General features: G+C 42.2%; 2 protein-coding genes across 2 annotated transcripts; one reads left to right on the forward strand and one right to left on the reverse strand.

The window, feature by feature from the left end:
• Positions 1–17,948: 17,948 nt before the first annotated feature.
• On the forward strand, positions 17,949–29,584 carry LOC119821945 (nuclear autoantigen Sp-100-like). Its single transcript, XM_042055623.1, is given in 6 exon segments — positions 17,949–18,104; positions 18,931–19,002; positions 19,004–19,094; positions 22,263–22,346; positions 28,677–28,781; positions 29,367–29,584. Coding segments are annotated over 6 exon segments (726 nt in total).
• A 4,186-nt stretch (positions 29,585–33,770) lies between these two features.
• LOC119821947 (nuclear autoantigen Sp-100-like) lies at positions 33,771–108,247 on the reverse strand. Its single transcript, XM_038341034.1, has 21 exons — positions 108,119–108,247; positions 107,226–107,461; positions 92,581–92,725; positions 89,729–89,897; positions 88,742–88,816; positions 85,908–85,973; positions 84,146–84,235; positions 82,383–82,523; positions 81,930–82,010; positions 75,222–75,368; positions 74,198–74,269; positions 61,166–61,240; positions 57,714–57,764; positions 55,230–55,334; positions 53,652–53,794; positions 52,222–52,260; positions 40,906–41,021; positions 38,594–38,711; positions 38,213–38,284; positions 37,180–37,323; positions 33,771–34,093 (listed from the first exon to the last, which is right to left on the reverse strand). Exons 1-21 carry the CDS (start codon positions 108,245–108,247, stop codon positions 34,001–34,003), a joined length of 2,307 nt encoding a protein of 768 aa, XP_038196962.1. The 3' UTR covers positions 33,771–34,000.
• Positions 108,248–118,160: the final 9,913 nt, after the last annotated feature.

The following is a 118,160-nucleotide window of genomic DNA, read 5'->3' on the forward strand; positions in this document are numbered from 1 at the left end:
TATCTCTCTTAGGGTCCTCTTTGTTGTCTAGGTTCTCTGGGGTTATGAATTGTAGGTTGGTCTTTCTTTGCTTTATGAGTGAGTACATATTACATTTGTCTTTTTGGGTCTAGGTTACCTCACTCAATATGATGTTTTCTAGATCCATCCATTTGCCTGCAAATTTTAAGATGTCATTACTTTTTACTGCTGTGTACTACTCTATTGTGTAAATGTACCACATCTTTATTATACATTCTTCGAAACAACATTTTGGTTGTTTCCAGGTTCTGGCTTGACAAATAATGGTGCTACCAACATAGTTGCATACATGTCCTTGTGGTATGATTGAGCATCCTTGGGGTATATACCCTAAAGTAGTATTGCTGGGTCTTGAGATAGGTTGTTTCCTAATTTTCTGAGAAATCGCCATACTTATTTCCAAAGTGGCTGTACCAGTTTGCACTTCTACCAACAATGCAGGAGTGTTCCCTTTACCCCACATCCTCTCCAGCCTAAGTTGTCATCAGTGTTTCTGATCTTGGTCATTCTGACTGGTATAACATAGAATCTCAGAGTTGTTTTGATTTGCATTTCTCTGATGGCTAAGGATGTTGAGCATTTCCTTAAGTGTCTTTCAGCCATTTTAGATTCCTCTGTTGAGAGTTCTCTGTTTAGGTCTGTACCTCATTTGTTTTATTGGTTTATTTGTTCTTTTGATGACCAATTTCTTCAGATTTTTTTTTTTTGTGTATTTTGGAGATCAGTCTTCTGCCTGATGTGGGGTTGGTGAAGATCTTTTCCCATTCTATATGCTGTTATTTTGTCTTATTGACCATGTCCTTTGCTTTACAGAAGCTTCCCAGTTTCAGAAACTCCCATTTATTAATTGTTGCTCTCAGTGTCTGTGTTACTGGGATTATATTTAGGAAGTGGTCTCCTGTGCCAATGAGTTAAAGTGTACTTCTCACTTTCTTTTCTGTGTGGTTCAGTGTGGTTGGTTTTATATTGAGGTCTTTGGTCCATTTGGATTTGAATTTTGTGCATGGTGCTAGATATGGATCTATTTCATACATGTTGATATTCAGTTATGCCAACACCATTTATTCCATGTACTTTCTTTTTCTATTTTATATTTTTTTGCTTCTTTGTCAGAAATCAGGTGTTTGTAAGTATGTGGATTGATATCCAGGTCTTCGATTCAGTTCTATTGGTTCTCCTGTCTGTTCTTATGTTAATACCAGGCTGTGAACTGTAGCTCTGTAGTAGAATTTGAAGTCAGGGATTATCATTCCTGCAGAAGTTCCTTTATTGTACAGGATTGTTTTGACTACCCTGGGTTTTTTGATTTTTCATATGAAACTGAGTATTGTTCTTTTAAGGTCTATGAAGAATTTTACTGGGATTTTGATGGCATTGCATTGAATCTGTAGATTGCTTTTGGTAAAATTGCCATTTTTACCCAAATGCATCAGAGATTTTTCTATTTTCTGGTGTCTTCTTCAATTTTTTTTCTTCAAAGATTTAAAGTTCTTATCATACAGGCCTTCCACTTGTTTGGGCAGAGTTACTTGAAGATATTTTATGTTATTTGTGGCTATTGTGAAGGGTGATGTTTCTCTGATTTCTTTCTCAACCCATTTATCATCTGTATACAGGAGGACTACTGATTTTTTTTGAGTTAATCTTGTATCCTGCTACATTACTGGAAGTGTTTATGAGTTGCAGAAGTTCCTTGGTAGAATTTTTGGGGTTGCTTATGCGAACTATCATATCATCTGCAAACAGTGAGTTTGACTACTTTTCCAGTTTGTATCCCTTGATTTCCTTTTGTTGTCTTATTGCTCTAGCTAGAACCTCAAGAACTATATTGAGTAGATATGGAGAGAATGAACAACCTTGTCTTTTTCCTGATTTCAGTGGGATCACTTTGAGTTTCTCTCCATTTAGTTTGATGTTGGCTGTTGGCTTTGCTGTATATTGCCTTAATTATGTTTAGGTATGTTCTTTGTATCCCTGCTCTCTCCAAGACCTTTATCATGAATTATCTTGAAGGGATGTTGAATTTTCATCGAAGGCTTTTCAGGATCTAATGAGATGACTTTGTTTTTTTTTTCAGTTTGTTTATATCATGGATTACATTGATTTTCATATGTTGAACCATCCCTGCATCTCTGGGATGAAGCCTACTTGGTCATGGTGGATGATTTTTCTTAAGTGTTCTTGGATTTGGTTTGGCAGTATTTTATTGAGAATTTTTACATCAATGTTCATGAGTGAGATTGGTCTGTAATTCTCTTTCTTAGTAATGTCTTAGTGTGGTTTGAGTATCAGGGTAATTGTAGTCTTGTAAATGGGTTTGGCAATGCTCCTCCTGTTTCTATTGTGTGGAACAATTTGAGGAGTGTTGGTATTAGTTCTTCTTTGAAAATCTTATAGAATTCTGAGCTGAAAACCATCTGGTCCTGGGCTATTTTTTGATTGGGAGACTTTTGATGATTGTTTCTATTTTTTAGTAGCTATAGGTCTATTCAATTTGTTTATCTGGTCTTTATTTAATTTTGGTAAGTGATATTCATTCAGAAATTGTCCATTTCCTTTAAGTTTTCCAATTTGGTGGAGTACAGGATTTTGAAGTATGACTTGATAATTCTCTGGATTTCATTTGTGTCTGTTGTTATGTCTTCCCTTTTGTTTCTGATTTTGTTAATTTGGATATTCTCTCTCTGCCTTTTTCTTAGATTGGATAAAGGTTTGTCTATTTTGTTGATTTTGTTGAAGAACCAACTCTTTTTCCTCATTGATTCTTTGTATTGTTTTCTTTGTTTCTATTTTCTTGATTTCAGCTCTCAATTTGATTATCTCTTGCCATCTAGTCCTCCTGGGTAAATTTGCTTCTTATTGTTCTAGAGTTTTCAAATGTTCTGTTAACTTACTAGTGTGGGATTTTTCCAGCTTCTTTATTTAAGCATTTAGTGCTATGACTTTTCTCTTAACACTGCGTTCATTGTGTCCCATAAATTGGGTATGTAGTATGGTCATTTTCATTGAATTTTAGGAAGTCTTTAATTTTTTCTTTTATTTCTTTCTTGAACCATTGGTGATTCAGGTGAGCTCTGTTTAATTTCCATGTGTTTGTGGGCTTTCTGAAATTAGTATTGCTGTTGAATTCTAGTTTTAAGCCATGGTGATCCAATAAGATACATGGGGTTATTCCAATTTTTTTTATATCTGTTGAGGTTTGCTTTGTTACCTAGTATGTGGTCAGTTTTAGAGAGGGTTCCATGAGGTGCTGAGAAGAAGATATATTTCTTTATGTTTGGATGGAATGTTCTATAGATGTCTGTTTAAGTCCATTTGAGTCATAACATCTTATTTCTCTGTTTGTCTGACAGACCTGTCCAGTGGTGAGAGTGGGGTGTTGAAGTCTCCCACTATTAGTGTGTGGGATGTAATGTGTGATTTAAGCTTTAGTAGTGTTTCTTTTACATATGAGGGTGCCCTTGTATTTGGTATTCAATACTGAGATTTCCTCTTGATGGATTTTTCCTGTGACTAGTATGAAATGTCCTTCTTTGTCTCTTTTGATTGATTTTAATTTGAAGTCTGATTGAAAAATATTTCCCCAACCCTTTACTCCAAGGTGATGTCTGTCTTTGAGGGTGAGGTGTGTTTCTTATATGTAGCAGAAGGATGGATTCTGTTTTCATATCCAATCTTTTAGCCTGTGTCTTTTTATGGGTGAGTTGAATCCATTTGTATTAAGGAATATTAATGACCAGTGATTGCTCATTCCTGTTATTTTAGTTTTCATTGTTAGTGATGTTATTGTGTTTTCCCTTTCTTTGGGATCTGTTTCCTGTGTGACTGTGTTTTTGTGGATATAGTGAAGTTCCTTGGTTGGAGTTTTCCTTCTAGCACTTTATGTAGGGCTGGTTTGTGGCTAGGTATTGATTAAATCTGGTCTGTCATGGAATATATTGTTTTCTCCATCTATGGAGATTCAAGATTTTTCTGGGTGTAGTAGTCTGGGCTGGCATCATGGTCTCTTAATGTCTGTGTAAGGCTTTACCAAGACCTCTGGCTTTCATAGTTTCCATTGAGAAGTCAGGTGTAATTCGAATAGGTCTACCTTTATGTGCTCCTTTCCCTTTTTCTTTGCTCTTAATATTCTTTATTCTATATGTTAGTGTTTTGACTTTTTTATTATTATGTGGTGAGAGGACTTTTTTGGTTCAGTCTATTTGGTGTTCTGTAAGCCTCATGTATCTTCATATGTATTTCTTTCTTTAGGTTGGGAAAGTTTTCTTCTATGATTTTCTTATATGAATATATTTTCTGTGTTTTTGAGTTGAATTTGTTCTCCTTCTATCCTTATTATTCTTAGGTTTGGTCTTTTCATGGTGTCCCATATTTCCTGGATATTTTGTGTTAAGCTTTTGTTAGATTTAACATTTTCTTTGGCCGATGAGTCTATTCCTGTATCGTATCTTCAATACTTGAGATTCTATTTTTTCCTCTCTTGTATTCTGCTGTTTATGCTTGCATTTGTGGCTTCTCATCATTTTCTCATATTTTCTGTTTTCAGAATTCCTTTGGTTTGTGTTTTCTTTATTGTCTCTAGTTTGGTTTTCAAGTCTTTAATCATTTAATTTGTTTGATTGCTTTTTCTTGGTTTTCTTTAAGGGATCTGTTAATTTCTTCCAATTTTTGTTTGTCTTTTTCTCCATTTCTTTGAGAGAATTTTTTCATTTCATCTTTAAGGGCCTCAAACATTCTCCTAAAGTTATTTTTAGGTCATTTTCTTCTGCTTCATCTTTATTGGGGTGCTCAATTTTTTGCTGTTTTAGAAACTACTAGTTTCATTGATGTCATGTTGGCTCTTTGTGGTGTTGAGTATGTTTTTACCTTGTCTAACCATCTTTTCCTCTGATTGGTGTGTAGTTGGGCCTTGTCTCTGGTGATCACTCTTTCAAGTACCAGTGGATCCAAGACTCAGATAGTTACTCCTCATGGTGGAGTTGGGCCATGGTTCCCGTCACCCTGGCGGTCACTTGGCATTCTCAGAGGTTGCTCGATACTCCCTGAGGTGCTTTGCAATCTTGGAGGTTACTTGGGCCTGGTCCCACAGAGGTAGCTTGCTTCAGGCCCTGCTTCCTTGGAGGGATGCTGGTGGTGGGCCTGTTCCCTGAGGTTGCTCCTTCAGGTCTGGTCCTGCAGAGGTGATTGGTGCAGGCCTACTCCAGTAGAGGTCCCTGCTCCCACGGAGGTCAACTGGCGTCAATCAGTTGCTCCCACAGAGGTTCCTCTGTCTCGAACCTACTATTTTTTTTTCTAATTAAGAACTGTCCAGTGACTCTTTGGGAAAGAGGCGAATGTTGGGAACCAGGCCAATTAAGTTCGACAGAGGGCAACTCACAATGTATGATTTTGGAGTTAGCAGATGAAGTTTTTATTTGTGACAGCCAGTAAAAGATTTTACAGGGGCATGGTAAAGGCTGCCCCAGGAGAAAGGAAGTGACAGAATGAAGTAGGATTCCGAGGAGTAAGCTGGTAGGCTCAGGTCAGGGTTGACAGGCTGGGGAATTACAATGAGGAAGGGAAAGGGAAGACAAGGGATCAGTGGTGGGTGAGCCGGAAGAGACCCCGAACCATTTGTGAGAGAATAATCTAGTTCACGGGGAAATGTGCTGTATTATTTTCTTTCATCTCCTATTAAACATTTTGGTTTGGAGCTCAATCAGCTCTCAGGGATAGGTGTAGTGTAGCCTCAGTGAAAGACAACACTGGCTTTTGTTCTAGACATTTAAACCTCATAAATGAGAGAGGGGATTTGTGTAATCTGTAAAATAAAGTGGATGTGGAAGTGCAAAAGAAAAACCAAAAACCAAAACAAAAAACCCAAACCAAACCAACAAAAACCACAAACAAATAGGAGGACAACTGACCAGAGCCAGGTAGTGGTCAGCATGCCGTTAATTGCAGCACTCGGGAGGCAGAGGCCAAGACACGTAATCTGAGTTTGAGGCCAGCCTGGTCTACAGGATTGCGTTTTCTAGGCACCCCCGACGCTACGACTGTTACACAGGAGAAAACCCTTTCTCATAAAACCAAAAAAAGAAATAGAAAAGAAAAGAAAGAAAGGAAAGCAACTGGCTGGATTGAATCAGAATAAGGCCCTGGTTATTATTAGTCCGCAGGATCATAAGGCAAAAACCCTAAAGTTGAATTTGGGGAGTCAAATCAACTCATATCCTGACTGGGTCTGGGCAAGGCTTGATTTTGTAACAGATGCCCAGGAAGTATTTCAGTCATCCAAGCAAGTATTTCATACAGAATTGGAATTTAGCAGTTAGCCTGTTTAACCTTGTGACCCATTACCTGTGTAGGAATAGCTGAGACAGTAAATATTTTTCAGCAAGCCAGGTGGTGATGGGCACAGGCCTTTAATCCTCAGCACTTGGGCCAGATATCTGAGTTCAAGGCCAACCTGCTCTACCAGTGAGTTCCAGGAACGTCAGGGCTATACCAAAGAAACCCCGTCTCCAAAGACAAAACCAAACCAAACAAAATGAATAGCTCAAATTACCCCAGGAAGTCTTCAATTCCTTGCCAGCGAGACAGAGTACATTCAAGGGGTAAGAAGCACTTCTTCATGCTTATACGAGCTAAAACAATTTTGCTTTTAACAAGTCCAGCACTGTAAATTTATCCTCTAACATAAGTTCACCATCACAGAATCATGACGGACCAAAGTGGTATGGATACCACCAAAGTCCAACTTGGTGAACCAATGAGTTGTATTGGGGTCACTTATGGAACACAGGTGAGGAGTAAGGTGCAGGAGCAGAATGCCTCAAAGACAACTGTATCACCAAACCTACCCCAAACAAAGCCAGCAGCTCACAAAGATGGGAACCTGCAGGCCGTTCTCAACATGTTGGAGACTGTCCTTTCCTGGGGCTTCAGTTGGTCTAAACCTTTTCCAGGCAGCTCAACTGGTTTCTGTTCTTCCAAGAAGCTGTCTGGTGGCATCATCAGTCCCTTTCTACCTTTATTTTCGAGATCTTCTTTACAGCTCAGCTTCACTTCCTCTGAGCAGGACTCTCAGTTTTCGCTGACCACTAGCAGGGAGGGGCTGAGTAAATCTGGTGAGTTTCAGGATTTTCTGAAATTATTTTGAGTTGTTCACCTTTCTTGCTTAAGGAGTTCCTGCAGGGTTAGAATGTTTCAATCGCCAAGCAAACTGTTACACAAACATTCCACTCCTTCCTTAGCTCTTCTGTTACATTCTTTCCACCCCCTCTCTTTCTATGATCCCTGAGCATTGGAGGGGGTGACTACAGATGTCTATCTGTGGCTAAGAAACAGGCCACCATGCCACAGTGACACTCACTTGCTCTCTGGAGCTTCATCTGTAGTTATGATGAATTGAAGCTGACAACAGTGATCTATTTAGAAGGCTGTAGCTGGAGGTTTCTATCCCGCAGCTGCTTTTTAAAATACCCACTCAGGGGTTGAATATTAATTACAAAACTGTTTGGCTCATTAGCTCAGGCTTATTATAATTAAACTAGCTCTTACAACTTAAAATTAAACCCATTTCTGTTATTCTGTATTTTACCATGAGGCTCATGGCTTGTTACTTCCACATCTTAGTTTTCTGGCAGTTGCTGGTATCTCTCTGACTCTGCTTTCTTTCTCCTTGTGTCTCTGCTTGGATTTCCTGCCTGGCATGACCAATCAGCTTCTTATAACCAATGATAAAAGAAACATATTTATAGCTTACAGAGGGGCTATCCTACAGCAGAAGGCTGTTGGTGTCCATTACATCCATTGAGAAAAGCCATAGTAATTGCTTCCCCATTGGGACCTATGACTTCCTCAGCTGCAGGTTTTTGCCCTGGCTTCCAGTACCAGACATGAACTCCCTTTTGTTAAGTGGGCCTTAAATCCACATGGGAGGCGACGGGCTTCTCCATGATAACTGAGCCACCATTGCACAGTCAGACACACCTTGCTGGAAAGCCGGGATTTCAACAAGCGAAGTGTTGGGACAGGTCTCCAGTAGCAGCCTTCATGGCCCCCTTCTGGCATTATGAAACCCAGCCAGCCAGGTGGGAGTTTCCAGTTTAGTCACAGTTTAATTTCTCATGCCTTATGTGAAAGCATGCACACGTGGGTCTTCAACCACAGGGGCTTACCGTTTAGTACTGGTATACAGCCAACAGCAGTATACGATTTGAGGGACCCAAGAGGGCTTCCCTGGCTAAACTCACAGGGATGTAGCTCATCCCTGGCCTTAGGATGTTCATTCTTTTCCCACCCATATAGGGTACCTTTTGTATTTAACTCTATAGCTACTGGTTCAGTCACTGGGAGATGTTTCAAATGCTTTAAAGGACACTGATCCTAGGGCTCTGCCGAATGGCTTGGTTCTGGAGCTTGTAAGAAACCACGTTTTTACTGTTGTAAGGGTACTTGCCACCTTGCAGAGCTTGATTCTGTGCCACACCAGACCAGTAGTTTTTGACCTTTAATCCCCGCTCTTTATTGGCAGACTGTTTTCACAGTCATTGCATGGAACCAGTACAGATTCTGTGTATAGCTCTGAGGGAAAGGCTTGTCCGAGGGCTACACAGCTCTAAGGGGAAGGTTTCCTGCAAGTGTGCAGTTCTGAAAGGAAAAAGCCATCTTGGGCAGTTGAGCCATCAAGGAATACCACAAAGTCACACAATGCAACAAACTTACATATGGGAATTATTGGGCGAACACAAGAGGGTGAGTGCCTGCTTAGACTTGGGGTAGAGAAGAGCAAGGAACCTGGCAGGCAACAGGATTTTGTGTGTGTGTGTGTGTGTGTGTGTGTGTGTGTTTATTCTTTGAGAGAGGTCTTTCCAGGATGGAGATTCCTAGGGTGGGGTGAATGGTGAGATTTCAAGGCAAACCCAGTGATTGGTGGGTTTTCATGCTCAGGGATGGTGGTGGGTTTTTCATGCTCAGGGATTGGTGGGTTTTCATGCTCAAGGATTGTAGGTTTTGCTAAGTGTTTTCACCCAGATGTGGACTCAGACCTTTTGCCTACAGGTTCCTCCAGTTTGTAATGCTTCATGTACCTCTCACAGTTGCTGCTCTGGTGCTGGTAATGAGCTCCTTTCCTTCCCGTAACTGAGACCAAAACCTTATTGGAACCATTTGCTCAGGTTGCTTTTGCCATTGGCCCAGCTCTAGCCTTCTGAATCTTGGTGACTTCAACAGGAAGGGACAACCTGGTTAATGGGACACACAGCTCTTTACCCTATCATACAGGGATCTTGTCTTGCTCCAAGTCTCTTGAGTCTTTCTGTCCTGATCCTATATTACACTTACTCTTCTTATTGAGTTATACAGAGGATGGGCAGCTTGAGCAAGAGGGATATGCAAATCTGCTAGTATCCCAAGGAGTCCCCAGGATGTCTGTAGTTTCTTTATATTCATCAGCACAGTGTGTTGTAGAATTTTTGTCAATAACATTGTCAGGTATCATATACATCTTACCAGACTATACACTGCAAGAATTTTACAGCTGTGCCTGGGCCTTGCACCTTGTGCAGACAGATATCCCTCCCCTGTTCCCTTAGATGTACCCATTATGCACTCTTTAATGGCTTGCTACATTTTCAAAACACTCAGAGGCTAGCATTACATCATCTCTATAATAAAACCTGCACCAGAGGATGAGCAGGACAAGGCAACTCCTGAGACACCATCCCATAACAAAGATAACCTGGTGTGACACAGTCTTAGAGTCTGCTGTCCATTTGTTAGAAGCAAGTGTCAGGTGATCCCAGAGATTTACAATTAAGAAGATACTAAAGATGAACATAAGCAAGATCTAATACATCCATTTATATCAATTGTTGTCTTCAGAGGTCAATGTGGGTTGCAAAGCAGGATAGGAGGTCCTACCTTAATTAGCTCTCTATAATCCACAGCCATTTCTCTGGATCATTATGTTCCACATCTTGAAGCTCTTCCATGGAGCCTCCCTACATTTCTCCATACCTGATGAGCCCGACTTAATTCTGCTCAGATTTACTCAGGGCAGAGAGGGCATGGTCTTACTCTTTCCTGCTGTACCTGCTGGCTCCCTAGGTCAGACAGACCCTGGGTTGGCACTGTGGATGTTGCTTCCCTATTCACCATACCTGGATGTTGGGAGAGTTCCTGACTGGGGAAAACCTTGTTTTTTTTTGTTTTTGTTTTTTGGATTATACACAAGAGCCAAAATGCCCAGCTTTCTTTTCACTCTCTTAACAATGTCTGTCTTGTGTGTATGTGCATGTGTGTATGTGTGTGCACAGTGAATTCATGTATTCATATGTGCACATAAGAAGTCACTATCAGGTGTATTCCTCAATCATTCTCTACCTTAGTTTTTGAGACTAGGCTTCGTTGCATCTGGAGCTTGCTGATTTGGCTCAAATGGTGGTCCAGTGAGCCCAGGGCTTCCTGTTTTTGCCTCCCTAGTGCTGGGATTACAGGTGAACGCTGTTGTTTGTGTATGTCTGATTTCTCTCTCTCTCTCTCTCTCTCTCTCTCTCTGAGAGAGAGAGAGAGAAAGAAAGAACAAAAGGAAAGAAAGGAGGGAAGAAAGAAAAGAAAGGAGGGGAGAGGGAGGGAGGAGGGAGGGAGGGAGGGAGGATGAGGGAGGGAGGGAGGAGGGATGAGAGAGAGAGAGGAGAAAGGAAGAAAGAACCCTCCATCCCTCCCCTAATAAAGCCCTCCCTCCTCCATCCTCTCTCTCTCTCTCTCTCTCTTTCTTCTTCTTTCTTTCTTTCTTCTTCTTTCTTCTTTCTTTCTTTCTTTCTTCTGAGGCAGGGTTTCTCTGTGCAACAGCCCTAGCTGTCATGGAACTCGCTTTGTAGACCTGGCTGGCCCCAGACTCACAGAGATCAGCCTGCCTCTGCCTCCCAAGTGCTGGGATTAAAAGTGTGTGTCACCACTGCCTAGCTGTAGTTTTCTTTTTAATACCAGTGCCAATCTTTTTCTTTTTCTTCTTTTGCGCTATAAGTTTTTATTTAAAATACATACCTTTTAAAAATATATTTTTGTTTTATGTTTTGTCTACATGTATGTACACATACCATATATGTAATTCTGGTGTTTTTGAAGTCCAGAAAAGGTGTCAGATCCTTGTGAACTAGAGTTACAAGATGACTGTAAGCCAACATGCTGATGCTAGGAGCTGACCACAACTTCTCTGCAAGCACTCTTACCTCTAGGCCATCTCTCCATCCCCACGTGTGGGTTTTGAGAATTAGAGTCAGGTTTTTCATGTTTGTATGGTACTCATTTTATTAACTGAGCCATCTCCTCAGCCCTCTTTACATTTAAAATACATATAGAGGATTTCATGCATTTCATGATATTCTCATCTCTCACTCATCCCTTTTGTCCTCCCAACTAGCGCCTTTCTATTTCATGTCTTTTTGTGGACCCAGTCAGTTTTTAGGGTTGATTACAGGAGCAACATGCACCTTATCAGTGGCTACACCAGTGAAGAAAATGTCTCCCCAGTTCAAACACTAATGACGGATTTATCATCGTGTGTTCTCCTCCTTCCGTGACAGAATGTGGAAGACCCCATCTTGTGGAAGATTTCTTGTGGAGATATTGTTAGGCAGTCATAGCTGTACTGTGAATTTAAGAGTATAACCATGCCAATATTCCACCTCCCCACTCTTCTACTTTATATTTTTTTCTGCCTCCCCCCTCGAGATGTTCTGTGAACATTGGAAGGGGTGCTGTAGATGTCCCATTTATGGCATCCAACAGTCATTTTTTCTCAGTACCTAGAGCCAATGATGAGTCTCTACAGTCACAGTGACCATTGTAAAAGGGAGTTTCTCCAGCCAAAACTAACAGAAGCATTATTTCTGTGGGCAAAAAACAGTTATTTAGAGGTTCACTTGACAAACACATCATATGCATTTATCAAAAAATAGCCATAGCTTCTCCACCAGGGCTTATGACCTCAACAACCACAGGCTTTAAAGAACTTTAAAAAAATGGGCATGGTAGCACACACCTTTAATCCCAGCACTTAGGAGGCAGATGGTAGGTGAGTCTCTGATTCTAGGCCAGCCTGTTCTACAGAGCAAATTCTATGACCGCTAGAGCTACACAGAGAAACCCTGTCAAACAAAACAAACAAAAAACAAAACAAAAAGGTTTTTTTTTTTTTAAAACAAATTTATTGTGATGGGGGCACACACATGCTGAGGTGTAATTGTGGGGGTCAGTTCTCTTCTACCATGTGGATTCAGGGATCACACTCAGATTGTTAGGCCTTTACCCATTGAACATTTCATTAGCCTCACTATCTGAGGGTTTTCTTTTGCTATGAAGAGATACCATGACCATGGCAACTCTTATAAAGGAAAACATTTAATTGGGCTCTAGCTTACAGTTCAGAGATTAAGTTCATATCATCATGGTGAGACATGGCAGGGTGCAGGCAGACATGGTGCTGAAGAAGGAGCTGAGAGTTCTACGTCGTCATCCTCAGGCAATAGGAAGCAACTGTGTCACACTGAGTGTTAGCTCCAGCAAAGGAAACCTCAAAACCCACCCTCACGGTGAGACACTTTCTCCAACAAGGCCACATTTTCTTAACAGTGCCACTCCCTATGAGCTTATGGGGGACCAATTACATTCAAACTACCACACCACTATGGGCTTTTGGGCTGAGTCTACAGTACCAGATGTAAATTCCCAACTGATGGAGTGGGCATCAAGTCTAATCCAAAATGATTAGTTACCGTTTCCTGCTGGTTAGCTTCTACTGTCATTTTACACTGAGTTCAGAGCTATCTGATGGGACCTCAAACTGGGGGGATTACCTCAATCCTATTGGTTGTGTGGATCTTTGGGGTCTTTCGAGAGAAAGTAGGCCAAGGAGGTCAAGGATAACGCCAGTAGCTGCCAAAGTAGAAGGACATACTGGTACCGATACCAGTAGGCCACAGTCTCGTGGAGATACACAGATTGACATAAATGAGTTAATTTAAGATGTAAGCGTTAGTTAATAATATGCCTAAGCTATCAGCTGAGCATGTGTGTATAATATAGTTTCTGTGTGATTATTCGGGTACTGAGTGGTTGGGAACAAAAAGAACCACATGCACACAACCTGAGAGAGATTGGGAAGGAATTATTTTTTTGAAATTTTATTGGTTTATTACAGTAATAGATAATAAATATATAAATATATAATAATATATTAGTAGCAGTAAATTAATTTGACCATAGGATGCTATCAAGGATGAAACCTACAGATGTCTTTATAGACAGAGTTTTTAAAAATTATTTTTAAATATATTAATCCTTTGAAATGTATTGGGAAGGAATTCTAAACACAAAAGAACAGAGTTAAAACATGGCTTCTTGGTAGTAGCATTTTCTTGGGTGGGCTCTGTTTGCTAGAGGCAAGGAGAGATATGATTCCTTTAAGAGAAGGCGTCCCGACTCAGCATAGCATAAAAAACTGTAGGTGGCCCCTTAAGAGCTGCTTCCTGGTTGATGCTGGTCCTGTTAACTGAGCACTTAAATGGTGTCTGTGAGCAGCATGCTACAATGCTTAATGGTAACATAGACCCGCTGTGTCCTAGTTGCATGGGCGGTGAACATGGCTCACAGTAGTATGAACATGCATGTTGGACTGGGTGGAAGCAAACAGGCAGGGGTCGCAGAGTTGTGCTCTAGCCACGCCACTTTACCTTAAAAAACAAGCACACTGTCTTGTGGTCTTACCTATCATCAACCTGAGGAATGTTCCATGTATAGTTGAGAAGGAAGGTCTATTCTAGGTTTATTGGGCAAATGTTCTGTGGGTGTCTGTTAAGTATGTCTAGCTGATTCATTTCTTTAGTTTTTTTTTTTTTTTTTTTTTGGTTTTTTGAGACAGGGTTTCTCTGTAGCTTGCTTGGGCCTATCCTGGAACTAGCTCTGTAGACCAGGCTGGTTTCGAACTCACAGAGATCCACCAGTGTCTGCCTCCTGAGTGCTGGGATTAAAGGCCTGAGCCACAACTGCCAGGCCTCATTTCCTTGTTTTGCTCTCCATGACTGAAGTAGGGCCACTAAAGACTCCAAGTTCTAAAAAACAAAATGAAAACAAAAGCAAAATGCTCCTGGTCAGAAATGATAACAGGATATGCATAAAGACATATTTGGGCAAAAAAAACCCCTCTAAATGGGTCACAGTGTTGGATAAGTGTACATAGGCTTGAGAGAGAGAAACAAGACTATAGATAGTTATAAAAGAACTAAATGTTTAAAAAAAAATCAAAAATCTTAAAGAGGTAGTAAAAGTAATATAAGAGTATGCACAGTCATAGATTAAAGGAGTAAAAGGTAAATAAATCACATATAAAAACGGAAAATACACAGAGTCGGGATTATGCATATTATTGTATTTTCTTTGAATTTTTTGACTGCAGAAAGGACATTTGTTCTGGGGGGTTGCTAAGCTAAAACACACACACACACACACACACACAACACAACCTCCCACACAACACACACACCCATATATATATAATATATATATGTTTGAGTCTAAGGATATCTTACTTTGTAAAGAGGGTTTTGATTTTGTTTCCATAAAGGATGGGAATCTGTGGATTTCTTCCAGGCTAATGTGGTTTGATGGAATAAGACCCTCTGAAAGGTCTCCATGAACTCTAAAAATACTTAGCCCAACAAACATCAGGAGAAGTTTAGTAGAAAACTACATCAAATTCCCAAAATAATTGTTTATAAATGTTTATTTTTACTTTAAAAGGATTGATTATAAGTGATTAATGGTCATAGTCAATTTCTAAAAAAAATACAAAAATAAGGAAGATATGATATAGAGATGAACACTTTGGCATTGGTATGGATCTTGGTCTATTGATATATATTTAAGATTTTTTATACTGTGTATTTCTGCTCTAGTTTAAGGTATTGTGTTTGTAGAGCCATTTAAAAATGTAATGTGTAGTTAAGTATACAGATTAATAGATAGTCACCTATAATAGTCAAACTGCAGTCATGTTGTTAGGTTTTCTAGATGTAGCAGAGATATATTTCAGATGGATAGGTATTCTTCAAACCCTTTCAAAGACCTGCAGAAGAATGGCATTTAAAATATTTTAAGAACTTAACCTTTTCTTGGCAGTGAGACATGTCTGTTTCTGATAGCACCAATTTCTTCAGAGAGGTTGATGGGCATTGAGAAGAAACTTATTATGGAATTTGCCTTCAATGTGACAAGGCTAGCCATTTGGGCAAGAAACTGCTCTTGCGTGGTCTGCTTGATGGTATGCTGTATGAACTGGGCATGCAAGACCCACAGAAAAATGACTGTTGAACTTTCCAAAAGATGGGATGGGTCTTCAGAGTTCCTACTTCACAAAGAAACTATCAGACATTCTGCGGGGACACAGGAAGAAAGCAACTGATGAACTTTGTCATTACAAGGCAGAACAGATCTTCAAATTTTCTGTTTTATGGAAAAGTTCTGCTGATACTCTAGGCCTATAGACTGAAGATGGATGGCCCCAACATTACAGAAAAACTTTGGGTGACTGTCCAGGCAGCAAAATGTCTCTGTCATTTCTAGAACTTTGGGAAGTTGCTTACAATGCACTTTTTTTTACTTAGGTAATATTATATCCTTCTGGGGTCTTGATGGAGTTGAAGGCAGATAATTATAGTTTTTCTTAGTTATGCTAAAAGATAAATAAAGATATGAAACTTTAGGATCACAAAGATATATTGTAACTGTAAGTCTTGCTTGATACCTGTTTTTGTTATATATAACTTTATTATGCTAAGGTTAAAACCTTCTTTTTAATTAAACAAAAAAGGGAGATGATGTGGGATGTCCTTCTGCATATGTGTTGTTTTATTGGTTAATGAATAAAGCTGTTTTAGCCAATGGCTTAGCAGAGCAAAGCCAGGCAGGAAATCTGAACAGGGATATAGAGAGGAACATAGGCAGAGTCAAAGAGATGCCATGTAGCTGCGGAAGGAGAAGGACACACCATAACCATACTAGTAGGTCACAGCCTTGTGGTGATATACAGATTGATAGAAATGGGTTAATTTAAGATGTAAGAGTTAGTTAATAAGATGCCTAAATTATTGACTGAGCAGTGTTGTAATAAATATAGTTTCTGTGTGATTATTTGAGTCTGAGCAGTTGGGAAATGAAAGAGCAGTCTCTAACTACAGGTCATTTTATTGGTTTGCTAACTGATGTAAAGAACCCAGCCCATAGTGGGCAGTGCACCCCCTAAACATGTGGGCCTGGGTTGTATAAGAATGCTGAGTGGTGGTGGTACATATGTTTAATCTCAGCACTCAGGGAGGCAGATCTGAGTTCAAGGCCAGCCTGGTCTATAGACTGAGTTCCAGGGACAGCCAGAGATACACAGGGAAAACCCTGTCTCAGGAAAAAAAAATGCTGACTGAGCAATAGGCAAAGGGAACAGGCCAATAAGCAGCAGTCTTCCATAGTTTCTGTCTCAGGTTTCTGCCTTGCTGGAGCTCCTGCCCTGATGGAATTCTTACTCTGACTTTTCTCAATGATGTATTGTGACCTGACGTGTAAACTAAATAAACCTTTTCCTCCTCTAATTGGTTTTGGTCATGACATTTATCATAGCAATAGAAAATGAACTAGGGCACTCTCATAACAGACTTTCTACTTTCAAAACAGTGGGCTCATCTAGTCTGACTGGTCAGTATTGTTGCATACAGGGTTTACTGCCAACCACTGATGACAATTCTCCCTCAATAACCTGCATAACACCTTCCTGAACTGTGAAGGTTAGCCAACAGGAAGGAAGCTTCTGGCTCATGTCCAGTTTGGATTCTCTGTGACATGTAATCCAAGCTCTTGGTGTTTTCAGTAAGATCTTATCTCTAGTTCTGGTGGGCAAACAATGGGATTGGCAATTGCCTGCATTGTTTTGTAGGTCTCAGAGGCCTCCCTGATTAACGAGTCATAGGAAGGTAGCCCATTGGCATTGAGATTTTTGCTTAATAACCTATGGCCTCTGGGAGTACCCTTTACACCCACACAGGGTGTTCTGCTCAAACTTTCTTTTTAATTAAATTTTTGTTAGTTTAGCAATTATTGGCTTACCTGTTCTTTCACACATAGTTTTAGTTGGCTTTCTCTCTCTCCATTTCCCTGCTCCACCTCCCGTTGATACTTTTCCATCCCCAGAATCCACCTTTCACTTTTAATTCACATTGTTCTGCTACACAACAAAGACATCCAACACACTGTAATCTTTTTCCCCTCTCTCCTGGTTTCCACACTTTGCTGAGCACACAGTCTCCCTTCCTTCCTTCCTTCCTTCCTTCCTTCCTTCCTTCCTTCCTTCCATTCCTTGTCTTCCTAATGAGTTTTTAATTTTTATTTTTATGTGCGTTAGTGTTTTGCCTGCATGTATGACTGTGTGATGGTGTCGAATGCCCTGGAGCTGGAGACGACTGTAAGATGTCATGTGGGTGCTGGGAATTGAACCTGGGGCATCTGGAAAGTAGACAGTGCTTTTAACCACCGAGCCATCTCTCCAGCCCCATAGTCCTTGACTATTAGTGTTGAATAATTCTTGCATTTCTGGAAAAGATCCTCCTTGTGAATGTTTCTGGATTGGCAGTTTCCTAGTCTGTATCTTCAAAAGATATAACTTGTAACTTTTCCTTTTTGTACATTTTTTTTAAATTTGAGTGTCAAGAGTTTTCTGTTCTTCTGTAGCAAAGTTGGCAAGTGTTTTTCTTTTCTTTGTACACTGGCAGTGTTCATGTGGGTCTGGCAGTTTACTTTTTAAAATCATACATTGGAAGTCATTTGGGCCTGGATGGGAAATGTGCTGGGAAATCATTGTGTTTATTTTCTCACTGTCTTCTTTTCCTCACCACCTTAGCATGCTTGCAGTGATCCAGAAAAAGAAAAGTTTTGATGAGATATTTTTCGATTACTTCAAGGAAAATAAAACAGAGATAGCTCACGCAATCACCAAGCTGTTTCCTTTCTTAGAAAGCCTCAAGGACCGCTCCTTCATCACCGACAAAGTCTATGCTGTAAGTGACGTGTATTCATCACTCCAGGGAACCCCGCACCATATTAACCGGTGTTTGGCATCCTGAATGCAAGGCTTCTCTAGATGGTTAAAAGCCTTGTATGCTCTTATGTGGGAAGACCCTTTTATCTTTGTTAATTGTCCTATCATGTAGAAGGTAGTAAGGAGTTTCTGCTCCCTAACTCAGGGAGGCAGTTGTGGGAGTGGGTGAATGATTTGACAGTGTGGCTGAACTGTAACAGGGTGGGGCATTTGATCACATGCCTAGCATTTGCTGTGCTCTGATGGCTACGTCTACATCTAATACTCCTCTCTATCACCACCCCTACATACACAACAAAGAAAAAACATGAAAGAAATAAGAAATCACTCAGGACCCCTGATGGATAGTGATTAATGACTTACAATAAAGCAGGATTAAGATAATGAAAGAACTAGAACAATACTATTATTGGAATCTAAGGTTTGTCATAAATGATTTTTAGAAAACTGAGAGACAGGAATTGGTGGAAGAAAATGGATTGATAATACTGGTCAGAAACTCCCTAGTTATTTTTAATCTCTATTCTGCTAAGAGTTAAGTTAATATGTGTGTGTGTGTGTGTGTGTGTGTGTATACACACACACCAACATATTTATAATGAAATAGAAGCCATATGTAGATGTAGTGGGGAGCTCAAGTTATGAAAAAATAAATTTCTCTGGACTGGTCACATGGCTGCTAGCATGGACTTTCCTGGAGAAGAAACGGGAATCTATAGGTCTCCAGGACAGTATTTCATTATGATGTCTATGCTTTGACATTCTCTCTGTTGAACTTTTAACAGGATTCTTATGAAGCCTGTAGGAACTCAGTTCCTGTAGAGAAAGTGGTGTACAAAATTCTAGATAACTTGGAGAAAGTTATTTGGCTGGTCATTTCTATGCATTCTGTTCAACAAAACGAACCTGAAAGCTTATCCTGGTTTAAGAGAAATTCATAAGAACTTGGAATTGGTAATTTCTTCTCTCACTTTCCTTTTGTGGTGAAATTCTGTGTTAATTTTTTTTTTTTTTTGCTTCTTCTTTGACAATCTTGTATTCTGGGAGCAATGCCATATCAGAGGTGCAGCAGATGTCAATAGAAGTTCAGGTGTCATTCCACCAGAAGAATATCTCCCCTGGTGGATATGTCTCATCCAAGCAAGGCTATGAGAATGGAATATACACCCAGAATGTATTTGCTTCTGTTGTGTTCCGGCATGCTTGCTGCTACTATATATTTGCTGTGGGGGAGTCTCTCCCACTGCCTATATTGTAATGTGTTCATCTATGAATCTATTCCTTCTTCTGGGCACATTATAGTTGTGGATTGTCAGGAAGATGATTTTCTCCTTTAACTGTGTAGAATTTTGATGAATAGAAATAATACTAGGATATTTTTCAAACTAGGCGTATTGTTCCACAACAACTGTAAGACACTTAGGATGTGTTTTATATCATAACTCAGACTGACATAGGAAATAGTTGCATCCCCCAGCTCTAATGTAGTTTCATACCATTACCCTGATTTAATGCTTTCAAAGTAACTTTAGATTAGACCAGTTGCCTTGCTAATGGTTTTTTAGACAAACATTCCCTATCTTAGTTCACAAGGGCATACTGAGATATCTGGATAGGTCAGAAATACAAAAGTCTAATTATTGCCAACTGACAAATGATTTAGTCCTTGCACCCATTCCTGACCTCAATTTGTAAAAATACCTTCTGAATACTCAAGGCTCCAGAAAATAACTTGATTCTGTAGCCTCTAATGAGGGATACAGATGCTTTTTAGATAATTAGAAGTGACACAGAGGACAGAAAATATTATTTCAAGATGTAAAACACTTTTAATGTCACTGTGCCTTGGAAAGTGTCAAGTGGATTTATGTTAGAGAGATTCCAACCCAGGCGTTTATGACAGAGAAAACCCAGCATTTCTGTTAATCATAAAATGTTAGTTAAAATGTTTACTACACTCAGAAATGTAGGCTGTAATTCACAATTTCCCCTCAATTTTCTCAGACTCCTCAGTGGTTTAGTTTTATAAGGTGTCTCTCTAAACAGAACAGTGACTGGTTCTTTGAAGCTGCAGCTGTGAGGGTTACAGCTCACCAATTAGGAATCTAAGATCTATTGCATATTGAATTGCCAGGATGACTCTGTTCCTTATCAAATGAAATGTAACCTTCAATGTAACTTTTATATTGCCTGAAAGAATTTCTGTTGGGTATGTATCGCTATGTGGAACAAAGAAAAAGTCAACATGAGAAAATTGTGAAAGTAACCTTCAAATGCATATGAGTTTTCCCCTATTCCCTAAAAATCCCTCAGATAAAATGTCTTAGCTTCACGATGTTGTGGATTCCTTACAAGTCCTGTGTGCAGCCTGGGAGCTGGTTCTCTAAGACTACAATACTCATACATTATACATTGCATCTAGATCATATTGACTTAGACCACATGGAATACCCCACAACTCTCTCTGCATATCCCCCTATGCTTTCATGTTCTTCTCATCATCATTGCTTTCATCTTTTTATTCCTTCTCCTATTCATAATCTACTGAGTCTAATTAGTGCCACCATATATGTATAGGTGTGGGCCATCCCTGAATATGAGCAGCCTATCAGTAGCCACACCCCAAAGAAAAACGACTCTCTCCCAGAAACCATGAGCTGCTAATAGCAACTTAGATGTGGGTGGAGCCTCGTGAGTCCTTCCCATTGGTGCTGAAGTGTTGATTGGCTTGTTCTTATTGTAGATCTTGTACAGGTAGTCACAGCTGCTATGTGTTCATGATTTTGGCAGTCTTATCATGTCCAGAAGACAGCAGTTCACAACACTCCTCTCCTTCCTCCAACTCTTACATTCTTTCTGCCCCTTCTTCTTCAATATGCCCCAAGCCCTTAGGGTGAGGGATTGCCATAAATGTATCACTTAGATACAACAACTCTATTTTTGTTTGTTTAATCAGTGTAGCTAAATTGCTTTCTGTGTCCCATCATCTAAATTGGGCAGTGTGTTCTGTATCATCTTGTGGGCAGCCTCCCTGGATCTTCTCATGAAATCTTGGAGTTTCCTTCAGGGCTGTTGCCTTCACTCCTGATTTAGTCTCAGAGCCCTTTCTTAGTGCTTGGGCCTGGACTGCCCTTTAGGGATTCCTTCACTCTCTGCTCATCTTTCTTCTCCCAATAAAGTTCAGGCTCTCCTCTTTGCTAGCCCATCTTTGAAGCTCTTGGGATTTAAAACTTCTATATATCTATATAGGTATTTCTATGACCTTATTCACTTTGCTCTAGAGGGGAATCCCTGTCTTTACTGAGTCTATATAGCTCATAGGAGCACTTCTTCCACTGAACTGAGGTAAGCTTTCATTACACTTAATTAAGCAACTAATTACTTTTGATGATTTTCCCCTTGTGCCATTATCCTTAGAAACTGAGAGAGGAGCTAGAGAGATGACTCAGCAATTAAGAGCATCTGCTATTCTTGCAGAGGACCCAAGTTTGGCTCCCAGCACCTGCCCTGGGTAGCTCATGACCACCTGTAACTCCAGCTTCAGGGGGTTCAATACCCTCTTTTGGCCTCTGTAGGCACACAGTGACAAGAAGTTACACAGGCATACATATAACTTTAAAACAAAATCAATCTTAAAAAAAAACACCCAAACCTCAAGAGGTTTATTGTCTACAACAGTGGTTTTCCAGCTTCTAATGCCACAACCCTCTAATATACTTCCTCATGCTGCTGTGATCCCCAATCATAAAATTATTACATTACTACTTCATAACTGTAATTTTGCTATTACGACGACTAGTAATAATAAATATTTGTGGCTTCCGATGGTGTTAGGTGACCTCTGCAAAGGGATTGCAACCCACAGGTTGAGAACCACCCTTCTATATGATTTCTGTGGTTTTGTTTTGCTTTATCCTATTGGTTGCCTTGTAGGAAGGGACAAACGATATCTAGATAAGCCATTGATATCCAGAGTGACCCAAGGGTTGGAAGTTTCCCACCAACATACAATAACTCACAGATGTTCATCCGTGTGATTGAACCCCACTGGTCCAAATGGCTGGGGAGGGAGGGGATTTGTCACTTACCCACAGGGACTAATTGCCTTTCTCCCTCTGCTCAGAGCTAGAGGACAAATATTTATCCCAGAGAAGTAAGCAAGACCAGAAACTTGCCACTGTGCATCCACGCTGCGAGCAAGGTACTTAGAACTGGGTGAAATTCTGGTTAACTAAGAGGAAGAGGAGACTTGGAACTGAGACAAAAGAGAACTCTTACTTCACTCCTGAAATGAAACATCTAATTTTTGCTCCATAGGAACTGGGGACAGCTGCTCTCAAGGAAGTCTGACCTGGCCACCCTCAGATCCCGCCTCATCTGATGGTCTGTTCTTGTTGACTCTCTGTGCCTTTTGTGGTCTCATCCCATTCTGTCATGTGCTTGGGCCATCTGCTTGTATTACTGACTGTGGCAGAGTGCTCAGTGTTTGCAGCTGTTTTAAAACCCTCCAAGTTCAGGGTTAAATGCCAGGGTCTTTGTGCCCTACATTGCTTAGGGGGGTTTCTGAACCTGTCTATTTAATTGATTAATGCACTTAATTAAAAACTGCAGGTTATTATTTACCTATTCATTTTTTGTATGTAGAGGTATTTTGCTTATGTTTATGTTTGTGCATCATGGGCATGTAGAGCCCTTGAAGCTAGAAGTTAGCTTCAAATCTCTGTAACTGGAGTTACAGGTGGTTGTTAGCTCCCATGTGGGTGCTCAGAACTGAAACCCAGGTCCTCTGGAAGAGCAGTCAGTGCTCCTAACCCCTGGGTTATCTCTCTAGTCCCAAATCTCAGGTTCTTATTTATTATGTCACAATGTCATGTTTATAAAAGTATGTTGTTGTCTAGGGGCCATCCGACCTGGAAATGGAAAAAGATTGTCAGAGTCTACAGAGTCTTCGTGGAATGTGAAGTCAAAGCACACAGATACGGTCCATTCGATTTTTCATCCACATGAGTCTCATCGGACCAACTATGAATGTACGCAAGCAGGTGAGGCTGGGGACAGTCTGGTATCTGCCTGGGTGATGGGTGGTGGCTGTCGGCCACATATCCAAGAGCAGCAGAGGTGTCTTGCTATTCCACATGATCTTTAAAAATAAAGCAACCACAGCAGAATGGACCAATGTCCACAGCAAGGAGACAATGATATAAGTAATGTCATATCTGATGCCTTTCCTGGTGAGGACAATCATAGAAATAGAGTCTGGGAGACAATAGTGAAGGAGGAAGAGAGACAGCGGTGAAGTCCACTGGACTTGGGAAGTTCCTCTGGAGGGTAAGGAGAGACAGAAACGGGGGTGACCCTAGAAATCAATACACCAATACCTCCTTGTGAGAGAAGCCGCAGTGCCTGTGGATGGAAGCTGGGGAGATAGAAAGAGTGGCAAGAGAGGGAGGTGAGCAGGGCTTACTGGAGGTGAGCTGGGGTCCTCAGAGGGCAATATTTTCTCCTGAGCTTCAGCTCACTGTAGCTCCAAACACCCAAGCTCAGAATGATCACATTTTCCTAGTCATGGCTTCTGGGACCCCTCTCTTTTTCTGTCTTTTAAGTTCCCAGTAAACCTAATGTTTCCCAACTCCAAAAGGAAGAAAGGTTAGACAAGACCCCCTTCCTACATCCACATGAAAGACAAGACAAAGGATCGGATTGACACATTTATTTATTTATTTATTTATTTATTTATTTATTTATTTATTATGTATACAATATTCTGTCTGTGTGTATGCCTACACGCCAGAAGAGGGCACCAGACCCCATTAGAGATGGTTGTGAGCCACCATGTGGTTGCTGGGAATCGAACTCAGGACCTTTGGAAGAGCAGGCAATGCTCTTAACCTCTGAGCCATCTCTCCAGCCCCTTCGGATTGACACTTTTAACAAAAATACTTCAATATTTTTATTACTGTCCATCAGATGATGTACGTGTGGGTACATGTGTAGTCTAGAGTGTACACGGAGGTCAGGGGACAAGAATGGGCTCCGATGTTCATCTTTTTGGGCCTGGGTTACCTCGCTCAGGATGGTGTTTTCTATTTCCATCCATTTGCATGCAAAATTCAAGATGTCATTGTTTTTTACCGCCGAGTAGTACTCTAATATGTATATATTCCACACTTTCTTCATCCATTCTTCCACTGAAGGGCATCTAGGTTGTTTCCAGGTTCTGGCTATTACAAATAATGCTGCTATAAACATAGTTGAACAAATGCTTTTGTAATATGATTGGGCATCTCTTGGGTAAATTCCCAATAGTGTGATTGCTGGGTCCTGGGGTAGGTTGATCCCAAATTTCCTGAGAAACCTCCACACTGCTTTCCAAAGCGGTTTGCACAAGTTTGCATTCCCACCAGCAATGGATGAGTGTACCCCTTACTCCACATTCTCTCCAGCAAAGGCTATCATTGGTGTTTTTGATTTTAGCCATTCTGACAGGTGTAAGATGGTATCTCAGCGTTGTTTTGATTTGCATTTAAAGATGAACATGGATGTACTCACTCATAATGGTTTCTAGCCATAAATAAAGGACATCGAGCCTATAATTCATAAAAAATCCTAGAGAAGCTATATAAGAAGGTGAACCCAAAGAAAACATATAGTTATCCTTCTGGATATTGGAAGTAGACAAGATTGCCGGACAAAAAATGGGAAAATTGGGGGGGGGGGGGAGGGGGGGGGGGGGGGGATGGGGAGAGAAAAGTGTGAAGTGGAGGATGGGAAGAGCTTGGGGGAATAGGATGGTTGGGATATAGGAAGGGTGGATATGGGAACAAGGAATTATATATCTTAGTTAAGGGAGCCATTCTAGGGTTGGCAGAGACTTGACTCTAGAGGGGTTCCCAGGTGTCCAGGAAGATGCCCCCAGCTAGTTCCTTGGGCAGCTGAGGAGAGGGTGCCAGAAATGTCCAGATCCTATTGTCATACTCATGAATATCTTGCATATCACCATAGAACCTTCACCTGGCATTGGATGGAGAAAATGACAGAGCCCCACATAGGAGCACCAGACTGAGCTCTCAAGGTCCTGATGAGGAGCAAAAGGAGGGAGATCATGAGCAAGGAAGCCAGGACCGCGAGGAGTGCTTTTTACCCATTGAGACGGTGGGACAGATCTAACGGGAGACCACCAAGTCCAGTCGGAATGGGACTGATGGAACAGGGGACCAAACCGGACTCTTTGAATGTGGCTGACGGTGGAGGAGGACTGAGAAACCAAGGACAATGGCAATGAACATGAACTCTACAGCATGGACGGGCTCACTGTGAGCCTTGTCAGTTTGGTTGCTCACCTTCCTGGACTTAGGGGGAGCTGGGAGGACCTTGGACTAAACATAGTGAAGGGAACCCTGATGGCTCTTGTCTTTGGAGAGGGGTGGAGTGGGGTTTATGGGTGGAAGGGAGGGGAGGGAAGGGGGAGGAGGAGGGGAGGAGATGGAAATCTTGAACAAAAAAAAATGAGGAAAAAAAAAAGAAAAAAAAGGGCTCCGGCAGCTGCATGTGCGTTACCCCCTGGGCATCTTATCGCCCCAATCTCACATGATAGACGACTTGTGCGCCAGGTCATTATGTGAAGGGAGGAGGGTACTTGCTTTCTCCTCCTCACCCCTGCTGCTTTCACATACTCGAGCCAGCTTCTAGCTGCATCCTAAGCTATGAGGGAGGCAAGGTAGTTGAAGCCTGGGAGCTTCTGGAAGCCCATTATCTAATATTAAAGAGCGACTTGCTTGTGTCACTTTAGAGGAGTGTCTCCTTACGCTTGGCTTCTTGGGGCACTTTGCTTGCTGTTGTGTCTGCTTGCCACTTTCTCCCTAAAGGGGACCCAAGTAGAGGATGAGGATAGAAAACAGGTGGACCATCAAGCAGCGAATTACAGAGGTGAGCCCAGCCTTGTTTCTCCAGCTTTGTAGACACGGATACGCTGGTTATCTTTATCCTGGGTGGTTAAAGTTACTATTGAAGCATGAAAATGTGTGTGGTCCTCAGGCTCGTAAGTGAGAGAGATCACAGTAGAAGGCTTCTGGGAGGAAGAAGGGAGGGGTGGGACTCTGTGATAGAGCAGGAAGGGCCAGCCTTTTCCCAAAGGGTGTGTGTGTGTGTGTGTGTGTGTGTGTGTGTATGTGTGTGTGTTTCCTGATTACTTCTGTTGAATATAGGCTGTTTTTATGTATGCTGCTCAGACTACTTGGGGTAGGGAAGCTGGAGCCATAACACCTAGGCCTTTGACTGATAGCAGCCAGCACCACCCTACAGTGAGCCTAAACAGCCACAGTCTGGGGGTAGGATTCAGGCCAGGCATCACCACTGCTGGGCTACTTGCACCTGGCAGGGCTGCCTTCCTGGCAGCTGCCTCTGCTCCAGCCTCTGTAGCTGCTGGGGAAACCCTTATTGCCACGGCAACCATTAACTTGTGCACTCGGATTCTGCCACTTTAGCCTGCCACTCTAGATGCTCACTTCAGTACGACCTGAGTGGCCACCTGCTGTAGCCACTTGAGCAGGGGCCGCTACAGCCTCTCAGCTTAGACAACTTGTTCAGTTGCCAAGGCAACCTCCGCAACCAGTTCCTGGAATGGCCCTGTGGGGGTGGCCAGCCTCATTTCTGACTTGAGGTGGGTTTTCCTATAGCCTCCTGGGGTGAGCACAGACCTCCCTTCTCAGCTGAGGGGTCTCAAGTGTAGTGCACCAAACCGAGCACAGCCTCTTCTTCACAAACCTTCCCCTTTTCAACTCCTTCTCCTTCTTTGCCTCAGATCCCTCTTTGCTAAGGTGGATACATGCCCAGTTCTTCAAGCAGGAAGCCCAGGAGTCTTTTTGAGTCCTTCTTTCCCTCAGCATCCAGGCCCCATCAGTTACCCCGCTCTGGGAACATGACCTGTCCTGAATGTAACATAAGATCTGTCATATAATAGCACTATTTCTGGACCCTGAACGTGGGACCTGTGTTTCGGTACTGTGATATTGCTGGTGTGTTTATGTGGACAACTTCAGGGCCAGCAAGCTGATGCAGCAGGAAAAGGCACTTGCTATCAGGTCTGATGACCCAAATTCAATTCCTGGAGCCTACATGGTGAAAATTGGGAACTGAATTGTCCTCAAGGTTGTCCTTAACCTCTACATCTGTTTGTGTGTGCAAGTACACACACACACACACACACACACACACACACACACTACAAAATTATCAAAAGTTGAAAACAGCAAAAACACTTGTAAGAAGTACATTTTTTTTTTTTTTTTTTTTTTTTTTGGTTTTTCGAGACAGGGTTTCTCTGCAGCTTTTTTAGAGCCTGTCCTGGAACTAGCTCTTGTAGACCAGGCTGGTCTCGAACTCACAGAGATCCGCCTGCCTCTGCCTCCCGAGTGCTGGGATTAAAGGCGCGCGCCACCACCGCCCGGCTAAGAAGTACATTTTTATGCAGCACTTGTCTCTCAGTATCTCTGGAGAAATAGATTCTCTTCATGGGTACCGAAACCCACAGATGTTCAAATCTTTAGTGTAACGTACACACATCCTCTTATTTACTTTCCGTCATTTCTAGATTGCTCACCATATGTAATACAAATAGAATAGGAATAGTTGCCTTGTTCCATTGTTTGGGGATAGCGACAAGAAGTAAATGCGTTCCTGCTCAGTACAGATGTAAAATGTTTTTCTAAGTGTCTCTGATCCGTGGCTGGTTGAATCTTTGGATACAGAACACGAGGATGGGACAGTCAAAAGAATTAAGTTGAAAATTTCAGGTCTTTCTTTTGTTTTTGTTTTTGAAGACAGGGTTTCTCTGTGTAGTCATGGCTGTCCTGGAACTCACTCTGTAGACCAGCCTGGCTTTGAACTCAGAGATCTCCCTGCTTCTGCCTTATGAGTGCTGAAAGAGGGAGGGAGAGTGGAGGGGGGAGGGGGCAAATGGGAGGCGGGGAGGAGGCAGAAATTTTTAATAAAAAAAAAATAAAGGCAAGTACCACCATACCAGGCAGGAGATGACTTGATTACGTGAGGAATACAAACTTTAGCTGACATAGTTATTAGTTGGTGAATGATAGTAATGTAGAGGGAAAAGAGAAAACAGAAAAAGATGGTGTCAGGGCTGCGAGAAAAAATTCAAGGTCTGAGGAAAAGAAGGTATGCTGTAGGGTGAGGTAGAAAAAATAAGATTCCTTCCTTCCTTCCTTCCTTCCTTCCTTCCTTCCTTCCTTCCTTCCTTCCTTCTTCTCTCCCTCCCTCCTTCTCTCTCTTTTTGAGACCAGGTCTTATTATACATAGCCATGTTGACCTTGAACTCATGATTGACCCTCCTGTCTCAACCTCCCAAGTGCCATGTTAATAGGTGACTCAATGACGACTCTCAGCTAAGGCTGTAATAGTTTAGCACTACCCTTGTGTTCCTTAGTCAAATGTCAGGAGAGAGAGAGAACAGGATTCCATGAAGCCTTTTCAAGGGAGCGGATGAGAATTCTTCAAGTAACATTCTCTTCTTTTTCAGGGACAAACCTACGAACGCATGAAAATTGGACGCAACCTTATTTTGTGAAACAAGAAAGCTTACAGAAGCCAGGGAGAAGGCAGAACCAAGAGGATGACGTCATTGGTAAGGATAACTTAAGGTGCCTGTGCTGACGGGTGACCCTTCTAAGTCATGGTGGAGGTGACTGCTGAGCATGTGATCAGAGTCCAGCTCGGTGGCCCTAGGAGTCCTGGATAGATGGAGGGAGCCATGGTGGGCTCTGGCACTCCTTTAACGAGGAAAGCAGGTAGGCAATGGGACGGTTTTCAGAGATCTGGGAGGAAAGAGTCACAAGGAAATGTTAGACAAGGAAGCCAGGGGTGTGTGGGTAGTGGGGGATGGGGCAGAGGCAGAAAGCCCTGGGGGTCCACAGAGTGAGAGAAGGCAGAGGAAGGAGCCAGCAGGGACAGAGAAATGGGTAGAGGTAGCAGGAAGGGGAAAGAGCCTAAGGAGATGGAGATGAGACAGTAGGGCTTTGGGATAACCAAAGCCACCTCAAAGTCCGCATTGAGTAGAACACAGTGGAGGGACCAACTATGGCAGGGGCATTGCTACCTAAACATTGCCCAAGCTTCTGGGTCATCCCTGTGTCTGCATTCTGGGGTTCCAGTAGAACCAGCTTTGAGGTTATTCACCGAGAGCCCTGAGGGGTTTTGCATTGCTGTGCAGTGATCAGCAGTGATGAAGATGAGAATGAACTCCTGGAACTCTTCACTTTGACACCGAGACGCAGGCAGCAGGTGGATGACGAAGGTGAGGACCATGTACCCTGGGCTCCGGAATGCAGAGGTTCCCTTAGGAGGTCACACCTCCTGTTCCCCAACTCTCCATTCTTAGGGGACATCGAAGAGCCCAGCCGCCCATTCTCTACACCTTACTTTTTATGACCCTTGTGAACATGTGGTTCCAGACCTTAGTAAGCCCCCCAGACCTTAGCACAACCGACTCCATGATGGAAGTACCACTCAAGCTGTAAAACTCAGCATATGGACAGTACCATTTGCCAAAATGAAAATGAAGAACGAATCCCTCAAAGTCCATAGTTCTGGGAAAATCTCTAAATGTCCAACCTTGCTTTTTGGCTTCTGTAGCTCCGCTTCTGGCTAATGGTTCTTGTTAATGGAAACACTCAACCCAGAACATGTATTTTGCACTTACAAACTTTGGGGCCACACTGAGATCTGAAACACCTAGTGTACTCACTGGTTGGCTAATAAAGACTTTTCGCTGGGTTAAATACGTGTGTCCAAGCAGTCTTCTCTTGTGGGTACCCCACAGCAGAGAGGTTAGACAATAGTCTCTGGCTTTGTTGATATATTGATAGTAGAGTCAAAAGAAAATGCGGCACTTACAAGTTTTATTTTGATTCTTCCCTTTCACATAACCATGCCTATCTGAAGCATAATGAAATATGTATTTGGCTTGTACCCCCATTTCCTTACATAGAGTTCTTGAATGTCCCGAGTGTTCATTAGCTGGCTGTATTTGTGAATACCTATGAGGATGAGGCGCAAGGCGAGCCTGGGTCTCAGAGTGGTGTTGCTGGGAGTGTCTGTCTGGATCAGGTGTTTCCAGGCATGTTGTTCAAAGAATTGAAAAAGCATAAGCAAGTAGTAAAGAATAAAGGGATTTTATTCAGAAACAAATAAAGTTTAGGCTCCCAAGACCTCCCTGGGTAACTGACACCCTGGTTGACAAGCTGAGGCGTGTATGGTGGGCAAGCTGCCCGGTCACACTTGAGTGAACCAGCCAATGAGAACAAGGTAAGTGTAGCAAAGAACAGGCTCCTAGGAAAGTCCCTAACCAAGCCTGATTGGTGGGAAAATATAACTGCAATCTGGCGGAGATGATTGTGGTTTTTGTGCTTAAACACTTGCTGACAGAACGTTTTGGGGATGCAGTCAGCTCCCAAGTCTGTACTGTTGTCCCTGATTGGACTTCTGCCATGCTCCCCAGTAATAAAACCTTGCCTTGTGTGACTTCTTGTGTCTGCTTGGGTTGTTTCAAGCCTCGGATCCACAACTATATTTATGTGTGTGTGTATATATATATGTATATATGTATAGTGCATATATACATATATGCACATATCTATTTATCTACAACTATAAATATTCATTCTGTAATTTCTGTTCCTCTAGAGAACCTTGACTAATATTAATACACTGAATAAGAGAACTTAATAAAATAGTTTTGAATGAGTGAATTTATTAACTATATAGCAAGTCAAAGTAAAATAATAGTAAAACAATATCTAATTGAATGCTCAAATAGCCAGCAGACATAGACCACAGAAGCCCCATTGAGAAAGTCGTTTGGAGTTCCACATAGAGTCTAGGGCAAGGCAGGATTTCTTCAGGTGAGGAGGCTTCCAAGCAAAAGAACAGAGAGCAACAGTGTAGGATATGATGTCTCAGGAATAATTTGATGAATTACGAAACAAACCTGCTTAGCCAACATCAATAGAGTCAGGGAATGTTCAAGGAAAAACTTGCCTAATGGGCCCAGGTTTTGTTTTGAGACAAGGTCTTTCTAAATATCCCTGGCTGCCCTGGAACCCACTCTGTAGAGCAGGCTGGTCTTTAACTCACAGAGATCTGTCTGCCTCTGCCTCCCGAGTACTGGGATTAAAGGCGTGCGCCACTACCACATCCAGCTTTTACCCGAGGTTAACCTTTGGGGGGGTCCCTTTTGAAGACAAAGTATCTGTCCCCAGTTTGTTTATTGTTCTAGTCTCCCTTGTCCTTTATTTTAGATGCTTCCTGGAAAATAAGGTTTAATCTTGAACAGGTGAATCCAGTTAGCAACTTTATGACATTTAGCAGAGTTCTTTTTAAAACTGGCTAAAGTCTATCTGATTGGCAGTTGTTTTGATTATACTTTCCTTTTGGGTGTCTAAGACCATGCAGGTGGTCAAAGATAAACCTTCCTGTTTGTAAAGTCTGTTGAGACTCTGTATGTGGTTCTCTTGGGGGTTTAGGAGTGACCCATTGGCTACTGTGGCTTTCCTCTATCAGCCGTGTGGTCTGCAGGGAAGTGTCAGGGCCCTGCTGACCATGTGCCTTCCTTTGGAAGATAGGGAACATGTTTGTCTCCATTGGTTCTCCTCCCTGTGGAATGTCCATGGATCAGAATCCAATTGCTAGAGACTCCGGGGCCTGTTTGATCAAGAGGCCAGGTGACTTAGCAGGATTCCCTGTCTAGGAGGTACTGGCTGGCTTTGGAGTGTAAGGGTTAAAAATGGCTGTCTTTCTGAGCCCTTTATCGTCACAGAAGGACAGACAGGCTTACTAGTTTCATGATGCTGAATCGTGTATAACATTTAGAGAAAGTTTAGACAAAAAGCAAACAAAAACTCACAAAAAGAAAACATGTCTTGGTTAGGGTTTTTATTGCTGTGATAAACACCATGAGCATAATCAACTTGGAGAGGAAAAGGTTTATTTCAGGTTATAGCTTAGAGTCTATCATTCAAGGAAATCAGGGCAGGAACTCAAGGCGGGAACCTGGAAGCTGGAACTGATAAGAGACCCAGGGAGGAGGGCTGCTTACTGGTTTGCTTCCATGACTTGCTCAGTCTGTTTTCTTATAGCACCCAGGGATAGCGCCCATAATAAGCTAGGATTCCCACATCGCTTATCAGTCAAAAATATGCCCTGCGGGCTGTTCTCGTGCTGGCACTTTCTCTGCTGTTGTTTTCTTTTTCCAAATAGCTCTGGTTCGTGCCAAGTTCACATAAAACTAGCCCTAGCCATCACGAAGCAGTTTTTAACTAAGTCCTAATTTTGCTAAGACTCACTTTTGGAAGTGATTAAAAGCCTAACAAAGTTGGAAAAAACACAAGCAACCATCTTGATTAGACACACAATTTTGTTTTTTAAGCTAGTTATTGTGAATGTTGCTATAAGTATCTTCAAATAAATATCTTCAGGGATTTTAATAACCTCCAATACAGGAATTGAATCTAAATTACAAACCTTGTACAATGTACCAAACTGAGGTCTCCTGTTTGTACATACTGTTCAACTACCAAGCCTTTTGCTGTTGTTACAAATCTCAGACAAAGCTCCTCACCACTTGGAGTTTTATCTTCTTTCCCCTGTGATCTTACAGGATCTGGGAGTTTGAGAAAGTTTTATATTTATCATGAGTCTGCCCAGCTATCACTGACTTTGAGCAGTGAGCACTCTTTGTAAAGAAAAAGCAGAGGAGAAAGTAGAAAGTAGCTGGAGTGCTCCATTCCTGACATGCTCCCCCTGTGAACCACAGTTTTAGACGTAGATGATATTTGATCCTTTATTCTACCATCCCGAGCAGAGGCCAGGTGCCTGTGGGAGGAATCGTCAGTCCATCCATTGTCTGCTCCTATTCTCTTTCACTTTTTATGAGAGTCACGACTTTCACATAGAAATAGCATCTTGTGGAGACTGTTGACCCACCCCGTCATATTCTGCTCAGTCCTGAGAAACAACAATGATTGCCATACTTTCAGCTTTGGATGAGTTTATTAAGTATGTAACAAGCCAAAGTAAAAGAATAAAGAGAAAAAAAAAAACAACAGACTATTGCTCATCATGTACTTGGAATATCCAGGGGAACTGACTGGGGATGTCTGTAGAGGTGGTGGGGGTGGGGTCTGGAGTTCCCAGTGGACTCCAGGGCAGACCAGGTTGAAGAATAAACAGCAACAGAGAGATAACATCATCAAATTGGATGCTCACAGCAGCTAACAGAAACTGTCTGTGGAAGCCGAGCAGTCAGCCACAGTTCACAGTTGAGTTTTCTCTCCAGCTTCTCCTTCCCATTTTACACCACAGGATAAACAATTGTAATATCTGTTTGTCATGGTTCTCCTTCTAGCTGTTCCCAAGGACAGGGTTCTCACATTTGGTCTGTTTTGTTCGTATCTCCACTCAGTCACTGGTTCAAAGGGCCAGGCCATCCTTAGAAAAGATGCTTTGGAGACATTTGGGCAGCATACTTGGGTTTAAATTTGGGGAGGGGTACAATCCTGCTCTCAGAGTCACCTTCTCAGTGGGCTCCCTCAGCACCTGACAGTTCACCATTGTGATGTACATTGTAAAAGTTGAGTTTTATTTAGGAAGGTAAATAAACAGGAACAGGAAGGACAACACAGAAAGTCAGAAGCAGAAGTATGGCAGGGCGTATACACAGAAGGGCAGAAGGGAGGGTGGGCTCTCTGAGCACTGTGCAGTTGATGGCTGGAGGGATGGGTGATGGACGGAATACAAAGGACTTCGAGAACAAAACCACCGGTGTGCTTACACGTTACACGTCTGATGTTATTTGCTTGTACTTTGGATTGAAAAAGTTCTTTTGAAAGTCTCCTCAAATAGACTTCCTACCTTGACTCCATGGTTGCTGTACCTGTGATTCTGAAAAGCAAGCAGAAAATCAGTGCTCACCATAGCTTGCTAAGCTTGGCCAACCAATCCTCTGGATAGCCCAGAACCTTGCTCAGACTATTCCAAGTGGGGAGGTCTAACCCAGCTAAGAGGAGGTTATGGGGCCCGCGAGATGGTTCAGTGGGTAAAGGCACCTGTTGCTAAGCAGCCTGAGTTCAATTCTGGGATCCACGTGGTAGAAAAGGAACCGACTCCAGCAAGTTGTTCCCTGACCTCCACATGCACCGCTCCATGGCTTACACTGAGGCACTGTCTCCCCCCAAAGTAAAATAAATAGAAGTGTAGCCATTTTTTTCAATAAAGGGGTATTTTTCCCAATACTTTGGTTATGCCTTTTCTTGGGAAGACAGAAATAAAATTAGTATTGCAAGCTGCATATCCCTTGCTCTAGATGCCTGAGATCAGCTGTAATTTGGGTTTCAGATGCTGGGATATTTGTCATCTATCTATCTATCTATCTATCTATCTATCTATCTATCTATCTATCTATAAAATGAGATAGCACAGGAATGGAATTAAAGTAAAACATTCAAAAATCCATCCAATTTATATAAATATTTCAAGATAACCTGAAGCAATTTTATGCAATATAATTCAAATATGTTGCAAGAAACAAAGTTTTCATGGTATGAGATTTTCCACTCTGCCATGTTGGTCTAGGTGAGGTACGACAGCAGAAATGAGCAGAGTCTTGCTTTCCCTGCACTTTTAATTTCCTGGAAATTTATTAGGCTAGATAAGGAGTTATGGAATTTGAATAAGAGGCAGAATCTTAGTGTAATAACTTAAAACTGAAATGTTAGCAGGGCAGTGGTGACACATCTGCCTCATCCTAGAGAAGTGGAGGCGGGTGGAGCTCTGTGAGTTCAAGACTGTTCAGGCATACATAGCAAGACCCTTCTTAACGTATCCTTTCAGCAAGCCACTTGTCACGCTTAGTTAAAAATAAACTGAAAGACCTCAAACTAGCCACAGAAGGTAAACTGACAGAATGTTACTTATTCATTTTGGGCCCAGCAGTAACAAAGGGTAGGTAGTAAAATTAAGGACAATGAATTCAGTTACCTGTATCTCTTCTCATACACTCATCCTAAATTTGGTGCACAAAGAGCCGTCTTTGACTGACTATAGAGTTAAAATGAAAAACAACGGAGTGAAAGAGCCATTAGTGGCTCTTTCTAGGTTGATGAGAGACAGTGGAGTATAGTTTCTACACCCCAAACTCACGTCATTCTGGACAAGATGAAGTTTTCATGCCTACTTCATGCATCAGTGGACAAAGACTCAATGTGGCAACTTCATTGTACCTCCTTCCCCACCTCTCAGTTGTCTACCTTGACCTCTGTCTGGTGTTCTAGACTCTGGTTGTACTTTCTTTTCAACTAGAGTTGACTTAGATTTCCTTCTAGTCTCCCCTCAGATTATTGAGAAAGTGTTTTAAAGGCATGCCCCCAACCTTAGGTCTCCTCATCCAATGACTTGGGGGAGTTTCTAGTTCTGTGGCAATTTTTAAAAGATTTATTGTTATTTATTATAATAATAATTGTTAGAGTATTATTAGTATTGATATTCATCAGAGAGAAGGTCAGAGCTTCACTCAGCACTCCTCAGAGAAGCTTCTTTCTTGCAGTAGATGGGAATTAATACAGAATTAATGTTCAGAGTCTGACTCTGTAGCATTCGGGTCCAAATGGGCTGTTGTTATCAAACCCCTCTCCTAAAGGCTCAGGGATCTAAGTGGAAGAGATGGCACAAAGCCTGTAAGTCCCTGAGGTGGCGCATGAGTCCAGGAAACAGCACCTTCCAGACACTGGAGAGCTCATACCCACATGAACCCACAGAGACTGTGACTGGATGCTTAAGACCTGGAGTGGTTCAAACCAGGCAAAATCCCAGCCCTGAGAAGCAGTAAACACCAGGTCACACCCCTAATCAAAAAGCTATTCACAGTTAGTACCTGCTGGGACGGTGGAAGTCAGTTTTCTCCAACAGAGTGTCACTGGGTATATCAGCCTTTCAGGACAGGCACCATGCCCAGGAGTAGCTGATCAACAGACTCGGTGGGTTTTTGTTCTTTGTTTGTTGTTGTTGGGGTGTGTGTGTGTGTGTGTGTGTGTGTATGCACCTTTTTGTTATCTTCCTCTCTTTTGTCTTGGTTTGGTTTAATTTGTTTTGATTTTCATTTTTTGGATTTTTTATTTTATTTTTCTGAGAGGGACAGAATCTGCCATTGAGTGGACAGAGAAGTGAGGAGGACCTGGGAGGAACTGGGGGAAGGAGAAGATTATGATGAAAATGTAAGAAAACCGAAATTTTAAAATAGAAAACTAATTAAAATATGTTTACTATTATTGTTTTTAATGTTTGTTTGTTTGAGACAGGGTCTCCTTGTGTGGCCCCGACTGTCCTAGAACTTGCTCCATAGACCAGGCTGGCCTTGAGTTCACAGAGATCTGCCTGCCTCTACCTTTGTCATCTTTATTACTTTTAAGCATGTGTGCTTATGTGTGGTGTGTGCATGTGACTGCGGGTGCCTGAGGAGCTAAGAAGAGGGTGTTGCATTCCCTGGAGCTGGAGTGCAGGCGAGCCCCTGATGTGAGTGCTGGGAGCCTTACTCCTCTCCTTCCCAGAGCAGCAAGGGCTCCTAACCCCTGAGCCATCTCTCCAGCGCTGTGGCAAGAACTTTTTGCTACAGCGCTAGGACTTTTAGATACTAAGAAATCTGGGGGTTTGCAGCGTGAAAACTCTGACTTTTCTCTTTATAGATAACAAATGTTGGCTGTCTTTAACATACACTTCTGCTCCAGGCAACCGTGAGCAAATCTGTAACCTGTTGCTCTCCATGGGTGAAAACTGACTGTCCCAAAGTGAACTTCGGGAGATCCAATGTGAATCACTGCTGCTTTCTCCACCTGCATCATGGGACTTTTTGAATCCTCCCTCCACTTTGACTTGTGTGGGCTTGCCCCATGATGAGGGGGAATTGTAGCATCTACCTGACATGAGGAAAAGTGACTCACCTCAGAGAAAAAAGAAAGGAAAGCAGAGGCTCTTACTTTATAAAACATGCTGTGGTTCCGAAAGATGAGGCGCATGTCTGCAACAAAATGTTGTACCAAGTGATATGCCTTATTGTTCAGCTTCTTCTTGATTTTGTCTAACCACATGTGTTCCTGGAGGGCTGGAAAGTCTTCTTTCCTCTGTTGTGGAGAGCACAGAAGGGGAGGGGGAGGGATTGCTGTCAGCATAGTTCTTAGTCAGCCTGCCACACATTCCCATGGTTGTGGATTCTGAATGCTTGCATCTCCATCCCTCTAACTCATAGGGTGAAATCCTAACCCTGGGCACACTGGAAGTAAGAAGTAAAGGCTTTGAAATTAGGTTATGAAGGAGCAGCCTCTGGGAGTTAGGTTAGTGCCCTTGTTAAGACTTTGGGAAATTCTCCCAGTCTCTTTTCACTATTTGAGGGAGCAGTCAGAAGTGAGTTGCCTGCCTTCTAGAAGACTTTTAGCCAGTTGTCATGGCACACACATTTAACCCTATCGTTTAGGAGGCAGAGGCAAATGAAATCTCTATGAGTTCAAGGCCTGCTTGGTCTACAGAGTGAATTCCAGGTCAGACAGAGATACAGTGAGACCTTGTCTCAAACAAAGAAGTAGAAGATCCTTACAAGAAACTAGGCTTTATCTACACCTTAGCCTCAGACCTTCAGTGTCCAGAACCATAAGAAACAAATTTATATTGTGCATACTGCCCCAGTCTATGGTAGTTTGCTATGCATGGCTTCCTGTGCAAAGACACTCAACAAGAACTGGCTTTGGGGAGCCTGGCTTGTTTAGATGCTCACCTTCCTAGACCTGGATCGAGGGGGGAGGAACTTGGACTTCCCACAGGGTAGGGAACCTTTACTGCTTTCTGGACAGGAGAGGAAGGGGGAGTGGAGGAGGGAGGGGGATAAATGGGAGGTGGGGAGGAGGTGGAAATTTTTAATAAATAAATAAATAAATTAAAAAAAAGAAGACAAGAGAAAGCCAACTTGTATCAGAATAAAATCATTCACAAGATTTCAGTTTTGCTGTTTTTACTTACTTCCTTTGGTTTGAGTTTAAAAAAGACACTTTTTGAATGGCAATAGACAGTCAAGAGAAGCAGCTCACATTTCTGTAAAAGATGAAAGGCAATCTAAGTGGAAGGCAACTTAGGGAGAAAAGGCCTGCTTAAATTCCAAGATTTAACAAATGACTCTGAGACCTTTGACCTCTTTGAGACAAATACTAAAGGTAGCTAGCTACTCCCTGGAGTATGAATTTCATGCTGGGTCACGTGATTAAAGCACAGCACAATTTACCTTGGTTCTGTTCCTTACCCTCTGTGTGACCGTGTTCCTCTACCAACCAACCAACCAACCAACCAACCAACCAACCAACCAACCAACCAAAAAGAGAGACCTTCAACTTCACACTGACTCACCAGCTGCTCCTCAGGCAACATCTTCCTCTTCAGGACCTCAGATTCCGTATGAAATGCTTGGTTTTCTTGGCACTTTGCCTGATCCTTTATCTTGCAGAAGACACAACTCCATGGGCCACTGAGAGATCAGAGATAAAGTGAGCAAGGGCAGAGGCTGTGGACCAGCCCCCATTCCTGTGGCTGATAAAGACCTCTGTTCAAGAATGGCTTCCACCTAGCAATCAACTTCACTCCTGGAGGACACTGGACTGGCTTTCCATGTGGGTTTAATAGGTAAATATAACCCCTACTATTAATAGTGAATGTCGTGAATGAGGTGGTATCCAAGGAAGTAATGGATTCCTATTGACCTTAAGACTTGGAGTTTCCTTCTGAGTATTGAAAGCTTGACAATAAGCCATGTTTGGTCATCACAGTGAAGTTAATGCCTTAAGCACAGGAGTCTTGAACCTTGATGAGCCAAACAGACAAGAGTTATAGTCAGAAAACCAGAAAACAACCCCTGCTTCTCAGTTTTGCTGAGTAAGCATAGCAAAAGCTACAGGTATCCTTTCTTCTGACATTGCCCAGTCTGCAGCTAGAACCTGTCTTATGAAAACTTCTTGGGAAGGAAATATACTGATGGTGTCAAATATTTTCCATTTTATTCCACATGCTGGATAATTTTATGTCAACTTGAGTCCATGGAAGAAGAAACTTCGATTGGAGAAAATGCCCTAACTAGATTAGCCTGTGGAAAAGCTTATGGTGCATTTTATTGGTTCATGATTGATATGGGAGATCCAGCTCACTGTGATGAGGAATATTCCTTTATACAGTGTAAATATATATCTTGGTGATAGGTCTTATAAAGGAGGTAATTGGCCAATAGCTGGACAGGATAAGGTTAGGCAGGAGAACCAGACTAAGAACACTGGGAAAAAGAAGGGTGGAGTCAGGGAGTCATCAGCCACACAGGGAGAGGAAACAGGAGATATAAGATAAAAGAGAGGGTATGCCATGTGACAGAATTTAATTAATATGAATAGGCTAATTTAAGTTGTAAGAGTTAGTTAGTAATAAACCTGAGCTATTGGTGAGCATTTGCAATTAACAATAAGCCTCAGAGTGATTATTTGAGAAGTAGCTGGTAGAACAAAGCTGATTGCAGTTCTGATGATAAACTCTGCCTACACTGTGGGCTGTGTGAATCCTGAGCAGGTGGCCCTGCGTGCTATAAGAAAACAGGCTGAAGGAAGCTATGGGAAACATGCCAGGAATCAGAACTTCTCTATGGCCCTTGTATCAAGCCTTGCTTCCCGGTTCCTGCCCTGACTTCCTTGGAAGGTGGGTGACAAATTGTTAGATAAAATAAAGTCTTTGATTCCCAAGTTACTTTTGGTTGTGGTGTTTTATCACAGCAATAAAAATTTTGACTGAGACAGCCCAAGTTTCATTCATTTTAATGACAAATCTTAACAGTACTGGCCTCTTCTCGTCCATTCAGTGTGTTTTCAAGATGCCCATTACAAGATGCTCCCGGTGGGGAGCTGCATGTGGGCAGAGTGAAAGAATTGATTCCTTCTGTGCCTTGATATCGTGTCTAACTAGCTAGAAGAAGTAGTTTCCAATAATCTTCTGAGATGGTGCCCTGGGTGCAGTGGGTGGTGCTATGACTCCTCCTGTCACCAGAGGACAATGTTCTCTTAGAGGCTTTCCAGGAGACATCAGTCCCTGGGTCACAGTAGATTCATCCACACCATTCACAGAACCCGTCCAATCCCTTTTCATCCTCTTGGAATCTCACATTCTGTCTCTGCCCAGAGATATAGTTAAAGCAAAGGGGTGCTTTAGTGGGGGTGGGGTGCTGACACACGGAATTTCCAGTTCTCATGCAGTGCTCTGCAACCCAGGATCAACTAGTCTGATAGAATGCTGGGGTGGATTTCTGAAGGCTTGACAGCCCAGCTTTATCAACTTTGTAATTCTGTAGTGGGAGAGGTCAATGCATGGTTAAAGCCAACAACTGCTCTGTGGTGCTATCACCCCAGTGGAGCACATAGGTGACATGGAGGGACACTTCTTTCAGGTAATCACTTTCCATTAATTATTTCCTTTAATCTTCTGCTATGAATGCTGAGAAACAGCTCTGGATACATTTGGATCTTGAGACTAAGAGTCTTGTTCTCACTGTATCAAGACATCTTCAACTGGAAACAGCAAACCAGCAGAGAGAGAGAGAGAGAGAGAGAGAGAGAGAGAGAGAGAGAGAGAGTAGGAAGTGTGCCCTGAGGAGGAAGGGCCAGGGGTGGGGACAGGGCTGTCTTACTAACCTCTTGTTTTCCACAGGTGGGATGTGGCAATTCTTATGATAGAATTTTCTACAACTATCACAAGGACACAATTTCCGTCGTCTGCCGCATACCATACACTGTTTTGAATTTTCCAGCTACAAGAAGAAATGTTGCAGAAATCATCAAGAGCAGTGTGACCCCAGAATGTTAGAACATGTGGCCTTTGCCTAAACCAAGGTGGTCCAGAAATTTCTTTACTCTAAAGGAGACTTCAAATATTTACTTTATGTGTGTGTTTTTGAGTGTATATACGTGCAGTTGACTGCAGAGGCCAGAAGTTGGAATTTTATCCCTTGGCCTTGGATTTGCAGGTGGTTGTCAGCTGCCATTGGGTGCTGGGAACCAAACCTGGGTCCCCTGGGAGAGCAATCAGTGCTCTTTACTTTCTCTATATCTCACCAGTCCCTCTCCTCAAAATATTAAGGACTAGTACTAAACAGAGTTGTTAGAAAATGTCATTCTGATCTGAAACGAAGTTCAGAGAATTGCTGGGATTTGTCAGACTAGAAAAATTTACATTGTGAAAACAGCAATTCTGACATGAAAATAATAGAAACAATAACAACCTAAATGCCCTTCGACCAAAGAATGGATAAGGAAAATGTGGTACGTTTACACAATGGAGTACTAAACAGCAGAAAAAAAAATGACATTTTGAATTTTGCAGGCAAATGGATGTAGCTAGAAAACATCATTTTGAGTGAGGTAACCCAGACACAGAAAGACAATAATCACATGTAGTCACTCATAGGTGGTTTTTAAACATAAAGCAAAGAAAACCAGCCCACAAATCACAATCCCAGAGAAACTAGACAACAATGAGGACCCTAAGAGAGACATACATAGATCTATTCTACATGGGAAGTAGAAAAAGACAAGATCTCCTTAGTAAATTGGGAGCATGGGGACCTTGGGAGAGGGTTGAAGGGGAGGGGAGAAGTAAGGAGGGGAGCAGAGAAAAATGTAGAGCTCAATAAAAATAATTAAAAAAGGAAAAAAACCCCAAGAGTAATAAAAAAGTTGAATTAAAGATAACCTAACACACTTCCTGCTCTTCCTGCAGGGGTTATTCTCCCCGGATACCGCCTCTCTCTCCCTGTCCCTTCCCAGCTTGCACCCAGAATCCTCCCCCCCTCCCCCTTCCTCATCCTCCCGTCTTTGGGGCCACAAAATCCCACAGCTCAGCCTGTTTGGGCTCTGGGGACCCGGAATTGAGTGCACCCAGGCCGGTGGGAGGTCCCCTCCTTCATTTGACTGCCCGGAGCAAGGTAGGCCTTTGTCTGAGAGCTGCTTGGCCTGCAAGGGGACCTGAAAGTCTGCAGGAGGATCCATCGTTCTTTGGGGTGAGTGAGGAGTGAGTGCCCGAACCGCGGCAGCTGCCCGGAGAGGGACCACCGACTCTCCACAACTCCCCCTGCCACCAGCACACTTCCTGCTCTTCCTGCAGGGGTTATTCTCCCCGGATACCGCCTCTCTCTCCCTGTCCCTTCCCAGCTTGCACCCAGAATCCTCCCCCCCTCCCCCTTCCTCATCCTCCCGTCTTTGGGGCCACAAAATCCCACAGCTCAGCCTGTTTGGGCTCTGGGGACCCGGAATTGAGTGCACCCAGGCCGGTGGGAGGTCCCCTCCTTCATTTGACTGCCGGGAGCAAGGTAGGCCTTTGTCTGAGAGCTGCTTGGCCTGCAAGGGGACCTCACAGTCTGCAGAAGGATCCATCATTCTTTGGGGTGAGTGAGGAGTGAGTGCCCGAACCGCGGCAGCTGCCCGGAGAGGGACCACCGATTCTCCACAACTCCCCCTGCCACCAGCACACTTCCTGCTCTTCCTGCAGGGGTTATTCTCCCCGGATACTGCCTCTCTCTTCCTGTCCCTTCCCAGCTTGCACCCAGAATCCTCCCCCCCTCCCCCTGCCTCATCCTCCCGTCTTTGGGGCCACAAAATCCCACAGCTCAGCCTGTTTGGGCTCTGGGGACCTGGAATTGAGTGCACCCAGGCCGGTGGGAGGTCCCCTCCTTCATTTGACTGCCCGGAGCAAGATAGGCCTTTGTCTGAGAGCTGCTTGGCCTGCAAGGGGACCTGAAAGTCTGCAGGAGGATCCATCGTTCTTTGGGCTCAGCCTGTTTGGGCTCTGGGGACCTGGAATTGAGTGCACCCAGGCCGGTGGGAGGTCCCCTCCTTCATTTGACTGCCCGGAGCAAGATAGGCCTTTGTCTGAGAGCTGCTTGGCCTGCAAGGGGACCTGAAAGTCTGCAGGAGGATCCATCGTTCTTTGGGGTGAGTGAGGAGTGAGTGCCCGAACCGCGGCAGCTGCCCGGAGAGGGACCACCGACTCTCCACAACTCCCCCTGCCACCAGCACACTTCCTGCTCTTCCTGCAGGGGTTATTCTCCCCGGATACCGCCTCTCTCTCCCTGTCCCCTTCCCAGCTTGCACCCAGAATCCTCCCCCCCTCCCCCTTCCTCATCCTCCCGTCTTTAGGGCCACAAAATCCCACAGCTCAGCCTGTTTGGGCTCTGGGGACCCGGAATTGAGTGCACCCAGGCCGGTGGGAGGTCCCCTCCTTCATTTGACTGCCCGGAGCAAGGTAGGCCTTTGTCTGAGAGCTGCTTGGCCTGCAAGGGGACCTGAAAGTCTGCAGGAGGATCCATCGTTCTTTGGGGAAGAGATGGGCAGGCGCCAATGCAGGAGCTCCTCCAACAACATGAAAGGCAACATGACATCACCACAAGCCAGACATCCCGAAACAACAAGAATTGAACACCCTACCCCAGAAGATATAGAAGAAACCGACATTAAACAGTACTTTATAAAAATAATAGAGGACCTTAAACAGGAGGTAAAAAACTGCCATAAAGAAATGGAGATGACAAACAAAAAGGTAGACGAAATAAATAAATCTCTCAAAGATACCCAAGAAAAACAAGAAAAACAAGAAAAAGCAATCAAACAGGTAAGGGAAACAGTACAAGACCTGATAAATGAAATGGAGGTATTGAAGAAAACACAATCTGAGGGACGACTGGAAATGGAAACTCTGAGTAAACGAACAGAAACTTCAGAGACAAGTATTTCCAACCGAATACAAGAGATGGAAGAAAGAATCTCGGACTCTGAAGATACTATAGAGGAAATAAACTCACAGATTAAAGATCTAAACAAATCTAACAAATTCTTAACACAAAACATTCAGGAAATCTGGGACACCATGAAAAGACCAAACCTAAGAATAATTGGGGTAGAAGAAGGAGAAGAATTACAACTCAAAGGCCCAGAAAACATATTCAACAAAATTATAGAAGAAAACTTCCCCAACCTAAAGAAGGATGTTCCTATGAAGGTACAAGAAGCCTACAGAACACCAAATAGACTGGATCAAAAGAAAGCATCCCCACGCCATATAATAATCAAAACACAAAACATACAGAATAAAGAACAGATATTAAGAGCTGCAAAGGAAAAAGGTCAAGTAACATATAAAGGGAAACCTATCAGAATTACACCTGATTTCTCAATGGAAACCATGAAAGCCAGAAGAGCTTGGATAGATGTGCTACAGACACTTAGGGAACATGGATGCAAGCCTAGACTATTATACCCAGCAAAGCTTGCATTCACCATTGATGGAGAAAACAAGATATTCCAGGACAAAAACAGATTTAAACAATACGCAGCCACAAATCCAGCCTTGCAGAAAGTAATAGAAGGAAAATCACAAACCAAGGAGTCCAACAACGCCGACAATAACTCAGGCATCTAGCGACCCTTCACCAGCACAACTAGAAGAAGGGAAACACACAAACTCTACTACTAAAAATGACTGAAGTTAACAACCACTGGTCATTAATATCACTTAATATCAATGGACTCAATTCACCTATAAAAAGGCACAGGCTAAGAGACTGGATACGAAAACAGAATCCAACATTTTGCTGTTTACAAGAAACACACCTCAACCACAAAGACAGGCACCTACTCAGAGTAAAGGGTTGGGAAAAGGTTTATCAAGCAAATGGCCCTAAGAAACAAGCGGGTGTGGCCATACTAATTTCCAACAAAGTTGACTTCAAACTAAAATCAATCAGAAGAGATGGAAAGGGACACTTTATACTCATAACAGGAAAAATCCTTCAGAATGAAGTCTCAATCCTGAATATCTATGCCCCTAATATAAAAGCTCCCACTTATGTAAAAGAAACACTTCTAGAACTCAAGGCAGCCATCAAACCACACACACTAATAGTTGGAGACTTCAACACTCCTCTCTCACCAATGGACAGGTCAATCAGACAGAAACCTAACAGAGAATTGAAAGACTTAATGGAGGTAATGAACCAAATGGACTTAACAGACATCTATAGAACATTCCACCCAAATAGGAAAGAATATACCTTCTTCTCTGCGGCTCATGGAACCTTTTCGAAAATTGACCATATACTTGGTAACAAAGCAAACTTCCACAGTTACAAAAAAATATTAGTAACCACCTGTGTCTTATCGGATCACCATGGATTAAAATTAGAATTCAACAACAATGCTACCCCCAGAAGGCCCACAAACTCATGGAAACTGAACAGTCAACTACTGACCCACACCTGGGTCAAGGAAGAAATAAAGAAAGAAATTAAAGTCTTTCTTGAATTTAATGAAAACAAAGACACAACATACTCAAACCTATGGGACACAATGAAAGCAGTGCTAAGAGGAAAGTTCATAGCACTAAGTGCCCACTTAAAGAAAACGGAGAAAGCACTCATTGGTGACTTAACAGCACACCTGAAAGCTCTGGAAAAAAAAGAAGCAGACTCACCTAGGAGAAGTAGAAGACTGGAAATAATCAAACTGAGGGCAGAAATCAACAAAATAGAAACACAGAAAACAATCCAAAGAATCAATGAAACAAGAAGCTGGTTCTTGGAGAAAATCAACAAGATTGACAAACCCTTAGCCAAACTAATCAAACGGCAGAGGGAGAACACGCAAATTAACAAGATCAGAAATGAAAAGGGGGACATAACCACAGACACAGAGGAAATTCAGAAAATCATTAGATCTTACTACAAAAGCCTGTATGCCACAAAATTGGAAAATGTAAAAGAAATGGACAGTTTTTTAGATAAATACCATATACCAAAGTTAAACCAGGACCAGGTAAATGCTCTAAATCGTCCTGTTAGTCGCGAAGAATTAGAAACTGTTATCAGAAACCTCCCTACCAAAAAGAGCCCAGGACCAGATGGTTTCAATGCGGAATTCTACCAGAACTTCCAAGAAGACCTAATACCTATACTCCTTAAGGTATTTCATAATATAGAAACACAAGAGTCACTGCCAAATTCCTTCTATGAAGCTACAGTTACCCTGATACCTAAACCACACAAAGACTCAACCAAGAAAGAGAATTACAGGCCAATCTCACTCATGAACATGGACGCAAAAATTCTCAATAAAATACTGGCAAACCGAATCCAAGAACACATTAGAAAAATTATCCATTACGATCAAGTAGGCTTCATCCCAGAGATGCAGGGCTGGTTCAACATACGAAAATCTATTAATGTAATCCATCATATAAACAAACTGAAGGAAAAAAACCATATGGTCATCTCATTAGATGCTGAAAAAGCATTTGACAAAATTCAGCACCCTTTTATGATAAAGGTCTTGGAGAGATTAGGGATACAAGGGTCATTCCTAAATATAATAAAAGCTATTTACAGCAAGCCGACAGCTAACATCAAATTAAACGGAGAGAAACTCAAGGCTATCCCACTAAATTCAGGAACACGACAAGGCTGTCCACTCTCTCCTTATCTCTTCAATATAGTGCTTGAAGTTCTAGCAATAGCAATAAGACAACATAAGGGAATCAAGGGGATTCAATTTGGAAAGGAAGAAGTTAAACTTTCATTATTTGCAGATGATATGATAGTATACATAAGCGACCCCAAAAACTCCACCAAAGAACTCCTACAGCTGATAAACTCCTTCAGTAACGTGGCAGGATACAAGATCAACTCCAAAAAATCAGTCGCCCTCCTATACACAAAGGATAAGGAAGCAGAGAGGGAAATCAGAGAAGTATCACCTTTCACAATAGCCACAAATAGCATAAGATATCTGGGAGTATCGCTAACCAAGGAAGTGAAGGATTTATTTGACAAGAACTTTAAGTCTTTGAAGAAAGAAATTGAAGAGGATACCAGAAAATGGAAGGATCTCCCCTGCTCGTGGATTGGGAGGATCAACATAGTAAAAATGGCAATTCTACCAAAAGCAATCTATAGATTCAATGCAATCCCAATCAAGGTCCCATTAAAATTCTTCACAGAGATTGAGAGGACAATAATCAACTTTATATGGAAAAACAAGAAACCCAGGATAGCCAAAAAAATCTTATACAATAAAGGTACTTCTGGAGGCATTACCATCCCTGACTTCAAACTCTATTACAGAGCTACAGTATTGAAAACGGCTTGGTATTGGCATAAGAACAGAGAAGTTGACCAATGGAATCGTATAGAAGACCCGGATCTTAAACCACAAACCTATGAACACCTGATTTTTGATAAAGGAGCCAAAAGTACACAATGGAAAAAAGAGGGCATCTTCAACAAATGGTGCTGGCATAACTGGATGTCAACCTGTAGAAGAATGAAAGTAGATCCATATCTATCACCATGCACAAAACTCAAGTCCAAATGGATTAAAGACCTCAATATTAATTTGAACACATTGAGATTGATAGAGGAGAAAGTGGGAAGTACTCTACAACAAATGGGCACAGGGAACCGTTTCCTATGCATAACCTCAGCCGCACAGGCTTTAAGGGCAACATTGAATAAATGGGACCTCCTGAAGTTGAGCAGCTTCTGTAAAGCAAAGGACATTGTCACTAAGACACAAAGGCAGCCTACTGACTGGGAAAAGATCTTCACCAACCCTGCAACTGACAAAGGTCTGATCTCTAAAATATATAAGGAACTCAAGAGACTAGACGGTAAAATGCCAATTAACCCAATTAAAAAATGGGGCGATGAACTGAACAGAGAATTCTCAACAGAAGAAGTTCGAATGGCCAAAAGACACTTAAGGTCATGCTCAACCTCCCTAGCTATCAGGGAAATGCAAATCAAAACAACTTTGAGATATCATCTTACACCTGTCAGATTGGCTAAAATCCAAAACACCAATAATAACCTTTGCTGGAGAGGTTGTGGGGTAAGGGGCACACTCATCCATTGCTGGTGGGAATGCAGACTTGTGCAACCACTTTGGAAAGCAGTGTGGCGGTTTCTCAGGAAATTCGGGATCAACCTACCCCAGGACCCAGCAATTCCACTATTGGGAATCTACCCAAGAGATGCCCAATCATACAACAAAAGCATATGCTCATCTATGTTCATAGCAGCATTATTTGTAATAGCCAGATCCTGGAGACAGCCTAGATGCCCTTCAGTGGAAGAATGGATGAAGAAACTGTGGAATATATACATGCTAGAATACTACTCAGCGGTAAAAAACAATGACATCTTGAATTTTGCAGGCAAATGGATGGAAATAGAAAACACTATTCTGAGTGAGGTAACCCAGACCCATAAAGATGAACATGGGATGTACTCACTCATATTCGGTTTCTAGCCATGATTAAAGGACATCGAGCCTATAAGTTTGGGATCCTTGAGAAGATAATAAGAAGAACCTCCACCTGACGATAGATGAAGAAAATGACAGAGCCCCACCTTGGAGCACCGGACTGAGCTCCCAAGGTCCTGATGAGGAGCAGAAGGAGAGAGAACATGAGAAAGAAAGTCAGGACCGTGAGGGAACCTTCAGCTGGCGACAGATGGGGAAGGTGACTGAGCCCCACATTGGAGCACTGGACTGAGCTCCCAAGGTCCCGATGAGGAGCAGAAGGAGCGAGAACATGAGGGAGAAAGTCAGGAACGAGAGGGGTGCGTTCACTCATGGAGACGGTGGGACAGAACTAATGGGAGATCACCAACTCCAGTTGGAATGGGACTGATGGATCATGCGACCAAACCCGTCTCTCTGAGTGTGGCCAACAGCGGGGGCTGACTGAGAAGCAAAGGACAATGGCTCTGGGCTCTGATTGTTCTTCATGGACGGGCTCTGTGGGAGCCTTCTCAGCTTGGTCGATCACCTTCCTGGACCTGGGGGGAGTTGGGAGGACCTTGGTCTTAGCATAGAGTGGGGAACCCTGATGGCTCCTTGGCCTTGAGAGGGAGGGAGGGGAGGTATGGGTGGAGGGGAGGGGAGGGAAGGGGGAGAAGGAGGGGAGAGAAAGGGGAGAAGGAGGGGAGGGAGGGGGGAGGAGGAGGGAAGGAGATGGAAATTTTTAAATATAAAAAAAAATAAACCATGAGGAAAAAAAAAAAAAAAAAAAAAGATAACCTAACGTATTTATTATTTAGGACAGCCTAACTCCAAAATATAATGTCTTAATGTGGCTTAATTAATCAATTCATTTCATTATCATTTTTTTGAGAGGAGGCTCATGTAGCCAGGACTATCTTGGGTTCTGTTTCTATTGAATCAGTTTCCAAGGTGACATTCCTAACATTAAATGAATGTAGTCAGGATAACCACCTAGGGTTGTAGAGCTGGTTCTACTAGGAAAATGTGGGGCTTCTTGGCATCTGTCCTGTACCCTCAACTCATTTCATTTGCCACAATATTCACAGTTCCTCCCAAGACCACTCTTTCTCTAGTCTTTCAGGTCTGCAATCTTATCTTGTTTTGAGCCTCCAGCACTCACTCTGTGCTTCGCTAGTGAGGTCTTTATTGTCTGTAACACTGTTCCTGTTCCCCTGTTAGAATGAGCTTCCAACCTCCCATCATGTGAACCCTGACTCATCCCTACCCCTCCCTGTCTCAGACAGTCCTACAGTGATCATGCTCACCCTAAGTTTTAAGTCTCACCTCATGCTTGTATAGGGCCTGATGCTATTGGGGTACAGAATTCCTTACCCATGACATCACCAGTAAAGGAAAATACCTAACAAGTCAGAGCTGAAGTGAATAAAATTGTAACTTTTGATTTCTTTCTTCACCCAGACATTCACTATGACATAAGAACACACAATATTCATATTCTAGGCTGCAAACACGAATCTGGTCCATGGGATCTCTTTTATAGGTACCTTGAATGGTCTCTGAGGGACATGTTTGGAGGCATCTATTCCAACAGGGCCCTGGGGCAGGGAATCCTGCAATAGTCTTTGCTTTTTATAATAGCAGGTGAGTCTATGTTGGCTGAACACTATTATCACATTGTTGGGTCAAGATTTCTGAGTCATTTATTAAAAACACTGCAAGTGAGTCCTGAGAAAGAGCAGGACACAGGCAAATCTACATAATATTCCATTGTCTAGAAGCCTGGATGGACCCTGAGGTTTATCTTTTTTAATGTGGGCGTAGAACCCAAACCTAGACAGTCACTGCACTATTAAGGCACATCCCCATACACACCCAGCCCTCTCTAAGTGATGCTCCCTCCATGGTGCTGGAGTTTGAATGCAGGGGACCTGAAGTGTGATAGACAAGCAACTAGGTAAACACTTCACCATCCATGCTCTTGTCCCTTTGATTTTTTGTTTTTACTTTAATTTTATGCGTATGGATGTTTTGCTTTCATGTATGTCTGCGTCTTGCTTGTGAGCTTGGAGCCCACAGAGGACAGAAGGTGTCAGATTCACTGGAATTAGAATTCCTGATGGTTGCAAGCCACCAAGTGGACGCTAGGTTTTGAACCCAGGTCCTTGGAAAGAGCTAGTGCTCTTAACCATTGAGCCTTTCTCCAACTATAGGAGGGCCTTCTGTTTATATATTGCTTTCATTGGTTAATCAATAAAGAAACTTCTTGGCTTGATAGGGTAGAACTTAGGTAGGCAGAGAAGACAGAACTGAATTCTGGGAGGAAGAAAGCAGAGTCAGAGAACTGCCATGGAGCCGCCAGGTCAGACGTGCTGAATCTTTCCTGGTAAGCCGCGACCTCGTGGTGATATACAGATTATTAGACATGGGTTAAATCAAGATGTGAGAGTTAGCCAATAAGAGGCTAGAGATAATGGGCCAGGCTGTGATTTAATTAATACAGTTTCTATGTGGTTATTTCGGGTGTAAGCTAGCCGGGTGGCTGGGACAAACAACCAATGAAAGCAATACATAAACAGAGGGACCTCCTACACCAGCCAACCTCCCTTTTTTAAAACAAGAAATTTGTTCTCTTATTTAACAGTAATCATCAGCATGTTATAGACTAAAATCATTTATGGAATTAAAAAATTTCCAGGCTTGAGAGTATAGTCCAATGGTAGAATGTTCAACCTCACATGAAAGGGGCCCTAGGTTTGATCCTTTACACTGAGGGAAAAAAACAAAACACATATCTAGGATCCAATTAACACGAATTTCAATTCACTGAGTCTGACCTGGAGCCAAGCACTGGATACTTAAACATTCTGAGAGGTTCTAAATCACAGTCATCAGGTGAGATCTCTGTTTCCAAGCAGTGGTCCATGGACCAGAAGCCTCAGGATCTACCTCAGTCATCCAAGGAGCTATCCAGACTCCAGAGATGAGAGCTCAATGCCTTGTCTCCAGCAGAGAAACAAAAGAAGTGTGGTTGGGCCTAAATACGGTGCCTTCAGAGGTCAGAAGAAGTCCTGGGACTGGAGTTACAGATGGATATAAGCTACCGTGTGAGTGCTGGGAATAAACTTGGGTCTTTCGGGACAGCAGCTAGTTCTCTTAACCACTGAGACATCTTTCCAGGATTTAGGTCTTCAAAAATTGCATTTTATATATGTAAGTATATATGTATATAGACATATATACTTACATATATTTATATATACATATATATTCACATATATTTATATGTGAGTATATATGTATATAGACACTCATGTGACAATAAGGTAGAGAGCAAAGGACATATTTAGGGAGCCCATTTTCTCTTTTCATCATATGGTTACTGGGAATTGAACTCAGGTCATCAGGTTTGGCAGCAAATAGTTCCTGGGTCATATTGCCAGTCATTTGTTTTATTGTTCTTAAGAATTGTTCCCACCTCAATCTCAAATGTTTTAATGTTAAATGGAGCACTGGCCTTTTATATTGTATAATACTTTAAAAATGTTAATCACAACAATACCATATTATAAAATCCATTTTTACCACAATCAGTGAACTTAACAACTGTAATGAGATCACAACTAACAATTTGTAGATGATGGCCTTAGACATCATGGAAAGAGATCTTGGAATAATTACCTTTTCCTTTTTCCTTTGTGGGTTTGGTAGAGATCCTTTCTGAAAGACAGAGATGTTAATGATGAGGTAAGTCTTTGCTTTTATTTTGTATTTCTAACTGCTTTCTAGTTATTCTGTCTATATGTACCATTGTTAAATACAAGTTGCCATGGAAATTACTCCCCATGTGCCCTAACACTGAGTCAAGGACACATTTAAACCCCTCTTTCTGGCCTGGTGATTTTCATAGTGAGCTCATACAAGAGATGCTGCTTGATCACCCACAGCTTCCAGACACATCGAGGGCTGGTTTCTCATGCCCTTCTTTCCCCATGCAGAAAGCCCCATGCAGAAGACTGTTCCATGACACGGCTTTTAGTCCTAAACCCAGAAATAGCCATCCCACCCCTTAGCCACAGCATCTTTTCCTGCAAACACCTCTCCCCACAGTAGTAACTGCAGGTAGGGTATGAAGGTGCAGCCTTTTCCTGGCCAGGGGCTCACACCTGTACTCTCCATGGCTTTGGATGCAGCTCAGTGGATATTTGATGAGCAAACGTTTTTGTTTTATTGTGAGGATGACACAGGGATAGGCCATCTGAGATACGTGCCAGAAAGATCTGTGTACCCTATATCAAAAGAAACAGGTTCTATGCTAAGGGAACCTCTTGGTTTTCCCAGTTCAGGGGGTTGACATAAATGAAGAGTAAAGAACTTATTTCAAAATGCAGTTTCAAATTATTTTTCCTTTATTTACTCTTATTTTTGGGTAGATAGAGTTGAGGTTGGTCTCACTCTGTAACCTGTTCTGGCATTTACTACAATGTCTAAGCCATCCTTGAGTTTGGAGCAATCTCCCTGCCTTAGTCTCCCAAGTGCTGGGATTACAACCACACTCAGCTGTTCAAGAACAAGTGTGTGACGAAGACCTGGGAGAAGCACTGCTGGAACATTCTGTAACGCAGGAATCCACACGGGTGTGTTATCTTCAGATACATAATCATGTATTATTTTCACACTGGCACTCCACGTTTAAATTACATTCAAATTGAACTTAAATTGTATTCATGCTACCAAATTTTATGCAGCTAGTTAATGGTAAAGGTCACCGTCTTTTCTCCTGCCATCCAAAGGATGCAAATTAATGCATTTAAATGATTAAGCTGTAATGCAAGCCAGTCAAGGTAGCACTTGAGTGGCATACTGGCAACAACCCATGCCATGGACCCTGGCTTAGAAGAATCATAATGGTATTTTGTAAACAGACATCCTGCTGCCGTCTGGTGTCAGTGAAATACAACAGTGAAATCCTTGGTTGAAGTTACCAGTCACATGGAGAGAGCTTCTAATCTCTTGTCTCACCCCAGAATAATTGAAGCTGCCTGTCACATAGAAGCTTTTAATCCACCATCTTACCCAGGAACCATGGAAGCTATCTGCCCCCAGAATACCTTTATCAACTCTCCCAGGGTCCATCCATAGCAACGTAGGCTTTGCCTCCAGTTCTTGGAGTCTTTGCGATCTCCTTTGATTTCAAAGTCCCTGGGAGTCAACCAACGTCCAGTCTCACTCTGTATACTCTTCTCATGGATGCCTGTGAGACCAAGACAAACTGAACAGTCAGCTACAAAAACACCTGCCCTTGGCCCACCATCATCCTGGGTCTGGGGCTGAGGTTTAGTCTCAGGAGGATGTGCATTTCCTTCTCAGTCATCTGGGGCCACACACCCATCCAGATAGGCAAGGACTGATGTTATCCTTTATGCTTTTCCCAAAAAGCTTTTTTTCCTCTGAGACAGGATTTAACAGCCCTGGTTGTCCTGTAACTGGCTATGTAGACCAGGCTGTCTCTGCTAAGTGCTGGGATTAAAGGTGAGTGCCATCACTGCCTGGCATACAAGTAATTCATCTATTTTTGTGTATTGGTGTTGTGTCTTAAAGTATGTCTGCATACAACATCTGTGCTTACTGCCTACAGAAGCCAGAAAAGGGCACTGGATCTCTGGAACCTGTAGTTCTCGATGGTTGTGAGTCAAGTGTGGTTGCTGGGAATTGAACCTGGGTCCTCTGGAAGAACAGTCAGTGTGCTTAACCACAAAGTGTTCTCTCCAGCCTTTGACATTACCTTTAAAAGCATTCTACTGTAATAATAAAAGATAAAAAAGGAATGGCCCTAAAATGGGGTTATTTATTCTCGTTTTACTGTGACCCAGTGTAGGGCCAACTTGCATTTCAGAAAGGTGAGTGAGGGCAGAAAATTCCATGCTGGACTCTCGTGAATCCAGCCACGAGGAAGCTGTCACCACAGCTATTTCTATAACATTACACTTCTAGGTCACAATAGTTGGTTATTCCTCATATATTAGACTCATGACTAGTTGATGTTAAAAGTGATTTAGGAAATGTTGTCTATGTGGGACAGCTAAATTACATGTAGGCAGTGGAATCACAGGGAAAACACCTATTTGTTGCTAACAAAAGAACTACTTTGGGGCTAGGGAAACGGTTCAGTGGTGAAGGGCATTGCTGCTCTTGAAGACCCAGGTTCAGTTCTCAGAACCCACATGGATTCACATCCATGACTCTAGATCTGATGTCCTCTTCTGGTCTTCATGGCCACCAGGCACACTCAGTGCACAGACACATATGCTGTCAAACACTCGTAGTCAGAAAGTAAAAGTAAATCTTAAAGAAAGAACTGTGCTGTGGAAAGGAAGATCAACCATGATAGAGGACCAGTGGCACTGTACTCTAACAATTACAAAATCAACTACACAGGTTGATTGCACCCTGTGTGTCCCCACTAGGAGAGCCATGTCAAGTGTTTCTGGCTCCTCTGGACTTGGCCTCTCACGCCCTCTTCTCATTGGTAACTTGATCTCAAACCCTCACTTCAGTAACGGGTGTGACATTGATGATATCCTGAGCCCCGCAAACTGACTCTGGGATGAGACACCCCCAACACAGGTGCCCACCCCATACACGGTGCCGTTGTCCAGGTGAAGAGCACAGAAGATCTAAAAACTTACTTTTCTTAAATTTCTCCACATCCAGAGTCCCCTTAGCAGTACCACAGGTCACTGGAAGCTTAGGAAGGCTAAAATCCACATTCTTTTGTTTGGGAATTCTTGGACCTGCAGGGACATATTTTGCTTTATTATAGATCTGTGCATGCCCTTCCCTCTACCCACTTTGGTATCTTCTTTCTTCAACTTAAAACACATCATATTTTCCCCCCATGAATTAGTTACACTTGAAGGTATTTCTTTTATGAATGATTAGGTTCTTACAGATAACAACCTGCTCTATTCCTAACCTCTGAAGTGCATAGTGGCTGAAGCCTTGTGTGTCAGAATCCCAGCTCTCAAACTTGTTGGTCACCGCAGCCACTGTACAGTGACTTTCCTACGAATATTTTGAATAGATAGTTCTCATTATGCAATGACTTTGGAGTTCCGCAGATGGGAATAAAATGACTTAGATTTTGTTCTGCTGCTGGAGGCATCTCCGGTAGAGGGGATGGAGGGGACACCAATGAGGTGATGCCATCACCCTCCTTTCTTCTGATTTGCTGTCTTTCTCCTTTCCTGAGCTTGCCTGAGGCCTCAGGCAGTGTCTCTAGAAGATTCTGCAATTCTAGAGGAGCCCTGCATACCACTCGAAGGGTGTTTGTTTAGACACAGAAAGCCATGAGGGTGTTTAAATTTAAACAACATGGTGTTGATATGGTTATCTGATATGTCAGCCAAAACATGGCTGACACTGTACATGGTGGGAAGGGGGATGACAATGAGTTAGCACACTGAGTTAACTGACACCAAGTATCTGGAAACCCCAAAAGTAAATAGTGATATCAAGTTATAGGCAATCAGTTCTGGCACAGTGCCACTTTTGCATGGTTCTGTATAAATATGGCCTTGAGGCTACCTTTACCAGCTTGCCTGCCTGTATGTGTCTTTCTGCAGGCTTGTGTGCCTACCTCCACTCAGCCTGCCTGTCTATGTCCCAGCACATGCCGGGTGACTGCTGGTAATGCCTGTGTCTGGCAGTCTGTGTGTATGTCTCATTTGTGTGGGATCCAATTTCATTGAACCAGGTATTGAAGGCCTTAAAATGAACTTACATATTAGTGGCTCCAGCCTTTCCAGCCAGTTAAAGTTTCCATCAAAGACACTCTGGGGCTGGGATGGGGTGGGAGGAGCACCTCACAGCTGCTTCTGAGCAGTCTCTCAAAACAACATAGGCCCTGGCTGGATACTCAGCTTAACTCACCTGAAACTGGATGCTACATTTTTTTAAAATGTGCATTGGCATTTTACTTACATGTATGTCAGCATGAGGGTATCAGATATGAGTTATAGGCAGTTATGAGCTGCCAGGTGGGTGCTAGGTATTAAACCCAGGTCCTCTGGAAGAGCAGTCAGTGCTCTTAAATGCTGAGCCATCTCTCCAGCCCCTACTATGTCTCTTCTTACAGATAAATAATTTGAGTTAGGAAAGGGCAAATGACAGGCTAAAGGCACACAGAAGTTGAGGAATTAGAACACAGGTCTTGTATTACCCTCAAGATCTGTGTGTTTCCATGGCTTTGTACATTGGCAAGGAAAAGTTCTGCTAAATATCATGTGGGTCACATACTTTATCTCTTACCTCAAGAATGTTCAGTACATGAAGACACATGCAGCCCTGGGTCCCTCCCAAATCAACTAACTAGTCGGAGGAATGGGAGTTAGCAGCAATCTGTCTCGTTCTGTTGACACTGACCAACGCTGATGATGATCTTATAACTTGGTACTGATTTCAACAGCCAATCAAGAAAGCCAGCTTGTCACTCACCGCGGAGAATACACAGTAAGAGCTTAGCTACTTCATCAACGTTTGTTGTGGCACTTCTGACAAGCTGCGGACCCCACCCTAGGTGCCCACCAGCAGAGGAATAGGTAAAGAAACTGATTTATGTACACAGTGGAATTTCTCTCAGCCATGAAAAGAAAATCAAAATTATTGCCGTTTGCAGGAAAATGGATACAACTGGAGATCATCATGGTAAGCATATTTAGTGAGGCTCAGAAAGACAAAGGCGTGTTTGCTCTCATCTGTGGCTCTTAAATTTTTGCACAGAGACACAAAACTATATGTACAGATGATAAGAATGTAGGAGCAAATTTGTCTGGAAAACAAAGGGGGACCAACAGGAATAGGGAATGGAGGGCCATGGGCCCTGGTGGAATTTGCTCAAAAAATGCTTATTTACTTGCATGGAAATTGTCTATGAGACCCGGTATAATACAGTATAAAATGAAAAAGAATTAAGTCCAGGCTTGGTAGCATATGCCCTTTAATCCCAGCACTGAGAAAGCAGAGGTAGGTGGATCTCTATGAGTTCAAGATAAGACTGGTTTACATAGTGTGTTCCAGGCCAGCCAGGACTGCATAGTGAGTGAGATCCTGCCTCAAAAACATTTAAAAAGATTATTATTCATTAAAAATTCATAAATCACATTTTTCTTTACCTCTTATTCTGCCTCTTCGTGAAGAACTGTTGATACGTCTCCCTGTGTAAGCTGAGAAAACATCACACAAGTCTCTTATTGATAACATCACATTGCAAGCAACACTTTAAAGAAACACTGTTAAAAGCTAACTTTCCTGAATCCTGTTTAGTACTTTCTGAAAAATAAAGATAAAATCCAGACCAGAAGTCAGGAGCATTTCCAGTAAAGGCCTGGACAGTAAGCATCCAAGGTCTTGTGGTCGCTGATTGCTTTGTGATTCCTTAGTTTTTCATTCATATGAGGAAGCATCCACAGACTACATGTAAAGAAAAGGGCAAATTTCTAATAAAACTTTATTAATAAATAACTGACAAGTCAGATTTTTTCCCTCTTGGCTATAACTTGCTGACTTCTGATCTCGATTTAATTATAAAGGTGGCAATCATCAGGGTTTATGTGTTGACTAGTTGTGACACACACACAAAAAGAACAAGTCACCTCATAAGCATGATTAAGACAATAATGGCCAAATCAGCTTGAATAATAAAGTTAGGGAATTTAGAGGTCTGTTTGTTCCTTCTCAGTCTGTGCCCACAGTTGGCATCACAAGGATATTCTTTAGAAAGTGCAGACCCTGAAATAAAACCTCCTCCATATATACAGTCATAAGTACTTCTTCCTTTGAGCAGGGCATGTCTAGATTGGGTTGCACAGGAATCTTGCCTTAGTGAGATGTAAGGAATTCTTGAGATAACTAATACTTCATTTTCTGGGTCTTGGTCATGACAGTTACCCAGAACCTTTAAAAAAAAAAACCCAACCCTACACTCTGGAGGCAGAGGCAGGTGGATCTCTGAATTTGAGCCCAGCTTGGTCTACATGAACTAGTTCCAGGACAGGCTCCAAAGCTACAAAGAAACCTTGTCTCAAAACACACACACACACACACACACACACACACACACACACACACACACACACACACACACACACACACACACCACAACAGCAGCAGCAGCAGCAACAACAACAACAAAACCACCAACCCTATTGGGATATAAATGGCCCATGAAACATCTATTGATTGATTGCTACAAGGTTTCACTATGTAGCCCAGGTTGGCTTCAAACTTGCAATCCTCCTGCCTCTGCCACTGTCTCCTCAGTCCTGAGATCTGCAGGTGTGAGCCGCTGGCCCAGCCCAGGAGGCATGTATCCATGAGTAACATCTCAAGAGCTGGAGTGTTATGCCTTGCATAAAGGAAGAATCACCTTGGTTTTTATCCAGGCTTCAAGAAGCAGGTAAAACAGAAAGAAATGGACATGTCAAGGACATAGGTAAAGTTTTCTCACCACCTCTTATTTGTCCCCAAGTACAAATTGCTCTCAATTGAGCAGTGTCCAAGAATGTGATTGGACCAAGTTTGGTGATAGCTGTGTGGTAGGGGTGATAGGTTACCTGCCTTGGGGGTGGTGCTCAGTGTGAGACACTGTCATTCATGATGCTGAAGTCCTAGATATGCCCACGGTAAACTCTCCACTCCTCCTTCCCTCCACCCCATGGTCCCATAGGAAGCCACCTGTGCTCTGTCTGCTCTTTCCACATGACCAAACTGGAGCCCAGCCTTGACTGTAGCCTCAGTGTGTTCCACAACAGCCCCCCTGAGCTGTGTGGGTCTGCTCTCAGTTCCTCTCTGTTTAGACCTTCTTGGACTTGTGATCTATTCCTCTATTTCTACCAAAAGTAACTGAAGCCAAAGAAACAAACATGTGCTTTACTCTCTCCTAGATCACATGTGTTAAGGAGCTGGCGGTCCGGCTCCGGCTTCCTGCTGGTACAGTGCAGATGGGAGGTAAAATACCCTGAAGAAGTAGGACTCAACTAGTCTTGGCTCTTCTAGAATTTCGTTTAAACTTTAAATATCCACTTTTTAAAATGAGTTTTTAATCTTTATTTTATGTGCATTGATATTTTGCCTTCATGTATGTCTTTGTGAAGGTGTCAGATACCCTGGAGGGAGAGTTACAGGCAGCTGAAAGCTACCATTTGGGTGCTGAGAATTGAACCCAGTTCCTCTGGAACTCATAACTGCTGAGCCATCTGTCTAGCCCAAGTCTTCTAGTCTTAATGGCCACCTAATATTAATAAAACTGTAATGGACCCTTTAAAATAATAACGCAGCCACAACTACCACATGGTATTTTAAACTGTTTTGTTAATAATGCTAATCATCCTAAGAGAGAGAGAGGTTGTCAGGGTGTGATCTTGGGCTTTCTCAGAGTACCATCAGGTGTTGGGATGACTGTGAACAGTGTACCAGGACCCCAAATCCTGGGTCAGGGCTCTTGTCTAAGCATGCTGCACAGCACACAGAAGGGGACGGAGGTGTGATCCTACCAGTGTCAACTTTCCCTACTCCAGGCCTCCTGAGAGAGACTACTTTTCTTTTTCTGTCCTCTTTTTAATGCCACTCTTTATTTATTTGCAGAGACATGGTCTCACTCTATACCCTACTTGCTTGGGGTTCAGTATGTAGCTCAGGAGAGAGAGTACATTTTCCTGAACATAGTTGTCAGACATTTCCCGTAAGTCAAACCAAAGGTTTGGCATGACCAACACATGAATCCTGTCTCTGGATTAGGCAGGAAAGGCGAGCCTTTCAGACTCATTCACAGGATGTGTACAGATGATGTTTATATCTAGAGGGGTCAGTGGTTTCTGGAGGCTGGGCTGAGAATCGGCAAGGGACTTTTTGAAGAAGCATGATTTGTGTAGCCTAGAAGGAACTCTGGAGAAGGGAACTTGATGGGTGTATTTGGGAGATACACTGCTCACGGTGACAGCACTAGGCTGTTGATCTTCTAGAAGGACATTTGATGTCCTAATTACAAAGCAAGTCAGTCACTGCCAACCTTGGGCACTGCTTCTGCTGAACTAAGTGGGAAATTTATGGTGATACACATACCTGCATATGCACATATAGACATATAGTGAGAGAACAGGTTGCATGGAGGAAGAGGGGGAAGTAAAGGATATTAAGGGAGCTACAGGAAGGAGGGAAAAAAGGACAAGGGAAGGAGGGAGGGAGGGAGGGAGGGAGGAAGGGAGGGAGGGAGGGAGGGAGGGAGGAAGGGAGGGAGGGAGGGAGGATGAACACTTATTTTAGAACAATGATTCAGTAATTTGTCACTGACAGGTGTTCATGATGTTTTGCTTTATGACTCATTCTGTCATCAAAAGTTCAGCAGAGGCTGTAGTGACCTTGTCTAACCACAGACGCATCAAGTCACTTGTTAGTGGGGCTGTCATCTCTTGTCCCTTTCCCCAACATACTTTGGGAACTGACTAAATTGGGTATAATTCTCAATAGTTACCATGGCTACAATGAGCGGTCAGAGAAGCAGATTTGTTATTGGAAGTATGTAATAACAAGAATAAAAATTTAGTATTGAAAATGTTTTGTTTTTAACCTTTTATCCAGCTTGTGTCCATTGGCATTTTGAAGTTCCGAATTACATATTTTCCAATTCTGTCTGTCTTTTTACCTGAGAAAATAGAAAACAAAAGCAAAACCAGATACTTCCAAAAGGTTGCAATATATGTAGTAGTGCTTTTCAGTCTTCCCATGTAACTTGTAAAAAGCCTAGTACATAGTAAGAAATATATAGCCCATAGGTTTGTAATTATCAAGTCTTTGTTATTTAACCTGCTGTTCTGGCATTATGTCAATTTGACAAAAGCTAGAATCATCAGAGAGGAGAGTGCCTCAGTTGAGGAAATTCCTCCTTAAGATCAGGCCACAGACAAGCCTGCAGGCCATTTTCTTAATTAGTCATTGATGGGGAGGGTCCAGTCCATTATGGGTGCTAACATCCCTGAACTGGTGACCCTGGGTTCTATAAGAAAGCAGACAAATCAAGCTATGATGAACAAGCCAGTAAGCAGTGCCCTCCATGGCCTCTGCTTCAGCTCCTATCTCCAGGTTCCTGCCCTGCTTGAGTTCCTGCCCTCACTGCTTCTGATGAGCTGTGATCTGGAAGTGTGAGTGTAATAAACCTTTCCTCTCCAAGTTGCTTTGGCCTTAGTGAATCGTCTCAGCCACAGTCACCCAAACTAGGACTCCTAGGTTTTATCCTGATGCCATTTTTGTGGCCTTGACCTTGATTCACTTAATTTACTCACACATTAACACAGAAAATAACTTCAGGCAGTTTTGTTTGCATCCCAAGGGACACTGTGAAAATAATAATAATGAGAATTGACACTTTAGTGCTTGCTGAGTGCAAGGCATCGATGTGAGACTGTATGGTTTGGATTTTAAATATCTCCAAAGGCTTGTGTGCTTTGAGGTCTCCTATGTCTAAGCTACACCTAGTTCATATCAGTTATTGTTGCTTATGGGTCAAGATGTAGGAATCTCAGCTCCTTCTCCAGCACCATGTCTGCCTGCATGCCACCATGTCCCACCATGATCATAATGGACTAAATCTCTGAAATGTAAGCCACACAGTTAAATGTTTTCCTTTATAAGAGTTGCTGTGGTCATGGTGTCTTCACAGAACAGAAACCCTAAGACAGTATGTATGCACCATCACACCCAACCTGACATGTTATAGGAAATATAACTCTTATGCTGATAAGCATCAATTCTGCTTATAGGAATATTATCACTCCTACCACCATTAAAATTCTTTTCCCTGTAGGAATTAGGAACCTTCTTTCCATGCCTGTTTACCAGTCCTCATCTTTATGGACTTCATTGTCTCTCTTTGTGTAAAAAGGTCCCTGTAGTCTCAGATTAGTCCATGGTTTCTTAAAGCAGTCTGAAAAGCAAACCCATTAGGGCAATACAGACAGACCACACAAAGATGAGATCTACTCCTCGGAACTGTGATCTAGTAGGTGAAGATACACGTGAAAGGAGGATCACAAGTTCGAGGCCAGCCTGGGCTACATGAGCAGGCTTGTCTGAAAGGGAACAAAGAAACATCATAGGAATTCTCACTTAACACTGAACTGTGTTCATAGCAGCATTGTTTGTCATAGCCAGAACCTGGAAACAACCTAAATGCCCCTCGACTAAAGAATGGATAAGGAAAATGTGGTACATTTACACAGCAGAAAAAATAATGACATCTTGAAATTGGCAGGCAAATGGATGGATCTAGAAAACATCATATTGAGTGAGGTAACCCAGACCCAGAAGACAATTATCATATGTACTCACTCATAAGTTGTTTCTAAATATAAAGCAAAGAAAACCAGGCCACAAATTACAATCCCAGAGAACCTAGACAACAATGAGGACCCTAAGAGAGACATACGTGGGATCAAATCTATATGGAAAGTAGAAAAAGACAAGATTTCCTGAATAAATTAGGAGCATGGGGACCATGGGAGAGGGTTGAAGGGGAGGGGAGAGGAAGATAGGGGAGCAGAGAAAAATAAAAAGTTTAATAAAATCAATAAAAAAAGAATTTTCACTTTACTATTGAGAGAACTGTTCATGCTTTGTAATTAGCTTAAGATATAAAAAAGGTGAGGAATCTTGGGCTTATCAGCATAGATTAAAGGCTGTCATAGAAAAACCAATTTATTATTTATCTCTCTATCTATATCTATCAATCATCTATCTATCTATCTATCTATCTATCTATCTATCTATCTATCTATCTATCTATCTATCATCTATCTATCTATCTATCTATCTATCATCTATCTATCTATCTATCTATCATCTATCTATCTATCTATCTATCTATCTATCTATCTATCTATCTATCTATCATCTATCTATCTATCTATCATCTATCTATCATCTATCTATCTATCTATCTATCTATCTATCATCTATCTATCTATCTATTTACCTACTGACCTACCTATGTATCTATCTACTCACTTACCTAACTACCTTTCTATCATCTCCCATTTCATTACTTTTAGATAATATTCTTTACAGGCCTTTTTCTATTTCTGTCAATAAAACTGAGTTTTCTTGTAAGGCTATGTAATATAATTCAACAGATTAAATTTTTAAAATGCGAGCCTTCCTACAGCAAAGTAATTACAGAAAGAGTCGAAGGGAAAGTCCCCAATGAATGTTGAAGGAGAGAGCACCCTGCTCCATAAATCTACTATAGAGATCTGATCTGATGAAATGCTCAAGCAGACTCACTGAGGGCTTAGGTCTTACTCTCTAGTAAAGCATGGGGTCTCATCTACTCATAAACGTATCAATTAGTTCTGTCCACCAATATGATTTTGTCATTGAAAGAGTTGATTGAGAGGGTCTTACAATTAGAAATTAATGCTACTTCTCATGAAGCTAATTTCCAGAGAGACCCATAATTCTGGAAGATTATATTTTTCTTGATAATTTTTGGCCATGATATATTAAATTACTCTCAGGTCCCTAACCCATATAAACACTTGTAAGATCCTAACTACATAAGGGGCAGTGTAATTCTCTCTCATGCAGGCAGGTAATAAAATGACTTCATATTTCCTATGAAAATTCTCTGATGTGAATTCATCCCAGTTATCAGGTTACTGGAAAAATATTAATAGAAACATAGCTATTCAACATATTCTTTTTAATGTATAGAAATCATACAAAGAAAGTTCATTGTAGAAGAACACTAGGTAAAACACTAGTAAATGGGTAAGTCTCTATTCTTCTCAAATGAATCTGCAAGATAAATGCAGCTCTAATTAGAGATTCCAATGGACTAAGTGGGCAGGGGGAAAGAGTATTGAATTTATTTTAAAATCCGCCCCCCAGCAAGTCATCAAGTCATCAGGCTCTGAGCTCTCCTTTCTTTTCTGTGTCTCTGTCAGGCGTCAAAGGTGGAAGGAGTGGGGGGCTAAGGCAACGTCTCCAGCTACTGCAAAATAACATAGGGAATGGTTTTCAGATTCTTTGTGTTGTTGTTGGTTTTTTTTTTTTTTTTTTTTTTTTTTTTTTTTTTTTTTTTTTTTTTTTTTTTGCGACCGGGTTTCTCTCTCTATACCTGTTGTCCTAGACATCAATCTGGAGACCAGGCTGGCCTTGAACTCATATAGATCCACTTGCTTCTGCCACCTGAGTACTGGGATTAAAGGCATGTACCGCATACCAGGATGGTTTCCAGGTTCTTATTTCACATTTATACAAAGAGGCAAATTCCATGGGAACTAAAGATATAAACATTAAACATGGTCAGGTCCCACAAGACACCGTAGGAACACACCTCTAATCCCAGCACTTGGAAGGCAGAGGCAGGTGAATCTCTGAGTTTTTGAGGCCAGCCTGGTCTACAAAGTGAGTTCCAGGCCAGTTAGGACTTTTATACAGAGAAACCTGGTCTTGATAAAAATTAAAAAAAAATGGTCAGGTTCTTTACAAACACTCTAAGATCAAACATGGAACATTTTTTAATCTTCTGGTGGAAATGGCTACAACTATAATATGAAACCTAGGACCCAATGGAGGGGGCATGGGCTAACAATAGATTTAAGTAATAGAAGTTCAGACTTCTAGAAGACAAATAATTCTGTTAACAAACTCACCAGAAAACCAAGAACTGGGACAAAAATCTTAGTGATACCTGTGCTCTGGATTTAATACCACGTGACAGTGGAGGGGTCCCCATCACTGTGCAGCAATGTGAGGAAGAGGTGCAGTGCAGAAGCACCGCATTCCAGGGAGAAGGGCAACATGTGAGCACCAGCAAGTGAAAGTTTTCTGCTCCACTAAAATGAAAGCAGTGAATACTGATAGTGTCCTCACACAGGGTTTCTTAAGGCGGCTCAACTTAGGGTGAACACGATCAACATACTTTACCTACATGCATAAAAAGGTCATAAAGGAACTTGTGCTGTAAATTAGTGCACAGTAGCAAAAGGCATTCAATCAGCATTATTATATTAAAACAAAGAGTATGCAAAGACATTAAACGTGCTTGCTGACTAGATATGATCTTTTACCCTACAAATCAAGGAAATTATAGATTATTAAATTTATGCAAATAATGTCATTCTAAGCTATGTTATTATATACATTGATATGTTCTTGAAAGTACAGACCAGTCTATAAGAAAAATTTACAAGCCAAATAAAAATTATAAAAATATGATACTTTGAAAAAATTAAATTGTCATTTTAAAAGTCATTCATTTTGTCTTACTAAAGGTATAGCAAACAATAAATCATTTAGCATCAAATTAATTCACTTGTTACGTGAAGATAAGAAAATTCCATTTGTGTTTACTTATTTTTTTGACCATCCTTTCCTGAGGTAGAGTTGTTCTCAGCATATGTGGTATTTACAAAGCAAAGGAGGTGGTCAGAGGACTGTAAACTCTGATAAAAGTCACAAGCATTACAACAGTTTGCATCATGCTTGGAAAGCCTGGTGTGTGTGTGTGTGTGTGTGTGTGTGTGTGTGAGAGAGAGAGAGAGAGAGAGAGAGAGAGAGAGAGAGAGAGACAGAGAGAGAGAGAGACAGAGAGAGAGACAGAGAGACAGAGACAGAGAGACAGAGACAGAGAGACAGAGAGACAGAGAGACAGAAACAGAGAGACAGAGAGACTGTGTGTACATGCTCATATGTGTGCGTGTATTCGGTGCCTTCCTCCATTGCTTTTAATGTTATTTATTTTCTGCGTCAAGGTCTCTCAGCTGAACTTGGAGCCTGCAACTGCATCGACTAGCTGGTGAGCAGCGCCAAGGACTTGCTGTGCCTGCTTCCCCATCACTGGGATCACAGCTGGGTGCCATCATTCTCACCTTTTAACCTTGGTCTCGGGATCCGAATCACAGGACCTGGTTCTTGATATGACCTGCTCATAGCCAAGTGAAGCAGGGAGTGGGAATAGATTTTGGGTTCCTAATACCCTGGAGCTGGATGATTGTCATCTCACTTTCTGTGGATGAGCCAGTCTGATGTTCTCCTTGAACTATGGTCACATTCCACAGTGTGTGTTATTTCTAAGCCACCTCCATTCTAAGACCCTAGGGCAGGCTTGTTGATCATGTTAGATGCTTGCAACTTTCCATTCTTGCTTCCTAGCCTCTCAGCACACCCTTTAGGAAACATGTGCCACAAACACGTGTCATTTCTAGTTCTTCTTCTGGTTCTTGCCCCCTCCAAAGACCTCACCCCAACATTTGTGGCTCTCTAAATGTCTATGTCACATTTCTCTTTTATTGTCCAGATATCATTGGATATCAGTCACTCCTAGATGACTGTGAGAATCTCTGATTTACAGATGTAATTCATAACAGTGATAAAGGAATAATGCTGGCCTAGATGATGTGCTTGACTTTGGAAGTGCTAAATTTGTAGCTGGAAGTTCATGAGAACCATTCAAGGAAAGAAGTCAATGCCCAGGCAATGAGTTCAGAAATCAGACCTTGTATTTAAAGACAGCTAGGTTGTGGCTGGTGATTTAAGCCCCAGGGGTGGATGAAATGTCCGAGTGATGCTTATTGTCATCTGGGTGAGCTGTGGGGGCTACTCTGGTGCCTCAGAAATTTACTCTGAAACTCTGGGGCAACTGCAAGCCACACCTTTGTCCCCAGATGGCTTTGTGTCACTTCCATCTTGCCTTCCTCGTTGCTTATTTCTCTCCTCTTTGCTGTGGACACCACCCCACCCCACACCTGTCTCACAGCGTGCTCTCTAGCTTGTATGGCCCATATTTCTCATGCTGCTCTTTATCATTTCCTGTGCATATCTTATTCTGTCTGCTTCTCTATGCTCATAATTCTGGATCTTTTATTGTCGAGGTGGCCTTGTTTCTACTTCCATCTCTGCCTTGTTAGGGTTACTACTGCTGTGATGAAACACCATAACCAAAGGGAACTTGGAGACAAATGGGCCATTTGCCTTACACTTGCACACCACTGTTCATCATGGAAGGAAGTCAAGACAGAAGTCAAACAGGGAACCTGCAGCAAGAGAACGAATATGCAGAGGCCGTGGAGGAGCGCTGTTTACTATCCTGCTTCTCATGGATTGCTTAGCCTGGTTTCCTAACGAACCCAGGACCACCATCCCAGGGAAGATACCACCCACAATGGCCAGGGTCATGACCCTTCAATCACTAATTAAAAATAAATGCCCCACAGGCTTGCCTATGGCTCGAACCCAAGAAAGCATTTTTTTTTTGAAATTGAGATTCATTCCTCTTAGATGACTTTAGCTTGTGTCAAGTTAACATAAAACTATCCAGCACAATTGACCCCTTCTCAACTTGACATACAAACACATAATGATTAATATGCAATCTTTCCTTTCTCATTCATCTACAAGATAGTACATTAAGACATAACTTTAAAAGTTCTATTCTTTACAAATTCAAACACATTGAATGTTCAGTCTGTTTAGAAACTCAGAACTTCTCAACTGTGGGCTCCTGTAAAAAGTCAAAATTAAGTTAAATACTTTCTTACTCCCAGAAACCAGGGCACAGTCACAATCAGATCAAAGGAAAAAACTCCAACTGTAAATAACGCAGTATTCAACGTCTGGGATCCACTTTTGATCTCTGGGTTCCTCCAAGGGGTTTGGGTCACATTCTTGTCTCCACTCTGTGCAGAATACACAGTTTGTTTTCTAGGCTCTGGCTGGCTCTACAACATTGCTGCTGTTCTTGGTGATCATCCTATGGCACTGGCACCGACATAATGCCTGGGTCTTCTGCTGTAAAAGGGCTGCACTTTTACAAATAGTCCCTCCTGGTGTGTATTCATGGTGCCAAGCCTCAACTTCTCTACATGACCCCTTCAGTCCTGGGTCTTCAACTGCTGCCGAGGCTGCATCTTTACCAGTGGCCTCTCCTGGCCTCTCACAGTGCCAAGCCTCGGCTGCTCCCCATGACCCCTTCATGCCTTTAAAACCAGCAAAGCCTAATTGACTCTTACACTACCAAGTTCAGCTTCCAGTGGGCGACTCAACCTTGACCACTTCCGGAACACAACTTCTGTGTGCAGACTCTCAGGAAACACTTCCTGGATTTCACCTCAATAATGCTGGTCTCTTCATCATCTCTAATTTCTCAGCCCTAGCAATCCCACATCAACTGTCCCAGTAAAAGAAAGTTTTTACTGTGGTGGTTCTGGCCTATTGCTAATCACAGCTGCAACTATCCAGATACCAGAGAGTCTTCACACAAATGACCCAATAAAGTCTTCATTTCCCTCTGAAACTTCACAAGGCAGGGCTCCATCGTGTGCACTGCTCCCAATGTTCTTATCTTCAAAGCTCCCACAGAACATCCAACAGAGCTCTTAGTACTCAACGGCTCTTCTAACGCAAAGTTTCCAAAACCCTCTCCAAAGCAAGTCAGAGCTTCTTTCTGAGAGATCTCCTCTGAGAGAGAGAGAGAGAAAATAACACAATCATCTAACTACCTCACTAACTACCCTGCTCTCTCTCTCTCTCTCTCTCTCTCTCTCTCTCTCTCTCTCTCTCTCTCTCTCTCTCTCTCTCTCTCTCTCTCCCCTACCCTCCCACCTGTGTGTATGTGTGACTTTCATTAAGGGGCTGTCTCTATGTCAGTCTTTGTCTTTATCTCTGCCTCCATCATGTATGTTGTTTCACCTCACAGTTCTCTGTCATGGTAACTAAATGCCAGCTCTTCTGACACTAAACACACAATCATCTCTGCCACTTAGTTCCCTGTGCTAATTCTGTGCTGCACACAGAATCTGTCAGTCTCAGACTTTATCTCCGAGTGTCCAGTGTAACCGAGAGGCACACCCTTCCTATTCTTTCTCCTTACATCACCCACCAAGTAGTTAGTCCCTGACTCCATCAAGGAGTTTTTTTTTTTTTTTTTTTTTTTTTTTTTTTTTTTTTGGCTTCCTCAAAGTTAAAGACAGAGTCTGTGCAGGTATCTCTGAGAGGATTTTGTGTGTACACGTTTAGGGGAGACGTAAGAAAATAGAGGAAAAGCCTCCCACTCTCACTACCATATCACAAGAAAACAAAGATCAAGGCACCATAGGTAACTTTTCCATCAGAACTGATAGGCTGCATCCCTTCTAACTCTCTCCCTGTATTCATTCAAGAGGCTTGGAATCACTAGATGTGATGAAAATGATAGACTAAGTGTGGAGGTGAGGCCAAAGAATGTGCTGAACATGATCCTGCAGGATGTTTGTCATCAAATGAGCTGAGAAAAAGCATACAGGTTCCCAGTGACTATACTCCCAGCCAACAGAGGTCCAGGCTTTTCTTTCAGGCCATACCTTATTCTGCTACACTTCCTGCCTGCTGCTCTGCCTCTCCATATGTACCAGCCCGGCTTTCTCAAGTCTCTCCTCTCCTGTGCTGCTTTTTACCAGTGATGCTCTGATTTGTCCTTTATTTCTCTGTCAATCATTCCTGGACATTCAGTATAAAAATAGTTGCCTCTCTTCCTTCTTTCTGGTGGTCTCTCTTTTGACTATATTCATTCATTCATTCATTCATTCATTCACAGAATGACCACTATGGCTGAACTCACCACTCACAGTGATGACCACAACTACACACCACAGTGATGGCAACAACTGACCACCATAGTAACCACTATGGCTGAGTCTCAGTGAAAACTACAAGTGACCATCACCATGACCACTGTGGCTGTTAATTACAGTGAAAACTACAACTGACCACATTAGTGACAACGACAGTAATGAGTATGACCAACTATCACAGTGAACACTGCAACTGACCAGCACAGAGACCACTGTTAGTGACCCTTACAGTGAGCACCTAGCTGACCATATCAACGGTCACCACAGTGACCACTATGACTGACCATCACAGTGAACAATACAGCTGAGCACCCTAATGACAACCACAGTGACCACCATGTTTATTGAGGTGGTCATTTGTAGTGTTCATTGTAATGTTTAGTTATCCTCCCTCCCTCCCTCCCTCCCTCCCTCCCTCCCTCCCTCCCTCCCTCCCTCCCTCTCTTTCTCTTTCTCTCCACACAAATACATGCATACTATATTCGTATATGTTACAGTATTTATACACACACACACACACACACGGATCTGTGTGAATGCACGTCCATATGTGTAGGTGCATGTGTGCAGGGGATATACATGGGATTGCATGTTGAGGCCAGGGGACAACCTCGGTGCCATTCTGCAGTCACACTCCTCCGTTTGGTACAGCATCTTTCCCTTGCCTTGGACTTGCTGTGTAGGCGAGCCTGATTGGCCAGTGAGTACCAGGGATCCTCCTGTCTCCTCCTCCTCTTCTGAGCTGGGATTACAAGCATGTGGCATACTTGTCTTTTCTTTTTTAACAAAAAAGGTTTTAGGCATTTTATCAACTGAAATTTATCCCTAGCATGTTCATGCACAAGGAGTCTAGAAGCTGACATCGGTGTGTCTCACCATTCTTCACTATTGTGATATTTTATTTATGTTTTAATAAACAGAGCTTGCCTAAAGATCAGAAGGGCAAAGCCAAACCACTTGAACTCAGGCAGTGGTGGCACACACCTTTAATCCCAGTGTTTGGGAGACAGAGGCAGATTGGTCTCTATGAGATCAAGGTTACCCTGGGCTACACAAGATCAATGCAGAAACAAATCCAGGCGATGGTGCCTCACACCTTTAATCTCAGTACTAAGGAGTCACATGCTTTTAATCCCAGCACTAGAGGGAACATAAAATGAGAGGAGAGAGGCTTAGTTTTCTTAGTTGGCTTAGTCTATGGTCATCCAGCCTTGGTTGAGGTAAGACTTCTCTAGTGGTTTGGTTGCTTTGCTTTTCTAGTTTTTGGGTTGAACCCCAATATCTGACATTGGGTTTTTATTATCTGTGTTACACGCCACATTATTTATTGAGGCAGGGTCTCTCAATGAACCCAGGAGCTTCCCTGATTTGGCTAGTCAGGCTAGTCATCTAGTCCATGGAATCCCATCCCTGCCTCCCTTACAGTGGGGTTACAGGTGAACTGCCACACCCACTTAGGTTTTCTGTTGGTGATGATAATCTGAACACTGGTTCTCACAGTTGAGCAGCAAGCTCTTTAATCCACTGAGACATCTCTCTATACCTTTATATATATATATTTTAAGTGCTATTAAATATGCTTTCTTAGTTGTATAAGGTTCTGATACATTCATTTGAATGTTCTGGGCTCCTGACTACTTCTTTGGATTCTGACCATGGAAACACAGCTTTCTTTCTCCTGTTATACACAATGGTCGCTAATTGTGAAACACATGGGTTGCTAGACCTCAGTGTTAACTTTTTTAAAAAACTCTTACAATTTATATATTACTTTCCTCTAGTAATGGGAATAGCAAGAGTTAGCTGGCCTTAATGTCAAGGCTGTTATGATCTTGCTAAAAATACATTGAGATAATATAATAAAATCTAACTAGGTGGTAAAGGACATCTATCAAAAACTATGCTAAATTTGGCAAAGGTTGATCAGAGATTTTTATTTGTGTCTATAATTACAATGCTAGGCTAGTTGTAGTTTGAGTCTTTCACAATTACAAATAACCCTAGGAATATAGGATCTTTGTGTTACTAGGTATCTCAGTCAAGGTTCTATTGCTGTTAAGAGACACCATGTCCATGGCAACTTTTACAGTGAAAATCATTTAATTGGAGCTGGCTTACAGTTTCAGAGGTTTAGTTCATTATCATCATGAACTAATGGCAGCATGCAGGAAAATAGGGTGCTGGAAAATTAGCTGAGAGTTCCTCATTCGAATCAGCAGGCAACAGAAAGAGATACTGAGCCTTGCTTGAGCATGTGAAACACCAAAGTTCACCCCCCAGTGACATACTTCCTCCAACAAGGCCACACCTCCTAATCTGTGTCAAGCAAGCAATAACCAAACATTCAAATATATGAACATATGGGGGCCATTCCTATTAAAATCACCACAGTAGGTATGTCAGTGGGTATAAAAAATACCATTACTTTGCTATTTATTTCTTCCATACCAGCAATATATAAGCATGTAAATTTAATTGATAGGATTCAGCGTGCTAAACACGAGTTCATGGTCACTTCCTGCTTCCTACACTTTCTAAAATTAAAAAGGAGCTCCCAGGATAGCTGGATACACATCAGCTATAACACTGAGAATGAAATGTGTCTAGTCACAGTGACTTTCGGTCATCAGATTGCTGACATCCTGAGGGCCAAGGCTGGGCATGCTAATCTTCTACACTTATCCACGTCTTAGGTATTCCCGAGATTCCTCCCCAGCACTCAGTTCAGAAGAGGAGCTACTGTATATTCCTGCAGGAAGAAGGAAAAGTCCTGAACAGTTCTAGTCTGTGTTTGCCACTAAGCATAAGGACCTGAGTTCAGATCCCCAGTACTGTGTAAAAACCTGGGTGTAGCAGTGAGCATCTATGATCCCAGAGCTGAGGAGATATAGACAGGAAGGTCCCTGAAGGCCACTCACCAGCCACCCTCACTGTATCAGTGAGTTCCGGGTTCAATGTGATACCTTTGTCTCAAAATGAGGCAGAGAGATAGAAGATGATATTTAACATCAACTCCCGGCATCTATACATATGCACAAATAGAAACCTGTATGAGTGTGGGGAGGGATAGTCCTGCCAGCCTGTGAGGGAGAAGACAGGTAGGGTTGGGTAATCCTGCAGCCTGTGTGAGAAGGGTAGGACAGACTTGCAGTTTATTTGGGAGGCATAGAGACAATGCCGTCAGCAGGCCAACCTTGCCTTTATCTGAGCTGTTGGTCAAACTTGCTCCAGAAACTGTCCTAATGCTGGGGCTGGGCCCAACTTTGCTCTGGTGGCCATTTTCTTCTGTGATTGTTTCTTAGACCTCATGCCCTTTCTGAGGTTATTTGAGCACCATCTGCTTCCATTTCTGTTTGCTATGGAGTCTTGGGCATGGTGGGTGACAATCTTTAAGGTCTCAGGGCCCTAGATGATCATGTGAAATGAAGTGACCTCTCCTCCCAGGATCAATTTCATCCTCTTTACTTGGGTGAAAACTGTAATCCTAGGGTTCATACAGCAGGACAGAAGGCCGAAACAGCATCTGTGGAAGACTGTGGTCCAGCTAGCCTGGCATACATGTCAATGAACAAGAGGTTAGGTCTCAAACAAAGTGGAAGGTGAGGATAGGATGAGCACCTGAGATTGTCTTCTCTCTCTGTCTCTCTCTGTCTCTGTCTCTCTCTGTCTCTCTTTGTCTCTGTCTCTCCCCTCTCTCTCTGTCTCTCTCTCTTTCACACACACACACACACCACACACACACACACACCCCTGTTTCTGTCATGTTAACAATGGATGAGTATATCTACTAATAAGATCCATTGATTGACAAGCTTAATCCCCAAAACTGTATGCAATGATTTTCCTGCATTTGCCAAAAGAATCAAGTAAAATTCAATGCACAGAACAGGTCTCAGGGATCCATCATACAGAACAGACTCAGAGCAAAACCCATTAAAAATCAATAGTTTGAAATCAGATGCCCACAGCCTATCTTGCTCCCTGGGCTTCCTTACTTGACTGCCCGGTGACTGAGGTGGATTCCTCTGAGCGTCTGTGTCCATTGTCAGAATTATCTTTGGTAAGGTCTGCATGAAGGAAAGAAAGAAAAGTCCCCTTAAGCATCTTAGTGTAGTCGAACTTGCTTTGGACCTCCAGCTCCCAAATAATGACACAGAGACTTCTTATTAATTATAAAAGCTTGGCCTTAGCTTAGGCTTGTTCCCAACTAGCTCTTAAAACTTAAACTAACCTGTTCATATAAATCTATGCTCTGAAGTCCTGCCTATCCTCTCCTGCCTAGCTATTGGCCATTCAGCTCTTATTAAACCGATCAAAAGGTGCCTTAGGCAGGTGAGGTAAAAGAGAGGCACATCTTCACCCAGTGTGACCAAATACTCCACATCATCTTAGTGGTGACAGCAGGCACACACAGCAGGGAACACCAGAGTCTGAACATTAATTAGGAAGACTCAAGCAGTCAACTCAATGCTGTACGCTGTTCCTTGCAAGGCTATCAGTTCAAGGCTGAACCAACAACTGACCACACAGAGATGGTCTCTTCTAGCAACTGACAAGCATCTTGTCTGTACCCTCATTCTGGTTCTCACTTTCCCACACCCTCACCTACCTCTTTTTTACTCCTACTTTGCTCCATAGCTTTCTTCTTGGCTCTGTTCATCATCCTGTTCTTCATCTGTTCCCCGCGATGGACCTCTTGGTCCTTGGTATGCTTCCCTGCCCATCTCTTCTCACAAGTATTTTGGTTCCCTGATATTTTTTCTCTCTTCTTTCTCCCCCACCACATACACCTGCCTTCTCTTAATTTAGAAAAGAAAGCCTGGCCTCACCATTTATTAGCCTCCATTTCTCAATTCTGCCTTTAAATTTCCCCACTACCTTCTTCTAAGGTGAAAGTTGGCTTTTGGCCTCTTTCTCTTCCTGCCTCCACCTGGCTACCTGCACTGCCCCAAAGGATCCTGATGACTTGTCTAAGCCTCTTGCCTGGGAACCTATAGCAATTACGTCAGTCCTCCTTACCTATTATCTCAGAGTCCTCATTGTGGTCGGTCCTTGCATGGGTCTGATGTTCATCATCCAAAAAAAATGAAGAATTTTCTTGCTTTATATTTTCCATAGGCACAGAACAGGGGCTAGTGTGGATCCCATGGCTGGGTATCGCTGCTCCTGGTCCAAATTACAATGCAAAAGTTATTTTCAGGGACTGGGGAGTCTGTTCAGGCTGCAAAGTGTTTGCTGTGCAAGCATGAGTTCGATTCCCAGGATCCGCGTAAAAATGACACCTAACGTGGCATCCATTTGCAATCCCAGCACTCAGGAGATAGACAGGTGGGTCCCAGGGCATCACTGGCCAGACAGGCAGTCTAGACTAGTCAGCGAGGTCCAGGACAAAAACAAAAAGTGCATAATAACTGCAAAGCACAACACAAGCAGAGGTTGACCTCTGGCCTCAGCACACATGCGCACACATGCACATACAGACCAGTACACATGTAAATGATGTGGGAGAGTCTTCTGTTTGTGTTGATTTCATTGGTTAATAAAGAAACTGCCTTGGCCCATTTGATTGGCCAGCCCTTAGGTGGGTGGAGTAGACAGACAGAATGCTGGGAAGGGAAGTTAATAAATTGCCATGCCTCTGCTCTCTGGGTCAGACACGATGAAGCTCTGACCCAAGATGGACGTACGCTAGAATCTTCCCCGTAAGGCACCACTTTGTGGTGCTACACAGATTATTAGATATGGGTTAATCAAGATGTGAGTAAGAGGCTGGAACTAAGGGGACAGGCAGTGTTTAAATGAATGCAGCTTGTGTGTTGTTATTTCAGGGCATAAGCTAGCCAGGCAGCGGGAGCTGGGTAGGATGAAAAGCAGGCCTGCCCGCAGCTCATCACTACACATGTATGCACACAAACACTCATATACACTCAAAGAATTTTCATTTAATTCTCTAGAAGATCATTTTGAATACATGATTAACTCTCTCCCCCCAATCTCCCTCCCACTGTGCTCTTCCCTTCCCTTCTACCCAATGAATCCTTGGAGAGGTAGTTGGTTTTGATATTGTAAAAAATAAAAATTAACAAGGCAAGGCTATACACACTTGTGATCCTGGCACTTTGAATACTAAGACGGGAGGAATGTTAAGTTCAAGGGCAACCTGGGCTATATAGCAAGACCCTCTTTCAAAAAAATAAAGAAAAAAATTAAAATTTTAATGGCAGATTAACATTCATATATAAATGTGGTGTTAAATGATTGCAAAGAGAAACTATCACTTAGATTTAAAAAAAAGCAGATGACCAACACCCCAGAGGTCTCTGGGTGTCACATTCCACTGTACCGAACATCATTGTTTTTCAAGACAGGATTCTTTGTTGCTTTGGAGTCTGTCCTGGAACTAGCTCTTGTAGACCAAGCTGGCCTTGAACTCACAGAGATAGGCCTGCCTCTGCCTCCCGAGTACTGGGATTAAAGGTGTACACCACCACTGCCCGTCCTGAATGTCATTCTTAAAGTCAACTATCATCTTCAGTTTCAAGACCTTGTTTATTTTACTACTTATGTAACCAGTATAAAATAAATCATAACCATGTTATCTTTTTTCCCAAAGAAGTCAAATACTCCCAGATTTATATATGAATGTATGTGTGTATATATAAGTAATACATGTGTATTAATATGTTTGTGAGTTTTTTGTATTATTATTTTTGTTGTTATAGAAATATCCTGACTAATATGGGCAGTAATGGCACACGCCTTTAATCCCAGCGCTTTGGAGGCAAAGGCAGGTTGTTCTCTGAGTTCAAGGTCAGCCTAGCCTACACAGAGAGTTCCAGGACAGAGAGCCAGGACAGGCCATGGCTACACAGAGAAACCCTGTCTCAAAAAACCAGGAAAAAAAAGGAAAAAAGAAATATGCTGATTTGCTCTGTTTTAATTATTTGGCTTTTAAGATAAACAGTGCTGGGAGCATTGGTTCTTATTTGTATTTTGAATCATTTGCTTTCAGACAGGGTTGCATTGTAGCCCAGGCTTGCCTCAAACTACTTAGCCAAGGATGACCTAAAAAACTTGACCTGCTATTTTTTTCGTCTTCCTCCTCTTGAGTGCTGGGACGGAGGTGCATGTATTACATCCAGCCTTTCCTGTGTGTCTATCCTCTCCTCTGCTGAGGAATTAATTGTTCAGCTCTGGGATATGCATTTTCAAACTTCAGAGATTACATCCAACTCTTTCCCCAGATCACACGGTTTCCAGAACCAGCAGAGCCACAGAGACAAGACATAGCAAATGAAGGAGCCTACAGAGAGTGGGTGTGGTGGGATGTGGTGCTAGGGTACGAGACAAGTGATGGGGACAGGAGCTTGGGTGCCAACCTTCTTTGTCACTCTGACAGTGCGGAGTGCTGAGAGCTGCAGAAGGCACTGGGCTCTAAAAGCCCCACAAACTGGTTTGCACCTATTTTATTTTTGTGTAATGTAGGTGAGTGTTTTTCCTGTGTGGTAGTTTGTATATGCAGTTTCTGAAAAGGTTGGAAAAGGGTGTTTTTTTGGGTACCAGCTGCTAAAATGGTGCACTTTCTCATGTTGTTCTGGTCAAAACTCCAGAACTTAAAAACAAAAACCTATCAACTGCTAAAAAATCATTTACAATTATCCTAGGCAATAATCTGAAAACTTAATCAGCACTTTACTTTTGCAGGGTCCCATAAAGAAAACATCGCCCCCATGACAGCAAAAAGCAATTCTAAAAAACGAGGCCCCTTCTCCCAAAAAAGTTTGTCCTCAGGGTTGGGAATACTGTTTAGGGGTTGCTGATTATTACTTGTATCAGGTAGAGGGTTGGGGTGGAACCTATGTTTGTTAAAAAAAAAAAAGGATAATAATAGTGGGTAATAGAGTGAATACTTGTGAGCTATTATTTATGGATAATGCATTGGTATAGTTTTTTTGTATATTGATACAAGTTCAAACTATATTTGTTATTTCTATTTATAATATTTGTACACCTTTGCAAAGTTATTTTGTCAGATTGCATATACGCATGTTTCTACCTCTGTTTAGGACATTTTGTATATTGATACTTTTAGGGTATAGTTTCATATTGCATTATATATTATTCTTACCTTTAAACAAGATACTTATACATTGTTTACATTTTGAAGTAATTGTCCTCATTTGCTGCACATTTGTTTGCAGATTATTTACTATTCTGACACGAAGTCTTAGTTTTTAAATTATACAGGTATTAAATATTATAGGTCAATAGGTGTTTATGTTTGTGATACATACAGTCAGATTAATTAGGTTCTTTAGATACATAGAGATTGTATTCTGCCTACATAGGTAATCTTCAACCACTTCAAAGAGCTGTAGAATATGGCATTTAAATAGCTTAGGATTCTGTTGACATGAGACATGATTGCTCCTGACAGCAGCAGTCTATTCTCGAGAGTATGTTGAGCACTGAAGACACTCCACTATGGGTTTGTTTTCTTCTTGGCACAATTGGCCTTTGGGCAAGAAACTGCCAATGCCTCAACCACTGACAAAGTACATGGGATCCAAAAATGGATAAACAGGAAACAAAAACAAGAAAAAAGACCATCAAATCTTTCCAAGACAGGATAAGAAGGCTCTAAAAAATTTCCTGCCTCTAAAAATGGTCTGTCAGTTACGCTAGGCATTATCCAAAGTTGGTTGCTTCAACATTGCAAATGAGACTTTGGGTGATTGCTCAGGTAGCTAATAGTCTTCATCATATTCTGCTCGCTTTGGAAGCTGTTTGATGGCACTTCCTGCCTACTTGAGTAATATTATCTCCCTTCTCAGGCCTTCGATGGGGTTGAAGATTAGGTAATTGTGGTTACCTTTCTCTTATAATTTAGCCAAGCTTATTTCCTATGCAAGATTTAGACTCCTTGAAATAGATTGCTTATTAAAACATTTGTCATGTATTCCTTGCTTAATATTGCTTATGTTGTTTGTAATTTTATACTTGATATCTGTTCCTATTGTATATAGTTTTGTATTGGGTGTGGATTGCTCTTATTTAGTCAAAAAGGGGAGATGATGAGGAAAACCTTGTTCAGTTATCTTTAAGAGGTGGAGCCCAGTTAAGGCATTGGTTTTCTGGGATGGGGAGGGGGATGGGGGACATGTGCACCTTCCAGGTGTGCTCTCTCTGTGTCCTTTCCCAAGGTGCACTGCTGTGCTTGGATTTCTCATTTCCTGTTTCATGAGTTTTCCCCTTATAATAAATAAAATATAATTTTTTAGCCTTAGCTAGACTGGTTATTTCGACACTGGAAAGGTCACTGCGTGAGAATTTTATATCCAAATGAACTGCTGGCTCTGCGCACAGGCCACAGCTGAGCTGGGCTGAGGGAAGATGGGTGCCCGCGCTGTAAGGGCCAAGAATTCTATAATAAACGTTGTGAAAGTTGTAATTAAATTAGTGCCAAATAAGGTGAGAGAAGCCCTAAGTCACTGGGAGGTGGGGTGGGGCGGGGGGGGGCATCTGTTACATTATTGAACAGAAGATGCCTAAACAACCTGTACATAGAGACCTCCTTTGGGTCTTTGGAAGGGTTGAGGTGGAAAGCATGAAAGGAAACAAAAAAATGTTTACTATTCTAGAAAAGCAGAGAATAAATGTAAAAATGGAGAAAACTGGTTTGAAAGTGATCCAGTAATTATCCCCCTACCCAGCTCTCTCCCTCACCAGACTGAACATCTGTATGCATGAAAATACTTTCCTAATTTCTAAAGGAACCAAGTGAGTGGTGACCCCCAGCACCTAGATGAGGCAAGAAAATAAGAAAAGATACATTGAGGTTGGCAGAGGGCAACTTTAAACAATGTCTAGCCGGGCGGTGGTGGCGCACGCCTTTAATCCCAGCACTCGGGAGGCAGAGACAGGAAGATCTCTGAGTTCGAGGCCAGCCTGGTCTACAAGAGCTAGTTCCAGGACAGGCTCTAGAAACTACAGGGAAACCCTGTCTCGGAAAACCAAAAAAAAAAAAAAATGTCTAACCCCAAGCATTACAGCATGGAGAGAGATACATGCCAGCTAAGGGCAGCAAAAAAAAAAAAAAAAAAAAAAAAAAAAAAAAAAAAAAAAAAAAAAAAAAAAAAAAAAAAAAAAAACCCCAAAAACAAAAAACACCAAGAACCAAGTTTGACTTTGGACCTCAATGTTGGTTCTGCCTCAGTGAACCTAATACTAAGCAGGCCCCTATGAGGTTCAAGTCAGTACCTATGACATGAGTCTCCAAGCCTGCCACGCCATATAGTCCTAGGCTCTTGACCAATGGCTTACCTCAAAATCTAGGCCTATTTCCTTTGTAAAGGAATAGGAAAAGAAGAACTTTAAAGATATAACAGATATAACAGAAAGCTTTCCAAATGTATAGAAAGTTGTAAATGTCCAGGTAGAAGACAGAAGGTATCCAGTTTGACTTAAGTCATAACAAATGAGGTTGAATTCATAATTAAAAATAATGTGTTTAAGAAAAAGGACCCAGATAAGATGTCTTGCTAAACTAAAAGTCAGAATTTATATTGCAATTATAACTAAAGACCATATGCAGGAACTTAGCCAGCATCCGGATTCCATAGTGAAAAACTTTCCCTTTCTTTACAAAAGGATGCCCAACCTCAGTGTTTCTATTCAATAGGACTATGGATAACCACGGGACCACAAGGGTGCCCAGCACCATGGTTAGGGAACAAAAAACTCCAATGAGATGTCACCTCACACCAGTTAGAATGGCCATCACCAAAAAGACAAGCGAGAGGAAGTGTTGGTGTTGTGGAGAAATGGAGCCTTGTACGTGTGAGTGGGGTGTATGTGCCTACAGCCATTAGGAAAAAGCAGTATGGAGTTTCCTCAAAAACAACTGAAAACAGACCCGTAATGTGATTAGCCAGTCCTCTCTACTGCACACAGAACTCAAGGGATTAAAATCAGTCTGTTAACGAGACACCTGCACCTGTTACAGCTGGACAAGCTCCACGTATGGCGTCAGTGTAAACAGCTGCCAGCATCTGGAGAGAACGTGGTGTTCACACAGGGGAGACTCCCAGACAGTCTTAAAATGAAGGAGACCGCATCAGCGGAGACAACATGGAAGAGCAAGAACACAGCATGAAGCCAGCCAGGCCCAGAAAAGCTAAAGCTACATGATTTCACGTTAGGTGGCCTGGGAAAAGGTCCGAGGGCAGAGGGAGTAAAGTAAGACTGGGGAGGGGGCTGAGGCCATAGTGGACATAAAATTTCAGTCAGGAAGAATAAGTTCAAGACGTCCATTATATAACGCAGTAAGACTAACAATATATTGAGTTCTCAAGAAATTGCTGAGGTCATACATTTTAAATATTCTTCCCATGAAAATGTATATGAGGTAATAGACATACCTTGATGCAGCCTCTTCACAGTGCATATGTAAAACAGCATGCTGCTTCTGAAATGAAGTGTGTGCGTGCGTGTGTGTGTGTGTGTGTGTGTGTGTGTGTGTGGTACTAGGATTGGACCAAGGACCTCACACATGCTAGACAAGCATTCCACCACTGAGCTACACTCCTCCCAACCCCAAATATACATGACACTTTTTTCAATAGTCAAGTTTGAAAACAGTTAAGATTTTTTTAAACAAACAAAGCAAAGCTCTAACAAACACATAGACCATTGACAAACAAAGCCGGGAAGGGAAACAATAGTTACTTTCGTTGCTGCAGGGCAATGGGATGTGAGGCTCCAGGCCTGCATCTCTGTCACTCAGTTGGACTTCTAGTTCACAGGACTCTGGAGATGGAGAGGCCACAGGTAAGATCCCACAGAGCCTCCCTCTTTCCCAGTTTCCACCTTCATCCCTCACCCCGATCTCATCTCTCGTTCCTACTTCTAGCCCCATCTGCACCTGTGGCCACCCCGCCCTGGAAGGTATTTGTGCTTCACGACTCCCTAGCCGACCTCTCTGACTCTTGTTTCTTAACTTTTCCAAGTCTTTCCCTCTGGGGTTTCTTTTTCCAACAACCCCCTCCAGGTCTCGACAGTGCATCAAGTGTTTTCTTTGCTTCTTCGTGCCTAAGTGGTTTTCTTCTTGTATCAGACACCAGCGCCTTCCTCTGCTCCCTCCCAGAGGAAGCATCATGCTCATATCAGTTCATATCTTACCCTCCGACTCAGAACCTGGGCCTTTTAGTACGGTTGCTTGGGGCTTTTGCAGTCCATCAATGTCGTCACTGGTGGTATCTTCTTTCACGTGTATTATTTCATTGAGGTCTTCTGAGAGTCCATTTTCAGGTAAACTCACAACTGAAACAGATTTTGTTTTGTAACTATTTTATTTGCCCATTACATCAGGATCCAATAGGAAGAGAGAGATCTCTCTAAGCCTTGAAGACTGAGAGACAGGGAGACAGAGAGGACTGAGAACCAGGGGAGGGACTGAAGGCGCCTAGCAGGTAATGACAGGGTGATTAGGTACTCAGAATCTGCAGCAGGGTTGGGCTGCAGGAGGGATGTGGAGCCATGGAGGGTGGTGCTGCTGCATCTGCTGCCAAACTGAGAACCAAGATAGGGATGGAGGCAGCCTGAGCTTTGCTGTCTCTATTCTCTAAGCGCTTTTGCAAATGCCTCTCTTGTCCGAAATTCTACAGGAAGTTGGCTGGAAAGGGAACTTGTCAAGAAAGAAAGCAGGGACCTGAGGCCAGAGGTAAGGGTCAGGGACAAGCATGGTCTGGGTAGGGAAAGAGTCCCAGAGCAAACAAATTCAGGACTAATGTCCTCTCTTCCCTTACAGAAAACCTCCCTTGCCCATGGTGGATTCTGTCTGTCCTGCCCACTCTACTCCACCAACCTCAAGGGTATGGGAATGAATAATACAATATGCAGTACAGTTTCATGGTTTTCATTTAAATCTCCACAAAGTTAAATTAGAGAAAATAATTGAAAAGTTAATTATAGAAGCCTTTACACGCAATGTGGACCTGTGTGCACACTTTATGTCACAATCCATAGTGGTTAGACCCCATGCTTTTTACAGCCACGGGCGTGAGTACAGTCCTAGCCCACTTTGTGCCCATCACAGCCAGTGTCTCTGCTGGCTCAGACTAGTGGACACATACATTGGTGTCTAATTGTTCACCCTGTGGTCCGTCTGGGTGGTGGGTTGATAATTCTGTGTCTTCATCCATCCCTGTCACTGGCATCGTTAGGATGCCATTACCAGGGAGGGCTGCTCCAGACCACACAGACGCACCAAGAATTCACCTGTTTCTCTTGCATCCCTCCTCCCCCTGCATCTGGTCCCTCGACTCATCCCTAACCACAATCCCACCCTCTCAGTGCTTCTTATTACCACACTGTGCACTTGCAGAGGAACAATAAACAATACAGACTCAAATATTGCTATAGCCTCAGATGTTAAAAATTTTGAATGAAGATTTTAAGATATATAGCAATTATTTCAGAGGTAACCCTGGAAAGACTTTTTTACTGAGTGTGTGTGTGTGTGTGTGTGTGGTGGCAAGTTTGGTGGCTGGAGAGATGTCACAGTGGTCAAGGGCACTTGATGCTCATGTGAAGGACCTGGCTATGGTTATCAGAACCCACATGATGGCTTACAACTGTTTGTAACTCCAGTTTCAGGGAATCTGACATCTACTTCTGGCTGCCTCTGAGGGCACCAGGGACACACACACACACACACACACACACACACACACACACATATGAGAGAGAGAGAGAGAGAGAAAGAGAAACCCACAGAGATAAAACAAAAATAAGTAAATATTTGATAGCATTTTAAAATAAATTATTAATTTTAAGAAATCTCTTCTTAAATGACATATCCCACTTGAAATTCACACAGTAGCCCTTCAAAGTGCCAGAGAGGTCTCATGGAATAAAAAAAATAAGTACTATTGCATACATACCATTGTGAATCTGGGGGATGGGGAATTGATGATTCTCAGTTTGATTTCCCTGGCTGAGGGTGGTATTTCTTCCATTGTTACTTCTCCAGCCTGGGGAATAATGGATTTCATAGTGAGTATCCGTGTTAGACATACAGAGAGAAAAAATCCCATTTATGCGGTGTGAGAAGCATAGATTCTGGAAGCAGGTACAACTGACACTGATGGCTGAATTAGTAACAACAACAAGAAACAAGTAACATACAACAGAGATGAAGTACCAAACACTAGTATTGATGCTCTTCATGACATCACTGAACGTCCATCTGGAGCCTGGACCACTGCTACATCCCTTTTATAGCAGATGACACAGGGCCCAGATAGGATAGATAACCTGTCTGGGATCACAGAGGCAGAATTTGAACTCAGACATTCCTAATCTGCCAGGAACTAAATGCATAATTGAATCTTAACACTTAGTTGGGTAAAAGATTAGATACCATGAAATGAACTTTTTACCTTTTGAAAGGTAATAATACATTATCATTTTAAAGTCATTCAGAAGAAAATCACAAGAATACATGTACTAATATATTAGAAAAGGATATACTATTTTTACTCATATTCATTATTATAGTGATAGTTGTTTATAATTGTAATTTAATTATAATTTCTGTTTATAAACATGATATTATAATATTATAATCAATGCCTTGAATTTAGAATATTCTAAATAAGCAATAGTTTAAATATCTATTGTATTAAGGAAGGACAATTGTTTAATTAAAATATCAAAGGGAGCCAGGCCATGGTACTGCAGACCTTTAATCCCAGCAAATAGGAGGTAGAGGCTGGTGGAATTCTGAGTTCAAAGCCAGCCTTGTCTACAGAACAAATTCCAGGACAGCCAAGGGCTACAGGGAGAAACCCTCTCTCAGAAAATCAAATCAAATCAAGTCAAATCAATCAATCAAACAATCTTTACATCAATACATCAAAGCTTTCCCCCTCAGTGGTCTATCTTCCCTGGAGAGGGCTCTCAAGCTGTTACCCTGGTAACAAGTGGAGGCATCATTTGGGAGGTCTAGTTGTGTCATGCTCATATGAGCTGAACGCAAAGGGGAAAATTCACTGCCTCCCTGATGTTCATGTTCATCATCTCTCTCTAACCCCCACTGGACAGAGGATCTGAGCATGTAGGCCATGTCTAGTCAGTCAAGCAAGCCACAGACAGACAAGTGTGAATTCAAGAACATGGGTGACATATTCAGGAGACAAAACTTTCCTAGTCAAACCTGAGGACCAAGACCCTGATATTTAAACCTGGAAATGCTACAGATGCAGAAAATGTCATGGACATCAGAAACACAAGGAAAGAACAAACAGCCCATGTAGGAAGAGGAACTCAAAATTGAGACAAATTTCTCCACTGGATTGGCCTGTAGACAAATCTGCAGGGACATTTTCTTGACTGATGATTGACATAACACCACTGGAAGGTGTTACCCCCTGTATGGGTGGTCCTCAGATATAAGAACGCAAGCCGAGCAAGCCATGGGAGCAAGCCAGTAAACAGCATTTCTCCATGATCTCTACTTAAATCCCTGCCTCAAGTTCCTATCCTGATGTCCTTTCATGGTGGACTATAAACTGTAAGCTAAGCTAAACTAAACCTTTTCCTCTCCACATTGCTTTAGGTCATAGGGTTTCATCACAGCAACAGAAAGCAAACGAGTTCACATGGGAGGAGACAGCAATGTTAACAGATTCAACAAGAACAGACCATCAGATGAGGAGGGACCTGAGGGTGACCAGGTCAGGCTTTCTTGAGAACAGCTGTTACCAGGTCCTAAGGAACAAAAATCAGATGTTTGTTTCAGGAGTTGAAGCAGGTTACTCTTTTTGTGATAAAAAGGCTGAAGGAGCCCTTGAAGAATCAATCCAGAGCCCATCTGGAGCTGAGAACTTGCCATAATTCTTGAGGTCAGACTGGCCATGAGAACAGGTTGTAAGGGTCAGCTCTGACTGAGAAAGCACTGCCTGGGTGACTTTAGCACCTGATGGTGATCTGTCTTCATATCCATGTTTATAGCATGCCTGCAAGTGCCTCCAGAGCTTCCCAGCCCAGTGACCTTACCTGAGTTTCTAGCAGTCTCTGGACCACATCTCTTCACAAAATGGCCTCCCCGTATATATCTGATGGCTTGTCCCTGCTGGTCTTCCCATAAGGACTCAGTAACAGCCTGTCTCCATTCCCTCCCATTCCTGCTATTCCTTCCTGTGTTTTCTCTATTTCCCCTACTTCTGTTTCATGTTTTCCATGAGATTAGCAGTACACAGTCAAGAACACAGACTCTGCCTCCTGAGTGCCTGGATTCTTGCTTTTCATATGACCCTGTGAACACTCCACACACAGTCTCTCTCAAAACTAGCTTCCTCACCTATAAACTGGGCTACTGAATGATACCAATACTTTATACCAGCTGAGGTAGAGGGCAATCCATGTTTGATGCTAACCAAAGCAAGAAACTAACAACGTGGATCCTTCTGCCATTGTCCGTTATTCTTTTTGCTTTCATTCATCTCCTTCCCTCTTCCTTTCTCTGTCTCAAAGAATCTGTGTGCCCTTCCCACACCTCTACCATTTTCTTGCTGTGTGTCTTCCTCTATCTATCTTTCTTCTGCAATATTGCTGCTCTCAAGCAACATTTCTCATATCGAATCCATCTCTTCTAACATCAAGTGTGAGACTGTGACATACTAAGAAATGGTTGTTTTGGTCTTCATCCCCTGTTTCTGGCCAGATTTCCTCAAATCCTGGATGAATTCCCAAGTGATTAAGGTGAAAAGAGAGTCAGTCTACCCTTGAGCATAGCCGGTCTTCCTCATTACCACTACAGTGTATACTACAGAGGTGAAGTTTGGAAAGACATTAGGAATGGAGGGCTGGCTGCCAGGGGAATAAACCATGATTACAGCATTGGAGCGCTGACCTCCAAGGTGAGAAGAGCTAGAAGTTGACTTGATCACATGACTACTGATTTTATTCATCATGCCTGTCTGATAGAACTTTTATTAAAGATCCTAAGAGACACTGTTCAGAGAGATTTTGGGTTGGCAAACCCCAGAGTGCAGGAAGGGTGGTATGCCCCAGGAAGACAATAGAGTGTTGTGTTTTCTCCCCATTATTCCTTGGGGTGTCCCTCTCCCATCCATGTGGTTATTGTTTGTGTGCATATGTATGTGGAGAACAGAGGATGGCCTTCGGTGTCATTCCTCAGGTGGCATCGACCTCTTTTTGTAGAGATGGAGTCTCTCACTGGACTAAAGCTCATCAATTTCCTGGGCAGTGATCTCAAGGGAGCTGCATGTCTCTGCCTCCCTGGTACTAGGATCACAGCTCCTTCCCCTGTGTCTTGAGCTGTTTTTTTTTTTTTTACACGAGTTTAGGGGATCAAACTCAAGCCACTGTGCTTATATGCACTTTGAAAACGAAGTCATCTCTGCAACTCCCCTCACCATAGCTGACTATTTTTGAGCTATGAGTTTTCTAATAAATTGTAAGCTAACATTTCCCTGAGGTTCATGAGCTATGATAACAGTTCTGTAGCCTGAGGGGCCACTGTAACCTCTGATGTATGTTCACTTGAGCAGAAGCACAGGTCACACCCCAGAATTTGTAACCAGCCTCTGAAGTAGGGAGGCACTGAATGCTTTATCTGAATTTAATTAAATGCTGGTGTCTTGAGAGTTGGTTGCTGTGGGAAAAACCCCAGTCACCATGCATCTGGTGTCAGAGACCAGTGCATATAAGGGCAGCACAAATCAGGAACATCTCTCTTACAGAGCATTTCCTCTTTGATGCCACCGTGGACCACACTGCTTCACCTTTCACAGTTCCATATTGGTCATCTCCTTCAGAGGCTTCTCTAAGTCACAATTATTTCTGAGTAATCATATTCTAATCTGGCTGCTGACACTGGGCTCAGGTCCATCGTCATGGGTATCAGGCTGCCCATCTGCTGCCAGTATCCTCCATCCTACTAGAGACTTGTCAGTTTGGATCTCAAGTGCATCCTCCTTCCATGACTCATGTTCTAGAGGTTTCCCCCTCAGAATGGCACTAGTGGGTGTTGATTTTACCTTTAATAGGCAGAGCTGAGCTGAAGGAACTTAGATCACTGGAGGTGTATCCTTGAAGGACACAGGCACATCCACTCCTTCCTTGCTTCAAGGTCACCATGAAGGAAACAGCCTTGTTCCCCCCCAATCCCTTCCTTTGGTGTCATGCCCCACCATAACAAATGAGGTCAAACCATCTGGGCTGAAGTTCCTAACATCATGAACTGAAATTAATTGACTTCTCAGGTATCTGTTTTGTTTTTGAGAGAGTTTTACTACGTATAATTGGCTGTTCTCAAACTCACAATCCTTCTGCCTCAGAATTTGAGTGCCCAGCTTCTCCTGGGTAATTTGTCCCAGTGCAGGAAAGCTAACACCAGGCTCATAGCCACTCCCCTCACTGCTTTCTGTGTTTCCCCAAGTCACATTCTGCTAAGGATCACCTTTACTTGCTGGCCTCTGTGGCAATAAAAACCTCTCTCCAGGTATAGTTACCTTGTTCAACACTGAGCTGTGAGTTCGTGTCCCTTCTTTCAATTTCTTCGGACCGCAATTCGTTCTGTGGTAAGACTGTAGTGGGAGGGAGAGGGAAGAAGAGGAGGAAGCCATTAGAGATCTTTAGCAGGGACAAGGGGCAACATTTCTGCATTACACATTTAGGAATTTCCAGTCTTCCCATCACTCCAACTTCAGTGCGTCCAACATGACAAAGTTCACCCATCACCTCCTGGGACAGAGAAGACTCCACAAGGGAGACTTTATGCTTCCCAAACAGAAAGGAGACACTCAAGGTCAGGAATAAAAAAGTAGAAGACACATTTATGTTGTGTTCCTATTCCAGTATTCACAGGGCAGGGAAGGTAGACATCAAAACAGAAAAAAAAAAAAAAACAGAAACTGAACATGGTTTCCAGGCTGTAACAATTGTAAGAAGAAAGAGGGGTTTTCCTGGATGGAAGGTTGAGGATCTGGCACATACCAAAGGAAAGCTTTAAAGATGATGGGCAGGCTTTAAAGATGGACAAGATGAGGATGAAGAACTCACTCACACATTGTTGATATCTTTGAGCCTGTGGTGCTAAGCTAAGATGGATCCTGCAACCCACAGCTGAGCTGTCACTCAAGGTGGGGGGTAGTGAACCTGATAGACTCCTGTGTATAATATTATAAGGGATCCACTGAAGAGACACAGCAGTGCTACCCTACTGGGACTGAGTTCTTCCTGTCCTCTTCTCCATAGCCTGATGCTGGTAGGGATCTCATTGTCTTCTCAGTCTAAATAACCAGCCTAGCAGACCTCGGGAGCGTGTCAACTCTAGCCATTAGATTTAAGTTTTGTGATGATACATAACATGTTAGTTTTTAAACTGCTATAGCTCAGATTGTGCTACACTGTATATGACACATGGTAGATGTTTAATATATGGTTATTGAGGGGAAATAAGGACTGTGATCTCCAAGGGTGATACTAAGCCCAATTACCATTTTTAAATCTTTGAAAAATGCGTTCCAAATCAGGGTATGCCTCCATATTTTGCTTACAGAACAAAGACCCTAGAACCTCCAGGTCATGTTTCTTTTCCATTTCTTCCAAGACTCTGTAGACCACTTTTCGTACAGGGATCAGGTTTGCACGGGATTCTTGAAAATCCTTAAAAGATATTTAATGGAGAAAATATAAATGCAGACTTCCAGGTCACAGAAGAACCCTAGGAAACAATTATAGTTAGTGAACCTCAATCTGTAACAGACATATCTTCTAGTGAAAAGTTTTATATTTGCATGCCTACTTCATGAAACAAGTACACATTTTCATTTTGAAAATATTCACTAGTGACTTTGAGCTCCCAAGCTCATTTCCATGACATGTAAGAAGGGTCACTTTCTGTAACAAAGGAACACTAGGGCTAAGGGTTAACAATGGGGCTGGTGAGATGGTTCAGTGGGTTATAGGTACTTGTCACCAATCCTGATGGTCTGAGTTCAGTCACTGGGATTCAGATGGTGAAAGAGGAGAACCAACTAGTCATAGGCTGGCCTCTGACTTCTACATGGGCAGAGCAGCAGGCTCATACACATGTGCACACACAATAGAAACATACACATACTTACAGGTAAATAAGTAATAAATGCATTTTTTAGAATGGAGAGACTAAAGATATGGTTCATTTTGAGAGCACTTGCTGCTCTTGCAGAGAACCCTAGTTCAGTTCCCAGTGTCCACAAATACCTCACAAACACCTGTAGCTCAACAACAAGGGATTTAGTGCTCTTTTGTGGCACACAAATGGTATGCACACATATACACAAGCAAAATACTTGTACACATATAAATAAAAATAAGATAGATGCATTCTTTTTTTTTTTTTTTTTTTTTTTTTTTCGAGACAGGGTTTCTCTGCAGCTTTTAGAGCCTGTCCTGGAGCTAGCTCTTGTAGACCAGGCTGGCCTCGAACTCACAGAGATCCGCCTGCCTCTGCCTCCCGAGTGCTGGGATTAAAGGCGTGCGCCACCACCGCCCGGCAGATGCATTCTTAAAAAACAACAAAAACTGGTTAGCTAACATGGCAGGTGGCCAATGCTGTTTTGTTAGTCTGACACCACCTTTCCTCCTGTAGGAAACTAGGCTTCCATTCCCTCTGACCGTGAACTCTACTGGAGGGCCAAATTTAAAGGAGCTGGAGAGATGATTCAGTGGTTGAGTGTATTTGCTGCTCTGCAGAGGTCTTGGGTTCGATTCCCAGCACGCTCATGGTGTTCACAGCCACCTGTAACTCCAGTGTCTGGGGATCTGGAGCTCTCTTCTGCCCTCCAAAGGCACCAGGAATACTGGTGGTGCATAGGCACACATGTAGAGAAAACAGTTGTAAACATAAAATAAAAATGAATATGTTCAAAAAATTGCTCCAAAAGAGACTCTGTAGGTATTACGTTCTCAGAGGTAGGGTTTAACAATAGATGTCTATTAAAATAAAATGTGCTCACTGAAATATCCCTTAAGTCAGTTCATTAAAATAATTCAACAGTAAATTAAAATCACTTTGAGTTTTCATTTATTTTGTTCCGTTTAGTTTTAATTGCATAATTTACATGGTGTAAAATGCATAAGATATCGCGCATCCATGGAGAACCCCTGTTCTGCTCTGGCTTGTCTTCAACAATACTCACCCTGATTCCAGAAGGGATCATGGAACACCTTCCCCTCAGATAGAAGCAGGACCATCTCCTGAGGCCTCTGCTTCTCCTCCCCTTGATACATGAAGAGAACACTTGCAGAAATATTTACATGATACATGTCACTCCGCGGAAAGACAGATTTTAATCCTGAGTTCAGAATTCTGATGCACAATTCATGAATTTATTATTGTAACTAATATCTTACAAAATGCTATAGCCGGGCGGTGGTGGCGCACGCCTTTAATCCCAGCACTCGGGAGGCAGAGGCGGGCGGATCTCTGTGAGTTCGAGGCCAGCCTGGTCTACAAGAGCTAGTTCCAGGACAGGCTCTAAAAAAGCTGCAGAGAAACCCTGTCTCGAAAAACCAAAAAAAAAAAAAAATGCTATGAAAATTTTGTCAATAATTCTTTGTCAAAAATTGGGTGCAGGGCTGAAGAGCTGGCTCGTGGTTAAGAGCATGTGCTGCTCTTGCAGAGGACCCGGGGTGATTCCCAGCACCCACATCAGGTGTCACACAACTGCCTGTATCTCCTGTTCGGGAATCTGGAGCTCTTCTCCGGAGTCTATGGGCACCAGCACCTATGTGAACACACACACACACCCACACCCACCCACCCACCCCCCCACACACACACACCCACACCCACACACACACCACACACACACACCCACACACACACCCACACACACAGACACACACAGACCCCCACACAACACACACCCACACACACACACCACACACACACACCCACACACACACCCACACCCACACACCCACACACACACCCACACCCACACACACCCACACACCCCCCCACCCACACACCCCACCCACACCCACACCTACACACACCCACACCCCCACACACACACCACCCACACACACGCCCACACACACCACCCCCCACACACCCACACCCACACACACCACACACCACACACACACACACACACACACACACACACACACACACACACACACACAGGTGAAAACTTTGTTTAAAAATTAACTCCATCTTTTTTACTTTTTATTTTTTTTTTAAAGTCCAATCTTAAATTAAACCGCCAGTCATCCAGTTTGGTTCAAGATATCAAAGTGTAACTTAATTTGGTTTTTTTTGGGGGGTGGGGGTCAGGATGTAAGAAACTTCACTTACGTCATACTGTTTATTGCTGATGACATTGTAGTCACGGAGGACCTCTAGAAAAGGAAATAAATCTTTTATTGCACTTGAAATGTCCAATTTAAGTATTCTGAAGAGCAGGAATATAGATTCTGTGTCCTTGTGTCCTGTAGACATCCTGGAGGGAAATACCATGGGGAAATGGTTATCAGGACTTTTGGACTACATGCTTGTGGAAATGAAAGGAAGACTATAAAGACCTAACAGACATTAGGTAGGTGGTCTTGAGTTAACCCCAGTAAATAAAATGAGTTAACTCCAGTAAGTTTCCACATTCTGGGTTCAAGTGAGAGAGAACTTGCCTTGTTATATAAGATGGAGAGAGATGGACAAAGACTCCCAGCGTCAACGTCTGACTTCCACGCACATGCGCACATTCATACATGTGCATCTGCACACATAAGCCCTCACACATGTGAGTGTTTTTACATACATGCATGTATACTGCACATTCACACACACACAAATGTGAAACATAATGTGAATTATGACTCAAAAATTCCACTGTTACGTGTCCTCATACATGTGAAAAGGAATATTCTCACCAGCTTATACACAAATATTTCTAGTAGCATTATTGAAAGCAAAAGTTCAGAACAGTTGAAATGTACTTTAGTTGGGGGGTGGAAAAATCAACCTGAGCAAGCCATGCAATGAAATACTATTCCTCAATAAAAGGAAAAAAATGTTAATACAATCTGTGAGTGAATGGATCGCAAAAGTATTTTTTCTTAATAAAGGAAGCCAAACACAGAAGGCCATATAATGGGTAATTCCATATCTATAAAATGCCCAGAAATTCTCTATAGAGAAAGATGTACGTGTGGTTGCATGGATTAAGGGGACCAAGAATGGAATCTCCACAGCTGTGAAGGGTTCTTCAGGGGATGGGTAAGGCCTAAGTTCCAAACTTGGACTGTGCTGCTGGTTGCATGGCTCTGTAAAGAGTCGTTGGAATGGACATTAAAATAGTAAATCATATTGCAAGTAAATTATACTCAATAAACTGCCAAAAATGTGAAAGTGGATATCCAAAAAAATGAGCAGATCATTAAAGGTGACAGGTTGTATTTTCTTCCCTCTGGAGCATGGGAAAAGAACAAACAGACATTGTATCCTAGCTGGTTTGGGTTTTAAAATTTTGTTTGCTTGTTTTGTTTTTTGTCAACTTGACACAAACTAGTTATCTGAAAACAGGAACCTCAGTTGAAGAAGAGAATGCCTCCTTCTGGACTGCCTGTAGGCAAGTGTGTGGGGCAGGTTCTTGATTGGTGATGGATGTGGGAGGGCCCAGTTCACTGTGGGCATTGTCAACCCTGGACAGCTGGTCCTCCAGTATATAAGAAAGCAAACTGATCCAACCAGTAAGCAGTGTTACTCCACAGTTTCTGCTCAGATTCCTGCCCTGACTTCCTTTATTGATGGACTGTGATGTGAATGTGTAGCCAAAAGAACCATTTCCTCCCCAAGTTGTTTTTGGTCACGGTGATTTATCGCTGCAGTAGAGACCCTAACTAACACTGGATGATTGAACAGGAATTTCAGGAGGTGACAAACAACACTTAGTTTAAAAAAGATATCTTGCTGATGTCAGGATGTCCATGAATTTAACACTCAGCACAGAACAACCAAGCAGGAACTATCTCCCCTCCCCCAGGAACTGGAGGAGGAGGCTAAACCTTACTCATGGGCTGCAAAACTCACATCAGAAGGACAAGAGAAGCAGTCTCACTTTGACTGCATTGCCCCTTGCGCAGGCCGGAACTGGCCTTACCAAGGTGGTGACCCTGGATCTAAAGTTTCTTTATAGTGGGGAAACAGAACCAAAATGAGAGCACACAGCTCCCCAGAACTCTCAGGTGCCTGCAGGAGGCTCCCTCTGTTTTCCTCAATGAAGAACACTGATGACTCAGCAGATCACTGAGAAACAAAGAATGGGGCAGGGATGACATGGTGGGGGTGGAGCTGTGTCTCCACTATCAGTGACCTCCTATGGGAGATCCCAGCCAGCTGCTGTGATCTGCAAAGCCAGGCTGTGCCTCCATCTGTCCTGGGACCACACTGACCAGGTCTTCCTAGCCAGCGTTCCAGTCTGGACACAGAGACAGCTCACTCCCCAGGACAATATGTTGGCTCTGCCTCACAGCAAAGCATAACCTTGGCTTTACCCGTCCAAGCAGTCCAATAGCATGGCACACCATCGGGCTCAGAGCCTAACCTATGGCCTCACCTAGGCCAACAGTCAACTGGCCGTCTGCGTAACTCCAGAGCATAGCTTCTAACCCGGACAGACCAAGAATCCTATACAGTGATTATGTCCAGGCTCAGAAGAAGCCAACCCGTGTCACAGACACAATGGGTAACCAAACTGACACTTTGCTAACTTCAGAGGAAAGTTCTGGTGCTTGTGACTGAAAAGCCTCTTAGCCTTGTTTATAAAAGTCATGAGCAGGAAACCAATGCAGAAATCCTTCCACAGATGTCAGGCATTTCCTCTCATCCCAACAGGATGTTGCAAATCAAGAATGCTTCAACATTTGCAAAAGGGTAAATGGGACGCATCGCATTACTACAAGGCAAACATAAACCATGTCCTGCCAGCAGATGCCGAAAAGGTATTGGGCAAACTCAACATGCGTTCATGATAGAAATAAACCTCTCAAAATTCAGACTAGCAGAACTGTACCTCAGTATAATAAGTATCATATATGGGGAAGCCATAATGTTATTTTCAAAAGCAAAATGCTTAGAGCATTTACCCGGTGGTCAGGGACAAGGAAAGGGACAAGGAAAGGAGGATCACTCTCAGCAGTCTCTCTTTATACTGTACTGAAAAGAAGAAGAGAAGGAAGAAAGGGAAGGAGGGAGGGAGGGAGGTAGAGTAAGTAAAACTGAAAGTAACATTACTTTATATGTACAAAATCCTAAAGATTATACACACATATTAGTCCTAATTAATAGATTCAGTAAAGTTATAGGGTACAAAAATCAACATTCACAATGACACACCTGGAAAAGAAATTAAAAGAATTTTTCTTTAAAAAGAATAGAATGGGTGCTAGAGAGAATGAGAGAGAGAGAGAGAGAGAGAGAGAGAGAGAGAGAGAGAGAGAGAGAGGGTGAGTTGCTGTGAAATAATAATCCTCTTGTACGCTGTCAATATTTGCTGCTCAGTTTAGTTTAATAAAAAGGTGATTGGCTGGTAGCCAGGCAGGAATTATTGTTGGGACCACCAAACTAGGAAAACAATGGGAAGAGTAAGGGTAGAGTCCAAGGAGATGCCAGCCAGCTGCCAAGGAAGCAGGACATGTTGAGAATGAGGTAGCAAGTCATGAGTCATGGAGCAAACAATAGATAAAAAACATGGGGTAATTTAAACCTAAGAGTTAGGTAGTAAGAAGCCCAAGGTACTGGCTAAGCATTTGTAATTAATATTAAGCCTCTGGGTGATTATTTGAGAGCAGTTCAGGGACAGGAAAACTCAGCCAAGAAATGGTACCTACTGTGGACCATAGATCCACATTAAAAAATCGTAAAAAAAAGTTTCTAAACACAGAGAGCCAGTCCCACAGTCTCCTGCCAGTCACTCCTCCCAACAGCTGCCTGTGAGATGGACCCAGCAGCCAACTGGTATGAGCTAAGTCATGGGCAGGTTCTGCAGTCTCTCATACAGTCCACAGTCTAGAGACTCTCCCAGCCATTGCCTGCAGGCTTGAGAGCTCTGCCAACATGCTGCATGGCGGCTTTAGGGTTTTTGCTCATGCAGAGAGAAAAGTTTATAGATAGGCAGTAAAGACAGATTCAGGCAAAAATAAAAACCTCTGAATGGGTTACAGTATGTTAAAAATATATATGTAGGTCTGAGAGAGAAAAGAAAAAGGGTAGAAAAGGTCCTTTAAAAGGGAATAGAGTAATAAAAATATAATTAGCTATGTAAAGATGAGAAATACACAGAGTCTGTATCCTGTATGTTAATATGGTGTCTTTGATTTTTTTTGACTAAGAGACACTCGAATATAATAACTGTTAGATTCAGCAAACCTATATATTTTATAAATATCTTGACTTCAAAATTTAAGTCAAAAGATGTGTTACTTGGAGGAGAGGTTATGCTTTTATTTCCACAGAAAATGAGAGGCTGTGGGTTCATTCTGGATTAAAAGTAATCAGGTTTGATCAAAGAAGACCCACTGAAGATCCTGGCTACAAACAAACAAAAAATAAATCTAAAAGAACTACAAGATATGTGATATGTATTTTACCTGCTCAAACACATAGTGAAAGTATCTTTAACTGACTTGTGTACACTTTTATCAATACAGATATGTATGCTACCTTCAAAAGTTTAAGTATTTTCAGAGAAAGGAAACTAAGCACCAATGAAAATGATAGTTCAGGTGATCCAGCATCCAGAACAGCTTCCAGGCTGCTGACTGTGATGATCCAGCCTCACAGAATACTACAGTCAAGACTTAACGATTATTCTAAATTTTCTCAGTTCCCCCAAAGATTACCAATGCCCTAAGCAACAGGAAGTAGTCTAGAAATCTATGCCCATGGTCCAAATAAATGGGCTATTTGGTTATGGATATTTATTATTATTTAAGAGAGAGTTGGTTACAAGTTGCTATGGATAATGGTCAGAAAAAAGTTGGACAAAAGAGATCAGATTCATGAATCTCTTTCTGAAAGGAAAAAGGGGTATATAGAGACACATCTCCCTGCCTCTCCCAAGCCTTCCGTAGTGTATTCAAGGTCCTTGACTCAGGACCAGTGTCCTGCTCCTGCACTAAGGCCATCCACCCAGAGGGGTGAGAGGCTGTCCTCCAGACAGGCCTGAAGATTCCCACAAGGGAGTGCGGGCACCTTTAGCTTGTGCTGCAAGGTTCCCTGTGTGATTTTCGACCCCTGCCCTGTCCCCACCTTTGCCCTTTTGTCCCTGCGGTGTCCTGGGGCTACCAGCATCCCTGATTCAGTGCTGAGGAGTTCCATCCAGTCAGTAATAGTTCCTACTCCTGCACTGAGGAGATCCACCCAGAGTCAGTCACAGCAAAGATTGGACCAAGACACCAAGTCTCTCCTGGCTCCATTTGAAGGAAGAGATGGGAAGGTGCCAATGCAAGAACTCCTCCAACAACACGAAAGGCAACATGACATCACCAGAATCCAGGCATCCAGAAACAGCAAGAATTGAACACCCTACTCCAGAAGAAATAGAAGAAATTGACCTTAAACAGTACTTTATGAAAATAATAGAGGACCTTAAACAGGAGGTAAAAAACTGCCATAAAGAAATGGAGATGACAAACCAAAAGGTAGACAAAATAAATAAATCTCTCAAAGATACCCAAGAAAGACAAGAAAACCAAGAAAAAGCAATCAAACAGGCAAGGGAAACAGTTCAAGACCTGAAAAATGAAATGGCGGTAATGAAGAAAACACAATCCGAGGGAAGACTGGAAATGGAAATTCTGAGTAAATAAACAGAAACTACAGAGACAAGTATTACCAACAGAATACAAGAGATGGAAGAAAGAATCTCAGACTCTGAAGATACTATCGAGGAAATAAACTCACAGATTAAAGAACAAAACAAATCCAACAAATTCTTAACACAAAACATCCAGGAAATCTGGGACACCATGAAAAGACCAAACCTAAGAATAATTGGGGTAGAAGAAGGAGAAGAATTACAACTCAAAGGCCCAGAAAATATATTCAACAAAATTATAGAAGAAAACTTCCCCAGCCTAAAGAAGGATATTCCTATGAAGGTACAAGAAGCCTACAGAACACCAAATAGACTGGATCAAAAGAAAGCATCCCCACGCCATATAATAATCAAAACACAAAACATACAGAATAAAGAATAGATATTAAGAGCTGCAAAGGAAAAAGGTCAAGTGACATATAAAGGGAAACCTATCAGAATTACACCTGACTTCTCAATGGAGACCATGAATGCCAGAAGGTCTTGGATAGATGTGCTACAGACACTAAGGGAACATGGATGCAAACCCAGACTACTATACCCAGCAAAGCTTGCATTCAACATCGATGGAGAAAACAAGATATTCCAGGACAAAAACAGATTTAAACAATACGTAGCCACAAATCCAGCCTTACAGAAAGTAATAGAAGGAAAATCACAAACCAAGGAGTCCAACAATGCCCACAATAACTCAGACATCTAGCGACCCTTCACCAGCACAACTAGAAGAAGGGAAACACACAAACTCTACTACCAAAAAAATGACCGGAGTTAATAACCACTGGTCATTAATATCACTTAATATCAATGGACTCAACTCATCTATAAAAAGGCACAGGCTAAGAGGTTGGATATGAAAACAGGATCCAACATTCTGCTGTTTACAAGAAACACACCTCAACCACAAAGACAGACATCTACTCAGAGTAAAGGGTTGGGAAAAAGTTTATCAAGCAAATGGACCTAAGAAACAAGCAGGTGTGGCCATACTAATTTCTGTCAATCAGACAGAAACCTAACAGAGAAATAAGAGACTTAATGGAGGTAATGAACCAAATGGACTTAACAGACATCTACAGAATATTCCACCCAAATAGGAAAGAATATACCTTCTTCTCTGCAGCTCATGGAACCTTCTCAAAAATTGACCACATGCTCGGTAACAAAGCAAACTTCCACAGATACAAAAAAATATTAGTAACCACCTGTGTCTTATCGTATCACCATGGATTAAAGTTAGACTTCAACAACAATACTACCCCCAGAAAGCCTACAAACTCATGGAAACTGAACAGTCAACTACTGAACCACACCTGGGTCAAGGAAGAAATAAAGAAAGAAATTAAAGTCTTCCTTGAATTTAATGAAAATAAAGACACAACATACTCAAACCTTTGGGACACTATGAAAGCAGTGCTAAGAGGAAAGTTCATAGCACTAAGTGCCCACTTAAAGAAAACGGAGAAAGCACTCATTGGAGACTTAACAGCTCACCTGAAAGCTCTAGAAAAAAAGAAGCAGACTCACCTAGGAGGAGTAGAAGACTGGAAATAATCAAACTGAGGGCAGAAATCAACAAAATAGAAACACAGAAAACAATCCAAAGAACCAATGAAATAAAAAGCTGGTTCTTGGAGAAAATCAACAAGATTGACAAACCCCTATCCAAACTAATCAAACGGCAGAGAGAGCACACGCAAATTAATAAGATCAGAAATGAAAAGGGAGACATAACCACAGACACAGAGGAAATTCAGAGAATCATTAGATCTTACTACAAAAGCCTGTATGCCACAAAAGTGGAAAATGTAAAAGAAATGGATATTTTTTAGATAAGTACCATATACCAAAGTTGAACCAAGATCAGGTGAACAATCTAAATAGACCTGTTAGTCGTGAAGAATTAGAAGCTGTTATCAAAAACCTCCCTACCAAAAAAAGCCCAGGACTAGATGGTTTCAATGCAGAATTCTACCAGAACTTCCATGAAGAGCTAATACCTATACTCCTTAATGTATTTCACAATATAGAAACAGAAGAGTCATTGCCAAATTCCTTTTATGAAGCCACAGTTACCCTGATACCGAACCACACAAAGACTCAACCAAGAAAGAGAATTACAGGCCAATCTCACTCATGAACATCGATGCAAAAATTCTCAATAAAATACTGGCAAACCGAATCCAAGAACACATTAGAAAAATTATCCATTATGATCAAGTAGGCTTCATCCCAGAAATGCAGGGCTGGTTCAACATAAGAAAATCTATCAATGTAATCCATCATATAAATAAACTGAAAGAAAAAAAACCATACGATTATTTCATTAGATGCTGAAAAGGCATTTGACAAAATTCAACACCCTTTTGTGATAAAGGTCTTGGAGAGGGTAGGGATACAAGGTTCATACCTAAATATAATAAAAACTATTTACAGCAAGCCGACAGCTAACATCAAATTAAATGGAGAGAAACTCAAAGTCATTCCACTAAAATCAGGAACACGACAAGGCTGTCCACTCTCTCCATATCTCTTCAATATAGTGCTTGAAGTTCTAGCAATAGCAATAAGACAGCATAAGGAGATCAAGGGGATTCGAATTGGAAAGGAAGAAGTTAAACTTTCATTATTTGCAGACGATATGATAGTGTACATAAGTGACCCCAAAAACTCTACCAAAGAACTCCTACAGCTGGTAAACACCTTTAGTAATGTGGCAGGATACATGATCAACTCCAAAAAAATCAGTTGCCCTCCTATACACAAAGGATAAAGAAGCAGAGAGGGAAATCAGAGAAGCATCACCTTTCACGATAGCCACAAATAGCATAAAATATCTTGGGGTAACTCTAACCAAGGAAGTGAAAGATCTATTTGACAAGAACTTTAAGTCTTTGAAGAAAGGAAATTGAAAAGGATACCAGAAAATGGAAGGATCTCCCTTGCTCTTGGATTGGGAGGATCAACACAGTAAAAATGGCAATTCTACCAAAAGCAATCTATAGATTCAATGCAATCCCCATTAAAATCTCAGCAAAATTCTTCACAGATCTTGAGAGGACAATAATCAACTTTATATGGAAAAACAAAAAACCCAGGATAGCCAAAACAATCTTATACAATAAAGGAACTTCTGGAGGCATTACCATCCCTGACTTCAAACTCTATTACAGAGCTACAGTATTGCAAACAGCTTGGTACTGGCATAAAAGCAGAGAAGTCGACCAATGGAATCAAATAGAAGACCCGGATATTAACCCACAAACCTATGAACACCTGATTTTGGACAAAGGAGCTAAAAGTATACAATGGAAGAAAGAAAGCATCTTCAACAAATGGTGCTGGCATAACTGGATGTCAACCTGTAGAAGAATGAAAATAGATCCATAACTATCACCATGCACAAAACTCAAGTCCAAATGGGTTAAAGACCTCAATATTAATCTGAATACACTGTACCTGATAGAAGAGAAAGTGGGAAGTACTCTACAACACATGGGCACAGGAGACCACTTCCTATGTACAACCCCAGCAGCACAGGCATTAAGGGCAACATTGAATAAATGGGACCTCCTGAAACTGAGAAGCTTCTGTAAAGCAAAGGCAAAAAGGCAACCTACTGATTGGGAGAAGATCTTCACCAACCCCGCAACAGACAAAGATCTGATTTCCAAAATTTATAAAGAACTCAAGAAACTAGACTTTAAAATGCTAATTAACCCAATTAAAAAATGGGTTAATTAACTGAAGTGAACAGAGAATTCTCAACAGAAGTTCAAATGGCCAAAAGACACTTAAGGTCATGCTCAACCTCCTTAGCAATCAGGGAAATGCAAATCAAAACAACCTTGAGATACCATCTTACACCTGTCAGAATGGCTAAAATAAAAAACACTAATGATAGCTTTTGCTGGAGAGGATGTGGAGTAAGAGGTACACTCATCTGTTGAGGAAGCTCCTTCTGCTCCTTCAGCCAATAGCCGCTGAGATACCAGCCCATTGGGGTGTGGTCTTTCTCTTTAAAAAAAAGCGGCCACTTCCCTCCACTTGTGCTCTGGCTTCAGGCTCTGCTTCCGGCGACTAGGCTCCCTTCCTGATTGCACCGAGGGCTGTTGGCTGGGACAGTGATCTGTAAGTTTTTCCCTTTTAAATAAATAACCATTCTATTAATCATAATTCCAAACTGGTGTGGGATTGTTTGTGACATACGCCTTCACTCATCCACTGATGGTGGGAATGCAAACTTGTGCCACCACTTTGGAAATCAGTGTGGCAGTTTCTCAAGAAATTCGGAATCAACCTACCCCAGGATCCAGCAATACCACTCTTGGGAATATACCCAAGAGATGCCCTATCATACTACAAAAGCATTTGTTCAACTATGTTATAGCAGCATTTTTTATAATAGCCAGAACCTGGAAACAACCTAGATATCCCTCAATGGAAGAATGGATACAGAAAGTGTGGAATATATACACTACTCAGCAGTAAAAAACAATGACATCTTGAACTTTGCATGCAAATGGATGGAAATAGAAAACACTATTCTGAGCGAGGTAACCCAGACCTAAAAGGATGATTTGGGTATGTACTCACTCATCAGTGGATTCTAGACATAAATAAAGGTCAGTGAGCCTATAATTCCTGATCATAGAGAAGCTAAATAAGAAGGTGAACCCCAAGAAAACCATATAGTTATCCTCCTGGATATTGGAAGTAGACTAGATTGCCAGGCAAAAGTTAGGGATCTTGGGGGTGGGGGTGGGGTGGCGGTAAGGGGTGATGGGGAGAGGTGGATAGAAAAGGGAGGAGGGGAGGATGGGGAGACCCTGGGGGAATGGGATGGTTGGGATGGAGGAAAGGTGGATAGGGGTGCAGGGAAGAAGATATCTTAATTAAGGGAGCCATTTTAAGGTTAGCAAGAAACTTCACTCTAGAGGGGGTCCCAGGTATCCATGGAGATGTCCCCAGCTAGTTCCTTGGGCAGCTGAGAAGAGGGAGCCTGAAATGGCCCTTTCCTATAGCCACACTGATGAATATCTTGCATAGCACCATAGAAGCTTCATCTGGTGATGGATGGAGATAGAAACAGAGACCCACACTGGAGTGTAGGACTGAGCTCCCAAGGCCCAAATGAGGAACTGAAGGAGGGAGAACATGAGCAAGGAAGTCAGGACCTTGAGGAGTACGCCCACCCACTGAGACCACGGGGCTGGTCTAATGGGAGCTCACCAAGGCCAGCACGACCTGGACTGAAAAAAACTGGCTTTTGGGGAGCCTAGTCTGTTTAGAGGCGCACCTTCCTGGTTCTAGATGGTGTGGGTTGGACCTTGGACTTCCCACAGGGCAGGGAACCCTGATTGCTCCTTGGACTGGAAAGGGAGGGGGAGGGGGAGGGTAGTTAAGGGAGGGGGAGGGAAATAGGAGGTGGGGAGGAGACAGAAATTTTTAATAATAATAATAAAAAAGGGTATATAGAAAGGATAGAACAGAAGTGTAGATTATTGAATCTACTTTTACACCAACTATTAGTCTTAAATATTTTACATTTGTTTGGATTTTTGTATTTTAATACAAATTAAAGTTCATTTTGCTGCACAGCATATATGTTTCTACTCTTGTTTGGGTTATTGTGCTTATGTAATGCATTTAAAATGTAACACATAATGAAAAGTACAAATTAATAATCATCTATAATAGTCAAACATATACTCATGTTAGATACATTTTGAAGGTCATAAGCAGACATAAGCAGATATATTTAGATAGATAGGTTTTCTCAAACACTTGAAAGACGTACAGAATATTGCATTTAATGTGTTTAATAACCTAAGTTTTTTTTTCATGACAGTGAGACACGTCTACTCCTGGCAGCACCAATCTACTGCAGAGAAGATGATGGGCAGGTTCTGCAATCAGAGACACAAAACCTCAAAAACGCTTGATTTTGTCAGTTCCTTTCAGTAGCAATTTATTTGCGGATGCTTCTTTCTTACATAATCAATACTAAATTTCAATTGTAACTTTGTAGAAGACAGAACTCACCAAACAAGTGCAGTGTAGTCACACAGGTGGGTCATACCCACAGTTCCCCAGGATATTTAACAAATGCACAGAAGAAGGGATAAGATCTGATTAAAAGTATTGAAAACTAAACCAGTCCTAGAGGAGGGAATTTCCCAGCCAGGGCACAGGAAAAGCAAGCCATTTCCTACTCGTGGAGTTTTGAAAGAAAATGGCCCTGAAAGGAACTGGCACTATTAGGAGGTGCAGATTTGTTCGAGGGAGTGTGTCACTGTGGAGTTGGGCTTTGAGGTCTTTTTCTCAAGCTTCACTCAGTGTGACAATCAGCTGACTTCCTGTTGCCTCTGAGTCAAAATGTAGGACTCTCAGTTCCAGCACCACATCACCCTGCATGCTGCCAAGACCCATCCTGATGATAATGCACTGAACCTCTGAATGTGTAAGCGAGCTACCGCAATGAAAGGGTTTTCTTTAGAAGAGTTGCCTGTGTCATGGAGTCTCTTTATGGAAATAAAATATCCTAACCAATACACCACTTAATAGGGAGAATGCAAATGGACACACATCTCTGTCACCTCTGCAGTCTCGGGCTGAGAGAGGGAAGACTCCTCATCTCATTAGCTATTGGCAGGAAGAACATTGACGCTGCCTCCTCACAGGCCATGTGGTGACATCTACGAGCAAGCTGTCACTGCTGCCCTTTGACTCAGGAACTCCACTCTTGTTTGTTTTAGACACAAGATGATTGAAGTATGCAAATAATGAAAGTAAGCAACATCAATTACATGGTCACTGTTCTTACAGCTTGCTGGTGACAGTGAACTGTGGTAGTGACCTAAATGTCCTTCAAAAGCAGACTGGTGTAAAACTCACAGTGAGGACTGTCAAGATGGCTCAGTTAATGAAGGAGCCAGCAAACAAGGCTGATGACTTCAGTGGTACCCCAGAAACCACAAGACAGAAGGAAAGAACCAACTCTTCTACATTGTCCCTGACTCCATGACACATGCACACATAAATAAATGCAATCAAATTATGAATCTCTTCCTCCATGTACAAGCACTCTGAATAGCAGGTAGCTGGTAAAAAGAAGAATGAAGTAAATGTGCAAACATTCCGGTGAAGGGTTCTATAAGGTTTCTACTTTTCAAATAACCTAAGGCTCTGAATGCAGAACAAATACACATTAAGTAGTTATGAAAATAAGTTATGCAAGAAAAGCAAAGGAAAAGATGAAGAGGCATTAAGAAAGCTGGCTGCTCAGCCAAAGGATGGGAGCTCAGTTCCCAGCACCCATGGTGAAGGGTTCTATAAGGTTTCTACTTTTCAAATAACCTAAGGCTCTAAATGCAGAACTATAGTACAAAATGAAAATACTCATTAAATAGTTATGAAAATAAGTTATGCACAGAGAAGCAAAGGAAAAGATAAAGAGGCTGAAGAGGTTAGCAGTTAAGAACACTGGCTGTTCATCCAAAGGACGGAAGCTCAGTTCCCAGCACTCATGTCTGGCAGCACAGAAACATCTGTACTACAAGTACAGAGATCTGATACCCTCTTCTGGTCTCAAAAGGCACCTGACCTAATTTCTCTCTCTCTCTCTCTCTCTCTCTCTCTCTCTCTCTCCTTGTCTTTGTCTGTCTCTCTGTCGCTGTGTTTCTCTTTTGTCTCTTTCTCTTTCCAACATGCACACACGCATGTATGCACACACACACACACACACATACAGACACACGGAGCATATATGTTTTAGAAGATAAGTACCAAGGCATGATGAATGCACCTTTAGTCCCAGTACTTGGAAGGCAGAAACAGGTGGGTCTCTGTTGTGAGTCTCGGGCCAGCCTGGCTTATATAACAAGTTTCACAACAGCCTAGAGAGCATTATAAAAGGACAAAAACCCAAAAGCTGTCTAATATGTATATGAAGGCTGAACCCAAGACTAGGAACTGTGGGGTGTGTGTATGGACGACAGTTAAAGTGGTTGTATCTTTTCTATATTTCCACAAGGCTTGAAAGCTTATAAAACACATTTCATTATGAAACAGGCCTGGTGGTGCCGCCCTGAAACCCCAGTCACTGAAAAAAAAAAAACATGAGACAGGATCACAAGTTCAAGGCCAAAGTGGGCTGTAGAATGAGTTCAAAGCCAGCCTGAGTGACATAGCAAACCTCAATTCTAAAATCTTTAAAATAAGTAGAGATATATAGGCAGGCATACTCAAGGCCCTAGGTTCAACAGCAGTACAGGAAATGTATCTCTTCCTGTGCAGTGGCAAACACCGTGACCGGCACTGTTTCTGAGGAGCACATCTGATCACCACTGTGGAGCAGACAGAGGTCGGCCATGTCCTTGTCAGAGGAGTCACCCTCCTAGGACAGGACGCTGAAGTGAAGATAAAAACGTGCAGCTTGCCATGGCCGTCACTAGCACGGGCCTAGTTCTTTTTCCTTCTTGATTAAAATCTGACAGCGAGAGCTCAGACCAGGAGTGAGCCTGGGACAGCTTCCTAGGTGACACATCCTGCCAGACAGGTAGGAGGCCAGGACAGAGGGGACCCAGCTGCTGACCCTGAGACTCTGCTATTTGAATTTCTTCCCTGAGGTGACTTAGTGAAAGCAGGGAGAGGCAGAGGGACTGAGAACACTCAGAGTTCATGAGATAACAACAGAGTCATGTCACAGAGGTCGCCAGGAGTCCCTGACAGCTGTGACCAGAGTCTCCTGAAAGCTGACAGTGTTGCACACAAGAACGTTATGACTGTGGGTTATGGCAAGCTGGCCTTGTCAGCAGATATCTTTTCAGTTTTAAAAGCTCAGTGTTCTCTCTGTCTGTCTTTCTGTGTCTGTCAGTCTCTGACTCTCTCCTCTCTCTCTCTCTCTCTCTCTCTCTCTCTCTCTGTGTGTGTTTCTGTCACTCTCACTGTCTCTCTGTCTCCATCTCTCCCTCTCCCTACCTCTCTCTTGTCTCTCCTTTGTAACTACAGTGCAGAACTTCTTCATGTCCAGGGCTTTGGACTGACTGAAGCTGCAGCCACTTAATTAAGACATGAAATCACCCACGCTGTCAGAGGGCAAAGTTACAGAGGGAGAAAGACTCACCTGTTGCTGAAGCTGCCACCTTCTGTCTCCCAACTCCTGCCAGGGTCATAGAAGGGTGAGCTCTGATCCTTGGTCTCCTCACAGGCTTCCAGACCCTGAGTTGTGGCCCACAGCTGAGAGCAGGAAGTCAGCCTGAACTCTAACTCCCAGAGGGCTCCGCCCAAATGGGGAAAAGAGAACCGAAAGTATTTTTCTACTCTCAAATGTGCTCTGCAGTACTGTCCCTTCCTTGTTTCCTGAAATGTGGAAGCAGTGGCGAGCAGAAAGAGGGAACTAGAAGATTACGAAGGGGCACACTAGGGACATCCAGGGCCAGCTCCCAGGAGTGCCTTATTTATGCAAAAAAAAAAAAAAACAAAAAAAAAACAAAAAAAAAAAACCAAAAAAACAAAAAAACAAACAAACAGCAACCCAAAAGCAACAACAACAAAACTCCCCTCAAATCCAAACAATCCTTAATCACCTCTGTGTCTAGGGAGCAGTTTTACCAGGCTTGGCTGTATAATCCCCTGCCCTTTTTTGTCTTGTCCCTGACTGAAGTGGCTTCGGTGGGAGAGAGATGGGGGTGGAGGGTCAAACACTTTCAGGTTCTCTTTCAGGCTAGCAGGAGAATCCAGAGCTGGATTCTGACCAAGAGAAGCTTTCCTCAGACCTCAGGGGAAGTAGGGTTGGAGGGGGAGATCGCCAGCTTTTAGACACTCTGGGTCAGAGCACTGACTGAGGAGTTGTCATCCCAGGTAGAACCCAAAGGTAGGAGGAAGCTGACATAGTGGCCACCAGGGCATAAGGACAAAGAACTTGTCCACCCTTCTGAGATGTGGACCTGGAGAGAGTTGGGCAGACACCTCCAGGGAGTCCTTCCAGAAAACCCCTGAGGGATCAGCAGGACACACCAGGCTCCTCTCTGTTGCTCTGTCCGGGAAGACTTTCTCTGAGGAACCAGGGAACTGGGTGAGCCTTTGTCCTGTCAGGTCTCCAGCAGTCTTCTTGCCTGTGCAGACCAGGGCACTGTTCTCATCCATAGCTCTAATGCACAGGGACAGGCAGGTGTGGGGCTGGAGCGGGGCTGACTGACAGCAGCAGTCTGAGGCCAGGCCTGAGGTCAGATTTCAGGGCTTCTTTCACTGCCTCACATTTTAGCCATGACTTCAATTCTACTTATATCAGGAATAAAACGTTTTAAAACTACTTTATTTGATTTTAATTCATGCATTTGTGTTTCTGTATAGGGTATGCACACGGGAGTGCATGTGGCTAAGGATGTAAAAAGACCATGTGGGATCCCTGAAGCTGGAGTCAGAGGCAGCTGTGTCACCAGATGTAGGTGCTGGGAACCAGACCCTGGTCCTCTGTAAGAGCAGGAAGCTCTCAACAGCTGACCCATCTCTAGCCCCAGACAGTATTTTGATCCTCATCCTGTCTCTTCATGTTGCCTATCTGTCAGATGGTCTAGGACCAAGGCTGATAAACTTGGGGCTATGAGGCCCTAAACTTGTTTAACCCTAAGCCTAAGCCTGTGCCTATTTCCTCAAGTTTGCTTCTACCTGAGAACCAGGCGAGGAGAGGCCGGAAGCTGTACTGTGATGCTCTTTTACTTCTTTTGGCTCTTTGAGGGGTATGCCAGCCAGCTCCCAAATAAATCACACATGGAGGCTTATTCTTAGTTATAAATGCTTGTCCTTGGCTTGGTTGTTGCTTGTCAGTTTTTACTTAACTTATTCCATCTACCTTTTGTCTCTGGGCTTTTCCTGTTCTCTTCTGTATATCTTACTTCCCTTCTTACTCTGTGGCTGCCTAAGTGGCTGGGTGCTGGGTGTCTAGTCCCTGCTGTCCTCCTCTCCATCTCTTTCCCCTTTCTTTCATCTCCTTTCTTCTCCTATTTATGCCCTTTGTCTGCCCAGCCCTTCCTATCCTTGCTCCTGTCTTGCTATTGGCCGTTCAGCTCTTTATTAGGACAATCAGGTGTTCTAGACAGGCACAGTAACACAACTTCACAGAGTTAAACAAATGTAGCATAAACAAAAGTCACACACTTATAAAGAATATTCCCCAAAAGGAAGTCCTGGGCAATTCCATCATCATTATGCAATTATTCTCAGGGCCCGGAGGGCATTGGGTGGCAACATCTGAGCTCTTAGAGACTGTGTTGAGACTGAGTGAATTCACTTAACAGCCAGACTTCTGCCTAGAACCTTCTGGAGTAACATAAGGAATGTGAAACTTTGGATGTCACAGACTTTGAACTGTGTGAGATGCTGGGGAGATAGAGGAGGAAACATGAATATTTCTAATGAGAAGTGTGAACGGGAAAAGATCCCAAGGCAGTGAAGGAGAAAGTCAAGGACAGGGGCACACAGGAGGTCTACCTGCCATCTTCTGAAGACCTGAGGACCATCCATGAGAAACACGGGTGAAGAAGTCCAGGGTCCTGATAACGCCCAGGGGCAGGCGGGATGCTGGTCCAGGGACTCATGTCCGGGGAGTCCCTACCTCGAGTCTGCATCATCTCCCATAGCCCTTCAGTTCAGCTTCTGTGTCTTCAAGTGGACAAGGACTGAGATTCCCTGTGTCCTGGGTACAGATGGGAGACCCAGAGGCACTGCAGCCCATTGACATCACAGATGTCTTTCCTTTACATTCCATGCCACAGAGGCTGGCTGTGTGCACAGCACACAGCACGGAAAAAGCTGGTGAACTCCCTTCTCCCCTTCCTCTTTTTTCTTCATTATTATTTTATTTACCTTTTCATTTCTGTGCATTTGTGTTTTGCCAGCACTTATGTCTGTATGAAAGTGTCAGATCCACTGGAACTAGAGTTACAGTCAGCTGTGAGCTGCCATGTGGGTACTGAGTATTGAACCCCGGTACTCTGGAAGATCACACAGTGTTCCTACCAAGTGATTCATCATCACTGTCCTAACCACTGAGCCATCATCACTATCCTAACCACTGACCCATCATCCCTATCCTAACTACTGACCCATCACCCCTATCCTAACTATTGATTCATCATCCCTATCCTAACTACTGAGCCATCATCACTATCCTAACTACTGAGCCATCATCACTATCCTAACTACTGAGCCATCATCACTATCCTAACTACTGAGCCATCATCCCTATCCTAACTACTGAGCCATCATCACTATCCTAACTACTGAGCCATCATCACTATCCTAACTACTGAGCTATCATCACTATCAGAGGGCAGTAGCCACTTTCTGGACAAAGTGGGCTCCAGCAAGGTCTACACTACCCCCTCGTGGTTGTTATAAGTAGTAGTCTCCTTAGACCTGGATTCTATTGCCTTTGATGAGAACCAAACATCCTTTTCACCAGCTGTGGAAACACTTGGGACTCCTGGTAGAAGCTCTGAGTTATGGCATAATCTTAATATTTGACAATCCATGAGCATAAATGAGCTTTTTGCCTATACAGAAACTCTTGGTTCAATTTTACAGGGAGTTACAGTGAAAATGGCTCATCCACACCTCCTGGAAAATCCCATCTTCCTTCCCAGAAGGCTACATTCAGCTTGTGAGCACCAGGGAGGCCCTATCACACTAGAATTCAAATCATTTTGTCCCTCACCCTGAAGTCTTACGGTGGTGACCTGCAGTCTCCTCTAAGAACATAGTTCTCACTGGATCATAATTTAAAACACTTCAGAGTATTAAACAGTTTCAACAATAGATATGGTGATGTTTGAAGAGAATAATTAGACTTAAAGAAGTGTTTCATGTGAGACCATCAGAAAGTACTCTGAATCCCCACTTCAATACACTCCTGTCTCCCTTTGGGTGATCTTAACCGTCTTCTTTCCCCTTGAGTCCACACAGCTCTCTCCAAAGAGAATAGAAACGCAGAGAATGGAGACATTTTATTGATAGTCTTTGACTCCCTCATCCATGAATCCTCCTAGAGGATATTCACCCCATGAAGTGTGGAGCCATGCTGAATGAAGGACCTTGGGTATCCATGGTAGCTTCCATGCCAAGCTATAGTGATAACAGTTCAGATGGAGTTCTAAACAGAACACCTGGATATCAGCCAGGCCCTTGACTTTCTCTTTCTGAAATTTCTTCTTCATTCTCATGAGATTCTGTTTGTTCTGAGTTTTGTTTGTTTGTTTTATGCTTTTTGTTTTTCCAGATTCTACACACTAGAAAGTCTTCTACCGAAGTTCAGACTGTCCCAAACAAGACTGTGACTGCTCTCAAAATCAGGCAATAGGAAGCAGGAGGTTGATTCTTGGTCAGCCGACTCACAAGTTCTGACCTCTCTCCCCAATCCAGTCTGAGTTCTTCCTTCTGCAGAGGTCTCAGACTGTTTGGGTTTTCACACAGCATCCAAAATTACTACCCAAGTCACAGACTAGTCTCAAGTGCTTCTTCAGGAATAAGAAACCAAGCTTCCTTATTCCTCACTGAACTCAGCATAGGAATCCTGTTTATTCCCATACCCAGCCTGGTTCTGGAGACCAGACAAAGCCTTCTGAACTGCTTTACCCACTCAGGGGACACAAGTGCCCCTACCCAGCAGCAGCAGCAGACGTGAAGCATGCCTTTAGGAGGTGAGACAAAGCTCAGAACCACACACTCTTGTGCTTGCACACTCAAAGGAATGAGTCAGTTTCAGTAAAGTAGGGAACACACCTGTGGAAAAGTCAGAGATGGCTCTAGACTTTGAACTGGAGTTAGTACAGGCCATTTCTACAAAATTGATGTAGATGTTGTGCAAAGCCTCAGAATTCCTCTTCTTTGCTGAAGGAGATGGAGTGATAGCATCAGTCTGGTCCTTGTTTGAGACACTTACTAAGTAGGCTTCTGATTTGTGCTCCCTGCTCATGAGTTCTGGGCTCCTTGGTTCATTGGAATTTATTTAATTGCTTTCAATTTGCCAAGCAAAGCATATTTATCAGTATTTAACCAGCACCAAGGCGGAAAAGCAATGCACTGCAGGACTGTTTGTGTCACCACTGGTCGTGATTCTGAAATCGTGACACCTGCTGGACAATAAAGATTATTACACCTAAAACAATTTGCTAGATGTTATAATACAGATAACAGACAACATTACCATGCAAAATTTTAATAACATTTTGTTGATACCATGGATTGTATTTTGCAAGGCTTATACGGTTATTGTGGTAAATCTATTTGTTAGCTATTGGACTCAGTTTTCTCTTCGTATTATATCCTTAAAGAAATGATTTTTATAACAGAACCCAAAATGAGGCATTTTTAGAAATGATACAGTCTATATAGACTAATAATGAACTGCTAGCTGACAAGATTAATATGACTGAAAATCAAAAGTTACCTGAAATAATTAATGCTATTGAGAAGGATAATTTACAGACAAAATTCAATCCATGTCAAAGGGCACTGAGAAATTATCTGAGAGAATTCATACTGTTGAATTTTGAAGCTGCCAAACAATCCCACACCAGTTAAGAATTATGGATAATAAAAAAGTTATTTATTTGAAGGGAAAAAACTTACAGATCACCATCCCAAACAATAGTCCTCTCATCACAAACAGGAAACAGAGAGTCTATCAGCTGGAAGGAAAAGAGAGGTCCAAGCACTAAAATATATAGAATTAACAGAGGGAATTGAATGTATTCAGAAACATTCCAAGATAAATGACCAAATTTTGACCTTCTGGCAAGAGCTTGTATCCAAATGTTTAACTGAATATTCATCAAACAAGTGTTCCAAACCAAATGTTCAGAAGTTGCAATGGATTGTGTCTGGATGCATGGCACGGCAACTGAAGCATAGTTATGACAGAATAACTCACATCCCAACAGAATTTAACAATAAAAAATGGTTAAAAAGTTATGATGGTTTAGTAGATAGAGTATCTCTCCAGGAAGGCAATCTGCATGCTATTCAAATAATGTCCAAGGATGAGATGTTATCTTTAAAGGAAAAACTTCAGACCTTGGAATCACATGTGCAGATGAAGACCAAAGATTAGGTGCATCAATGAAATCACTAGAAATATAGAAAAGCCAGAAGATTCAGGGTTTACAAAAGACAGTAATAAAAAGATTCGAAATGATTGAGGAAATTATAGGAGCTGATGAGCAGGGAAAGAAGGTACAAGTACAGGATTTAACATGGCAAGTACCCATCAGAGATGACTTACTGAAGGTTTTAGCTTCTCACCCTGTAATCTACTCTGAAAAAGAATCAAGTTCTAAATGCCCAAAAGGATGCAAAGAAGGTAGATAGATACCTATAGGAATGAATGATCTGAAAGAAGTTAAACAAGCAATGGTAACTTACAACTTGCATTGAGTAAAGATGTAGTGTGAGCGGTGGGCTGCATCCCGCCACCTGGCTCCCGGCTGCCTGCCTAGCTTATGCCCTGAAATAACAACACACAAACTGTATTCATTTAAACACTGCCTAGCCCATTAGTTTCAGCCTCTTACTGGCTAACTCTCACATTTTGATTAACCCATATTTAATAATATATGTAGCACCATGAGGGGTGGCTTACTGGAAAGATTCTAGCCTATGTCCATCTTGGATCAGAGTTTCATTGCATCCGACTCACTTCCCTTCTTCCCAGCATTCTGTTCTGTCTACTCCACCCACCTATGTTCTAACTATCAGGCCAAGCAGTTTTCTTTATTAATTAACCAATGAAATCAACAGATTGATAGAAGACCCTCCTCCATCAAAAGACATGGGCTTCTAGCAAGAAGGCTACCTTGTACAACTAGCTTCAGTTAGTTTTAGCAGTCCTGGATGTTGGGCCACAAATACTGTGGAAATGTTATCTGAGAGAAGAAGCAAAAATTTTAGAACAACAGGGAAAAGCAAAAAAACCTTGAGACTTCCCAAGATTAAATTCTAGGTGAGGGCACTATGTTGACCCACAGGCTCAAGTTCTTTATGATGAACAAATCTTGTCTCTATGCCACAAAGCAGTCTTAAATGCATGGGACAGGATTCAAGAACTAAGAAAATGAATTGAATTATATACCAGGGTTAAACAGGGCTAGAGAGAACCCTTTAGTGACTGTTTACAAAGATTAACTAAGGCTGTGCCAATAGGAGTAACAGTTCCAGATGCTGATGAGTACTTATTGAACCTCTGGATTTTGAAAATGCCAACTTAGAATGCAAAAAGATACTCGGGACTTTAAAGGTTAGATCAGCACCAATGGATGAATGGATCCTGCATAAAATGAACATTGAGATATTTGACTATGATACTGACTCTTGCTTAGGAGAAGTAATTTGCAAAGGTATGAGGATGATGTGGGAGTCATCTCTGTGTGTTGCTTGTATTGGTTAATGAATAGAAAAACTGCCTTGGCCTGATAGGACAGAACTTAGGTAGGCAGAGAAGACAGAACTGAATTCTGGGAGAAAGAAAGCAGAGTCAGAGAGGTGCCATGGATCCACTGGAGACAGACACTGGGAATTTTATCTGGTAAGGCACTGCCATGTGATAAAACACAAATTAAATGAGATGGGTTAAATTAATATAAGTTAGCCAATAAGAAACTAGAGCTAATGGGCCAAGCAGTGATTTGATTAATACAGTTTTTGTGTGGTTATTTCAGGTGTAAGATAGCCAGGTGGGCCAGGAACAAACAAGCCTCCCTCCTTGTAACATGAGGAGATGTCAAAATGCCAAATATTTTAATTGTGGTAGAATAGATCATCTGAGAAGGGATTTAAGACAAGGAATTCCTAGAAATAATGTCTCAGAATGGCAAAAATAAATGATATTAACTTTCTGGATTACATAGAAGGTGTGACAAAGGCTGACACATTTGACCAATAAATGCAGATCAACAAAAGGCAGACAGGCAATCTGATACCATTGGGAAACTCATTGGGGGGCCTTTCACAGGCTCCCAAGTCAAAAGTGGTCCTGTCATTCCCAGTCACTGTGGAGGACATGTCTTACCAGAAAAATTTAAAAAATCCAGAGCTTTCTGTAAAAAGCCATGCTGTTCTGGATGGTGAAATAAACATGGAAGATGAATCAAAAATTTCAGTAAAAAATAGGAAATGTATAGTCTGGCAGACTTCTATAAATTATCAAAGACCATAGCTAAGAGTGCATATAAATGGCGTTGTAATTGTGGGTTTAATAGACAAGGGTGAAGATGTGAGTATCATTAGTCCAGAATTTTGGCATCCAAATTGACCTCTTCAAGAGGCAGATGTTCAAGTCCTAGAAATTGGAACCCTATCTTTGGAAAACAAAGCATGTTGTGGGTTGAATACACAGGGACAGAAGGACAGAGAAAAAGGCTAAGGCTGTATGTGGCTAATATTGCAGTGAATTTATGGGGTTGTGCCCTGATGCAGCAATGGAATACCAAGATCAACATTCTTGCAGTCCCAGAAACTCATACTTCTGGGAAGAATAGTATAAGGTACTATACAAAAAGGTCACCAGCCATTCAGGCTGTACAAGAATACAAAGCAACTAGCAAACCTTTAGAGGTACCAATGGCCTTACCTTTAAAATGATTAACTGAGAAACTGATACAGGTTAAACAGTTGCCTTTAACAGAAGACAAACTGCAGGCTTTAGAATAGCTGTACAGGAACAACTAGATGCTCACCATATTGAAGAATCAACTAGCCCTTAGAATTCTCTTGTATTGTTGTTAAAAAGAAATCTGGTAAATGGAGAATGGTGACAGATCTAAGAGCTGTCAACAAGGTTATTCAACCTATGGGCCCTCTACAATCTGTAATTCCTCTCCCTTCTCTATTACCAAAAAGATGGCCTCTTATAGTTATTGATTTAAAATATTGTTTCTTCACTATATACTTGCCAGAAAAAGATAGAGAAAATTTGCCCTCACAGTTCTTCCTTATAATAATTCTCAGCTTACTACGAGATGCAAGTGGACTGTCTTCCCACAGGGAATACTCAATATTCCCTCACGCTATGTCAATACTTTGTAAACCAGCCATTGGAAATAATATGTAAAAAGTTTTCTAAATCTTATAATTTACCATTACATGTATGACATTTTGCTATCTGATTCAAACGTAGATACTTTAGAATGTTTGAAGAAGTAAAGAAAGTTTTGTCAAAATAAGGATTATAAATTGCCTCTGAAAAAATATAGAGAGGAAATTCAGCCAGTTACCTAGGTTATAAAATAGGTTTACAGAAAATTAGAACACAAAGGCATATATTAGGAGAGACCAATTGTGGACTCTAAATGACTTTCAAATATTGTTAGGAGACATTTTCAGTCTAAGATGAGGTGCTGGAATAACACCTGATCTAATAGTACATTTAAACCAAACATTAGATGGTGACATGATTTGAATAGTCGCGGAGAATTTAACCACTGAAGCATACATGCTTGACATGATGTCATGATGCTGATAGCACTACTATAAGACCTGTTTGGGGTACCAGGTGCTCAAGATGGTTCCAAATTGGTTAGTTGAAATGGTGCACCTTTTTAGAATTTTCTGGTCAGAGTTCTAAATAGGAACCTCAGAAAAACCCTACTGAACACTCAAAGACTATTTACCAGACAGTATTCTTAAAACTTAACCATCATTTTACTTTCACAGGATACCATAGAAAGAACATCACCCCATGACAGCTCCAAGTAATTCTAGAAGACAATGTCCTCTCTCCCAACAAAGTTTATCCTCTAGGTTAGGGACATAAATTAGGGGTTGATTATAGTTGGTATAGGGTTGGGACTTGGGGGAAATTATATAGGCTTTTGGAAAAAAAGGGAAATTGGATGGGATAATAGATTAGTGTGAGCTTAATCACAGTAATAATAATAGTGAGTAATAGATTGAATACTTGTAAACTATTATTTATAGGCAATTTTCATTGGTATAAATTCTTGTATATTGATACAAACCTAAATTATATTGAATATGTTCCAATTTTAGTCCATAATGCTTATATACCTAGGCAAAGATATTTTGTAATATTGTATGCATTCATGCTTCTAACTCTGTTTAAGATATCTTGTATATTGATACAATTTTAGGATGTATTTATCATATTGCAAAATACATTTCTACCTAGGATCAAGGTACTTATACATTGTTTACATTTGAGGTCATTGTCCTCTTTTGTTGCACAGTTGTTTAAAGATTATTTAATATTCTAATGTGAAGTCTTAGTCTTTAAGTTATATAGGCATTAAGAATTATAGGTCAATAGTCATCAATATTTGTCATTCTTATAGTTAGACTAATCATGTTCTTTAGATACATAGAGATTGTATTTGCATAGATAGGTAATCTTCAACTACTTCAAAGAGCTGTAGAATATGGCATTTAAATAACTCAGGGTTCTGTTGACATGTGACATGATTTCTCCTGGCAGCACTGATCTGTTTCCTGAGAGAATGTTAGGCACCAAAGACACTTCACTTGGAGCCTGTTTTCTTCTTGGTAAAACTGGCCTTTGGGCAAGGAACTGCCCATGCATTGACCACTGACAAAATGCATGTCTGGACATGACAAGCAGGATAGAAGATAAAAGACTGTCAAATCCTTCCCAGACAGGGTAAGACAGTTTTGAAAAATTCTCTTGGTTTGGGTTTTCTTTATTGCCTCTTTTTCAATTTTTAAGTCTTGGACTCTTGCCCTCACTTGTTTAACTGCTTTTTTTGTGTTTACTTTTAGGGATTTATTAATCTCTCCCAATTTTTAGTTCATCTTCACTTTCATTTCTGTAAGGGACTTTTTCATTTCCTCTTTCAGTACCTCAATGCTGGGAGCAGTGAGACCTCAGATCCTGAATTTCTTGTTAACAACTTGTTTTCCCCTGATCTGAGTGCCTACAGCTGCTCTGAGCATGAGACCTTCAGGAGTTCCTGATGGGAGGAGAGTGATTTCTTGTGGGTTTGGCTGGAGCATGGCTATCCCTATATAATCTGCCCCTGAACACAAAAGGGGG

The sequence above is a fragment of the Arvicola amphibius genome, chromosome 8, assembly GCF_903992535.2.
Source record: "Arvicola amphibius chromosome 8, mArvAmp1.2, whole genome shotgun sequence".
Classification (NCBI taxonomy): Eukaryota; Metazoa; Chordata; class Mammalia; order Rodentia; family Cricetidae; genus Arvicola; species Arvicola amphibius.

Coding starts and splice junctions, on each gene's coding strand:
- LOC119821947 (XM_038341034.1), bottom strand. CDS start 108,247: ATGGATGAGAACAGTGCCCTGGTCTGCACAGGCAAGAAGACTGCTGGA. Junction 89,898..92,580: donor TCAGCAATAAACAGTATGAC/GTAAGTGAAGTT, acceptor ATATCTTTTAAG/GATTTTCAAGAATCCCGTGC. Junction 55,335..57,713: donor ACGAAGAGGCAGAATAAGAG/GTAAAGAAAAAT, acceptor ATGTCCCTGCAG/GTCCAAGAATTCCCAAACAA.